At 42.2% G+C, this 130,994-nt stretch overlaps 4 protein-coding genes across 5 annotated transcripts; 3 read left to right on the forward strand and 1 right to left on the reverse strand.

Moving 5' to 3' along the window:
• Positions 1–14,295: 14,295 nt before the first annotated feature.
• LOC130110340 (divergent protein kinase domain 1A-like) lies at positions 14,296–34,714 on the forward strand. Its single transcript, XM_056277416.1, has 5 exons — positions 14,296–14,355; positions 32,970–33,104; positions 33,219–33,326; positions 33,427–33,603; positions 33,820–34,714. Exons 1-5 carry the CDS (start codon positions 14,302–14,304, stop codon positions 34,630–34,632), a joined length of 1,287 nt encoding a protein of 428 aa, XP_056133391.1. The 5' UTR covers positions 14,296–14,301; the 3' UTR covers positions 34,633–34,714.
• A 526-nt stretch (positions 34,715–35,240) lies between these two features.
• Positions 35,241–44,065, reverse strand: LOC130110345 (60S ribosomal protein L5). Its single transcript, XM_056277420.1, has 8 exons — positions 43,977–44,065; positions 43,408–43,477; positions 43,201–43,316; positions 42,935–43,069; positions 42,199–42,401; positions 40,663–40,840; positions 36,535–36,623; positions 35,241–35,401 (listed from the first exon to the last, which is right to left on the reverse strand). The coding sequence occupies exons 1-8, from the start codon at positions 43,977–43,979 to the stop codon at positions 35,302–35,304; spliced, it is 894 nt and encodes a 297-aa protein (XP_056133395.1). The 5' UTR covers positions 43,980–44,065; the 3' UTR covers positions 35,241–35,301.
• Positions 44,066–47,257: 3,192 nt separating this feature from the next.
• evi5b (ecotropic viral integration site 5b) lies at positions 47,258–108,808 on the forward strand. Of its 2 annotated transcripts, XM_056277404.1 has the most exons (20): positions 47,258–47,475; positions 67,642–67,874; positions 74,682–74,871; positions 79,159–79,383; positions 79,871–79,945; positions 80,116–80,241; positions 80,385–80,528; positions 82,546–82,635; positions 82,762–82,859; positions 83,084–83,144; positions 83,262–83,315; positions 84,484–84,516; positions 84,961–85,113; positions 86,117–86,248; positions 89,574–89,714; positions 93,827–93,985; positions 94,424–94,570; positions 95,235–95,330; positions 104,748–104,843; positions 106,756–108,808. In XM_056277404.1, exons 2-20 carry the CDS (start codon positions 67,723–67,725, stop codon positions 107,035–107,037), a joined length of 2,454 nt encoding a protein of 817 aa, XP_056133379.1. In that variant the 5' UTR covers positions 47,258–47,475; positions 67,642–67,722; the 3' UTR covers positions 107,038–108,808. The 2 variants fall into 2 exon arrangements, with proteins under 2 accessions (XP_056133379.1, XP_056133380.1); XM_056277405.1 differs by lacking the exons at positions 84,484–84,516; positions 84,961–85,113.
• A 1,981-nt stretch (positions 108,809–110,789) lies between these two features.
• Positions 110,790–113,043, forward strand: gfi1ab (growth factor independent 1A transcription repressor b). Its single transcript, XM_056277418.1, has 6 exons — positions 110,790–111,000; positions 111,325–111,507; positions 111,685–112,076; positions 112,207–112,344; positions 112,455–112,620; positions 112,826–113,043. The coding sequence occupies exons 1-6, from the start codon at positions 110,889–110,891 to the stop codon at positions 113,002–113,004; spliced, it is 1,170 nt and encodes a 389-aa protein (XP_056133393.1). The 5' UTR covers positions 110,790–110,888; the 3' UTR covers positions 113,005–113,043.
• The last annotated feature ends 17,951 nt before the right edge of the window (positions 113,044–130,994 follow it).

Here is a 130,994-nt window from a genome sequence, read left to right on the forward strand (position 1 = left end):
GAGTTACTCATACAACATAAAGATGGCAAATCACCTCAAAAGATTAATGACATCAAAATAACTAAAAAAATTGACGTACTGAAGCAGTTTTTATTAGGAAATTGTATTCATCAATTTTTGTTTCATTTTGGTACAGCCGTTAATACCTGAATTCATGAAAAATCATGCAAAACCTCACTACCTTGCAAACAGATGAAAGATTTCCAAATATAATCATCACTTGAAAGGTATTTTCTATTTCATTTTATTTTTTTTACTATTTTATGGGGGGGGGTTCATTGTTTTATAAGCAGTTCATTTCACCAGTTTGCTTTTGTCATGCATATTGTAGCAGTGAGTTTGAAAAGTGCAACACAAATCAACCTTACTATTATTACAAATATTTTCTTTTCATCAACGGATGAGCATCGAAAGAGATATTGAAGTCAAGGATGACCAACTCTCAAGAGTCTGTCAGTCATAATTCTTTTTTTTTTTTTAATAATTTATTTCTGATTTTTCCCTTTTTCTCCCAATTTAGTGGCCAATCGATCCCTATTTTAATTCAAACACCCACCCTCGCACTGTATGCGTTCGCCAACTGCATCTCTCCGGCCGGCAGTCTCGAAGGAGACCGCCTCGCCACTTTCGTGACAAGGCGACTCCAAGCCGAACCACTGTTTTTCCGACACACACAGAGACGCATTCAAGTGACGAACACAAGCCGACTCCGCCCCCCTCCCGAAGACAGCGTTGCCAATGATCGCTGCTTCGTCGAGTCCGGCCATAGTCGGATCTGACGAGACCGGGGCGCGAACCCCAGTCCCCAGTGGGCAACTGCATCGACACAGAGCCGATGCTTAGACCGCTACACCACCGCGGACTCTGTCAGTCATAATTCTTCAGGGCTGTGTTTGGCTCTTTTTGCCTCTGAGATAAGAGCAAGTATGAATGTCACCTTTCATAACATTACTTTGAAAAAATGTGTTAGGCACGATTGTGTTAGGGAAGATTACATCACACCCTAACCTTTATTTGTTTATTCTATTCTTTTAACGTATGTGAATTTTTATCCTTCACCTGGTCCTCGTGTGTCTGCATGCATGGCCACACGAGGGTGCCAGTGAGCATCTCTTGCCCATGTACGGATCTATCGATCATCTCTGACATACTGCTGATTGCCGCTTGTCTGTGAGTTTGTGTATGGTCTGGGTAGATTGTAAAACCAAATTGCCCTTCTGGGGTAAATAGAGTTGTCTGAATCACAGAGGTCTGGAGCACACCACTCCAAACAAGTTCCAGAGCCATTTAATCCTACTGATTCAAAGACTATGTACCTTAGGAATGTCACTCTTTTCCATGCAAAACAGGATATTACGACAGGACAAAGTGTGAGGACAGATGTGATTTGATCCTTCGGATTTGATTGGATGGTGCAAACATTTGACGATACTGTTGGTTGGACTGTTGTTCGCCTGCCTGCTCGAGCTCGGCGTCGCAATCACAAAAACTTGGTCATTTTGGAGGAAGTCAAGGTGATTGGATTTCTTTCATATAAATTAAAAACGAAATTTTTGGGATTTTAATGTTGTTTAACAGGTGCATATGACAGGGGAAATGAGCTAATGAGGTAAAGAAGTCCATTTTCATTTCACGCTGTCTTTAAGGAGTTTGTCATTGTGTTTTTTTTTTCCAATCAGGTTTAGCTGAGTATAATTTCTATACAGATGAATTCCATATACAGAATTTAAATCAGTGGCAGGGCTGGGAAGAAAATAAATGGCTCATTGCAAATTTACAATATTTCTCAATGCCAAACTGTCAAATTATGTTGCTGGGTTATTTGGAAATGGAAAAAAAATGAGGAATGTCAAGAATACAGAGCTATTTCCAATCACTGACAGAAGCAGGTTACATAATCAAACAAAACAATCTTCTCACAAGCTTTTTTTTCCATGTTAACTTTTTTAAGGTGTTGTGGTCTCATGTTTGCGCTGGACGAGAATACAGTGAGGATCAGCATAAGAGCTGAAGACTCCTCTTGTCTGCTTTTACGATCTGACCTCTGTCCACAGGTGTGGCTGCTGTGTAATGAAGAAGCCTGAGGAACCTAAGCACAGCTTGCTTGAGAAGATGGAGGATGTTGTGTCATACATTGAAACTGATTGGCTTGTTGGAGCTTGAGCATGTAGAGACCTTGATAGAACTCTGAATTGAAGGGAGAGGCTGTGCAGCTGCTGATTCACCTGAGCCCTGCAGCGAGCTTCTCCATCGCAGCTTTGCGCTCTTCCGCTTTCTGCTGGGAACGGCGCAACACATTGCGTAACTCCTGAAGGTGGTCCAATGTGCCAACTAGTTCACCTTTCACTGTTTTCATCTGGCTTTCCAACATCTGTGTGTGGTGGAGAGAGTTTCTCCTATACCGTCTGCTGGAGCGCACCTTTTCCTCCAAGTCCTCCACTGAAACAAGCCAACAAAAACAATAAGACTAACTGCAACAAAAAAAGACTACAGAGAAAATGTATGATGCACCAGCACTAAAAGGCACAAAAATCCAAAGTTAATTAACACAGTAAGTACTTGGCTACATAGAATACTGATGGGCTCAAATTCTCAAAAAAAAAAAATCAAGAAAGAGGGGTGAATACATGCACATATGCTGTTAACATACAAAAATATCATCACATTACCCATGCATGCATGCAATGCGTTTTATTATTTGGATTTCGATACAGACCCAAGTTTTCCTGGTATCCCGTGCTTTCTGTACCAGACTCGCTTTTCTTTTCCATCATGTTCTTGGTCTGCTGCAACATCTTCTCCATCTTGACCAGCTCAGCAGCCTTAGTGTCACTGTCTCGCCGACTTTTCAGCAACTCCTGCTCCCTCTCATTCAGCTCTCCACTAAGGTTACTCATGTCCTGTGTCAAAAGCCTGCACAGCACACTCTGGATCTTAACACAGCGGCACCGAGTGAGCTAGGACACGACAGCAGAACACGATGTTGATCTTCAACCAGAGCCGATGCAAAGATTCTTCAAAGTAGAGAGAGAGTGATGGTTATGAGGGATTCTGCACTTGCTTCGCGGAGTCACAGCTGTCTCAGTACCCCTTGACGTTCTGCGGTAAAATCCCCTGATCCTGCTTACACTTTGCTACTCTTCCTGCTGTTTGATAACATGGAATGCTGCTCCCTGTACAAGGACTGTGGTGCTAGTGATACTTGACCATTTATATATATAGCCTCAGCACAAAATAGGAAATCATCTGAAAACAGCCAACCCTCAGTACCCAGCACAATACTCACGGCAAGTCATAAGACTGGCCTTACATGGCCCTGCAGCAAGAACACATTTTACACTTAATCCATGAAGCCAATGTGCTTGAGAACAGCAGATTATGCTGTACAACATCACGTAGTTAGATATTATGTAGTCCTTGGAAACAGACACTTATAAAATCAGTGGAAATTGAATTTATCTGGATCCCTGTATTTGAGGATTTGGGTTTAAGGAGGTTCTGCTATGTTGTCAAATCTTAGTAATTGTATGTATTACAACAGGTACAATACACAATTAAAAGTGGCTTAGAGGGCTAAACCAAATTCACACGGACAAGACATAAAATTTCTCCTACAGATGTGATGGCAAATGCATGTTGCGATTCACCCCTCCATTTTATCTGTCACTCTGCTGTGTGGGTAAAAACTGACATTTCTCAAAAGATGTTACAAAGAACAACACTACACACACACAGTCAAGTGACCAGCTTGGAAATCTGACATTCAGACAGAGGTCCTGCTACACATATGCAAAAAGTATCAAATTAAAGCTCTCTCCCACAATTAAATTGAACAACCATATCCGAATATCTGATGTCTCCACCCAACGTCAACTTGTCTGTTAAGACTGACAATAAAAACACAAAGCCCAGAGGAATAGCAAAGTGCAATACTCCTGTTTCTCCATAGTCATTATCTATTAGGTATTCCATTGTCTAAACTGAACATTTTGTGAAGCAAACCTTGACAATAATATTTACAACACTATCTTAGAGTGAATGACTAAGTCTGAGTAATAGCACTTAATGCATGTTATACCCTTTGGGGTCTTCCAATATTAAACTCATCACCACACAAAGCAGGTCTGTGATAAACTCAGTTTAACGCCGATTAAAAACAGTTTGAGGCTAAACATGATTTGAGTGAGGCAGGCACGAATACACTGCACGAATGTGCTCCCCTTCTTAAGGGTCACATGTCAAGAGAAAATAGCAACAGCAATCAGAGCATCCAGAGGTCGACAGCAAACCGGCTAACATACAAAACCTTGTTACATAGCAGTTACATTTTATTTCCAAGAAAGGCTTCATAATCTGTCAGTGAGACCCAAATGGTAAAGCCCATCATTGGTCAAATTAAGATTTACAGCTCTTGCACTCTATATAAATCATTCTCGCAGTAGACACGGTTATTCCCAAGTAAAATCAGAGGGGAACCATGTTTTATAGTGAAAAATGGGAAGGTTGATTGACAATTTTTCACAGATGATTGAACTGCCAGATATTATATATATATATATATATATGTGTGTGTGTGTGTGTGTGTGTGTGTGTATGTGTGTGTGTATGTGTGTGTGTACATACACACAGGGTGTTGTGATGCGTCTAGTGCAGCAGTGTGTAGTTGGAGGGAAGGTGCATGTGTTCTTCCAACCCGCTTGTGTCCCTCCTGCCCTTAGCTTGCTGCCGCTGGCTAGCCTTTGTGGCGAATAGGGAAGCATCCTAGCGTGTAAGCCTTCCCTTGCCAGTACATAGCCTCTCCTTCACCAAGACTCCTGCCAGGCCTCCCCGTGGCCACACATGGTAACTGGGGTCTTGCGGCTCCAGGCTAACTTGGCAGGGGATCTCGGAGCAGCAGTGGGCCCCAGAGATATGGTGTGCAGGCACTGGCACCTATCAACCACTGCCCCGCTGCCTTGTGGGTGAGTCTGGAAGACATAAGGCTAAGGGAGCTTACCCCAACAGAAAAGCAAGCTGTGGCGGCACGCTTGGAGGCGGTTTCCGAAAAACTGGATTTCCGGCAGCCCCCTGCAGTTGTGTGGAGGTGCCGGTCGTCTAGGGATCCCCCTTGCCATCGGAACCATCTCCTCTACAATCAAGTCATGTGGCGTTGGGAGAAGCGCACCCCCCATGCCACTTTAAAAACCATCTCTGCGCAGGTATCTTCTGCTATCTGAGTCCTCAAAGGACCCACAAATAGAAGAAGATGGTCATCATCGGGCACGATGGACAACCAGCAAGTGTGTGTATGTGTGTGTGTGTGTGTGCAATGGCAAAGCCAGAGTGTCACATCTCACATAATTGTGTTGGACAGCTGCAAGATTTCTTTCTCGTGCATCGCCAACAGCAGACTGGTCTCCTGCACTCCCTGCTCCCCCTCTCTCTCCAGTTCCCTGGTGGCTTGTGTCCTCACTTCCTTGTTGACACAGTCTTGTGCTCTTTCTCTCTCAAGCTCATGTGCAGTTAATGCCTCTCTATTTCCTGTTCCCCGGAGGCAAATATTCTATGGCACACCTGCATAGAAACAGGCCTAGGCCTGTTTCTATGCAGGTGTGCTATTTGACACAGTAAGTCATTAGGCTTCATCAGTAACTTCGTAGCAATTTACTGGGGTAACTTGAGGTGAATGGGTTTGCAGATCAATAAGTAGTTCCCGGGGGGGATTACTTGAATTTAAGATAAATACTTTAAACAGAGGAGAATGCAATTTGTACTATGCATACTATCATAAAATATATACAACTGTTACTGATACAAGATTTAGACCCCATCCAAAACTGCAGGGCCTCTGGCCTGCTGGGCTTTCTGCTCTCTCATCTGCTCTTCCTTTGTGACTTGTGGGTTCTCTTTCCCCAACTATTCCTTCAGGCTGACCGCCTATCTTAACACACAAATAGCACATACAGGTCAAGTGGGACAACTGTTAAACATTTCGAACTAAGGAAGAAGTGCCATGGCTGCTAATGAAGCAGCAAAAGAAAAATATTTCTTTAATAATTTCTAATTCATAATTATTATTGGTGGGACTCCCTCAAATGTTCTTTGACCTTGAGCATGGTGGGACTCCCTCAAATGTTCTTTCGCCTTCTGCAGTGACCCAAGTGCTAAAACAACACATATTTTGAACAAGAAAAACTGCGACTACAGGGAATTTAGCGATACAGATGCGGCATCTATTTTAGGAAAGAAAAAAAAAAGTCCATGCCTTGGGGTGAGTGATTCAGTATGAGAAGCAATCTACAAAAGCTAGCAATGTTTTAAAAGGAAAAATGTGAGGGAATATTTGGAAACACTTCACTACAATGGAGATCTTTGTTTTCTCACAACCCCCACACATGCACATGTGACAACAACTAACAGGCGTCTGAACCTGGTGGCTTTACCTGATCCAGCTGCTCTGCTTTGCTGTCCACAAGCCTGGCCATGGTGGCGGTGCACTCCTGCAGCATGGCCTGCCATCTCTGGATGGTGAGTTCACTGGAGGTCAGCCAACGGCTGGAGCTTCTTCTCACCGCGGCCTGCAGCTCCGCCATCCGGTCATGTCAACACCAAAACTCCCAACTAGTCGGAACTATATCTTGCATCTAAACTATTCTTACACTGATTCATTAATTCAGTTATCCACTAGAGACTCACATTGGATGCTGACCACCAACTGTGAGAACAATGGTTATTAGTATAACATGAATGACATCCTGCCGTGAAACAATGTTTTATGTATGTTCAATTTAACAAAGTTGTTTACAAATGATTTGGGTCAGTCAAAACTTTGTTAAACAGTGTGACATATGATGTGCGTTCAAGACAACTCGGAACTAGTTAAAGTCAACATGTGAAAAAAAGAACTGAATGGTCATTGAACTTGGAATTACAGGTCCATCCATCCATCCATTATCCAAACCGCTTATCCTTCTCAGGGTTGCGGAATGCTGGAGCCTATCTCAGCAGTCATTGGGTGGCAGGCGGGGAGACACTATGGACAGGCCACCAGTCCATCACAGGGCCCACACACACACACACACACACACACACACACTTGCTGGTTGTCCATCGTGCCCGATGATGACCATCTTCTTCTATTTGTGGGTCCTTTGAGGACTCAGATAGCAGAAGATACCTGCGCAGAGATGGTTTTTAAAGTGGCATGGGGGGTGCGCGTCTCCCAACGCCACATGACTTGATTGTAGAGGAGATGGTTCCGATGGCAAGGGGGATCCCTAGACGACCGGCACCTCCACACAACTGCAGGGAGCTGCCGGGAATCCAGTTTTTCGGAAACCGCCTCGAAGCGTGCCGCCACAGCTTGCTTTTCTGTTGGGGTAAGCTCCCTTAGCCTTATGTCTTCCAGACTCACCCACAAGGCAGCGGGGCAGTGGTTGATAGGTGCCAGGGCGTGTCCACCAGGGTGGGCCTGCACACCATATCTCTGGGGCCCACTGCTGCTCTGAGTTCCCCTGCCAAGTTAGCCTGGGGCCGCAAGACCCCAGTTACCATGTGTGGCCATGGGGAGGCCTGGCAGGAGTCTTGGTGAAGGAGAGGCTATGTACTGGCAAGGGAAGGCTTACACGCTAGGATGCTTCCCCATTCGCCACAAAGGCTAGCCAGCGGCAGCAAGCTAAGGGCAGGAAGGACACAAGCGGGTTGGAAGAACACATGCACCTTCCCTCCAACTACACACTGCTGCACTAGACGCATCACAACACCCTGTGTGTATGTACACACACACACACACACACACACACACACACACACACACACACACACATACACACACACACACACACACACACACACACACACACACATAGGGACAATTTCAGAATGGCTGATCACCTGACCTACATGTCTTTGGACTGTGGGAGGAAACCGGAGCACCCGGAGGAAACCCACACAGACACGGGGAGAACATGCAAACTCCACACAGAGGACGACCCGGGATGACCCCCAAGGTTGGACAACACCAGGGCTTAAACCCAGGACCTTCTTGCTGTGAGGCGACTGAGCTAACCACTGCACCACCAGGTCAGAGATGTGATTATCACTCCAGAGCTCCTGTTTATCCAACCTGAGCATTGATAATGCAACAGCAAGAAAAAGTGGAACAAAAAACTGCAAAGGTTTGCTAAATAAATGTCTAGATAAATATCCTACTTCTAGAAGTCACTGCGCTATAGAAAATATACCTAATATTTATTAATATATGTCATTCCAAATAATGTTTGAAAACTTTTATTGTACTATATGTTTATCAAAAAATGATCACTAATACATTTATTGAAAACTGACTACTTGATAATATGAAAATAGCATAATTCAAGAAACACTTTTCCATGAATAATGAAGATTTGTGACCAAACTGTTTTTTATTTAGCACTCACCATGGCAGCAGCCTCATCTGTTTGAGCTTTAAGATCCTGGAAATGCCTCTTGGTTTTGTTTGCCTTTCATTTCAGTCTCCTGAACAGAGACAGTTTTGTGACTGTTTTTTTTTTGCTGCCTAACTAAACAAATCATTGACACATTATTAGCAGAGGAAAGAAAGCAGATTCAAAGAACATATTTTAGGCAAGAGAGCAGGAGAAAAACCTCTGTGAGCTGTTAAAAGGGTTTCTGAAGCTTTTCTGCTCCGCCTTGGGCTTGGGCTTGTTCTCTCTCATCTGGTGCAGACAGCAGGTCTCTCTCCAGCTTTGCTAAATAAAAGTGCCTTTCATCCAGATAACACTCCAACTGAAAAACATATACATAGAAATAGAGGTCAGTGTTCAACCCTGAATCTGGGTCGAACTAGCTCCTTGCACTTTTCAGTATGGACTCTTTCACCTTGCTCCAACTCTTCCATTGTTAACTGGAAAGCCATCTCTTTTGTATTCAGTGCAGTTTGGGTGTTTGTGCCTTCCCTAAGTTCAGATGAACAGAAAAAAATAGATTTCCCACAAAAATGTTCTCTGGCAGCACGGTGGCGCAGTGGTTAGCATGGTGGCCTCACAGCAAGAAGGTCCTTGGTTCGAGCCCCGGGGTAGTCCAACCTTTGGGGTCATCCCGGATCGTCCTCTGTGTGGCGTTTGCAAGTTCTCCTTGTATCTGCGTAGGTTTCCTCTGGGTGCTCCGGTTTCCTCCCACAGTCCAAAGACATGTAGGTCAGGTGAATCGGCCATACTAAATTTTTTCTAGGTGTGAATGCATGTGTTGGCCCTGTGATGGATTGGTGGCCTGTACAGGGTGTCTCCCCGCCTGCCGCCCAATGACTGCTGGGATAGGCTCCAGCATCCCCGTGACCCCGGTTGGGATAAGCGGCTTGGATGATGGATGGATGGATGGAAAAATGTTCTCACACATGGCGTAGAGCCTGGCCTTTTGCTCTAGCATCCTCTACCTCAGAGTGAAAAGCATACAAGGCATCCTGATCTTGTTTGGCTAAAAATTATCAGGGTAGAATGATTGATGGAAATGCACTTCCACATGTGGGTCTAATTTTCTTCAAGTTCCACCAAAACAAAAATTTTAGGCCATTCTGTGAGAAAGACATTGCAAATCTAGCTGCTGTGACTATAGCCCTGGTGTAAGTGTTGGGGCGGACCTGTTTGAACTGGTCAAGTAGGATTTTGAGTCCATCTGCTCTGTGCCGGGCCTCCTTTCTTTCATCCTGTGCTGAGGATAGGTCTCTCTGTCTACAGCTTCGCTAACTGAGGATAGCTCTGATCCAGACACTGCTGCAACTGAGTACACAGACATCACAGTGCTTATGTTATTGTAGAACGCTAATGCTGCAAACATGACAAATCAGCCAAGAAAAGAAACTCTTACATGTTTTATGTTGCTGTTAAACCTCTCAGCATAATCTCGTTTGCACTCCTCCAACTCCTTCTGTTTTTCAGAGTAAATCCTCTGGGAATCCTCCATTGCTTGCTTAACTTTCTTCTTAGCATCAACAGAAGTTTTAGCTGGAGCTGGATACTGCTGCTCTTTTTCTAGATATTATGGACAATTCGGGTATTACGGTGATAAGACTTTTATTATTATTGCTCATATATCAAATAGGCAGGCATGCACACACAAGCTCACATGCTTGCCAACCTGCAAACACACACACACAAGCAGTTACAACTACACAAGTTTTGCATGCGTAAGACATTTGTTCTTAATTACCATCACATTATCACATGCTGCTGTAGTTCAGTCTTATTCTCAGCTTCTAAATGTGATTTAGTCTTTTCCTCCAGTTGCCTCTCATAGCCTAACAAATGGTCATTTTCCTCTCTGCAATGCAGGAAAGCCAACAGGAGGAGGCAGACTTGTACCTGTTACTGTTTCTTCTGACAGCACCATTGTCAGGTTTAACAAACAAGGTTGATTATAGTGAGATTGCCCTATGAAGTTCAAGCATTTTCTTCTTTTTCATTCACAACTCTTTCTACATAAATAATCAGCCCCCAACAGTATGACGGATATTTCAGCTTCATTCCACTCCTGTTTTCCTTACTCATAACTGTGAATGAAAATATCTCTTCTAGAAAATTCTGACCATGGACATACCAACAAAGGGTATGGACTGTGCCATAATTTCGATGGGTATTAAAGAAAAAAAAAACATGTTCATGACAAGGCTTTCAAAATGAAAGTGAGAGTGGCTGCTGTGAACACCAGTATCAGTGGTGGACTGCTTAAAAACTTAATGTAATCTAACAAAAAAATTGATTCAAAAAATTACAAAAACTTCACTATAAAAGTGGAATGCCAGATTTGCCTGGCCTTACTTCATTCTCTAGTTTGGCACAATAGGCTGTTTTCTCCTGTAGCTCACTGTGGAGTTGATAATCCCACTTGTCTGTGCTACTCTGTAGGGCAGACAACTCTTCTTGGACCTGACACAGTCTCTCTTTCAGAGAAAGAGTGAGAGCTTCCTGTTTGCTTCGATCATGCTCCATAATTTGCAAAACATGCAGCAATGCATGGTACTGCTCCCCCGTCTCACAAAAAAAATCACACCCACACACACACACACACACACACACACACACACACACACACACACACACACACACACACACGCACACACACACATACAGCCATGCACATACCAACACATCTGCATGCATGCACATGTGGAGCTCCATATGACCTTTTTGTATTTGGGAAAAACACATGATACTGACAAACTTCTGCATGTTGTGTTGTGTGTGTGTGTGTGTATGTATGTATGTATGTATGTGCGTGCGTGCGTGCGTGCGTGCGTGCGTGTGTGTGTGTGTACTGGTATGAAGACTACATACTTGGGATGTGTGCATACTACGAAGATGGCACCAATTATCATCAAGATAATGCATACCCTTTGTCAGTCTCTGCACAACATTGTACAAAATATAGCAGTTCTTGTCCACAAAAGAAGAAACTGAGTCACATGGTTTGAAGTTGGAACAACTTGCAGAGCGTTAACGAGGAAGTAAGTAAGGCCCATGGAGTGATCCACCTTCACTCTAAAATAGAACCAATGCTACTTAAAATACACTCTTCTCTCCAACTCTCGTACAAAAAAAGTGACTGAGGAGCACTGTTTCATCAACTGTGTTAACATAAGAAGGCTGAGGATGTCTTCCAAGCTAGCCAGTTCTACTTTGCTTTGTTGTGCTTCTCTCTGATGTTGTTGTAGTTCCTGCTGCTGCCTGCTGTGCAGAATAGATATGATTTTCTTTTCATTGGTTTGTGCCAAAATTGGCTCTTTATTCTGTTACTGAACATTCCCACAGTTTTACCAAATTGCATTGTCATGTCTACCGTGTCCCTAATAGATAAAAAAAAGAAAAAAAGAATGAATAACAAATTAGCGAGAACAGTTGGGTAAGCATTGTACTTCTGACCTGAGGAGCTGATTATTATTGATGTTTTCCTGCTCGAGCTGAGAGTGCTTCTTTTCCAATGAAGTTCTCTCTTTGTCACATGTAGAGTTTCCCCCAGCTTGCTTTTATCGTCCAGTATCTATAAGCAAATACATTTGAGAAGCGATGACAGTTGGTCACACCAAAGTAATTATATTGATAAAAGTCAATGTTATGTAAGAAAAGTCAACCCCTGCCCTACCTTCTTCATTTGCTCTTACATATGCACTTCCCTGGGAACCAATCCCTTCCTTTCTGCAAAAATAAGAGCTTCATCTTTGTTGTTCATCTCTTGAAAAAACAAAATATTCTATTATGTCAAGTTATAATCGCCCCACTCACAATACCTCAAGGTAATCAGTACAACATAATCACTGCAATTACCTTATCCCATGCACTTTTGGCTTTCAAAACACTAAACTCGTTTTTACGTACTTCTAATAGTGTTGTCTTTGATGCTAGGGTCCCTTGTGTCTTTCCTAACTTTCTCTCTTTACCTCTGGAAAAGAATTTCCCCCCACATCTGTTATATCTCTATAGTGCCATGATTACTTAACTCTTGTACAACTATACATTTCCATCAAAACATATCAAGACAAGAGGATTTCAGTCTTGTGGTTTTATTACAAGGATGATTTTCATGAAAAGTAGTAATTGAAAGTTTTGCACCAAGTCTAGGTTTTCTGTTTTGAGGGGTGACTTATTGCTAATGCACTGTATAACTGAGTGCAGTAAATCACCTTACCTTAATGCTTTCCCCTGAGACTCAGCCTAAGCTTCCAGACTCTGCATCTCCTTCATAAGACACACACTAGTGGTCTTACATCCCACAGTAGAACCAAGGACACAAACCTTTTCAAATACAAGGAGAATAGTGAGATAACTCTCTCACTCTGAGCAACTGCATCATCGCGACAGCAAAGTGTGCCTGAAATCTCAAAATAAAGACAAATGCTTGAAAACCTTGCTTTTAGCTGTTGCATTAGTCATGCAGGAATGCTGAAGACAGTATATAAATCACCCAAGACAATCATTAGTTTTTTCACTCATTTTTCAGTTCATCAGTGACAGAGAGGGAAACACAGCCTACAAGTTGAATGGATACACAAACCTCTAAAATTCAGTTTGACAGAGGTGTGAACTATGAACATACTTGGCTGGCAGCCTCTAGTTGTAGCGCCTCCAGTTTACTTATCGGTTGTCTGTTCGCTTGCACCAAACATCTATTCTTCTCCTCTATTGTCACAAGCCTCCTCCTCAGCTTTGAGTTCTTTGATTCCATTTCTACTTCTGCCAGAGACAGTCCCAAAGGATCTTTACTATCTTTAAGTGAGATCATTGTCATCCTGCGTGCACAGCTTGTTGATGATGGTGTGGTTCTATCCTCTTCCAAGTTCAGTATCCTCTGAGCTGTGAGTTAAGTGATTCCATAAGGCTTTAGTCGCTCTGTAAATAAGTCATCAGAAAGAATGCAGAACCCAACAAGTCATTAACCAGTTTGGAAATGCAGCAGCTGAATAAAATTAGGCTGGAGTTCCCTGAAAAATGGACTCCATGAAAGTACAACATTGACTACATCGCTGTAAATTAAAGATGTCTAATCTTTTCACACCTAGCTTACAATGTTATGGTAAGAAGCATGTTTTAATTAACGCTAGCCACCCTCTTTCTAAGTAAAATTAAAGCTAGCTTCCAAGTAACTACCTAATACACGTTTTTTTTTTTACCAAACTGGATCTCACCTTTAAACTGTAGCTAGGTCTCGACACAACCTGAGGTCGGTCATTCCGGCAACACTGGCTTATTTACTCGTTTCTGATTTTAATCTGCACTAACTGTAACCCGAGGTAAAGTGATGGGTTTGGGTAACTGCAGCCAAGCTAATGTGGCTCGCTGCTACCGTCTGTCTGCTTTAGCAGATCGGACAGAGGCAGTTGCTAAGCAACAACACTAGGGGTGGAGGTGGGGGTGGAGGGGAGTCGTCCAATCAGGAAAAAAAAGATAATAATGGGTTGTTTTTAAAGTACGCTAAAAAGTTTGAGAAAATGGAAAGAAAATTTTTTTAAAACACCGGTCTGCGTCGTCCTGTGACTATTTCATTTAACTTGGCGCGTTTGCTTTGTTGATGTGTTTGAACAACAGGCTCGTCGGTACGGCCAACGTAAAACTAACTTGACTGCAGTCGCCGACGCAGGCTGTGGCTCCCTCCGGCTGCCGCCTTTGCAGCATCAAAGCAGACGTCGGCGGTGCAGCCGCGATAACGCTGAACATGCGGACATTTCGTGTGAACGCCGCATCGGCCTGGTCGCTCTAAAGGCAATCTCTGGTGTCCCGCAGATAGCTTAATTCATCCCTTCGGTAGCCGCCGTGAGATGTTCTTGCATTTGCCATGGCAAGGGGTCTGTTTCCATGTGGGTGCTACAGAAAGCCTGTCTACATCCAGGTAAGCCATCGGGGGGGCTCTTCACTTTTGTTGATGACGATCAAAATATTGCGGAATTTAACTACTCACAGGTGCATCACTGTGTTTCAGCACGGGTCAAGCGGCGTTTAATTTGATTGATCCCAGTGTCGCCACAGCTTGTCCATTAAAACACAAGTTTATCTCCGCAGACGTGACTGTATAACGCTGCATCCATGCACCTGCACATGGATGCACAGGTACAACCAGCACACCTCAAATTACGTTTGCGCAGCGTGGACTTGTTAAACGCGTGTCGCGCGACACTTGCACCCTACATGCCTTCATTTAGTTACCGTTTCTCATCGGGCGGTTTGATTGCCATCTTTGCACCGCGGTAATAAAACGGTGACTGGCTTAGCATGAACGGCATCGTAAGGTAGTACTCGATGCACGGTGCCTCCAGAATGAATCCACCATCTCTCTAATGCCCGTTGCCGTGGCAACCAGCTCGATGAGCCACAGGCCCACTACAGCCGCCAGACCGGACTACTAATGACGAGCTCGGCAGTGATCGTTCACCCACATGCGATCTGAATGCATTTAAAAATGTTCCGACTACTTCGCCTCGCATCGAATTGGATCATTGTTCCTGTACAGACATGCGGGCTTATATGACGCAGCGTGTTCTCCAAGATGTAAAAGTTTGGTGTTAATTTGCCCTCGGTGTACTCCAACCCAGGCCGTGCACAGTTCACAGCTAGTCAATCTGAGTCTGTCCTAAATTGTAGACTGAAGCGCTTACATGCCTCTCTGGAAAGACTGCCACTGGCAAAAATCCAGCAGCCCATGTATGAAAAACGAAGTTGTCAAGTGAAAGGAGAAAAGGTAGAGAGAAGGGGGGGGGTTGTCTCAAGGGAATGGCCACCGCCACGGCTCAGTTTTCTATCTAGGCCACTTCAGCCTTGCAGTGACAACCTAAGATGTATATATCGGTAGTCCTTAGTGAGAAGCCCTCCCCACGGAGAGACAAAAGCACATACACACATACACACACACACACACACACACACACACACACACACACACACACACACGATGTTGTGTGCACAACAAAGGCACTTTCTCCCCTCATCTTTTACAATCAACCAACCGCTGGTGAATAAATATGTGTTGCAGAAAGACATTAACTCGCTTCGGAAGTCAAATGGGCCACCTTAACTGTGCACAGTTAAGTGTGTACTGTGTACCTTAACTGTGTACAGTTAAGGTGGTTGACAATTTATTGAGTCAAATGACCCATTACACTAATGATTTGCCTGTTCCTACTCTGGCAAGGTCCGTTATCAGGTTCAATTAAAAAAAAACCTTCTGATTAAGATGAATATTCTACAAACTGATTAAAACCCAGTCAAAACATACAACTTTTTAAAACTCTCCAATATTGACATTTCTTTTAGCATTTTTTTGTCTTCTTCCAAACTCCCATTGTTTGAAAGTGTCAAAGGTACAGAGATGGCAAGCCAATACCCAGTATGCCTTGCTCTACAAGTCTCTTCATTTCTCCCGACGGTAATCATCATGGGTGGTTTGTTATAGGCTGTGACACCTATTATTGTTTATTGCTTTACATTTTTTTTAACATTTCCCTTGCACCCTGGATATACAGTGCCCTCGCTGAACAGTTGCCAACAAGTTAATGTTCACATGAAGCAATGTCCAACTACTTAGCCAGCATGGAGGTGTGTGTGTGTGTGTGGGGGGGGGGTCTTGTGAGTGCCTGCTGTCAGGACTAGGATGAGTCACATCTTCCAGTGTCTATCCGGAGAATGTGACATCCCCTTCCTTCAGAGTCTGTGTCCTTTGAAAAGCAGAGAGGCATGCTGGGTAGAGCCTCTGGTGCACGAGTCTCCAAAATGGGAGGCTGTATAAGAAGCCCTCGACATCATCGCTTTTTCTTGTAATGCCTCACAATGATCAAGTTTTGCATGCAGACTGTTTCTGTTTCCATTTAGAACAAAAAGAAGAAAAAAAAGCAATTTGTTTATCTTAAGTCAATGTGTGAGACAAATTCTCCGTTATCTCTGGAACTTGCTCTTCCAGGCCTTTCCATTCTTCCTCACTCACTCCCTGTTATTAGTACAGTATCTTAGTTCATTGCAGCAGGCTTTGGAGTCCATAACTGGCAACCTCTGAGGGATAGCCTTATAATCATACATAATTGATGAATGGTGTACACACTGCAAAAAAACAAAAAAAACCTAAGTGCCAGAACAGTAATGTTCCCTATTCTCGATCAGATTTTAATCTTATCTCTCTCAAAGTTTGAAGTTATTAGCAAGCAAGCAAGTTTATTTATATAGCACATTTCATACATAGGGCAATTCAATGTGCTTTACACAAATAAAAACAGAAAAGGAACAATCATATGAAATACAATTAAAAGAGAGTAAATAAAAACAAATAGGAACAATCATATATAAAATATAATTAAAGGAGTACAAAGTACATAAAATGTACTTTGAATTAGTAATTATAAAGAGCAATACAATTAAAAGACAGTTACTATAAAAAGAAAATACAAAAAACAAAAAAAAAATAGAATAAAAACATAGTCACTTCCCCGCCAGGAGTGACTAGCGATCTACTTCCAGAATTAAAGTGCAGTTGGAAGGAGGTGCAAGTTTTAATCCTCAATCATAGGCACAAGAAAAAAGAAATGTTTTTAACCTAGATTTAAAAATTGCTATATTTGCGGCACATCTAAGATCTTCTGGTGGTTTGTTCCATTTGCATGCAGCATAACAGCTAAATGCTGCTTCACCATGTCTGGTTTGGACTCTAGACTGAACTAACTGACCTGAGTCCATGGATCTTAGAGCCCTACCCGGTTTATAGTCTTCGAGCATGTCAGTGATGTATTCTGGGCCTACACCATTCAGTTATTTGTAGACAAGTAGCAGCACTTTAAAATCTATTCTGTAACTAACTGGAAGCAAGTGTAAAGATTTCAGGACTGGAGTAATGTGCTCTGTCCTCTTGGTCCTGGTTAAAACTCTAGCAGCAGCATTCTGAATAAGCTGCAGCTGTTTCATGGTCTTTTTGGGAAGACTATGTAACCTGCACGACAGGGGAATGGGCCTATGCTTGCGCAGGGACAGTTTACAGTCTAATGTCTAAGTTCAGTGGAGATTGGTGTAGGTTTTTTTCTAGACCAGATTCTAGTACTCGCCCCAAAGACAACACACACACTCGTGGGTATAGTTTACAATAAAAAAAACCAATTTATTTCAACAGTTCAAAGTAAAGTTATTTCAATATCAATACTAAATTAGATGTGTTATGTACACTACCGTTCAAAAGTTTGGGATCACATTGAAATGTCCATATTTTTGAAGGAAAAGCACTGTACTTTTCAATGAAGATAACTTTAAACTAGTCTTAACTTTAAAGAAATACACTCTATACATTGCTAATGTGGTAAATGACTATTCTAGCTGCAAATGTCTGGTTTTTGGTGCAATATCTACATAGGTGTATAGAGGCCCATTTCAAGCAACTATCACTCCAGTGTTCTAATGGTACAATGTGTTTGCTCATTGGCTCAGAAGGCTAATTGATGATTAGAAAACCCTTGTGCAATCATGTTCACACATCTGAAAACAGTTTAGCTCGTTACAGAAGCTACAAAACTGACCTTCCTTTGAGCAGATTGAGTTTCTGGAGCATCACATTTGTGGGGTCAATTAAACGCTCAAAATGGCCAGAAAAAGAGCACTTTCATCTGAAACTCGACAGTCTATTCTTGTTCTTAGAAATGAAGGCTATTCCATGCGAGAAATTGCTAAGAAATTGAAGATTTCCTACACCGGTGTGTACTACTCCCTTCAGAGGACAGCACAAACAGGCTCTAACCAGAGTAGAAAAAGAAGTGGGAGGCCGCGTTGCACAACTGAGCAAGAAGATAAGTACACTAGAGTCTCTAGTTTGAGAAACAGACGCCTCACAGGTCCCCAACTGGCATCTTCATTAAATAGTACCCGCAAAACACCAGTGTCAACATCTACAGTGAAGAGGCGGCTGCGGGATTCTGGGCTTCAGGGCAGAGTGGCAAAGAAAAAGCCATATCTGAGACTGACCAATAAAAGAAAAAGATTAAGATGGGCAAAAGAACACAGACATTGGACAGAGGAAGACTGGAAAAAAGTGTTGTGGACGGATGAATCCAAGTTTGAGGTGTTTGGATCACAAAGAAGAACGTTTGTGAGACGCAGAACAAATGAAAAGATGCTGGAAGAATGCCTGACGCCATCTGTTAAGCATGGTGGAGGTAATGTGATGGTCTGGGGTTGCTTTGGTGCTGGTAAGGTGGGAGATTTGTACAGGGTAAAAGGGATTCTGAATAAGGAAGGCTATCACTCCATTTTGCAACGCCATGCCATACCCAGTGGACAGCGCTTGATTGGAGCCAATTTCATCCTACAACAGGACAATGACCCTAAACACACCTCCAAATTGTGCAAGAACTATTTAGAGCAGAAGCAGGCAGCTGGTATTCTATCGGTAATGGAGTGGCCAGCGCAGTCACCAGATCTGAACCCCATTGAGCTGTTGTGGGAGCAGCTTGACCGTATGGTACGCAAGAAGTGCCCATCCAACCAATCCAACTTGTGGGAGCTGCTTCTGGAAGCGTGGGGTGCAATTTCTCCAGATTACCTCAACAAATTAACAGCTAGAATGCCAAAGGTCTGCAATGCTGTAATTGCTGCAAATGGAGGATTCTTTGACGAAAGCAAAGTTTGATGTAAAAAAAATCTTATTTCAAATACAAATCATTATTTCTAACCTTGTCAATGTCTTGACTCTATTTTCTATTCATTTCACAACATATGGTGGTGAATAAGTGTGACTTTTCATGGAAAACACAAAATTGTTTGGGTGATCCCAAACTTTTGAACGGTAGTGTATATATATTTTTTACTCTATTATACTTTTTAAAAGTTCTTCCTAATATTCTATTTATTGTCTATATCTATCTATATTCTATTTTATACCCTTCTAATATATTACTTATGCAGCCATATTCTACACTAACAAATTAAAGAAAATAATCCAAAATAAAGTATGAGTGCACTCAAAGAAAATAATAAAGAAAAGAAAAGGGGGAATGATTCAGTCTTCCAATCTGTGCAAGGTGCAATGTCCAGATCCTACCACAATCCCAGGGGCAAGTTAATGTAGAGGCAATGATGATGAATCCAAATCCAGGGCGATGATGGGGGCAATCCAAAGGGGGTATCCAAGGGTTCCAACCGGTGTAGCAAGGGGGGTTGTTCGGGGTACAGGATTCCAGCAGCGTACAAAACACAAGAGAAAAGAGTCTTCCTTCTTCCTTCAACAGGAGATCATCTGTCAAGGAAGCTTCGTGGGAGGGATCTTTTTTGTCGTAGTTCAAATGTCCTGTAGCTCAAATATCCGTAGTTCAAATATCAATAATTCAGGTATCCATAGTCAAAGTTGTCCGTATTTCTAAATATCCGTATTTCTCTTCTCTATTGTCGACGGTTGTTTGCATGGTTTAAACTCTGTAGCTCGTGTGCCTCCTAGAGGCAACTCGTGGAACTTACATACGTCACAGGGTACATGTAATCATGTGGGTTACATTCTCCCCCTCTAAACCGCATCAGTCTCTGCATGCGTCTAAACACTGTATGGTCTTGCAGAGGGCACTCTAGAAGAATCAGGGACATTTCTGCCCAAACTTTCGAAAAATGAGGCCATGGCTAGGACTAAAGGTCTTCCTAGTTCACCATAACAGAGTCTCTCAGGGGGATGTCTTTCTCTGATAGATCTTCTGATCGGTTCGCTCTCAGACCAGTTTCCGTCAGACAGGTCAGCCTGGCCTGTCACACCAGTGGGCGGTGCACTCTCGGGTTCAAGTGGGTTGTTTTCAGGTGAACGTCCTTCAATAGGTCCAAATTGAGGTACAACAGTAGTAGATGATGCGGGGTCTCCCTCAGGTAAGTGTCTTCGAACAGGTTGAGAGAATTCATCTGTGACTACTTCTGTCTCACGCCCAATTGGTTTCTTTTCAAGTAACTGATTGTGAACAGACTCAGGGGTATGGGGTACTTCACTAAGGAGTGGACTATCAGATTGGGAGAACTCCGACGGACTTGGATTCAACCCGACTGGCTTCAACAGTTCCGTGGCACGTGCTAGAGGGGTGGCCTGTGTGGTTGTCCTAATGCTTTGGGGAAACGTTGTGGAGATCTGTGGATAGCAATCCTCATCCTCGTCACTGCTGGGCATATCTGGGTCAACAATATTGTCGTGCCTGGTCTGCTGCGAGACTGCTTCCCTGCGTCTCAGCCTCCTTGTTGGTAAGTTTGTTTCAGGTTCTGAGACTCTATCTGTAACAGGTAGAAAGCCGCAGGGCAGAAGAAGGTCTCTGTGAAGGGTACGGTGTGGACCTTCACCCTGTTCTTGCTTGACGACATACACCGGGCCATCTCCCATCCTCTTCACCACAGTATGGACTTCCTTTTCCCATCTGTCCGCACGTTTATGTTTTCCTCTTAAATTGACATTCTTCACCAGGACTCTATCTCCGGGAACAAGTTCTGCGGCTCTGATCTTTTTATCAAACCTGGCTTTATTCTTCTCTCCCATCTTCTTAGAGCTTTCAGAAGCAAGTGCATAGCTGTCTTGGAGGCGCTGTCGAAGATGTTTAACATACTCCGAATGCGACTTGAATCCAATTTGGTCTGGTGTAAGGCCTAGAACCAGATCAATGGGTAGTCTTGGCTGCCTACCAAACAACAATTCATATGGAGAGTAGCCTGTGGTGTCATTTTTCGTGCAATTGTATGCATGGACTAGCGGTTTGACAAAGTCCCTCCAATGATATTTATCCTTGTCTTCTAGTGTCCCAAGCATGCTGAGAAGGGTCCTGTTAAATCTCTCGACAGGGTTTCCACGTGGATGGTATGGCGTGGTTCTGATCTTTTCGGTTCCAATCAGACAGCACAACTCCTTGATGGTGTGGGATTCAAAATCTCTCCCCTGGTCACTGAGAAGGCGACTTGGAAAACCATACTGTACAATGAAGTTTTCCCACAGTGTTTTGGCAACCGTATTCGCCTTTTGGTCTTTCGTGGGGATGGCAACGGCAAACTTGGTGAAGTGATCCGTGATGACGAGGATGTTTCTAGTGTCCTTACTATCAGGCTCAATACAGAGGTAATCCATACACACCAGTTCAAGGGGATAACTGGTCTGTATATTCTCCATATGAGCAGCATGCTGGGAATTGGCTTTCCGCCTCATGCATCTTTCACAAGTCCTACACTTCTGTTCAACAGACTGAAACATCTTTGGCCAGAAAAATCTGGAACGAACAAGATGAAGGACACGCTGAGCGCCAAGATGACCGACTTCATCATGAAGGCCTTGCAATGCTCTTTCTCTGTGGCTACTAGGCAGCACCAGCTGATAGATCTGATTCCCATGATCAAGACATTTCCTGAACAGTACTCCATCTATAAGCTCTAGTCTATTCCATTCTCTAAGGAGCAGCTTGACTTCTGACAGTTCAGAGGACATCTCTTGAAAAGTGGGTTTTCGGTTTCCTTGAATGAAACTGATCACACGTCTGATAGATGGATCCTGTCTTTGAGACTGATACCAGTCATTGTGAGTCATTCCAGGGAGGGTGCCTTGTCCAGAGAACACAAAGTCATCAGGGATGGCAGAAGCATCTAAAGCTAAGGATTCAGCAAGAATGGGGAGTTCTGGCTGCAAATAGTCAGCCAAAGTGGTCACAGAGTGGCGTTGACATAAAGCAGACAGCATGTCACCAGAAACAGTTTTGCTTTCTCCATCCAGAACCCTTTGCTTCAGCTCTTCTATCCTCACTTTCTCCTGCTTGAACTCCTCATCTTCTTCTGACGGACTCTGAGGTCTTCTGGACAACCCATCGGCGTCTTGATTGCTGATCCCAGCCCTATACTTTATGGTGAATCTGTAGGTTGATAGAGCAGCTAACCACCGATGTCCTGCTGCATCAAGCTTTGCTGTGGTCAACACATAAGTTAGGGGGTTATTGTCTGTTAAAACCTGAAATTCTGTTCCATAGAGGTAATCATGGAATTTCTCACAGATGGCCCATTTCAAGGCGAGGTACTCTTGTTTGTGGGCAGGATAGTTTTGTTCACTTCTGGATAGTCCTCTGCTGGCATAAGCTACAACCCTCAGCTTCCCATCGTGTTCCTGATAGAGCGCAGCACCGAGACCATCGCGGCTGGCATCAGTATGCAGGACGTAAGGAAGATTGGGATTGGCGAAGGCAAGAACAGGGGCCGAAGTCAGTTTATCTATGAGAGTTCTAAAAGCAACGTCACACTCTTCAGTCCACTCATTTCCAAAAGGTAAGGTGGGATTGATGGAAGTCTTGACCCTGTCCTTCTTGTAAATCTTCCCTCTTTTCCTTGGAGCAACATAGCCAGCAGTTAGAGCATTCAATGGCTTTGCTATTTTAGAGTACCCTTCCACAAAACGTCGGTAATATCCAGCAAATCCTAGGAAGCATTTGAGCTCTTTTCTGTTGGTGGGTTGAGGCCATTCTCTCAAAGCAGAGACTTTGCTTGGATCTGTGTGGACTCCATTGGCATCTACAACATGGCCAAGGTATTTAACAGAAGTCTGGAAAAAATGGCATTTTTCAGGGGACAACTTTAGGCCGTAGTCTTTGAGCCGGTTCAACACTTTCATCAATCTGGCCTCGTGCTATTCTAGTGTGTCAGAGAAGACAATCAGGTCATCCAGAAATACTAGTACTTCATTGAGATGCAGGTCTCCAACACATTTCTCCATCAGTCTCTGAAAGGTGCTTGGTGCATTTGTCACACCTTGGGGCATACGATTAAACTCATAGAAGCCTAGAGGGCAGACAAAAGCGGTCTTGTGCTTATCTTCCTCTGCAACTTCTACTTGATAGTACCCTGACTTCAGATCCATGACAGAAAACCATTTGGCTCCACTAAGAGCAGAGAAGGTGTCTTCGATGTTGGGGAGAGCATAGGCATCTTTGATCGTTCTCATGTTCAGCTTCCTGAAATCTATGCAGAGTCTTATTGCACCATTCTTCTTCTTGACAACGACAATGGGGGAAGCAAATGGAGACTCTGACTCGCGAATAATTCCAGCGTCTAGCAGCTCTCTTAGATGTTGTTTGACAGCTTCTCTGTCAGAGGGATGAATGGGTCTGGGTCGCTCTCTAAAAGGGGCCTCATCCTGGAGTCGGATGCGATGTTTTACTGCAGTCGTATGACCATGAGACAAGTCATCAACAGCAAACACCTCTGGCATGCTGTTCAGCTGGTGTGTGATCCGTTTTTTCCACTCTTCTGGAATGGGGGAATCTTCCAAATCAAAGTTGGTGGTGTTACTCTGAGACTGAGGGATGTCAGGCACAGTCATATTTTGGGATTCAGACGGCATCACATACTGTGCTACCATCATTTCAGCTATCACCTGCCTTGGATGCAGTGTGACACTATGATCAGTCACATTTCTGAGAATGACAGGAATCTTGTTTAAAGATCGAAGTGGAGTTTCTATCAAGGAATTTTCAACGAACACTCCACCAGGTAAGGAAACGGTCTCAGGGGATTCGACCACGAAAAGGGAACGTGGGAAATGTTTCTTCACTCTGACATCTCCAAAGACAGACACTTTTCTTCCTGGTGGAATGGTGACAGGATGGCGGCCATGCAACTTAACATGATTGGCGGAAATCTCTTCCTGATGACTTAGGGCAACATGCTGGAACAGCAAGATACAGTCACTATTGATATTGGGCCTTTGTAAGAATTCTCTTCCATGCTTTTCTATGCCACCTTCATATAATCTGGCAAGGACATTGGTTCCAATCAATAGGGGAATCTGAGTGTTAAAATGGCAATTTGGCACAATGAGAACTAATGAAGAGACCTGTTCAGCTACGCCAGTGATGCTGCTGGGGAAGGAGATGAGGGCTTGGATATAACCCTGGTAAGGAACATGTTGGCCACCTGCACCTTCTATCTGGAAAAGAGTCTGAATGGGCTGGATGGGGAGGAACGATAAGTGGTTCAAGTAGAATGTCTCTGAAATGGTTGTTACTTGGGAACCGGTGTCAAGGATTGATTCACATTCTATTCCTTCAATGGAGACAGATGCAGTGCAGCGTGGCCCTACAAGTTCACAGGGAAGGGATTGGCTATTTTGGTATCTTTGTCTGTATCTATTTTTTCTTGTCCGGGTTCTATTCATAATATCATTAATGGGTTTGGGACTCTTATGCTGGTACTTAGCTCCTGAACGTCCCGAAACAGGAGCTGCTACTAGTTTAAAGGCATGGAGGTGACGGTATGCGTATTCCTGTGAGCTTCACGTTTTTGTCTCAGTTCGGTGTTCTTTTGATGGACCAGAACGGGATTGGGGGCACTCTCACAGTGGGCAGCAATGTGACCATATCCACCACATTTAAAGCCGAACCATGGCTTGGGAAAACGAGGTGTGTAAATTCGAGGTGTGGAGGCATTCGTGACCATGCAGCTGGTTTCAATCTGAGTTCTGTTTGGCTGTGGTTCTTCCTTGATGGACAGGGTTGCAATTTGTTTCTTTAACTCAGCTACCTCATCGCGGAGTTTCTGTGTGTCTTCATTTTTGTTTTCGGCTGGGGCTTCGATTCCATAAACAGTGTGGGCATGCACTGAAGCTTTTGAGCTCCCTAGATGTTTCTTCATCCTATCTAGTTTAGCTGAACGACGGCCTTCTTCTGTCCTAAGCTGATGAAGCAATTCAAGAAATGAGGGTGGGCTATTTTTTTTCTGTTCAAGCTGAAGACCTAAAATCAACGAGTGGTCCCAGCATCCTCTGCAGAACTGTCTTATTAAGTGTTTTTCTGAATCTACAAGTGAAGCTCCCCCTCTAGAGATGACTTTAGTGAGGAGGGTCTGAAGTCTGAATAAATAATCAGATGGCTTCTCTCCAGAATTCTGGTTTGCACTCAAGAATGCAGCAAAAAGCTCTTCTCCATCTTCTACGACTCCAAAGGCTGATTCGATGTGGTTTACGTACGCAACAGGGTTTGCATTGACACCAAGTGGTTTCACCATGTCAGAAGCTGGACCAACCAAACTCTCTAGAACCTTTCTGATTTTTTGTGAATCGGTGACATAGGTGTCACTTAGAAGCAGCTCAACTTGAGTTCTCCAAGCTTCATAATCTACTTCCCCATTTGGCTTTGGAAGCCTACCTGAGAAGGTTCGAATTTTACTTGGGCTACTGTATGGTTGTGTTGACTCATTCTTAATAACATGTTCTACTACTATGTTCTGGATACTCGGGGGACTAATGATGTCTCCTTCAAGGCTCATTGAATTACGCACGGATGAGTGTGTGGTTGGAGCACGGTGAATGTCAGATATAGATGGCCGTCTGTTACATTCTTGGGTCATGCTAGGCATGTGCTCAACATCAATGTTAGGCTGAGTGTCCTGCATAGGGCTGTGATCCGGTAAAGACGTGTTGTCAGTTTTCTGTGATGCTGTAGACCGAATGCGTCTCAGTTCATTTTCTAAGATGGAGGCATAGCCTGACATGGCACTACCACCAATAGCGCTGAGTTCTTCGAGATATTGCTGGGCTAAGTCTTTGCCTATTTCCTCTTGACATATTTGTCTAATTGTTCTGACATTCCATAGAGTAGTTGGATCAACGGGGCTAGGTATAAGGCCAAGGGTATCTGGGGTTATCCTGGTGATTGACTTTTCACACTCAAATTCTATTAATACCCTACCATTAGGTTGGTTGGGCTCATCCGCAACTCTGATGCAGGATGAGATCTTCCCATGTTGTTCGAAGAAGCTTATTATCGTTTCAGCAGAGCTCATTTCATTGACACCTTCAACTAATAAGCAGTTTTGTCCATGGACTTTATACTGTTTGCAAAGATCCATATTAACTGTGTTATTTTCAAAATAAAAAAAATATATAATCAAGTATTTTATAGAGAGGTGTGGTCAGTGGGGTAGTATATGGCCTGAAACGCTAATTAACCAATCTCCTGGCTGGCTCGCCAACTTTCTGTAACCTGCACGACAGGGGAATGGGCCTATGCTTGCGCAGGGACAGTTTACAGTCTAATGTCTAAGTTCAGTGGAGATTGGTGTAGGTTTTTTTCTAGACCAGATTCTAGTACTCACCCCAAAGACAACACACACACTCGTGGGTATAGTTTACAATAAAAAAAACCAATTTATTTCAACAGTTCAAAGTAAAGTTATTTCAATATCAATACTAAATTAGATGTGTTATATATATATATTTTACTCTATTATACTTTTTAAAAGTTCTTCCTAATATTCTATTTATTGTCTATATCTATCTATATTCTATTTTATACCCTTCTAACATATTACTTATGCAGCCATATTCTACACTAACAAATTAAAGAAAATAATCCAAAATAAAGTATGAGTGCACTCAAAGAAAATAATAAAGAAAAGAAAAGGGGGAATGATTCAGTCTTCCAATCTGTGCAAGGTGCAATGTCCAGATCCTACCACAATCACAGGGGCAAGTTAATGTAGAGGCGATGATGATGAATCCAAATCCAGGGCGATGATGGGGGCAATCCAAAGGGGGTATCCAAGGGTTCCAACCGGTGTAGCAAGGGGGGTTGTTCGGGGTACAGGATTCCAGCAGCGTACAAAACACAAGAGAAAAGAGTCTTCCTTCTTCCTTCAACAGGAGATCATCTGTCAAGGAAGCTTCGTGGGAGGGATCTTTTTTGTCGTAGTTCAAATGTCCTGTAGCTCAAATATCCGTAGTTCAAATATCAATAATTCAGGTATCCATAGTCAAAGTTGTCCGTATTTCTAAATATCCGTATTTCTCTTCTCTATTGTCGACGGTTGTTTGCATGGTTTAAACTCTGTAGCTCGTGTGCCCCCTAGAGGCAACTCGTGGAACTTACATACGTCACAGGGTACATGTAATCATGTGGGTTACAACTAGTTAAGAGACCATTACAGTAATCAATTCTACTGGACATAAAAGTATGGATGAGCTTCTCTTGGTCATTTTGGGATACCAGATCCTTGATTCTGGCTATATTTTTAAGATTATAGAAGGCTGTTTTAGTGATTGCTTTGATATGGCTGGTGAATGTGAGATCTGAGTCTATTAAAACACAAAGATTTCAGGCTTGGTATTTGGTTTTTAGAGACTTGAGTTGTTCATTTATAATAGTTCTCTTCTCTTTGTTGCCAAACACAATAATCTCAGTTTTTTCCTTATTTAATTGAAGAAAGCTTTGGCTCAACCAATTATTTATCTGCTCCAAAGAGGGGCACAGTGAGTCTATTGGGCTGAGATCATCATGTGAGAGAGCCAGGTATATCTGATTATCATCTGCATAACTATGGTAATCCCTGCTGTTGTTCTGAAGAATTTGGCCTAAAGGCAGCATGTATAGATTAAACAGGAGAGGTCCGAGAACTGATCCCTGGGTGATTCCACATGTCATAGCCACTCTATCAGATTCATAACTGCCAATGGTGACGAAGTAACTTCGGTCTTCTAAATAAGACCTGAACCAATTAAGGACTGCTCCAGAAAGTCCTACCCAATGTTCCAGCCTGTCCAACAGTATTCTGTCATCTACAGTGTCAAACGCCGCACTGAGATCAAGTAAAACCAGAACAGATATTTTACCTGAGTCAGTATTCAGCCGTATGTCATTTAATACTTTTATAAGAGCTGTTTTAGTACTGTGGTTAGGTCGGAAACCTGATTGATATTTGTCAAAATGACCATTTCGATTTAAAAAATTGCTGAGTTGATTAGAAACAACTTTCTCGATGATCTTAGCTATAAAAGGAAGATTTGAAACTGGTCTATAGTTATTTAACATGGAGGTATCCAGAGTTCTCTTTTTTAGGAGTGGCTTAATGGAAAAGACAAAGCGCCTGATAGCAATGAACTATTAACTATTTGATGTAACTCCGTTTTTACAGAGTTAAAAATAGTTGAAAAAAAATCAGATGGCAGTGTGTTGAGACAACATGTTAATGATTTAAGATGCCAAAGTGTTTCTGCTAGAGTTTCTTGATCAATGGTATTAAATTGTGACATAATGACCAGATTATTTCTAGGTGGTCGTAGAGACTGCATAGTTTTATTGCTTGACTGTGTGGCATTGATGATCTTTCTAATAGTTATATTAAATAATATAATATAATTTAATATTAAATGAATGCATGCACTGTTTGTGTACTTTGGAGTTGTGTGGATACATGATGCAGTTCCACCTAACTCTAAGGGTTTGGGCCAGTGTCAACAGGTGCCAAATATAGGCCCAGCTGTGTGATGGTTTAGGGAAGGGAGCTAAACAAGGAAGGCTTCCCACCCACTTCAACACATGCCCACAGTTAGGAGCTGTCCTCTAATAAACAAGCTGTCACAACAGCCACAATCAATATCACCTCATTAGCCATGTTTGCTCTCTCTCCTCACAAAAGGTCAATACAAACCTAGAGAAAGAAATGCATCACCCAGAGCTGAAATGAAAGCCACAAAAACATTGATTGTACAGGCAACCATAGATTTGTTTTCATGGGGTTTGTCATTTCCATTACCGTTTTGCTGCACATGCATATTCATCCATGGAAAAATCAATGTGCGATACACACAATACTTATTTGTGTGGTCACTCCTGCCAAGTTTGATGTCAGCTTGCGTAGTCAGATGTTGAAGTAAATCAATAAGAAAATAAACTGCAGATTTTTAACTCCCCGTAAAGTAGAATTATCTTTTCAGTGATGAAGCATTGACAAGTTCTGTGAATGTTGATGAGGGGTAAAGAATTTCTGCATTCAGCTTGGAACAAATAATAGGACATCGGTGTTCAACTAATAACACTGTTATCTGAAAACTTTGTATTGTAAAAATATCTGTTGATGGGATTCATTAATAGCACAATTAGTGGGCAAATAGCGCATTAAAATCAGTATTAAGAAGCCACATGCAACATTGACGACAACATAAAACATATTCAAATCCATGTACAGTTGGATGTGGTATTTTTTCCCCTCCAAAGGAATTCTCAGTCATTATAACATTACCCAAAAACCATAAAGGAGAGCGGAGGTATAAACATAGCCCAATCAAATACGGGAATAGTGTTGGCACCAAAACCAACATTATTACTGGGGACTTTTCACAAGAGAGGAGGAGGGTAATGATAGACTAACATTAGTAAGGCCATTGTGCAGAGTGATTAGATTAAAGAAAGACGGATATGGAAGCCATCCGACAGCACTGCTGCAAGTTAAGCTGTGCTCTCACTGGTGAAAGGTGGGTGGGAGATTGATTCAGAGACGTTGTCCAGACCATGCTCTAAAACGTTCACTCAGCAGTCATACCACTCACTAGATATCTGGAAAATTATGTGGGAGACAATTTCTTCCAAATGCTGGAAGTCCACCTAGAGTAGCATTTAAAAGTTACTCTTAGTTATTGTGTAAAGGACAGAATAACTCACACAGGTTATTCACTATCATTACCGTCTATGGGAGTAACTTAACTGGAATGACTTGCATGAAATATTGTCTGTTGATTTTATTTGTGATTTGCTTGTAAAGACATTTAGTTGTTTTTAATGTGCAGATTATCTGTTTTAAGGTCAGATCCAGAATTTTAATGCTCGCATGTACATTTGTTAAAGCAGAAAATAAACACGAGGTGAATGTAAAACGTCTCGTATCTCTTCAGCTTGGAGTCACATTAGAAATAGCAGGTCATGTGGTTAACAGTTAGGATCAACAATACAGACAGAAGGCGATGGTAAGAAGGAATTCAATAAAAGGACACTAACTGGGCGAAATTTATGGAGAACGGTAGCTGGAGTACTTTGTGACAAAATAATGCCGTTGAGGGTAAAGGGCAAGGTATACAAATCAATGGTCAGGCCTGCCATGCTCTATGGTAATGGAAGCAGTGACAAGAACAAAGAGGCTAGAATCTACATAACGGGTAGCACAGATGAACGTGCTGCATTGAAGATGCATTGAACGTGCTGTATTGAAGCCCTGTAAGAGTTAAACTCCTAGAAGTGTTTAACTCTTACAGGCTGAAACTTGGAAATACATGATTTGTATGTGTGTGTGAGAGAGAGAGAGAGAGAGAGAGAGAGAGAGAGAGAGAGAGAGAGAGAGAGAGAGAGAGAGAGAGAGAGAGAGAGAGAGAGAGAGAGAGAGAGAGAGAGAGAGAGAGAGAGAGAGAGAGAGATTAGGTTTGTTGTTTTATTTTCCTGTTGTTTTGCTAAAAGCTTATAAGTTGTGTTTCTCAAGCTGGCTCACTTTTCACATTGACTGTGCTGTGGGAGGACAAGTGATGGAGCACATAGCGTTATAAAAATGATAAGGGAGAGAAGAGAATGAGCAAGCAAGCGAGAGAGAGTGAGCGAGAGAAAGAGAGAGAGGGTGTGGTACTTAGAAAGAAAATTGAAGCTAAAAGGGGCAGAGGGTGGAGGCAGGGGGAGTCCATCATTGTCAAGCACTGAGCACATGAATCGTTAATGGGAAATAGAACTCCTTAAAAGTCTGTTATTTTTCCATTGATGTTTTCCGTCAGGAGGCATGCCATTATGGTTCTAGAGAGGCATATTCATTTATTTGGATTGAATTGAAACGCCACGTAATGAGCCTCGAGTCACTACCACAACCAGCGGCACCATGTAGGCCAAAAGTGAGATTCTCTGTTATTAAAAAACACTATTTTAGTAGGAAATGCAATGTTGAAGTTCTCTGTGGTAAAATTCAGTTTGGGTATTTTCTAAATTCTTATTCCACTTAATATCCGGTTTTCATGTTGGCTAGCTCAAAGGGCTTAGTGGACATATATTAGAAGAATGCCAAATTGGACTTTTGAAGCATTAAAGATTAATTAAGCTACTAAATTGTGGATTGGTGACCCATTTGAATCAAGAGAGAATCCTACCCCCTGGGTAATAGCAAAGTCTTAGATGAACTGAAAAGTCATTGGATAAGAAGTTCAAAGATGTTCAGAGTGACCCCTTCTCATTCATGTTGCTGATCTTATTATTGGCTCTTCTTGCAAATGTTGATAGTATATAAATCCAGTTTCTTCAAATTATGTGGGGTAATTATTGCAACTTAAATGTTGCAATTCTTTGCAATGGTATCCCATTGTGTGACTGCCCCATTTGATGAAAGGTCCCATTGGTAGGTAAAATATTAAGAATAGATTTCAATTTGTGCTTAACATAAAATTTGCTGAATATTTTAGGCCCGTTGCAGTTCAATTAAGGGCACTACACTAGTCGTATATTGTAATGTTGCAAAATGCTATTGGTCAGCGTTTCTCCTAGTGTGGTGAGCAGGCGACTGAAAGCAGTTGCATTAATTTAGCGTGTTAGGACACACTCATGGGCAAATATTTAGAATCTACTTAAGAGGGATAAACGTGTTGTCTGCTTAAACTTACTTGCAGGTGGCATTAAGTCAAGTCGATTTTATTTGTATAGCCCAATATCACAAATTGCACATTGCCTCAGTGGGCTTTACAGTAACACAACATCCTGTCCTTAGACCCTCTCATCGGATAAGGAACAACTCCCTAAAAAAAACCTTTAACAGGGAGAAAAAATAGGAAGAAACCTCAGGGAGAGCGATCTCCTCTGTTGCTCTCCCTCTGTTGTTGTTGTTGTTGTTGCTCTCCTCTGTTCCTCATTATACTCTAAATCTGCACCAGATCTTGATAAATGCAGTAGAAATGTAATTGGCTAAAACACTTGTACATTTCATTTTTAAACACATATTGCTTGGGGATTTGTATTCTTAATCCAACCAGCCACCAAAGCTTTCCTTCTCATGTTTGGAAACATGAAAAGGAACGCTTTTGACGACATTCATCCCTGTTAAGATAGTTTATGTAGGTTTTCAGTCTTTTTCTTCTTTTTTTTGTGCAGCTTTTCGGTGTTTACCATTTGTCTGTGTTGGCAAATTTGAAAGTTAATTGTCTCAATAAATCTTGCTGCATGCATTTACCCTCGTTATTACTATTATTCTCAGACTGTACAGGTTAATGCAAAAAGCCATTGCTTCTACGGAGAGTGAAATCCAGTTTTTGTGGGTAGGACACACTGTGCCCTCTCTTAACAAAAGAGTGGACTGATGAAATTCCCCCCAGCAACTAATGCATGACACTTTCTCTCCCTCTCACTCATTAATCCATATTAAGATGTGGGTCCGCAGAAAGATACAGGATTATATTAGACTGGCCTCAGATCACCCATCCGACTTCTACTAAACCACTGCTCGAAAAACAAGTCACAAGGGTGATCTGATGCGAGACACAGCAAAAAAATCTAACGATTCACTGAACGAGTGCAAATTAATGAACTAAGAATGCAAGATTGCAGATGGGTAGCTATCTGTAGTAGTGTGTCCGTGCATTACATCTCTGTGTCAATAGCACAGTGATCATAATGGAATTGGTAAGCGCTTGAGGTTTTTCATTTGTCGAATTGTGATTTATGAAGCCAACACTCACAAATATTTTCAATTCAATTTCAATTCCCACAGGCCCGATTCTCCTACCTACATATGAAGTACCTTTTCTTTTCCTGGCTGGCAGTGTTTGTGGGTAGCTGGATAGTGTATGTGGAGTATTCATCCTACACAGAGCTCTGCCGTGGGCACGACTGTAAAAATTCTATAGTAAGTATTATCCTTTTGTTTTCATATTATGCAGGTTCTGAAAAGTGTGGCACTTAACACTACTTCAGTGATATAGCTGCATCCTGGTGTATCAGTGTTTTCATTTCATTTAAGTGTGACAAGTACAGAAATGGAGTAATTGATGGCTCGGCCTGCAGCAGCCTGTGTGAGAAAGACACTCTTTACCTGGGCAAGTGCCTCTCCGCCAAGCCCAACAGCCAGGTCAGACGTGTAACTAACTCTTCCCATCTGGTCTTATTATGGATGACTTTGCCAATATCTGTGTGTTGCTGCTCATTCCTGCCATGTTTTTTTATCCCAGGTATACTCTGGGAGCTGGGGGGATCTGAACGGGGTCATCAAGTGTCAGATAGAGGACGTTCCTCATTATGACCTTGGAGCTGAGATGGAGCTTAGGAAGGAAGCAATAGCCTTCAACAAGCCCACTAAGGGTACTTCTGTGGAGAAATTCAAAGAGATGGTCCTTAGCCTCTTGAAGGTCAGCGTACATTCGTCAGTGTAAAACAAAAGATAAATTGCATAACTTTTTTTAAAATCAATCTCACAAGCTAACAATCTCTGTCCTATTTGCAGGCCCTCTCGCCTGTAGAGAAAGTGCAATGCTAGTAATGTTAGTTATACCTAATGTGCTAATTAAAATGGTTCGCTAAACAAAAGGCCAGAAATTATTTTGACAAGTCTTTATTCTCTCCAGGCCAAGGTGGGGGATCAGGCCAATGTCTCAGACTTGGCAAACATAGTACTTTCTATTGCTGACGCCAACAAGGACGGGCACATCTCACTGCCTGAGGCTCGCTCCATGTGGGCCCTGCTTCAGCTCAACGAGTTCCTGTTGGAAATAGTCCTGCAGGACAGAGAGCACACTCCCAGGCTTCTGGGCTTCTGCGGGGACCTGTATGTGACAGAGAAGGTACAACACTGTCCGTTGTATGGGATCAGTTTACCGTGGGTTTTAGAGCTGTGGCTTCCTACTGGTTTGCATCGCAGAATGGACCAGTGGTTCACTCCTTCATGGCCACGCAAGGCTAAGATCTCCATCGGACTGCTAGAACTGGTAGAGGACATTTTCCATGGTACTTTCGGAAGTTTCCTCATGTGTGATGTACGTGCTGCCAATTTCGGCTACAATGACCGGCATGACTTTAAGGTGATGGACACGCGGTACATCATTCCTGAGGCGACCTTCCAAGAAGGGATGAGGGAGCGGCGCTGCAGTGTAGATGAGGACTGTCTCTATGGTGCAGACTGCCACACTTCCTGTGATCTCACCAAGCACCGGTGCACACCAGAGGTGACCAGGCCAAATTTGGCCAAAGCCTGCGGAACTCTCAAGGACTACATCCTGAGGGGTGCACCGTCTGATGTACACGAAGAACTGGAGAAGCAGCTGTATGCCTGCATTGCACTTAAGGGATCTGCGGACCAGATGGAAATTGAGCATTCTCTAATTCTTAACAATCTTAAGACCTTGTTATGGAAGAAGATATCTCATACCAAAGACTCCTAGTGATAGTGAAGAGGCATCACATCCAGACTGAAGAATATTTTCAATGAATCATGGGACAATCCCTTTAACTGTAATGAGCAGAAAGGGGCAACAGTGCAGTTTGTGTACAAACTTAAGTATACCAAGTTATCACAAGTTGTTTTAATGCACCACCTTTTCACAGCAGTCTTTAGCCACATGATGGCATGTGGTCAAATAAGTTGTTTTATGTGTGTTGATCCGAGTTAACCAGTTAAATTTCTTTAAACTGCCAGTAGTAATAAATGCACATGCTGTTAAATGAGTTGAATTCATCAGCTGTTGTCAGTTGGCGTATCCATCCATCTATCCATTATCCAAACCGCGTATCCTGCTCTCAGGGTCGTGGGGATGCTGGAGCCTGCTGGGGTATCCAACTTATCCAAATTTATCCCCACTCCCCATTAAAAAAATAAATAAAATAAAAAACTCCACATACGATATATGGGAAAATTCTCTTAATTATGAATAAAGTCTCTCCAGGTGCCATAGGGAACCTGGTTTACCGTTTCAATACTAGGCTAACAGTCCATAATTAACCAATAGCGCCATCAAGTGGTAAGCTTATGAAGTACAACACAAAAAGGCCGTTATTTCTTTGATAACATTTATTTGAACTTTTTTGAACATTTGAAACAGATGGCCAACATTTTAATCGTCGGCCTCCTGTTCCTGAGCCCTGAGGAAGCTTGCCTTCTTCTGGGCAACACGGTCTTTCCTCTGGGCCAGAGAGAGCTTTGCACGGTTCCACCTAGGGTAGTGAACAAAAAGGGAAATTAACACTTTTATTGTTACATTTTTTTTAAATGACTAACCTAATTTCGTCTAAAATTTGATTTTAAAACCAACAAAGGGTACATTGACTGCATGAGTGAGAACTTTGCTTGTACAACTATCAGACATAATTCATAAAAAAGTAGTCTTTTCTTTTCTTTTTTTAGCTTAAAACATGTTGGCATTTCTATAGGGTGGTAGAACTGGACAGCCCTTGTGATAAAGTCATAAAAAGACAGCCTATTCACACAGCTGCTTTGTGGGAGACAATCAGAGCAGTCCCCTTTCTTTCAGGGTTCACACACTACAATAACCCTCCCCAATCTGCCTGTGTCGGGGGCATCAGAAATCTCAACACCTCTTACCCACTGCAAACCCGTCAGTTGTCCAACGTGTTCAATAAAGCTATGAGATAGGTGGGTTTGAGAAGCTGAGGTGTGGTGTGATGTTCTACTACAATATTGTCACCTTCAGCCCCTCCACACCACCAGCACTGTCCCCTTCATCTACATCCCCTTTTTTCAAAATTGGAGTAGGTGGAGACAGGTGTAAAATCTAATGTTTACTTTTAAAGTCTTGTAATGTTTCTCTATTTCAATCAACTGTTTTAGCAACAAGAACATTGAAACGCTTTCAAAAAACAAAAAAAAACCCAAAACAATATTCTCCAAACATAGTGTTGTGGTAATGCTGTGGAAGCTGGATATATAAAAGGCAAACCACCTCCTTGGGAAAAGAGCAGCAAAAAAAGTTGAATCTTAATGTTATCGCTTTCCCCTTCATCCTTTTGACAACCAAAACAGTGACTAACCAGACTGGTCAACAGTAGTAGTGTGGAAGGACAAACTCCCACCGCCAACTGAACTTTTAAAAAAATAAAATAAAAATGTTCTCCCATTCTACATAGACTTAAAGATTTCAAAATTATTTCCAGCCTTTTTAAAAGAAAAATTTCCCTACTAACAATCTACATGTCCAGTAAGTGTCTTTTATAACTACAATTACCTTGGTGCTATTCATTTTAACAGAAATCCCCAAATACCAATATGCATTGTGTGGGAGTTTGTCAAAGGCGATAAGTATGGTCCCAAAAAGACCGCTGTATCTCACCTCTTCTTCTTGACTTCTTTGGGGGGCTTCTTTTCATGGACTGGGTTCTCACGAATGGTAGCATGAGCCTTTTTGTACATTTCCTCAATCTGAGAAAGAGACGTCAGTCAAGTTCATGCCAAGCAATTAATTAAAATGCACTCCAGTATTCATTCCACCGAAACATCAAATTGTAAGATGTTAAGTCTGGACTGCCCCTCATATGAAGCAAGGCTCCCCAACACCCCCAAAATAACTGCACGATTGCCGTTTAAAAGACGAGCAAGGGGGCTATGTAGTTAAGATGCAAGGTAACAATTGCAAAGAACAGCAGCTATGAATATTAGAGCTGGTAATGTCAAGGAAATCAAGCGGAAAAGTCACATGATGCATACACCGTGCACGTGGGCATGTGTTGGAAGTTGTCATGCAATGTAAGATCTGTGATAGTCTGCAGCAAAAACTACTTAGCCCTTTTTAAAATCGGTTTCCAAAGCCGTTATTTAATAGTCCACTTTTGCAATTGCTCTTAAACGAGGGAGAGGCCAGACCCCATCTCCCAAGCCAGATCAATGAGATCCCCTTGCGAGATCATCTGGCTTGCAAGGCTACTAAATTACAGCAGTTTTTGAAAACAGCCCTCTATAACCAATCAGGGCCCTTTTTTTTATCCCCCCCGTCTTTTTTTATCCTCAATTGTACTTGGCCAACTACCCCACTTCTCTGAGCAGTCCCTGTCGCTGCTCCACCCCCTCTGCTGATCCAGGGAGGGGAGATCTGGGGAGGAGAGGACCTGGGAGATCTGGTGTAAACTACCATATGCCTCCTCCGATACATGTGGAGTCACCAGCCGCTTCTTTTCACCTGACAGTGAGGAGTTCCACCAGGGGTACGTAGTGCGTGGGAGGATCATGTTATTCCCCCCAGTTCCCGCCCCCCCCAAACAGGCACCCCAACTGACCAGAGGAGGCACTAGTGCAGCAACCAGGACGCATACCCACATCCGGCTTCCCACCTGCAGACACTGCAAACTGTGTCTGTAGGGACGCCCAACCAAGCCATCAGGACCTTTTCTGCGTTTGTTAGGGTTGGCTACCGTTCACATTTGAACCGATACGGGTACCGGGAATTCTGTACCTTTTTTTCAGTACTTTACCCTTTCTGTAATAACCAAAGTGTAATTTCAGTTGTAAAAAAAAAAATAAGTCCAAATGTCTCAATTTCAATGCTGTTATCCATCTATCCATCCATCATTAACTTTGTTATTTATTGAGAACATTTATTGCAACAAACCACAGAAAATAAAACCCCTCCCTACCTCCCTCTCCCCTCCCAAACCCATCCCTACAACCTCCAGCCTGTCACAGTCACCAAGGCATAGTGTGAGAACGCCGTTGTGTGTGTCTCGGAGGAAGCATATGTGATATCCTGATCTAGGAGTCGTAGCAGTGAGGTTTGTTACTGTAAGTGGGGCTGGGGAAAAAGGGGAAAAAATTTGATAAAAAAAAACACAAACTGGAGTCAGTCGAGTGCAACTCCCCGCCAGGTGTATCTCAACTTCTCTAGTGCTCGGCCTTGGCGGGGAAAAAAAAAAAAAAAACACCCTTTTTCTCCTACCGGGAGAAGGGAAATTATGGAGGCACAGCCTGCATATCTCCCTTTCTCCAGTGCTCGGACGTAGGCAAAGAGCCAGCTGAGGAGTTAGCCACTCAATTGTGGTATAAAACAGGTTTTTCAATGGTTTTGAATCACCGAAACCACAAGAGGTCCTTGATCATACAGTCATAATTATGCACACAAATGATTAGGCTGAAAAGTCCAGAAAAGGTTTGCTATGACACCATTTTGGTCTAACCCTAACCGTTTTTATTTTCATAATATAATAAAGCTGAGGAAAACGTTTACAGCCGCACATGCTCACCTCACACACTCTACGGTTGACTCAGATCTGGCAGCAGCAGGAATATTCAACCCTTCCTGTTTTGACTATAACCTAGAGGAAGTTGTTCCTTTATAATGTTTGTATTTTTTGGATTATCAACCATTTTTTAATAACTTTTGACCACGTCGATGCCTGATCTGAGTCAACCGTAGCTGTGAGTCACGCATGCATACACGACGTTGTCTTAGATCGGGCAGCGACAAGAGTGGCGTTGGTCGAGCAAGCTAGGGTGAATGAAGAGAGGGAGCGGCGATAGCGAGAACAAACGTTTTTTGAAGGTTTTTAATCATTGTACTGTGGTTATGGTGATTAAATATTTGGATACTAAATCAACTACGAGAGGTTTTGTTTGGGTTTTTTTGGGCTCCCCCCCTTTCCCCTATTGTTATCCGGCCAGGGCGGCGCAGTGGTTAGCGCAGTCACCTCAGAGCAAAAAGGACCTGGGTTCGAGCCCCAGGGTAGTACAACCTTGGGTGTGTCATCCCGGGTCGTCGTCTGTGTGGAGTTTACATGTTCTCCCCAAGTCTGCGTGGGTTTCCTCCAGGGGCTCCGGTTTCCTCCCACAGTCCAAAGACATGTAAGTCAGGTGAACTGGCCATACTAAATTGTCCCTAGGTATGAATGTTTGTGTGTGTGTCGGCCCTGTGATGGCCTGGCGGCCTGTCCAGGGTGTCTCCCCACCTGCTGTCTAATGACTGCTGGAATAGGCTCATGCATCCCCACGACCCTGAGAGCAGGAGAAGCGGTTCAGATAATGGATGGATGGATGGATGTATCCAGCCAATTACTCCACTTGACCAAGCCGTCCCGGTCACTGCTCCACCCCCTCTGCCGATCCAGGGAGGGCTGCAAACTACCATATGCCTCCCCTGATACATGTGGAGTCACCAGCCACTTCCTTTCACCTGACAGTGAGGAGTTTTGCCAGAGGGACGTAGCGTGTGGGAGGATCACACTACTCCCCCCAGTTCCCCCACCCCCGAACAGGTGCCCCAACTGACCAGAGGAGGCGCTAGTGCAGCGACCAGGACACATACCCACATCTGGCTACCCATCTGCAGACACGGCCAATTGTGTCTGTAGGTACGCCTGACCAAGCCAGAGGTAACACAGGGATTCAAACCAGCGATCCCCGTGTTGATAGGCAACGGATTAGACCGCCACGCTACCCGGACAACCACGAGAGGTTCTTCATGATATTGTTCTAACTATGCACAAAAAATGTTTAGGCAGAGGCCCAGTAGTTTGTGAGATTAGCCAAACAAACAAACAAACACACACACACACAACTCCAGGCTATCTGCCTGGTGGAGCGTATGAACAACTTTTGGCTCACCATTGCCCTGACTGTGTTGGACTTAAAACAAGTTGTAGGTTTAGGGGAGGAGTAACATAGTCTTGCTCTCTTGCTTTCTCTCCAACGTATACTCTCTAACCCAGATGCACACTTGCAAAGAGCGGTAAAAACTCATAAGGAAGCATATCGATATTTATTTTAATTCACAACACCCTCTCAAAGTACTGAAATTCGGTACCAATTGATTTAACGTGAATAAGTGCTCAGTAGCACCGACGTAATTCAGTCAGTACCCTTTCTAGTAGAGTTCGGTACCAAACCCTAGTGTTTGTGATACCTATAGTTCCTCCAAGTGCATTACCGCTATATCGTACAGTCACTGAAATATTTTTGATTCCTGGAATTGAGCCCTATGACACGGAGTCTTTTGATGCAAAAAAGAAAAGAAAAAAAACACCTTATCGGGCCATTAAGTGACCAGGCATCTTGCTTTACACTGCACTGCATTTTTGACCCTTAGGCCTATGTCTCACATACTGAGACAAAGTCCCACATTTTGAAGCAAAATAAAAGACGTTTCTTCATTTAAAGATAAAATGATTGGTTGTACATAAACACACCAACAAGTCATGTAGTTATTAAGAGTTATTAATCACCATAGGTCATGCCTATAGCATTTTTTTGTTATTCAAGCATATTATTTTATATATATGCGCACACACTAAAGAAATGTAACTGCAGGCAGGACAGAAATATGTAGTTACACCCAATATGTATCATAAAGTATCCTATAAAAAGTAGAAATTCTAAATATGTCCTGCACCATCCTGCAAACTCTTACCGTTTCACCTGCATTTGGACTGTTTGCACTCAGTCATCTTAAATTAAACAGAACATAAAGAAGACTTGCCGAATCAGGAGTGACTCCATTCTTGATGAAGCGGGAGAACTGCTTCTTGTAAGCATCTTCATCCTCCTCCATCAGGTAGCTCATGTATTCTGACACATTAACACCCATTATGTGCTTACGGTGGACCTCAGCGTTAAACTCCTTGCTCTCAGCATCATACCCAGGGAAGCGTTTCGTGCTTAGGAAGAAAAAAGAAAAAAAAATTCCAAGGTGTTTACATACATTAAGTCAGCTAACCTCCCACATCAAAACAAGGCATATAAATACAGCAGCAAGTAATATTTCATGCAACTGACATCTGCCAACCATGCATCAAGACGGGATTTATTTGATAAATTTAAGTCTACTATATATGTAAATGTGTTAAAATTTACTTGGAATTAGAATTAACCTGCTTGATAGGTCTTTTATGGGGGGGACATTTTAGATTTACAACACTACTGTTCAATGGAATTATGTGTTCTTTGTGCACAGGAAAAACATTGGCCAATGTTTGCCAGTACAAAGCACGGTTTAAGTCTGTTGAACCCAGAAAAAAGAATACCGTTTTTTATTCTTTAACCATTTAATCTTTAATCGAGATGAGACTTCAAAATTGTTTTTAATACCGAAGACAAACAAGATGCCCTGATCTATACACAGTGGTGTTCTTACATTTGAGAACATGAAAATGTCTTCTACATCGGTCATAAAGCTGTTCATAACTAAAGGAACTTCAAAAGCAACTTTGACCAACCCAGTAAACGGATGATCCAACAAATGGAAAATCAATCGCTCAAGCTTTGGTACAGCATTGGCATGCATCGTCAAAACTGATCAGCCTTAAGCTCATGATTGTTAAGTTTACTGCCTTACCCCTCATCCAGGAAGATACCAACATGCCCAATTTATTAGAGCATGCAAGATGGCCAAAATTTATGTTCCATTTTGTAGTCTATACACACAAAGGTACTTATTCAACATTTCCTGCCAAACCTTTAATGGCTAAAGTCTAAAGCCGAACACGTACAGTATAAAAGTAGAGCATCATGTCAAATAATGCTAATCTCAACAGTCTGCCAGCCAAAGCACGTCAAATATGAAAAATGCCAATATTAGCACTGCTCTGCAGTCAGTAGTAGCATCGCCATTAGAATTAAGACAGTTTTCTGAGCTGTTGCAAAGTGTCAAGTACATGCGAAGCTAGACACTGCTGCTTTAGGGACTTTATGTTCAACTAAATACGAGCATCCTTCTTGATGCACGTTGACTGGTGTTGTATTCTGGCCTCAAGAGGTAACAAAAGTGCCATTAGATAAGCTGTACGACTTTTGATCCAAAGCTATTTTGGAGAGAAGATTCTTACCGCGACCTACTGTGTACAGGAAAAGCTACATTATAAAATAACTACCCCTATATAGAATGTTTTACAATTATGCTTGAGAGTAGGCCCCACATTTTGGGAAGACAGATGCCACGTATAATTTCTCTAGTGAATCACCAAGCTGATCAATTTACTCAAACACAGGCCATATATCATTGAAGGTCATTAGTTACCTGTGGGGAATAGACAGGCCTCCATCCACAGCCCCTTTCAGGGCTCCAAACACCTTGTTGCCTGTGGTGGTTCTGGCAAGCCCAGCATCCAGGTAGCAGGTAAAAGCACCTGGCTGACCATCAATGCTCTCCACATTGAACTCGTCACCTGTGACTTCGACCTGGCCTTCATAGACCTTATCCAGGCCAAACTTGTTCAGCAACTGAAGAGAGACAACATTGCGTGTCAGTGGGTTCAGAACGACGGCACATTTGTGAAAATCTGTCATTACAAACTACCTGGTTGGGAATTACTTTTAAGAAAACATGTTTTAAAATAATGCTTAATATGGAATTTGGATGCTTTCAAACAAATCCAGTCATAACAAGATAGACCAACTGAAACTAATTGCACGCTTAGGGCTGGTGTGCAAAAATTTCAAGCAAATCCATGCCACTATATAGAGGCTGAAGCCAATGCTGCACTTCTTTTGCCCTTACAAACCAACTAAATCACTTCTGCACCAAGTACGTTGACACTTTAACCACCCAGTATTGCTGATAAATTAGCAAAATGAAAGTCCATACCACGGAGGGTATGGCGTGAAAACTAGATTCACCACTGACTCAACAGATTCACTGTTAAATCTTGAAAACGTAACATTCAAATTAGTGTCTACCATCTGTAACATGTTGAAAAAGCTTGATAGGTTGTGTACATTTATATTTTGCACAACCACATTAAGTCAAAACTTACCCTGCGAGCCAGCAGCAGACCAGTGCAGTAGGCTGCTGCATAGTTTGTCAAACCAACAGAGATCCCATACTTGGGCAGCTCATGGGAGTAGGCCGCACACACAATCATGTCACCCTCGATCTTAGCATAGGCAATCTGAAACCATAAGCGTCCAAAAAGTTAACTTTACTCCCATAATATTGGCCTCTCAATAATGAAGTGTGGAATGGTTTAAGGTCCCAAACCTTCTGAAAAACACCAGAGCTTTTCTCGATCAATATACTTAACTGGCAGATAATGTCCCGGTTTGAGAATCGGACAATCATCCGGTACTTTGGTGTGTTGTACTTGTTTTTATCTTGGATAACCAGGCGCTTACGAGCGAAGTAATCCGTCTTTCCCTCTGCAAAGCATAAACATCACAGATTAGGACTTTATTTCAATGACAAAGATGTCTAGAAAATGGCACGATTAACTGTCAAAGTATGCATTACCCCTCCTCCTCCTGAATTTAACCTGGTACCTCTTGAAGTAGGCCTTGTTCTTCACCACTTTCACAAACCCCTGTGGGAAGACATTCATCGATTTAGCATTTAACTTCAATGCCACATTGTAAAGTAAACAAGCCCATTCTGTCAAACTGGGTCACTGAAATACATGGCAAGACTGACACAGTGAACAAGGGTGGCATTAGCGATGCTTCACACTGCATCGATAAAAGGCAATGAGACGAGTTAGCATACAGGCTAAGTAAGTTTGACGTTCACCGAAACGGGTGTCATAGCAGTTTGTGAAGTGTTCAAGCTTGGGAAATGTTAACAGTCTCTTCCGCCACACAAATGTGAAAAGTACAGGACAGTTGATTGTGGACAACAGGAAGCAATGGGTTGGTTAAGGCAGCCATTAGTTAGGCCACGTTTAAGAAGACCCCGGTGAGCATTATCTGAATGGAATCTATTTTCATCCACGCGTATGTAACGAACTTTTGAACATCCGACTCCACAAAACACAAAATGCATGTCTTAGCTATGCAAAGAGGAACATATTGGGGCAGATTACAAACCATTTTGCAGTCTTTTAGTCTCCTTATACAGGAGCCCGGAGCCAAAGACTAGGGTTTTGACTCCGCTGCACTGGAAAAAGGAAGAGGGGCATGCGCATGCTCAATAAGTACCGAGGCACAGGATGAACACTAGCAAGGCCATACTGCAATATATTTGTTACTCTGCCCCCTATTGAGCTGGGGTGATTCAAGAGAATCGCTGTCAAGCCACATTGTGTATTGAAATATTGCTCTGATGCAAATCATCTTGACCACGGCTTTGCAAAGTTTGGATGAACCTGCATTAGTCTGACGATTTACCTTTGGGGAGATCACTTTAATGTGCCATATCGTCAGTTCAAGTCAATTCATTCAATGTACTGTGGACTACTACTACTACCACTACCACTACTACTACTACTACTACTTTCGGCTGCTCCTGTTAGGAGTCGTTACATTTTACAAAAAAAAAGTCATCACCAAAAATAATTTCATTTCCACCTGGTGATGCAGAACTTAATCAACATTGTATTCTTAAAACGAATTGTATTCTTACAATGAATTTGTTCTCTGCATTTAACCCATAGGAGCAGTGGGTAGCTGCAGCGCCTGGGGACCAACTCCAGTTCTTCTTTCCATTACCTTGGTCAGGGGCACAGACAGGAGTATTAACCCTAACATGCATGACTTTTTGTATTTCTTTTTTTCACTCTGAATTTAAAAGCACGAACAAGTCAAATCCAACAAATGCAAGTCGAGTCAAGTTTATATGAGTGTGCAAAAGATGCTGATTGGGCAGACAATTTTGTTAAAGATTTGCAAATAACTCACTTACTACTTCTGCTACCACTACTGCTACTATTACTTCTAGCTGCTCCCATTAGGGATGCCACAAGTGCTCATCCGTTTCCGTCTCTCCCTGTTCGCCACGTCTTCCTCTGTCACACCAGCCACCTGCATGTCCTCCCTCACCACATCCATAAACCTTCTCTTTGGCCTTCCTCTTTTCCTCTTGCTTGGCAGCTCCATATTCAGCATCCTTCTCCTACTTGTGGGGTATATGCGTTGATAATATTCATCATCACACCTTCAATTTCCAGCTTCATAATCATCACTCTGTCTGACACTCTCTTTGCCTCCAATACATTCTTGACATACTCTTCCTTCAGAATTACCCCTACCCCATTTCTCTCCCCATCTGCACAATGGTAGAAGAATTTGAACTCACCTCCGATGCTCCTGGCCTTACTCCCCTTCCCCTGGTCTCTTGCACAGTGTAATTCCCATCCTTCGCTCCATCATATCAGTCAGCTCTCTCCATTAACCAGGCATAGTGCCACAATATTCAAAGTTCTGACTTTCACCTCCAAACTCTTACTTTCCCCCTATAAATCACTTAATGAAAGCATTTTTATTGTCTACCCTGCTTTGTTTTGATTTTATGCTGTCTGATACAGTGTTGCTTATTTTTTACTGTTCTGTAAGGTGTCCTTGAGTGCTCTGAAAGGCACCCACAAATAAAATGTATTATTATTATTATTATTATTATTATTGTTATTCTTTAATGCGTAGTGATAATGAAAAAATGCACACTGACAATTTCCACGGGGGATAGGCCCAATATCAAAGCTCTACTTCATACCCATTAACTGCAATGATGTCAGATTTACTTCAGTTTAAAACCTTTCACTGAAATTCACAGAGGCAACAGTTAAGTCTTCAATTCCCCACAAAAGGCAATGCTTATGTTCTGCGACTTGATGGCGCCACAGAACCTTGGAAATTTGATTGCTAACTTTTGACGAGAGCTGTTAAAATATGTGATGAGATGCTGTTATATGTTGTTGTGTATCAAATTCAGAGGTCTACAGCCAGTGTTGCCAAATCAAGGCTACTAAATGACAGGAGTGGTGCATCTCAACATAATAAAGGAAGACTTGCGTCACTTCTTTCATGCAAAACCAGAAAGGTGGGTTTGATAACCCTCTGGTATTTCAATCAAGATAGACAGCTTAGTCACATTTTCATTGTCAAGGTACTTAGGGTTGGATGTGATTATATTATGGCGAGTATCTTTCTTATATTTTCACATCAAGCCTCAAATTTGTGACCTGAGAGAAGCCACAACGGATAGTGCAGCCACTCTTTGTCATTTCATGATTACAATGATACATTTTTCATATTCTTGTTTTTGGAGTTTTTTAGTCATTGATATCATTATGATTTTTGAAAAGGGATCCCTTTTCCACATCACCACATAAGGCAAAATGCCTTGCTAGGAAATGATGTAGCAGAGGTTTTCATGCCTGATCCACCCTACACTAATGGAAATACTTTTTCCAGTTAACTGTGAATCTCAGGTAAGAAATGTTGTTGGTTCTATCTGGGTAAATGTCGTCCAGACAGGGCTCAAGTGGTAACGTGTGACTCGTGACAGAGAATTGTCGTAAACTACATGGGCTTTAAATGTAAACCCCGCTGAAGTATCCTTTTTCCTGCTTTTTTCTTTTGATCCCATGTTGTTTCACTGCTATAACCCGAAACTCACAGTGCAGCACCAGATGTTGGAGTAGACATATTAGAGGTTACATAGAATAATTTGAATTTGTGAATTGAAGTCAGATTGACTTTATGGATCTGGAATTCTATTCATTTGATTTAATAATCTTGAAAATCGTTTTAAACTCCCCTCAGCGTGCCAACTACATTTCACACGTCTGTACAGATTTCGATCATCGGATGAATGAATGGTAGTTAAATGTTTAAGAAAATTTGAAGATTTTAGACCATTAGTATTATATTTTTGACTGATTCGAAAACCTCGTGATTCGTTATTGTTGGTCAAGAAATTGCAGTGTACATTTTCCATGGTCATTCCGAAATATCGGGAAAGTGTAGGCTTTTAAAAAGACCAAACATGACTGAATGTGCAATTTTCAGGATTTTTCCTTGTTCCTTTTTATTTTTATTTTATTTTTAGATCTCATCTGATCCATTTAACCTGGGCTGTGATTGTCCCTGAAATCCACCACCATATATGCTTTATTCGGTTGCCAGCACTCCTCTGTGTTTTCCCACGGACGTCATATGGTACACAGTGTCTTGTTGTCCAACAGGCGGAACATGATTCGCCCTTATAACTTTCATTGCAACTTCCATTGCATTTAGTGTTTAGTCGTTGAAGCGCAGCTGCGCAACAAAAGCAGCAGATGCCAGTACTGTTCCGCGTTGCAGCCGTATTGCGCATGCGTGATAGGATGTAAACATTTACTAGGCCACCGTCTGTCTGGGCATCAGCACATTTGTGTACACGTATTCGGCTTCATGGGCTGGACCGCGAGTGGGAAACTAGCTAATCTTAGCTAGCTTGGAAGTAGTAATTTCTCTAGGCGAAGCTTGGAACGGAACACCTTCAACGCGAGGTGTTTTAAAAGCGTTTTTTTTATAGTAAAATTGAAAACTTACTTTCGTGCATGGGAAGTAGACGACATTTGTTGTTTTCGGCTGAAAACGCTTCAAGGTAACGGAGGTTATGTCTTTTGGGGGGCGCAATCTAATTTCTGAGACGGATCACAAACTCAAAGGAACGACTGCTATAGTTGTTTTCACACAGACGCTATTCCTGAGCTAAATCACTTGAAATTACTGTCTTAAAAGGGCTACATTAAATAACCAACATGTTTGATTCGTGTTTCCTGTTCTTGCCGCAGCTTTTCATTGCTGTCAGTCACTCGCTTTGACTGTGCCATTGAGCTTGTTCACTATCTCGCAAGGAAAGACTCCGGCTATCGCCTGGAACGAAAAAAAAATACATAGCGGAACGTGAGATTTTCTTCTGCCTTATATCTAGGGTTTATCGAGTGTTTGTTGAGTTGTTTATACAAAAAGTCATTAGAGAAAAAAATTAAGCATACTGTTGCAATTAACATTTGATAATGGAGCAATTATCCAGATTAAGACAAAATACCAGTTACACTTAAATCGAGACATCCCAAGCCTCGTATATCAAATCCTCTTCTACAGGTTTCATGATAGCACCAATTGATAATGTTAGAGCACTGACGTTTAAACCAAGGATTCAGACAGCTTAACACTCCGGGGTGTTCAAATAACGCATAAAACTGTTCAGAGGTGGCGTACTCAGTATGGCACTGGTATAATCAAATATCTCGGGTCTATATTTGGCTTGTGTATTAACTGGATTTTTGCATCCATTACAATAATTAGATTAATTTGAAACTGAGATGTGCTCTGCTAATGGACTGTTTCGATTACAGTTGGACAACATGTTTTCTCTGGATTCAATTACAAACACTTGCTTCAGCTAGTCGATGTCTTTGATGGTCATGACCAGATGCTTCTGTAATATTAAAATAGGTAGCTATAATAGGGAGTGTATGAGAGGAGAGGAGAGGAGAGATAGCCAAGTCAGAGGATTACTTGTCAGTACTCGTCTCAGTTAGACACTGGTCATGTTTTGACAGAAAGCTTCCCCTGTAACCCTGCCTCCAGCCTTAGTCTAGACCAGGGAACTTTGATGGTGGTGGGGTCTGAGAAGAATTGCGTAGTCACCAAAATGAGTGCAGTTAAGTGTGTTACTGTGTGCAAGGACACATTTATGTGTACATGGTCCTTTTAATGCTTAATACATGTGTGGTCTGGTGAAAAGAGAGAATTGTTTGGGTGATAATGGGTCTAAACAGAGTGAAGGTAAATTCAAAATGCTGCTGTGAAGTGTTTTCTTTTGATAGTTTTATTGCCAGTTAAGCTTGAATGAAAGAAATACAGTTTTCTAGTGACACGGAGGTTCACGGGGTTCAGGTCATAGTTAAAATTTCCTTTGGTGACTGTGCCAATTGCTACATATAAAACCAAGAAACTGAAGGGAGGCAGGGGGAGAAGGAGCAGAAAGCGGCCAGCAGAGCAGTTGCCCATCATTAGTTATTTCATAGAACTGAGGAGTATAAACTACTTTGTAAAATGTTTGTCTCTAGAAGGTGCAGGTCATTCTTGGTTTTAGGATAATGTAGCCAAGATCAAGGACTCAGTTTTGCTAGTTAAAGATATAGCCAGCACACTTAACTTTTTAGGCCATGCTACATTTTTGAATTCACTTATTGCACAATGTAAAATGTTAGATTGAGGAGGTTGCACCCCTCCCTTATAAGGCTGCACATGGAAGACAATCCTTTAGGGGGACAATTGAAATGCTCAGTGTACAATGCACAATTCTAAGCCTCCCTCTGTGTGTGAAGTGAAAGCCTTTCTGCTTGAGCATGAGTGTGCTGTCTCAGTTAACCCTATTCCTGTACCTTCAGAGCCAATGTATATTCTGTTGAAGATACCCATTGCTTCTGTTTTCTTGCTGTGCCAAATGATTCTGCACTGATTTACTGCTTAGGACTACCATGTGAAGAAGGTGCCTCTCGGCAAGACGAGTGAAAACAAAATGGCCGATCTTGACTGTTTATGTGTCAAATTAAACTGTTTTTCCCATTTTGGTTCAACTCAGATGATGACCTTAAAAACTTTCAGGCTAAAAGTTACAGCAAAACATGGCCATAATAGCTTTAGGTTAAGATTTAGTTACAGTTATCCCCAGAGCTGATGTGTCAGGTAGCTATTTCATACTGTGCCTCAAGCATTAGAAAGGAGGAAAGGACTTTCTCTCAGGCTTTTGGTGTTTTTGTCTTTCTCAATCTTCATGATGTTGTTTTACTGAGGTTTTATTCAGACCTGATCTAGCCTTACTGTGGGTTTCATTAGCCATGCATAATGTGTCTCGGGGGCCCATTCTCCTTTGAGGTCTTTGGCAAAAAAAGTAGAAACTATCTCTTGTTGTCAGGATTTATGGGGAAGCCTCTCTCCAGCTGGCTGCACTTGCTAAGAAGTGTAAGGCCACCTTGACATTGGCATCTTCCAAAAACCTGACTTGCTCCTTTCCTGACCCAATGAATCTTTTTGAATTTTTCATATAGTGCTACTTAGATTGGAAAGTGGGCATGTATCATCATTTTAGACTATTTTATGGCTGCTTGAAAACAAGTAATTTTCTGGGCCTAACATTTCAAACATGCTTAACCTTTTTTTCCCCTCTTGGTGTTTATTCGAGATAGTCATCTTTTCCCTCCCAAGTTAGTTCTGCATGGCGTCCCACACTGGGGATTGGCCTTTGAAGGAATTTCATGCCCTCATCTCCTCTTCTCCGTTGACAAAGGGAAAGGGTACAGACACAATGCTTGTCTGGCTCAGTGGTGCAAAGACAGTTGGATAGCATTTGGATACCAGAAACATCCATGATGAAATGCAAATTAGGGAATACCATTTTCAAATCTGAATACACAGTCTCAGGTCTTTTCCCTCACAAAATTAGAAATCTCATAAAACGTTCACCATCCTTACATAATTGTCTACTGTATGACATAATAGCCCTTGTCTATAATGTGTCTCAAAGAAGGATCGGAAATTCTATTTTCAGTGTGCTTTCTACTCACTGTGCCAATATGATTTGTCTTGTTAATTTGACAACTTTTATATTTGAGCATGTCTTCACCGTTTACCTTTTAACATTTAGGTTGAATGTTGAAATGATTTCAGCTTGTGTCAGTACAACATTCAAATAAACAATTATACATTAAGGCATGGGGGAGGACACTGACTAGTTCATTTGTGAATATTATGCTCAACAAAACGTCTTGTTCTTCATGGCATATAAACCTACTGTGGAGCCAAGATGCTGACAGATTGTGTTCGTGATGGTCTAGGTGGTTCAGTGCAATTGTGCATTCCCAGTTTTATTAATTGGCGTTGAATTGAGTGCTCCTCTTCCAAGAGCCCTGACTATTTGATGTGGCTATAGTAGTTAGACTACAGTGGTTTAAATCTACTATTGCTGTTACTACCATGTCCTGCTACATCGACTCAAAAAATAAATTTTCAACATCTTTCAGATTTGGTTAACTTGTGAGAATTTTTTTTTTCATTTCAGTTACATATGAACATAATTACCTTGTTGAGATGTCATGTTGAAGCAGCAAAACGTTTTAATAATTTGCTCAGAAAGCTACACTATAGTGTTTTTTGGGTCAGATATGGTGGCATCCTCCATTCTAGCTGAAGTATGATTTGTAAATTGAATTCTAATGCCATGCAGTTCTGCCATGATGAGAATATATGCCTCTACGTCTTTGACAACTCAGGAATGTGGTGTAGTTGTGAAAACAATCACAGTTGATGGGCCTACTTCCCGTTTCTGTCTACAGTTGAATAGATTTGGCACAGTGACTTGCCCTGTAACAGCTAGGGATCCTTCAATAAGAATGTTTAACTCAACATCACGTTTGAAATAACCGACTTTATTATGAGTTAGTTTTCTCCACAGTATGATATTCTTGAAATGCCAAGCTTCTTATTCAGGGTACTAGAACTGGGCAAAATGACTTCAAATCAATATTGCGATAATTTCTCATATTTACCTGTAACAATACATTAACAATATTTTTTTTTAAACCACTGTTTCAAAAATACCACTTTTTTTTTGCTGCTAGCATCACAGCTCCTTGATGACTGTCTGTATTATATGATCTGCTGAAAGATCATATAAGTCAACAGCTATCTTTTCACAGATTTTTTTTGCAAATGTAATACACTGCAGTTTGGGATAAAAAATATTTTCTCAAGGTCAATGCATATTCCTTGTCCAGGGTTTGAATGAGTCTTTTGAAATGGCTATGTTCCACTGCACCTATGGGGGGGGGGGGGACTGTGTCCTTCAATAAGTAATGGTGTCAGTTATCCTGTTCAATCTGCATGAATCTTTTGCGTATTGAGAGGCATCAGTTAATGCTTGTGTTAGAAACTGCTGCTTTGGGGAATCACTTTGGCCATGAGTGTGCTTGTCGGTCTCGGTTTTGTGACGAGAGTACATGTTTCACTTCTCTTTTTATCATGTTTGCTGAAACCAAAATACAACCAAACAATCGTCACTGCATCTTTTTTTGGAAACCAGCTCATCTTCCTCTGTTCAGTTATAGGTTCTGTATTAGTGCTCATGTTGTATCATGCCCGGCACGCCGCCTATGTTTTGAATGAGGAACGAAGGCTGCACTAGGCGGAAGCTTATGACTAGATATGATGACTGGGTGTTGTAGTTTTTTTTAAGCGGACAGCTCACATTACACAATGGAGAAAGCTTTTACCGAACACACCAACAATGATCAAAATCTTGAGCCAGATCCCTTTTCCCCCTTGTAGGCCCTGCTACTTGAAACATTTTTATCAACTATGTCCTCTACCTCATTCATCGTTTCACTCTGCTCTTTTAAAGCCTTACTCAATTAACTTCTATTCAACTCAACTCAAAACTTTATTGCAGACTCAGGGTCCATAACAGACAAAGACATGGTTAAAAAAAATGAAGCCATAAAAGACAAGAACCATTGGTAAAAGATAAACCCAAGACAATACGTAGAGTAAACATAATACAATAACATAAAAGGAACAAATCAGTGTCTTACAAGGAGGCAGCTATACCAATGGTATTGACTTCAGTGCTAAAAAAATGACCAAACAACCAACAATCGTTTTGCTTTGCCATTATTATTATTGGGCATTATGGCACCTTGTAGTGCATCCTCTCTATTTTTCTATTTATCTGCCAAGAGTTGGTAATTGGAAAAGACAAAGGGAAAATTACTCCACATGTATACAAGTATAAGTACAATGACTTAACCATTGTGCTTATACTTGTACGTACCTAAGAAGTAATTGTTTACTTGCAACATAATACGTTTACTCCTGATTAATTTGTGCAAAATGAAATGTACTATTTTTCATTTTATAGATAATTGTACATTGTGCTAAACACAAGTTGAAATGAGAACCCCCCGCCCCCCCCTTTAAAATCATTTTAGGGGTCATTTTAGTGTGTCGTTAAAATGACTAAAGCCCTGTACAGCTAAAGCAAGTGAATGGTGATGGCCTGTTTCCCCAGAGAAAATAATAGCATAATTAATGAAATGAAGTGCATTAATTGGATGGTAGTGTGTGGGATGACAAGAGGAACAAATGTCCAAGAGTTATGGAGTTTTGGCTTTTTTTTTTTTTTTGTCAAATGTTCCTCAGTTTCCTCAACATACAGGGTTGGTAATATCAGCAATATAGTAACATGTTGCCTTGTGTAATACTAAACTTATTCAAAGTGTCTGTATGCAAGGGGGTTAATTGAAATGGACTTATTTCTGTTGAACGACAATTTACAGTTGTACATTCCAATTAGCACAGTCTTTGTTCTCATCTCTTGACTCACTTTGTCTCTGACTTTTTCTTTCTCCTTTGTCTTTAGCGCTCTACAGACTGCTTGATTGAGACATAGTACCCACAGAGAATGACTCATCATTTTTTGACAAAGAGACCTGAAAATTATTGTTTCCTGCCTGTTGGCAGTATCCAGACTTCCTGTTGAGGTGAAAGTTAAGGCTTTTAGCACATACACTTGAAGCCAGATGATAAGACTAATGTGTTTTGTTTTGTTTTTTTCTCGTGAGATCTGCTGGGAGGTAAATTCCAGATTGAGTGTCTTGCTGAGTACAGAGCTGCAGTTCCGCCTGTATGCTGATCTGAGCTGATCTGAGCTTTCTGAAGAATAGGCTTGGGTAGAGCACTTTGACCCTTGCTGACAATATGATCACCGTATGACTACAAGGGAGTGGGACTTCAATCATGGCAAGAGCTTAGAGGAATGAATTCTCTTCAGAAAAGATTTAATTATTGACTTCGATTTTTGGATGTTTTTTGTTTCTCTTGTACATCTCTCTCAGTGAATACATATTGGATTTCCATATGGAAGAGACCCATGAGTCTTTGGATTTTTTTTTTTGGAACAGTGGTACTCTGCAGGGAGGATTAATTACACATAGGTAAAGTTGTTCAGTTTATCACAATGTTCTTTTAATAATAATTTCGTCTTTACCTTTTTATTAAATAATAGCTTGGTTGAGTGAATTTGAATGGTTTTGGCTAAATCAGGCTGGTAAGTTTGAATACAAAGGAGTTTTCTTTTGTTTAGTGGCCATTCTTTCAATAGTATGAATACTTTTATCATTATATCACTTTGTCACGTCTCACTTCTTCTTAAATTGTATTGTTAAAGATATACTAAACATTTTAACGTTTTTTGAGCTGTAAATTAAATGACTGTATGGTCATGGGTTGAGAATGGCTCAACATGCCGTCTACTGTTTTAAATCAGCCCTGAACCATGCAAGGCCAATGCTGACTTAGTGTCGACCGGTTGGGACTTATCTACGTAATGAAAAGAAAGAAAAAAAAAAAAGAAAAGAATATTAACGCCCTCTAATCAGAGGTGAGTAACCCACTTCCCCCTTCTGTCTGCGACACATCCGCTTTGGGGCACCTTTGCAGATCTCCCCAGCTATTCCTGCCTCACACATCCACTTTTTAGCATTTTTCATAATTATGCAGGGGGTGGGTTAGGCTGAGACCTGGGGGATAAGTTACACTTCAAAGAAAAGAAGAAAAAAAAACATGTCAGTGACGACACACTCCCTGTATGTGTGTGTTGTTATTGTGTAGTACCTTTTGAGGCAGTGGTGAGTGGTGACACGGTGTTAACTGGGGTTGCGTTTATGAATGTTACATAAAGCTTTTGAACAGTGACCACCAAGGGTTTCTATTTGATATGTCATGGCATTTGAGGTTTACCACTGCCACTGAATGGATATTTACTCCAATAAAGGTTCACTGCATGTTTGCTATGGACTGTAAAGCCATTTCTAAAGCCATCTGGATCTAAATTGTGATTAAGGCTATACAAATAAATTTGGCTTGATTGACAAGGATTCAGCAAGTGCAATTATATTTCAGTTGTATCTTATCCACAAAAATTTGTCACTAAAGATGCAGAAATTCAATTCAGTTTTTGATTAATTTGATATTCTGTGATGTCATGCTTCTTTTATTTTCTCAAAACCTGTTGACATGTTCTTTGAATAGTGGTAACGAACTGTTGGTTATCAGCTAGGCAGCTAACGAGAAAACCGATCAGTGTATCAGTCTTAATTCTTAACTGAGTAGCTGTCTTGAATCCCATCGCTTAAAAACTTGCTTAAAAACAATCATTCTAATGTAATATTATACTTGTTTGTTTGGCAATTGCAGCTAGCAAACCTACATGTTAAATAATCTCGAGTGACCATTAAGTGCTTTTTGAAACGCACAAATTATAGCTGTAAAAATGTTGGAGTAAATATATTTGCTTGGCTTCAAGATAAGAGTGGTAGAAAAAGTTTTCTGCAGTTTTGGCAAAGATAAGGGCTTGAGCAAAGGTTTCGGGATAAAACTTAGTTCATGTCTGATCCTGCAACAGTCTAAAAGTCCTTGGGGGACTTAGGGATCTAGGGTGTTTGCAAGTCAAATTTATTCATTCCTCTCATTTAAGAAACTGATTTTTCATTTGTTACAAAAAACAAAAACAAAAAACAAAACTCAGATCAGTTAACCTTCAAGCTGCAATCCTCGGGTCGGTTACAAAAACTAGACTTAGTAAAGACTTATGTACACACAACGGATGTATTTACGAAGTTGAATCAGAATTTACATGACACTAAATAAAAATGGGTTGCACCTTGCCTATTAATCAATATTAAGAACTTACCTGTCACAAAATTTTTACACATACCAACTAGGAGGTGTAGTTGTTGGACTTAACAGAGAACTGTAAGGTTTTATCAAAACAACAGCAATGACACAATTTGATCTAGCTTAACTTAAACAACAACAAACTTAACAATGACCCACTTAGACCGTTTGGAACTGTTATTTGAAAATGGGGAAAATATTTGTCTTTAGCCCTTTTAAAAAAAAAAATTGTTCTCCTTTTTTCTCCCCAATTGTACTTGGCCAATTACCCTATTTTCCGAGCTGTCCCGGTCGCTGCCCCACCCCCTCTGCCGATCTGGGGAGGGCTGCAAACTACCACGTGCCTCCTCCGATACATGTGGAGTCACCAGCCACTTCTTTTCACCTGACAGTAAGGAGTTTCACCAGGGGGAAGTGGCATGTGGGAGGATCACGCTATTCCCCCCAGTTCCTCCTCCTCCCCAAACAGGTGCCCCAACCGACCAGAGGAGGCGCTAGTGCAGTGACGAGGACACATACCCACATCCGGCTTACCACCGGCAGACACAGCCAATTGTGTCTGTAGAGACGCTCAGCCAAGCCGGCGGTAACATGGGGATTTGAACTGGCAGTCACCGTGTTGATAGGCAACGGAATAGACCGCTACACTATTACCCGGACACCCCCATCTTCAGCCATTTTACACGACAGGCTGCATCCCTTTGATTTATATGATGTGCACATATTTGTCTGACGGCAGCTCGTGAGGCAGGTGTGCAGTTCCATATTTACGCGTGAGCAGTTTTTAATTGGCTGGCTGCTGTGATGTTAGCTTAGTAATAGATTTACACATTACTGAGGCTTTACTAGGTACAACATGCCTTGCATTCGAACAGTGCAACCCAAATTATTAAATCTCTAGTTTACAACTTACTAATTTGTAGCTTTCTTCATGACAACACAGACACAGGTTGGTTCTTTGAAACAGGCGTTTATTGCTTGGACACGTCTTGTTTCTCTGATACATCCATGCCTTAGTCACGCTGTGAGAACTATATTTGTGAATGAACATAATATAAAATACATCAACAAATTATACAGTACATATCATGAAAACAAATGAAAATACAAAATGGCGCTGAGCGCAAACATGAAACAAAGGTATTCTACAAGTAGAATAAAATACCTCGTTGGCTGCTTGTCACGAAAAGAGTTTCTTACGTCCTTGGGAGTCTTTCAAAAGTTTCTTTTGACTGTCTGCTTTGGCTTCAGACGTCAGTAATTGACCTTTAATGTAATATATGCAGCACCTGAAAACCTTTTATTCTACAAAATAGTCTCTGCATGGTTCGCCAGCAATGGCAGGAAATGCATTTCTCTCATCGCAGATGTTAGGACCCAAGCATTGTGTCAGGCTGCCCTTTATATGCCTGAGCGTGTGCTTTATTGTATTTCAACTGTAACAAATTAATTTAATGTCCATCAAATCACATCAGATTTAACTTTTAACCTTACATCAAATAAATTATGTATTTATTGTATGAAATTATGGAATCAATTATGAATCATGAAAATAGAGCATTTATGCAACAACACTTACACTCCCACCAAAATCACTCATTAATTTGGAATGTGGGATTTACTTTTAAACAAAGATTATGAAAGGAATCGATAAAATGGTTCAAGCCTGAATGAATGTGACCTTATGTATGTGACTTAGTAGGCCTCAAGTAAGGTAACCTTGTGAATAGGCCTTTTGAGGTGAACTGATCTAGTAAGTGGTTTTCTATCAAGTGTAATGTCACTGACTAGTAGCTTCAGCTTTTGCACCATGCTGGCAGCACTAGGGTGAGCTTCTATAATGCTGGCGAGCTTCCATTCATTTCTTGGTGAGCTGTCAACTTGTAGAATCACAATGTCATCGATTATTGAATTTCATGTTGTTCTTTGCCATTTCTGTCATTGTTGGAGGATTAACAGATATTCCCGCTTCCATCTTTGCTAGAATTCATTGGCTAAGAACTGCACTCTTCTCTACCTTTTGCACAGATAAAGGTCTTCTTTGCAAAACTTTCCGGGAGAGGGCAGAATAAGTGATGATTCTGGAGTGGTAGGATCATGAAGATGTTCAACACTTAGTGGCCTGCTGTTGATTATGGCCATTGTTTCATAAAGAAACGTCCTCAGAGTTGTGGTGTCAAGTCTGCTTGTGGACTTGTCGAGCATGGCAGTCAGGATGCTTCAGATCATTCGAATTTGGCGCTCCCAGACTCCACCCATATGGCTTGCTGATGGGACGTTCATTACGAATTCCTAACCGATTGTTCGTTGATGTTCTTGAGCCATTCCCTTGAGCAATATATAAAACTCTCCTAGCACCCGTGAAATTTGTTCCCTGATCGCATCTTAATTGGTGTACAGGTCCTCTGATAGCTACAAATGTTCGAAGCGTATTCATGAAAGCATCTGTTGTCAAGTCGTCTTGTGTTTCTATGTGCACTGCTCTAGAGCATAAGCAGGTAAACAACAATCCATAACGTTTTAATTACTTTCTTCCTTTATAATGAAGGGGCCAAAACAATCGAGACCACACTAAGTCTCGGCTCTCTGTTCTAGCAGAGCTGTCATTTGTTGAACCTCTGTATTTCTTCTGCATCACCTACATTTTACGCACTTGTAAATGTCTGAGGAGACCACATTCCCACATCCTAAGATCCATATTCTGTTTGCACGCAACTCATTCATAGCAGTGCCTCTTCCTTGGTGGTGTGCACGCTCATGATGATGTTCGACGAGCAGGGCTGACACATGAGATTTCTTCGGAAGTATTGTGGGATGTTCTACGTCATGGTGCAAAGCTGATTGGGATAGCCAATCAGCTTTGTTCCCACCCCGAGGACATTATTCTTGTCCAAGAATGCGTTCAGCTGGTGTAACTTGTGCTTGTTTAGGGCGTCTTCTTTCTGAAGCTTGATTTTCTGGATGTCGTCAGCGAAGACTTGTTCTTGCACCAGCTTGATGGTGAAGATTTTTGCTTCTCTTCTTTCTTCAAGGCTAGTTGCTTCATTCATTCTTGGCTGAAGTCCCTTGAGTTCTCTGGCAAATCTCTTGAGGCTGGCAATAGCTGTCACTGCTCTGGACCAGTCAGGAAATTTAGTGAAGCGGTTTACCATTGAATTCACTTCTTTCGTCTTGACTGCGTGAACATGGACTTTGCAAAACTCAGGGTCAGTCATTTTACTTCTCCCATCATTTTCTCGTCATGTGGAAGATTCTGCTGCCAAAGAAAGTCGGGTCCTTTCAACCAATTAGTCTCTTTCAGCTGAACTGCACTTCGTTTATTGTCTGGGAGATTAGGTTTGTCCAAGTGGGAGTTCGTAGTGGCTATCTTCCTTCTGCCTTATATTTTCTTTCACTTTGGACAAGAAGAGATGGTCTTCCTGAGAATCAGGAATCAGGAACAATTTATTTTTCATTTCATATTATGTACTATGTACACAAAATAACATTCCCCCAGCCCATAGCAGTGCAACACAAAAATACATATCCAAAAAACCTCCAAAAACACCACCACCAAAAACAGAGAGAACAAAGCAAAAAAAAAAAAAAAAAGAGCAGCCAACAACACAGTCCACCCAGTGCAACATAATCCAAAAACTCGACTGCCCAGGAGAACGAACCCCTGCCAGGATGACTGTTGGGACTGCTGGTGCGCATGGGCTAGCAGTTAGCCTAGCTTGCCCCGCCTCTGCATCCCGTCAGATCGCCCTCGGTGTTTCCCCTTCAAGTGCAGCTCCAGGCAGCGCTGTGGTCCCTGGCCTATTGGATGCAGCAGACGAGGCTCCCCCAGCTGATCCAACACCAGCTCTCCAGCCAGACACCCTCGATACACCTCCTCTGCACTCCACACGACGACAAAAAGACAGACGCAGACAAAAACACAGCACAGTCGATGCTAGGCGAGGCCGCCGCCAGACCGCCTCGGTGTTTTCTCTTGGGCAGGGCCGTGGGCTAGCAGGTAGCTTAGCTTGCCCCACAGCAGACCAGCTCTCAGCTGATCCAGCGCTAGCTGTCCCAGCCAAATGAAATCGACAGTCAAAATAAAAACTTAACACGATGACAAAAATATAGATGTAGACGTGGACAAAGACACTGCATAATCGGCACTGGGTGAGGCCATCACAAATGCGAGTCTGTGCCACCATCTTCCCACACCGGATGAAAGAGAAACTGGGTTATCGCCTGCAGTGATATCTGTGAAATCAGATTTGAGAGGCTTGATTATGTCTGTTGGATTGATCTCTTTGACTTGAGTTTTGCACACGAAGTGTACTTCTCTCTTTAGCTCAACTGATGGCTGCACAGCAGGTGTTACTTGTCACACTATGATTCTGTGACTGGTTCCTATTGCATCACCATAGTCACTTGCTGGATTCGCGCAGCCAACAATGCTCCAGCCAAGATCAGTTCGCTGTGCATACAGATGATTTCCTTCATGGGACAGGATCTCCCTTGGAAGAAGGGCTTGTTGGCAGTTATAACCGATTAGAAGGCCTACTTCACAATCCAATGGTGGTGGAATCTTGTCTGCCAGTTGTTCCAGATGAGGCCATTTTTGAGCCGTTTCAGTTGGAATGTGCAACCTGTCTGCTGGAATGAACTCTCGTGTGAAAACTCTTGGCAATGGAATCCTTTTCTCTAAGTTGTATCCTCTCACTTGTAGATTTGACAGTTTCTGACAAGGTATGACTGTTGACCTTGCATACATTGTGGATCGCCGCAAACTGGCATTCTCTTTGTTTGTGTTGAGGTCTTGGCCCACTTCATCTAGAATGAAAGTCATATCGCTCTGCATGTCTAAGAGTGCGTAGACAAGATCTTCTTGATCTGGCTGTTTCGTGGATGAGACCCAGACTGGTATGATTGAGGACGTTTGTGTGCTTAGGCCTTCTTGTATGACTCTGATGGTAGTTGCTGTTGCAGCCATTTCTTGGGTGTCTGCTTTATTCTTTGAGTTGTTGTCTCCTTTCATAGGTGTCAACCTTTGATGTTCTTTGAATTTGTCATCATGCAAACATGGCGGGTGTCTATTCTGACAATTTTCACATGTGCTCTTGTTATTACACCTTCTTGAGTAATGACCAGTCTTCAAACATCCAAAGCAAAGCTTCACTGCGTGCACAAACTTTACACGATCTTGAACTGTCTTTTCACTTAACCTTTTGCACTTGGCAAGGACATATCCTGTTCTTCTGCAAAACTTGCATGATGGGATTTTACTCTGTGTTGTGTTTGTGGACAGTGTCTTTACTTGAATGGGTTGGCTTCGTAGATGCTTTGGTTTATCGCTTTCCACACTCTTGAGCACTTGTATTTAGGATATGGGATCGCAAGCGAGATCTGCTTCCTTCGATAGGAAGTCTACAAACTCTTTGAATGGTGGGTATGCAGCGTTTGCTTGTCTAACTTCCATTGATTTGCGGTTCCATCTGGATACCAACCAATCTGGCAATTTCAGTAGAATTTTTTGACCCTCACTGCAGTCATTGAGAACTTCCAATGTCTTAATGTGGGGCATTGCAGCCTCACTGCTCTTGAGGAAGACTGCAAATTCTCTTAGTTCACAACTATCTTTAGAGCTTACTTTTGGCCATCCATACAGCTTGTCTCTGAAGGACTTCCCAATAATGAATGGGTCTCTGAAACGTTTTTCCAACAGCTGACAGGCTGAGTTGTATGCTGCTTCGGTGCCTAGTAGGAAAAATCTTTCAACGGCTTTCTTTGCAGCGCCACCTAAGTACTTTCTTAGGAAATACAGTTTTTCATTCTTTGGAATGTTTTTCCTGTCTATCAGTGTTTCAAAGGATAGTCGCCAATCTTTGAATTTCAAAGGATCTCCAGTGAATAATGCAGGCTCTGGTGTTGGAAGACGATTGGCACTTATAGCTTCTGCTTGTATGTTGACCAAGTCAGAGGTGTTCTGCACTTGAGGCATGGGCATCAAAGTTGGTGGAGCTTGAGGTACCAGTTGCAGACTTTGGGGACTAGGAGCTTGACTTGTAACTGGTAGAGATTGAGGAATGAATTGGGGGACTTGATGCATGAAGGGCTTGGGTTGTGACTGGCAGATTGAGGAATAACTGGAGGAATTGTGAGGTTGAGCACTTGAAGTTCTCCTGCTGGTTCAACATCATGCAGCAAATCGATTGGTTAAAATTTTTCTTTGGCTTGATCGTAGACCTTTACTCGAGCTCTTACATTGTTCAACTTCTTCACTTCTTCTAGGTGTTTAAGCTTTCTACGCTTGTCTTGCATTGCTTGTTGTCTAGCTAGGTTCTCAGATTCAAACTGTGCTAGCCGTTGTTTATCTTAAGCCTGTAGCCTTTGAACTTCTGTCGCTTCCCTTTCTTGTTCATCCAACACTGCCAAAACTTTCTGGGATGCGGCAACTTCAGCTGCAGCCTCCTTTCTATTAACTGAGTGGACACTAGAGTGGGTAGAACCACATTTTGATTGATGAGACAGTGGCCATGATAAAGAACTTGAGTCTAGGATTGATCCAACTACAGGCCCAGGTTCTTCCTCTTCATCTGTTGTATGCCCTTCAAGTTGCCTTTCTGCCTTTCAAATAATGAATGCTGAAAGTGATATGCATGTGTCAACTCTGCACCGCTGGTCTGTTTCAGTTTGCATTCGACGTAACTCTTCATAAATGACCGTTACATCAGAACAGGTGCTTTCCATATTCTCAATCAGCTCATTCAATTCGTCCTCGGAGGCCTCATCAGTCAATATTTATTTACCTATTCTTGCATGATACCTCCATTTCTCATTGATGATTCTGTACCGACGTTGTGCACTCTTCAGCCTTTCTTCTCAAAGCTCTTTTCCCTTTTTTGTTAGGGCTCGGGTTCTTTCACTTCAGGTTGAGCAGGTGGTTAGGCATTTTTATGGCATGTCTGTGCTTGTATCAGACATCTTAAGGTAACTTGAATAGCTATGGAACGTGTGTAACTATTGAGCTTGAACTTGATTTCTATTAGGCTATGTATAAATGTAAGGTACAGTTGGCCTAAATGTGAGTAGCCAGGAAGGTTAATAATTATTATGAATTGCTTGACAACTGTGTGAGGACTCGGTGGGAAGCCCAATTTTCTAAATCTAGACTTCAATATTGCATCAAGATAACTACCATTATTTAACTTATCGAGACATCAAGTGGACTTCAATTTCAAAACAAAAATAAGAAGATTGGGAATAACTTTGGCACAAATATGCAAGTATAAACCTTAATTGCAGAGGGAATATGCTTAGAAATGCATTAAATCACTTATTCTTTACGTATGAAAGGTTTTCACATCAATGGCAAACTTCACTTAAGTTGCCTTTCAAGCTTGGTTACTTTTCATAAAACATTTCTACAAATCATACATTTCAATTTATAATAATGTGCTTTTCTTTAACCCTTACTAAAAACTTGTTCACTTGCTTGTGGGTTTAAGTTGCTATTATACCTTGCTTAAGGGGTGGAGTTCCCCTTTAAACCTTATGACATTAACAACCATGAACACCGGCACATTAGATTTATCCCCAAACATGTAGGCTAAGCACAAGGTTAATAGACCTGAGTCCTTAGTTGCAATTTCTAGTCGAACCACTTCTCACACCACCTTAACAGTTGTGGTAGAGCACTTCTTGGCTTTGGCATGAAAAGTTGTGCTTTCAACACAGTTTAATCACCGTTGCTTGCAGTCGCTATGCCGATAGTGCGTTATGGGCTTTGCTTATCTGATATGCTGTATCTTCATCACATCGTTATCCGCTGCAGTCTTGTCGTCTCTCCTACCTAGGGTTGAGCATCGTTTGAAAATGTTCGATACCGATACCAAAACCAATACCTCTAATCGATACGATACCTAAACAATACTTTTTTCGATACTATATATTATGAAAACCTTATAGGATCATCAGCAAACTACTTATCTATACAGCGAGCACCATAATTAATTGACACATTGTGTTATTTTGGTTTTGTTTTCTAGCACTTTGAGATTGAAAGTGAGGTCAACAATGACAAGGAGGTCAACATGCAGGCTGACATCTTTAATGTATGTGAGCCTATTTATATACATCATTACCGTCCTTACCTGTTTCATCATTGCTAGCAGTGGCACCAGAAGAAGACCCAGCAGCAGACGTCCCAGAGCTAACGTTAATTCAATTCAATTCAATTTTATTGTCATTAAAAACAATGTGCAGGCACATGTTAAAAATAAAATGAGGGCTGTGGATTCACCAATCAGTGCAAGACAGACACAGACAAACACAGCAAACACAATATAAGATATACACACATGAAGACCAAAGCTAAAAATAAGTTAAAAGAGAGCTGGAGTACAAAATATTTAAAAATATCTACAGACATTCAGTGGGTAGCCAGATTCAGGTGGGCAACAGCTTGTGGAAAGAAGCTGTTTTTGAGCCTGGTAGTACGGGCTCTGAGGCTCCTGTAGCGCCTCCAAGAGCGCAGGGGGGAGAACAGTCCATGGTTGGGGTGGGTGGGATCTCTGCTGATACTCAGACCCCTTCGAAGGCAGCGTTTGTGATAAATGCCTTTTATGGCTGGGAGCTGGGTACCGGTGATATGCTGGGTCGCCTTGACGATCCGCTGCAGAGCTTTCCGGTCTACTGAGGTGCAGTTGCCGTACCACACTGAGATGCAGATGGTCAGGATGCTCTCTATGGTGCAGTGGTAGAAGTTGGTGAGAATTTTGGGGGGTAGACGGGCGCTCCTCAGCCTCCTCAGGAAATGCAGGCGTTGTTGGGCCTTTTTCACAAGGGCCTGGGTGTTTAATGTCCACGAAAGGTCCTCGCTGATGTGGACTCCAAGGAATTTAAAGCTGGAAACACGCTCCACTTCCACCCCATTGATGTGTATGGGGGAGTGGCTGCAGCTTCTAGACCTCCTGAAGTCCACAATCAGCTCCTTTGTCTTCTGCACATTAAGGACAAGATTGTTGGTAGTACACCATGATGTGAGGTGCTCAATCTCGTCTTTGTAGGCCATCTCGTCATTAACGTTGGCAGCAGCACGGACATTAACGTTATCAAACACAGAGCAGTTGTCCACTCGTAAATGTATCCCATGCGTGATCAGATGTTTCATCATATTCTTTGTATTCCCAGACTTGCATTTGATGATCGCTTTGCAGCAGTTGCATTTTACTGTGTCAGGTTTGCTGTCTGTTTTTACAAAGTGTAGCCACGCTTTGGAATGCATAGTAGCTCACTGAATCTTGCCCGCCAGTTTTCAACTCCAACGCAGTCATGAGACGCACACGCGCACCAAATAGCTTCATGCTGATTTGTCAGTTAGCCGCCTGTGTACAACAACGCTGGTAGTGATTGGCTAGCTGCGATAGCGTTCACATCGTCTACCGTCAAGTATTGAAATTTGGCCCCGTTTTTTTCCAAGTTGAGCTGGGATGGGCAATCTTGTTCTTGCGTATGGAGGATAAGCAAAGCTTGACTCGATTTCTCATTTAGGCAACTACAGCAGGTCTCTTGGCTCTCTATTACCGAGTACCAGCTCTTACAACAAGCTTACAAACACACTGTCGCACACAGAGAACGTGGCGACGTCACATCTGCATGTACCGTAAAGCCTTATGCTACGTTCAGACCAAAGGCGGCGAGAGAGTTGGCGCCGCTTTGTTCGCCAGAGTTTGGCCGACAGCTTCGCCAGGTGTGTTCGAACAGAACGCGAATTCGCTGTGTTGACGTCACAACAAGCAGTCTAGTTACACCAACGCTGCTAGCAAGTTTGCTAGACCGCACACAACAAATACCACACACGAGCAGTTTGTGTTTACTTATGATCATCATGGATGAGCGACAGAGATCAGTTGCGGTGGCTCTGCTTTATATCAACTTGCGCCGCCGAAACCGGCGTCAGCGTTCGGTTTGGGTTCATAGCATAAACCGGAGACGTGCCCAGCTTGGCGAATTTCACCGGAATTCTGGGTAGGGGGCGTGTATTCTTTCCCAACATGAAGGCGGGTTCTAACCCTACTTGAAGGTGATTGGCTATCGCCTGGCGAAATCTTCGCCCGAGTTGGACATTTTTGAACTCCCGCGAAGGTGCGTTCGTCGCTCGATTCGCCCAATTCGCGCCGTCCGTAACTTCGCCGCGAATTATTCCGCCCATTCGCCTCCTCCCATTGCCTTTGCATGCATTCGCGCCGCCCAAAAAATTCTCGCCGCCTTTGGTCTGAACGTAGCAGAACAATAATACGGTTGGTACCGTAATAAAATGAGTAAGGGCGCCATCAAATAACAATAGTTAACACCCGGGCTTGCGTTTGATGATCGCTTTGCAGCAGTTGCATTTTACTGTGTCAGGTTTGCTGTCTATTTTTACAAAGTGTAGCCACGCTTTGGAATGCATAGTAGCTCACTGACTCTTGCCCGCCATTTTTTCAACTCCAACGCAGTCGCGAGACGCACACGCGAAATTTGACACCGTTTTTTTCCAGAGTTTGATACTCGGTAGGACCGAGATATTTCGGTCGGTGCCCATACCCAACCCTACTCCTACCCGTGTTGCGCAGGCGAGTTCTCACTGTAGCTCTCTTCACAACACAGACAGGTCGGTTCTTTGAAACTGGTGTTTATTGCTTGGACACGTCTTGTTTCTCTGATACATCCACGCCTTAGTCACGCTGTGAGAACTATATTTGTGAATGAACATATTATAAAATACGTCAACAAATTATACAGTACATATCATGAAAACAAATGAAAATGCAAAATGGCGCTGAGCGTGAACATGAAACAAAGGCATTCTACAAGTAGAACAAAGTACCTCATTGGCCGCTTGTCGCGAAAAGAGGTTCTTACGTCCTTGGGAGTCTTTTGAAAGTTTCTTTTGACTGTCTGCTTTGGCTTCAGACGTCAATAATTGACCTTTAATGTAATATATGCAGCACCTGAAAACCTTTTGTTCTACGAAATAGTCTCCGCATGGTTCACCAGCAATAGCAGGAAATGAATATCTCTCATCGCAGATGTTAGGACCCAAGCGTTGTGTCAGGCTGCCCTTTATATGCCTGAGCGTGTGCCTTATTGAATTTCAACTGTAAAAAATTAATTTACTGTCCATCAAATCACATCAGATTTAAGTTTTAACCTTGCATCAAATAAATTATTTATTTACTGTATGAAATTATGGAATCAATTATGAATCATGAACATACAGCATTTACGCAACAGCACTTTTACATGACTAATACTAAGAACTCGGTAAAGACTGTGCTCACAAACTTAGTAATAGATTTAGTAAAGAATGGTGCAACCCTGCCCTGAAGATTGACGTTTTTGTTTAAATCACTAACACCTATGATGATGCTGGTAACTGCATTGGTGCTTGTCCACTCCAGATCCCAGATATCCATTCAAAATGAAACTGAATTCCTACTTATGTTGTGTCAGCACTTTCACCACTACCACCTAAAAAGAAAAACACAGCTAAATAGGAGTTTTAGCTGTTGATGTTGTACTGATCAAAGGTCTTCTGTGAGTTGTGTCTACCATATCTGCTTGCTTGTGACAATAAATTACTTTTCAAACACTCAGGTAGCTGCCTTTAATTGCATTTGTCAGCTATGGCAAAGATATAAAACACTATGCTGCATATCGTTTTTCAGGAAAAGACCTATCTGACAGTAACCCTTAAAATTAGGGTTTAAACTACCAAAGCATTGATGGTTTGAATATTCATGGCTTAGCTGGTATCTTCAATATGCCACCAATAGAAATGCCACCAATGTGTGACTGACATGGCATGAAGCTCAAATCTTTCAATTTGGGATAAGTTAAGCAGTAGGCCTAAAATTCACAGAACATCATACAATCAAGAAGATATTGATGTAAATTTCTTTTACTAAACATCAGGGCTGTGCTTTTGACATTACAGGCTTGATGTTGTCATGAAACAAGGAAACATTGAATTCAGATGCTCAGATGTGGTTCTTTTCCATCCTCTTTGCAGGTGGCGACAGACAAGGTTGCTGGTAAGCTGAGTTCTACTCTCTCATGGGTAAAGAACTCTGTGTCGCACACGGTCAGTCAGATGGCTAGCCAGGTGGCCACGCCCTCTTCCCTGCAGACCACTGCTACATCCTCCTCCACATCGCTCTCCTCACCTGCCCTCTCGCCATCATCACCTGCCCAGCTAAGCCCTGATGATGTGGAGTTACTCGCCAAGCTTGAAGAGCAGAACAGGTGAGTATAGATGCTGTCTTACATATTCTTCGGACAATGGTCTGAAGTTTGATTCACATGGTAAATTCACTATATGTAAAGACAAAGGTGTGTGTCATGTGTATCACTCGTGAACTACTAAGTTTTAAGTAAAGAGGGCCAGATAGGTCACCAATCAGAAGAGTTGTAACTTCTAAATCATGATTCAATATTCTATTGATTTGGGGGGGGGGCTGCATCTTTTGTGCAAGCCTTTTGGCTACTAAATTCAAGTTTATTTTTGGTGACATTCTACATGATGGCTAATGTAAGTTTTTTTTGTAGTTGGAAGAGGTCTGAGGATGCACACCAATGGGGATTTGCATAAAATACTACAATGTGAAGGGTGTCCGGGTGGTGTAGTGGTCTATTCCGTTGTCTACTAACATGGAGAATGCTGGTTCGAATCCTCGTGTTACCTCCAGCTTGGTTAGGCGTCCCTACAGACACAATTGGTCATGTTTGTGGGTGGGAAGCCATATGTGGGTATGTGTCTTGGTTGCTGCACTAGTGACTCCTCTGGTCGGTCGGGGCGCCTATTCAGGGGGAGGGGGAACTGGGGGGAATAGCATGATCCTCCCACGCGCTTTGTCCCCCTGGCGAAACTCCTCACTGTCGGGTAAAAAGAAGCGGCTGGGAACTTCACATGTATCAGAGGAGGCATGTGGTAGTCTGCAGCCCTCCCTGGATCGGCAGGGGTTTGGGGGTGTGGGGGGGTGGAGCAGCAACTGGGACGGCTCAGAGAGTGGGGTGATTGGCCAGGTACAATTAGGGAGAAAAAAGGGGGGGTAATACTACAATGTGAATTCATCATCTGTCAGAAAGACGTACTTTTCTTCATGTACAATTGTATGGTGTCAAAGGATAGTAGGTTACGGTGCAAGCATTCCAAACCACAGTATTTGGCTGTTTCCATAACAAATGTTCCTTTGGCTTGTGCAGCTCAGGTTTAAGAGAACATTTTGATAGTAGCCTTGGCCAAAGTAAGAATGTGGGAGAGACTGCAATGCTTGTTGTTTGGTACAGGGTGAAGCCTATTTCATAGTCCTACAACTTTGATAGTAATGTCTTTTGAACCAAATGGAGCATAGCACAAATTATGCATCTAATTTATATAGTGTGTGCTATCGTTTTTCATTATAGATATTCACAATATCTACACAGACAACCCACCTATTGTCAGTCTTAGATTGCCTAACTTCGTGACATTGAAGCTTGCCTAAAAGTTTTGATTAATATAAAATACAGTTTAGAGTTTCAATGCACATACAACATGGATTTATTTTCCAAAATTTTGAGGACTTCTGTTAGCTGATTCTTCTCATGTGAAAATTGCAATCATATTGACCACAAAAATGTAGATCGCAGCATTGCTAACTGTTAAGCTATAAATCTTCTTTCTCAGGCAACTGTATAGCCTAATACAGTTGCCTGATTCTATCTGTCGTTTCTACTACAGATAGAATGGCAGTACTGTTTAACTGAATATGGTCATGCCAATAAAACCCTGTTGAACTGAATTGAATTGAATGGAAAATCATTATATTGATCAAGTAATCTGATAGCCACAGTGCATGCAGCTAGTTTGTTGCATATACACAGTCTCCTCGCTGCTAACTGTTTTATATTAGCTAAAGTCTTAGTAGAGGATGATGGTATACTCCATCTCTATTCTCAACTCTTGTGAATTCTGCCTCTGGTGTGGCTCTCACCCATGGCCAGTGCACTCTGTGTTGCTGTGGAAACCGGGTGAAGGTTCAGAGACAAGGGATTGTGATCAGTTACCTGCAGAGCTGTGAGATAATGGTGTTCATCATCATGAAAGCCAGTGACTCATCAGTAAGCCCGCAACAACCATGACACGTATTTGTGTCATGGTTGTTGCGGGCTTTTTATAAATTGCAATTTTATATGAGTATACATTTTTTTTATAAATTTAAAATTTATAAAAACTTTTATAAAGGGCAACACTGCTGTGGGCTGGGTGAAACGAAATTTTGTTTCTTTTGTGTACGCAAGTACATGATAGAAATGACAAATTGTTCCTGATCCCTGATTCCTGACATATGCTAATGCATCCTCTTGAGAAGAAAGGAGCAGACATTATTGGGGAAATGTCACAATTTCTTCCTCGTGTTCTTTTACGTGTTTTGAGGAGACTGCAACCCCCCCTCTCTCTTTCAAGGGTGAACAGAAGGCCTAGGCTGGAGGCATACATAGTTCATCTGACCCTTGACCCCTGCCTCCACCCCAACAACTAGGGTCACAGCTGGAGTCTTTCAGCAGGCACATGCTTGCGCTGCCTCACTATCTCTGTGACTGACAATGGGGTCTCATTTCAGCAAATCCTATTGGCAGCACAGTGACAAGCCAACCCTAATGCCTAGCTAAAACACAAGTCCCAGTTTTGTTACCAACATGTTGTCAGGACAGGTGTAACAACATGTAGACTGCACAAACTGAGGTGGGAGGACTTTGATATTCATATTATGTGTTGCAGATGCTGCGATGCACCTCACCCTCCCTTCCTTGCTCAGTGGTTGTGTGTGTTTAATGAGAGCCTTTGTACCCTACAGACCAGATAAGAGACATACGCAAGCATGTGAGTAGGATGAGAAATTCGAGGCAGCCCTGCGTTCACTATCTTTATTTGTAGGCCATGTATGCCACTGTTCTGTAATTCCTATCCAATCAAGACATGAGCAACACGCCATGAGTTTCTCCTGGTAAGAAGGCATCACATATCCCTTATGGTATTTCTGGCTTTCTCTGCTACGATAATGGAAAGCAGACTGGAGATAGGACATCGTAGCAGTCATGCTTTTGTAGCTCAAAGAGAATGGAGACCAACCACTTGTTCATCTGTTACAACTTATGAATCCGAAGTGCAAATATTTGTCTTGAACAATTTAAATCCTGCTATTCTTCACCTTTATTTCTTTTTAAGTTTTCTCTTTTTGCCTTTATTAATTTAACTGTTGACTAGCACTTAGATTGTTTGACTACTGGTGAATTATTAGCAGAGCGGAACTTGGCTTTGAGTTCAGGTTCATGTCTAGTGCAGCTCTACCTGGATGTCCATCTGATGTAGCTTAAACAAAATGGAAACAAGAGCTGGCACTTGAGATAGCAATGTGAATATATTTTTATCATTAAAAAGGAGATCCAGAGAATATTAGCAATGATGAATGTTACTGTTTTTAAACAGAATAGTTGAGCGACGTGTTAAGTTTTGTTGTGTTAGTTTTGTGTGCATGCTTATGTAGGAGAACTGTATGCTAGAGGAATTTCTTTCCATTTCCTGAGCAGTGTTAAGTCTTATTTATACTATATACATTATTTGTGTATTGTATTGCACAGCACAGCGCCTTCATATGAAACTACTCACTTGGGTCAGTACTCACTCAGTGTATCTATTCGTGTTAATATGATTTCCCACTAGTCTAAAATGAATCTAAATCGTAAATACTTGTGAATATTGAATAGCAGGGAAGAGGAAGTTACTGTGTACAGGTGTTCTATTATGCTGATTTTTCTAATGTTCTTTTATTTTTATTATTTTTATTTTTATTACTTTTCAACTGTTACTTTTATTTTTCCCTCTGTACAAAGATACTAATTTCATAGATCCCTTTACCCCCTTGCTCACTTCATGTGCATAAACTAAAGAGTTTATGCAAATATTAATTGCTTTTTTTATGGATAGTCTTTGACACTTTCAGAATGTCACTTTTTTTTTTTATGAGAGGATCCTGCCAAGTCCAATTTCTTGTATATGCAAAGTTACTTGGCAAACAAATAAAAATTGACCAGACTTGAGGTGAATAACTTGGGGCACTGCTGTTATTTGAGTTTGATTCCTCACCACCCCACACCAGCCTACATGGTATGCACATAGTTTGCTGAACGTAAATGAAAAAGCTTCACAGGCTGTGCTTGCTGGCTATGTGTATGTCATTCCCTCCCACACAACCCAAATTTGGCTGTAACCCTAGCCGATCAGGACCACTCTCTGTGACGTCACCTGCTGCAGCAGAGAGGCCCCGGCCTTTTTCCGAGATCAGGTATCTGACCCTTTGTGTGCCTGTCATGGGCTCCTCTGTTTCATACAGGCTGAGCGTCACAGCTTTCTCTCTCTGGGTTGATCCTTGAACAGGTCTCCTTGTCAGCAGCTCCTGTGACAAGGGTGGCATGAGAACTGGCACATGCTGTTTGAGCTTTTATCTTTTTATGAGCCACATTATGGCAGGTGTAAATGTAATGGATAAAAAATGCTTAAAGAGAACAGCTGTTTTGGAGTCAGAAATGCTTTCACTGATGTTGGTTTTAGAACAAGTGTGCAGCCTAAAAATGCTGTGTGATTGTTGAGACAAAGTTGTTTTTGGCAAGTTTTGCACTTTCTGAGTCACTGGCAGAATGTATACCCATATTATATGGATAAGTACAGTCAACATCATTAAGAAAGATAAAATAAAGTTGTCACTCTGTCGTTGGTTTTAAGCATTTGGATGACAGGCAGACACCCTGAGAGCTGCTTAGTACCCCAGTGCTAATTTTGTGTTGGGATTTGTTTGGTTGAAAAAGGTGGCTTCAGGTCTGCAGCAATTGTGTGTAGAAGTTTGACCTACACCTACATTATGTCCTTTGAACCATTGCATTGCTTCACTGTAACAAAGATATGACACCTCTGGAAAGTCTGGCATTTTAAACAAGCTTTTTCATTTTAGCGAAACTTGGCGGTTTTGTTGCCAACACTGCTACAGATTAGTACTCGGTTGCAGTCATTGGGCTCTGTGCCTGAAGCATTTACTCTGTAAACTTACACAGCCATTGCAGGACCTACATAAACATTTTACGTAGATGTTGATACTCTCAGCACAGATGGTAAAATTTGGTTGCCACATTGTGATGTAGAGTTAAAGTCGTCACTTCATGTAGTCTCCTGTTTTCTGTCCACATTCTCAGTGTTCAAAGCAGGAAAGATATTTTGATAACTTTGACTTGGTTACATTAATTAGAGAAAACAGTCCTGACGATTTACATGAAAATAAACGTCTTAAATATACCAGAAATGGAAAGTATGAAAAAAGGACAACACATTTGTAGTTGCTCATTTGAATGGTTGCTCTCCCTATGATTTCTGCAAAGCAGAAGCATGGAATTGGAGATTTGGGGGAGAATATTACACAATTTGGGAATAAATTAGGAAGTAAAAGTAATTTGTCCTTACATCATCCGTGGCTCTCCTTCGCAGAACCCTGCCATGTTTCTGTGCCTTATGTACGTGTGAGTGTACGTATTGCAGCATGCACACTTCAGTAAATGCATGAAGGTTTGTTGTATGGGATGAAGAAAAAACTGTAGAAGCGACCATCACTGAAGTCAGTAATGTCAAAAAACAATGAAAGGTGGCCATTTTGCTTTTGTTTTCATTGCTGTAAATGATTATGCAATAGGTAAAAAGACTAAATCTTTAAAAAAAATTAAATAAAAAAACCCCAGAAAACTGAATAGTGGAATAAAAATGAAACTGAGTTGGGGAAAAAGTAAAACAGATTTTATAGGGTGCTAGAAATGAGATTTTAACAGCGCTCCTCAAAATAGGGGTGCATGATATATCAATCAGCTTATCAGTATTGGTCCATAATTGCTTAAAAATGTGTTTATGGTATCAGGACTTCGTCTCTATTTCTGTATAGCGAGCCATTGTCGACACTTGTCAGCTGAGGTTTCATCACCGTTCCAAATTAGTGTGCTTCATGAAGCCTCTGTTGGCTGTTAACAAGCTAAATATACAGAAAGAAGTCCAGTCAAAATAATTTTAACTCCGAGGGGATGTTCTATCGAAATGTAATAACCGCCACAGAGGCGAAGAACCTCCTGACACAGCAGAGGTCATTATTTTTCAATAGAAGACCACCTCATCATGGATTGTCCTTACTTGCTTTCACTTAATGGCAACAGTGTGATAGTCAGCGTTTTACAGGGAAGCTTTCAAGAACCAACTTGTAGAACAAATGCAAAAGCAAAGATGTTTGAAAATATTATGCCAAAATTAATGTTACACGTTTTCTCCATTTAAGTTGAAGTAATTTGTGCTCATCTTGTTCAATGAATGCAGACATTTGGAAACAGTGTAGTGTTTAGAAATAAATCAAGACAGGTACTAATAAAGCAGCATGTTTTAGACATCTGCATCTGCACCAAGCATCACAGGTACAATATGATAAAGGTTACCGCCACTGGTGGAAACTGGTAGTATTGCAGTGAAGCAAAAAATATCAGTATCAGCCGAAATGACCATGAAAGTTATTTATCACATAGCATAAACTTCAATATCTTGCATCCCTTTATTTTTTTGTGAGGCATTTCCTAATTGAGTATTCTGATTAGATACTCTAAAGGCATGCATTAATTGGCCCTTATTGAGGACATGAATCACATTTTTAGAAAGTCTGTGATTTATCCGAGTGGAAGTGATTTCACTCGCAGTACATGTGAAGTTCAGTGGAACTTAATACTGGATTTCTGAAAAAGTAAATTAACAGTCTTTCTTTATGATCTGTAGCTATTCTGTGTCTTTCTTATGGACACTAGAGTAAGGAACATGTTTGCTGGCTTGAACCCAGAAACCTCTGATTAAAGAACTGTCTTCCTACTCATTACATCACCATGCCGCCCAGATATTAATTTTAAAAAGGAAACAGAATTAAGGGAATGTGAAAGTAACCCTGTGGTGTCTTTACTTAAATCCTATCTGTACGCCCCACTTTTCCTTTGCCTCTGCAGGCTGCTGGAGACGGACAGTAAGTCCCTGCGCTCAGTGAATGGTTCCAGGCGAAACAGTGGCTCCTCCCTGGTCTCTAGCTCCTCTGCTTCCTCCAATCTCTCCCACTTGGAGGAGGACACCTGGATCCTCTGGGGACGCATTGTCAATGAGTGGGAGGAGGTGCGCAAGAAGAAGGAGAAGCAGCTTAAGGTGAGCCTGGAACACATGACTTGGAAACAGCCACCTGAAATGACCGGAAAGTCTCGTGCAGGCCGACTTAAGGTGCATTAGGAGCTTACTTGAACACGATTGATCTCACTGTCAAAGGTCAGGTTGAGCTGGGCATTGTGCTTGGGAACTGTACCGTATCGTCATTCATACAGTAATTGGATGAATTCTGTAATAGTGTTGATACATATTAGTGCAGCCATTCTCAACCGGTGGGCCACGGCCCACCCGCAGAGCACCACCCAGTGGGCCGCGGAGGTACTGCCCAAATAGTCAGAATGAAAACGTTTGTCTGTCAAGCAGTGATTTCACGTCTAATTACACAATACCTAAATGGCCCAGGGATTTGTGTTAATATATATTTTAAATTAAAATACACAACCTTTTTTAAATTAATAAATAATGAAAATAACTGCACATGACTCGAACGTCATCAGTTAGAGACAAAAGTTTTGTCGCTGTTAGTTCCGGTGTCTGAAGGAGAGCGCAGGCAAGCATTTATTTTTTATTTCGACTACAGTAAAACAATGGATCGGTTTTTAAAGAGAAAAGGTGATGGAGGCGAGATTTCTGCAACAGCTAAGATACCGAAGCGTGTGGTCAGAAAATACGACCCTGAATACATTAAGTTTGGATTCACAATGTCAGGTAGTGATGCAGAGCCGAAAGCACAATGTGTTGAATGTGATGAAGTCCTTTCAAATGAATCGTTAAAACCATCAAAGCTGCAGAGACACTTAAACACAAAACACTCAGGATGTGTTAGAAAACCAAAAGAATATTTCCAAAGGAAGCGAGATGTGCTTCAAGCACAACAGAAAGCTGTAAGTACACTAACAACACAATCAAAAGCTGTTCTGAAAGCGAGTTACCTGGTGGGTGCTCGTGTAGCTCGTAGCAAGAAAGCATTTACAATTACAGAGGATCTCATCTTGTCTAGTGCCATGGATATGTGCCAAGAGTTACTGGGGGAGGCAGCAGCAATGAAAATCCAGACCGTGCCACTATCGAATGACAGTGAATAGGAGAATTGTTGATATGAGCGATGACATCGAAAGCCAACTTCTGGAGAGAATAAAGGCAAGCCCACATTTTGCCATACAGTTCGACGAGTCCACTGACGTTAGCAACGCAGCTTTTTTGCTGGTTTTTGTGAGATACAGCTGGGACGGTAATTTTCACGAAGATCTACTTTTTTGCAAAGAGCTTCCCACCAGAACCACAGCAGACGAATGCTTCCGCTGCCTTGATAATTACTTCAATGAAAAAGGACTAGATTGGAAACATTGTATCGGTGTCTGCATGGATGGCGCTGCATCGATGACAGGAATACATCATGGTGTTTTCAAGCAAATCCAGGAGAGGACACCGGAGGCGAAGTGGACGCATTGATTCTTACATAGGGAAAATCTGGCTACGAAGATGTCACCAGAGCTGCATGACATCATAAATGTGGCTGTGAAAACTGTCAACTATATTTAAAAAAAACGCAGTCAACTCGAGATGTTTTGCTGCTCTGTGTGAGAGAATGGATGCAGATCATGTGCAACTCTTGTATCACAGTGAAGTAAGGTGGCTTTCAAGAGGACATGTGCTTAATCGCCTATTTGAACTGAGAAAAGAAGTACATGCATTTCTTGATGAGAAGCAGTCCCTTCTGACAGAACATTACATCGATGATGACTTTTGTGCAAAACTAGCCTATTTATCAGACATATTTGATCAGTTGAATCAGCTGAATATGTCAATGTAAGGAAGAAACAGTACCGTGTTTTTGGTTTCAGACAAAATTGAGGGCTTCAAGAAAAAACTCATCCTTTGGAACAGAAGAGTCAAAGAGGGACGAATGGATATGTTCCCACTCCTGAGTGAAACTTTGGAAGGTTCTCCTCCTGTTAACATTTCCAATGTTGTCACCCAGCATTTAACTCAGTTGTCAAATAAATTTTCAGATTACTTCCCGGAAGACCCCTGGAATTGAAATCTCTGGGTTTTAGACCCGTTCTCAGCGGTTCCTGCATCTTAAGACATGGCCCTGTCCACTGTGTTGGAAAACCAGCTGATGGAACTATCAGCTGACAGCAGCCTGAAGTTTCAACTCACACAAGTTGACCTTGCTTCATTCTGGATATTAGTTGCCAAAGAATATCCCTCTGTCACAACGGGCAATCAAATTTCTGTTGCCTTTCACCACCACATACCTGTGTGAGTCAGGGTTTTCCATTGTGACTGTCACAAAATCAAAGGCTAGGAACAGACTGCAAATAAGTTTGAATGCTACTCTGCGAATCAGCCTCTCACCCATCCCACCCCCGGCTTGATCTGATCATTTTTCAGAAGCAACCCCAAGTATCTCACTGAGGGCAAGTAGAATATTTAATTCAATCATTGCAGCTGACAGTGACATAGCAGTTGTTTACAGGTCAGAATACCCCTTATTTATTTATTTTTTTAATAAGGTTTTACATTTATTTCGGTATGTGGGCCCTGACTGTCTTGACACATACCCAAGTGGGCCTTGAGTTACAAAAGGTTGAGAACCCCTGTATTATTGCATATCTGATGATGTCTCTTGTAATGTCACTAATGATGACCGATATCTAGAAATGCAATACTCTAATACATTATTTTTGATCCTAGACACAAGTGGAATTTGTGTGTTCTTTGACAATACTAAGTGGGGAAAAAAATGCATCAACTAATTTTGCACTGGGCTGAAAAGATAGTTTTCAATTGTCCATGGTCTCTTGAATTATACAGTTGTGCCACAAGCAATTGTATTAAGCGCTGGTGTGTGTTATACAGTAGCCCTATCTGTTTACTTCATTCATACGTAATTTCTGTGGCTATCTTTGCTCCTAGCCAACCCTGTAGTGTTGCCCTTGAACATGTTATTTTAGCTCCTGACATTTGAAACTAAATTTAGGCTGCTTGTTCTACATGTTATATTTGCAGTTTCTCTGAAGTTGTTTGATTACAATTAATTTCCTGTCTTAACATCTCTAGCAGTTAAAAGTGCACACAGTCGGAGGTGAAAGGGAAGTGCTCCGCAGTGCATACTTGTGTATGTGTAGTTAATTTAGTAAAGGACTAACTAGTGTCCAGTTGTTTTTCATCTGAATGTGGTGCTATGTGATTTCAGAGAAGTGGTAACAACCAGATGGCGGCAGCCAACCTTAGATATTACTCATTACTGCTGACGCCAAATGGTTGGTTTATTGACACTTTCTTCCCCTTCACTAGCATAAAGACCTATTTTCCATTTGTAGGGAGAGGAGGAAACTTGACTTTTCTCTCCTTGTCAGCAGAAATTTTGTTTTCCTTTTTAATTCTCTAGTAATGTATTGGTTTTATTTTAGTGTTTCTTATTCCCTGAGGAACACTTTCCATGAGAGTGCTCTGGGAGGGGAATGTCCGTCAGATGTAACTACTGATTATATAGTAATGGTGGAAAAGTTTGTGCTTCAGCAGCAACTAAAAATATTGCCTTACATCTGCATATGAGACGATCACCCCCAATTAGTGAGATAGGAGGACAAGTGTGATGAATAAATGGTTTGGCACAGAATACAGCTTTTGTCCAAACGCAGACTATGTGAGATGGTATATTGTTCCAGCACAAGGTTTGGCCTGTCCTGGCTGACCTCAGTGAGAGGGATGGATCCCCTGCTGGAAACCTGTGTGGGCGAACCTCTGGTCCAGATGCACCCTGGAACGACCAGATGCATATTATGTTTGCATACACACACACACACACACACACACACACACACACACACACACACACACACACACACACACACACACACACATACACACACACACACACACACAGAATCACACAGTACAATTGCAAAGGCCAGTGTTCCCTCTTTGCAGAGGAAGTGGTTTAGTCGAGTCACATCAGCAGTAATATGCAAGAAAAACATTTCAAACTCCAGTTCACAGTGCAAAATGCCTGGCTGACAGGTTTATATTTAGCTGTGGAAAATTGTAATATTATGTGTGTGCTGTGCTTTAATGGGAAAATATTGAAGCATGACAGCATGTGCAAGCACACGACTATATCCTGATCTAAACAATCCCAGTGTAATTTCTTTTTCCTATGGGAGACCAGTCCGTTTCTTTGTTTAAAAAACAATAAAAAACAACCTTTAGACAAACATGAAAAAAAAATCACGATGTTGATTTCTATCTTTTTTGTAACTGTCTCTTGTAATACATGCCACTAAGTGAAGACTTGAGTGTGTAATTCTTTGTATGTCACAGGACCTTGTCAGAAAAGGGATTCCTCATCACTTTCGGGCAATAGTGTGGCAGCTGTTGTGCAATGCTCAGAATATGCCCATCAAAGATCAATACTCGGACCTCCTAAAAATGACTTCACCCTGCGAGAAGCTGATTCGCAGGGACATAGCACGCACTTACCCTGAACACGAGTTCTTCAAGGAGAAAGACAGCTTAGGCCAAGAAGTGCTCTTCAATGTCATGAAGGTGAGTCCTCATTGACTTCCAGAGTCTGCTTGTATCCTAAACAGATAGATGCAACTCTCAGTTCTCATAAATTGAGTGATCTTCATAGCCACCACACTAGGTTTCCTGGCATAAGAATCTTTTTATTCATAATTCTTATTGTATCATTCCCAACAATATTTTTTTTCCCCAGAATATCTTGAAATCAAAACCCCTTGAGACTTACTGCTTTTATTTTGGTTTAAACAGTTCCTGGCTGTTCTTGCTCCCCCTAAAGTACAAATAACAAGAATCTTACAATGAGTGTTTTCAGAAAGCTCAGGGTACAAAGTTGTATTTATGAAAACAGACATCAGGTGGAGGGCTACTTTGTTTTAATTCAAGGTGAGCACTGACTGAGCAGTCACACAGTTACCTCAGAAACACTTAGATGTCTAACATGTCATCTAAGTTTAGCTTTGCTCTTGTGGCCATCACTGAGACTTAACCAAAGCCACTGTTGCCTCAGGCCTATTCTCTAGTGGACCGGGAGGTTGGCTATTGTCAAGGAAGTGCATTCATTGTTGGACTGCTGCTAATGCAGGTAATAATCCCAAATACACTTTATACACAGACACAAACATCCAATATTTCCTTCCTCCCTTTCAGATTTGTATCAGCTAGCAAATCATGTGGCATATTTTACTCATTGTACAGCTGAAGGAGGCAAAGACTAGTGGTTTGATGTGACCATGTTTTTTTTTTTCCTCCAAGATGCCAGAAGAGGAGGCATTCTGTGTGTTTGTGAAACTGATGCAGGACTACAGATTACGAGAGCTCTTCAAACCCAGCATGGCTGAGCTGGGACTCTGCATGTATCAGTTTGAGTGTATGATCCAAGTAAGAATCTTATTGAGAAGCACTATAGGGGCAGCAGGTTTGGCAGTCTAGGAAAAAATGTAGAATACTGATGAAATATAGTACATTGTTTATTGTATAATATCTTTTATTTTACTTTATTTTTTTATTTTTTTGTCTGCCAGGAGCATCTACCAGAGCTCCATGTGCATTTCCAAGCCCAGAGCTTTCACACCTCTATGTACGCCTCCTCCTGGTTCCTCACCATCTTCCTTACCTCCTTCCCTCTGCCTGTTGCCACAAGGATCTTCGACATCTTCATGTGTGAGGTCAGTTAACTGGAATGGCTACCATTAATCAATCAATCAATCAATCAGTCAAGTTGCATTGTATATAGCACTTTTCTAGCTGCAACAGCCACTTAAAGTGCTTTACAATTAATTAACTAACGGTTAACAGTTAAAGTTACCCATCACACGCAGATGAGCACAATAATTTCTCGGTACAATTAAAACATCAAATGTGAGGGTCAAATATCAACAAACCAGCCTATAACAACACACATTGTAAATATCAATAGAAATAGGCCAGGCTGCCTACAAGGGATCCAGTCCTCATCAACACCCATCACATACAATACAGTGCTAACAGTGAATAATAGTTATTTAGGATTAGCCCTTACCTTAAAACAGAAGCAACCACAGAGGCCTGGGATCAGCTACTTTTACTGTTCATCCAGAAGACCATGACGTGGACTGGCAATCACCTGATTTAATCCAAGATCTGTTTAAGGGCGTTGGGTCGAATCTCCAAAGGAGGTCCATTAAGATCCACAAAAAGGAGCGATGGGAGGCGGTTTTCACACAACCTATTGCGGGTCTTGCTATCAGTATTAACTGCAGAAAACTCTGCAGTTAATAATACTGGTCCTTCTTGCTGTACAAAGCTTTTCCAGCGTTTTGCCTGGTGCTTTATCTTGTAACTTCCAGTTGCGGAACTCCTCAACCGCCTGTGGCTGGTTCGCCAAGTGTTTTAGCAAGTGCCCGTATGTACCTCTTTTTCTCCATACAGGATCAATACATTGCGGTCCTGTAGCCAAAAGTGCTTATCCAGAGGTTTCAGCATCTGGACAAAGTCTAATTCTGGCATTCGCTTTGTGAGACTGTCAATCACAGATTGATAAAACTGACTCTGGTTAATCTTGCCCCTGCCCTCAAGTAGTTCAACATCTTTAAACAGGCCCAGGGACGAGCGCACAAAAGTATTGCATCAAAGCCAAATACAACTGAATAGTGTATAAAATAAAAATAAGTATATAAAAATAAATAAAAAACAATATATATCCTAAAATGTAAACATTACTGAGATTACTAAACATTACTCCAAAAACATGAAAAAGTATTTAAACTATTCAAGTATAATGGTTTTAGTATGCCACTAAATATTGACATTATATCAAACCATGAAAACTTATTCAAACTATTCAAGTATAATGGTTTTAATATGCCACTAAATATTGACATTACTAAACATTACATCAAACCAGGAAAACTTAGTCAAACTATCCAAGCATAATGGTTCCAGCATGCCACCAACTATTGACATTACTAAATATTACATCAAACCATGTCATGAGGAGCTTGACAGCTTGGAGGAATGGTGGTGTTGACAGCGGATCACAGGGACAGCAGTGGTTACTAGCTTATTTGTAGATACACTTAGATGGAGGTAAGACTGCTTAAACTTGACAAGTTATATTAAAGTGAAACATCCCTTTAACTTTGTGGCAAAAATGCTAGCTAGTGTGGATATGGACAGGACAAACTAAGATGAATAGAATGCCCCATAAAAGTCAGGCATGCTTGAAGAATGCCATTTTGTGGCATACTAAAACCATTACACTTGAACAGTTCCAATAAGTTTTCATGGTTTGGATGTGGTAGGAAGGGAGAACTTACAAAAACTGTATTGCATGAATCCTTTTTCTTTACTGAGTTCTATTAGGAAACATTTACAAAATATAAGATTGAGAGATAAAACTTTAACTTAAACTGTCTACAAATTTCTGAAATGAGAATAATGGCCCGTTTTCTGTCAAACTTTATACTTTAGCGCCACCAAGTGGCAAAAAGGGTTATTTCTTATTTTAGTCCGTTTTCTCACTGCTCTCTTCAGACCTATCTAATCCAGTATTGTCATCTTGATGTGAGTGAATACATTCTTCTCCATCTTTGCATTGTAAAGCAAATTACACCAGACCTTGAATATCATAGAAGTGTTGCCCCAGCGTTGCCCTGTCATTGCTTCCATTTCAAGTTGTTGTAATTAATAATGATCTTTGGTTAGGGTCTGGAGATTGTGTTCCGAGTGGGACTGGCCATCCTGCAGATGAACCACGCAGAACTAATACAGCTTGACATGGAGGGAATGTTACAGGTACAGATGCATGACACCCATATAACCTTTTTATTAGCTTTATTTATTTATGTACAAATGTACTTTAAAGGTAATTGTAATTATCTTTCAAGTATCCAGTCTTATTTTTTACTTATTGTGTTCCAGCACTTTCAGAGGGTCATTCCACACCAGCTTGACAGTGGACCAGACAAGGTCATCCAGGCTGCTTATCAAGTCAAGTACAATGCAAAGAAGATGAAGAAGTGAGTAGAGCTGCTTTTCCAGTTACTGTGTAGGCTTTTTACAGTGCCACAATTCTAAATCATTTGCAGTATTTTCAGCTCTTTTTCATTTTTGATTAATTCATTAATATTGTCTTTCTGACCTCCATGAAGGGTGAAAAATGTTTGCATTTTTTTTAGAATTACGAAATGTAACAATGGCATGAGTGCATGTTTTTATTCTTTTTATGTTTGACATTTTTCAGATTAGAAAAGGAATACACTACTATCAAAACGAAAGAGATGGAGGAGCAGGTGGAGATTAAGGTACATCTAGACAAATGTGTGTTATGCGAGGACCACAATGGCGAAACGCCAGGAATATCGCATCACCATGTGTACATATTCTGTTTTGTGTGATTGCATGAATCCTTGTCATTGCAGAGGCTGCGAACAGAGAACAGACTCCTGAAGCAGAGGATAGACACTCTGGAGAAAGTGAGTGGAAGAAGAAGTTGAGTGTGCCGTGTCATTACCAAGCAACCCTGATCACAAACTAGAGACACACACATACACACTCACACACACATACACACACACCATGTCAGCCACTTCAACAGGCATGTGCACAAGATCATAAATCCTCCATTAACCCATCCAGTGTGTACACTCATACGTCTGCATTTCCTCTTGACCATGAAGGAACATGGAGTCTTGTCTGTCACTAACTGGGCTGTGCTAAGAGTAAAACTGTCCAAGGCACTTTGTTATCTTCTGGTATGACAAGCCTTCTCAATGTAGATGAAGATAGTTATAAAGCAGAGGAGGGCTTTGCAAGTTATCTTTGTGCCATGGTGAAGCAGGGAACTTTTAATTCCTCTGAATACCACTAACTGAAGCATAGATGGTTAACCAGCTATTTTGGAATGTGAATGTTTGATACTGCTTGAGATAAAGTGAGCACTGCATGCCAAGTTGCACTGTTGGTATCATGCTGCTCCCATATGTGTTGGAATGAATGGGCACTATTGGTGCCCAGTAAATGCACCACGCATGCTGTCTCTGAAGAAAAGTAAGGTTGTATGTCACATAGATGACTTTGCCTAGGGAAGCGGGTGAACACTCTGGTGTCAGTAGGCCTGTTATGCTAATCCACTTCAAGGCTGCTGCTGTCTGGATTCTGAAGTGTCTTTTTGTCACTTATTTCCAGTGCCATTATATTTTCTTGTACTAACTTAAATCGTTCATGAACTATGGGTGAACGACCCCCCACGCCCCCGAGTTAAAAAAAAAAAAAAAAGGCTCCTGAGCACTTTTATTCTGCTGTTGTCATACACTTTCCTTCTTTGCTTTAGCTTTACTGTAGCTGTTGTGTGCTTTGTCTGTCTGAAACTTATCTGCATGTTGTCAACACCGCCTAATTTTCACTTTGTCATCATCTCATTTGCACCTTTTTCACCACATATGATGGCAATATTCCTTCTCCACCTCCTGAATCTATAATTATCGAATCAGTCTTCAAGTTTTGAAAATGTAGCAGTGTTTTGTCAAAAGTAGGAGGGAAAAGGAACATTGTGCCTCTTTTCTAAAACAATCAGTTGTTCTTCTTTGTGTTATGTCCTCTGGATTGTCTCTGCTGTCACTTGCTGATATCTCTGTTTTGTAGGAAAGTGCTTCCTTGGCAGATAGATTGATACAGGTATATTCTTTATTTTTTTTTCCTTTGTCCCTATCCTCTATGTTGCACTTTTCCCCTTCTGAAAATTATCTCGATCACGCCCTATTATTGCATGCTTATGATTATTTCAACAAATGGCACGCTATTGCAAAGTGCAGAAATGGATTTATGATTTTCTGAATAAGGGAAACTAATAGCGCAAAACCAAATCACACTGGGAGATTCCAATATTAAGTGCATGTGATCCCACATTAGGGCATTTCACACGAATATCACAGCTCATGCTAAAGGAAGTTAATGAACTCTGCCATAAATCACATCGTGCTACTGCAAAAAAGTATGTGCTTGGAAAAACCCCAGTCCCTCTTTTTGTTTTTGTTTATTTTTTTTGCCCGCCCATTCCGGCCTTGCATTTCACCTCTTACCGTGCTCACCCCACCCCTCCTCGGTTGGTTATGTCCCAAGGGACAAGTGACTCGAGCCCAGGAGGCAGAAGAGAACTACCTGGTAAAGCGGGAGCTGGCCACAGTCAAACAGCAGAGCGAGGAGGCCAGTGCTCAACTGGAGCAGGCCCAGAAAACCATCAGGCAGCTCCAGCAGCAGCAGCAGCCACAAGCGGTAAGGAGGACCTCAGTGTCCCCAACGAGGCAGGCGCAAACCACCACAGTCAGGGCTGAACCTCCGATCAGGCGATATGGCCAGTGCTGGAACGGAAGCCATGTCATCGCAGCTGGGATGTATTTTGTGATAGTGCAGTGCTGAAGCTTCAGGCTGCATATTTACAGATAGATTTTTTTGGTGTGAAAAACTGAGACCTGCCCCCCCCCTAAAAAAAAAGTAAAAAATTTTTTTCACTGGAGTGTGGTTATGTTTCTCTCCCTCTTTCTGTCTTCTTTCTCTGTCTTTCTTTTTCTTTTTGCTCACTCTTCTATGAAAATCACTGTAGACTTGTTGCCCAGCAATGAAATCCCTGCAATGGGGGCAGAGGTGGATCCTCCACACTCTGCACACTTGATGTGCATAATGACGTCTTTTGGCATGCATGACTTCAAATCGGGACATGCTGTTACACATATTTCTGCAACCATTTACAGTCTTGCACACACTAAGTAATATGTTCATGAATTTGTAAGCAGCATCTGTTAGGCTGGTAGTTTTGACACATGGTGACCTATTCTCAGCCAACTGGATCCTCCGGGTGCATATCTATTGACCAGACACTGATTATCCTCAATTATTTATGGTTCGATTTAACATGACAATGTGTGCAGTGAATCAGGTGTTAACATATTTTTTTTGTCTTTGCTTCACAATGAACGGTCATGAAATATTCATTCGAAAGCAGAAGTTAATTGTTGGTGTCAGATGAAATCAAGGTTGAAAGGTGTTATGTGTAGAGAAGCTTTATCTGTGTGCATTTTTCCAACAGATTATATGTAGCACATGCTTAAAGCATTTGATATGCATCTCAAGGACATTACTTTGGAGTTAATTGTGCTGCACTTTATATTTCCCGAGATTGAATGTTTTGTCCATGATGAAAGACCAGGACGTAAAGTTGGTTTTATTATTTCCAGCACTTCTGTACTGTCCACACTTAATCCCGTCCTGTCTATTGTAGAAAGGAAACCTGCGATACACTGAGGAGTTCATCCTGCAATTGGAAAGAGAGCTTGTGCAGGCCAGGCTCAAAGAGGCAGAATCCCAGTGTGCACTCAAGGAGATGCAAGACAAGGTCCTCGACATTGAGAAGGTTTGTTTCTCACACGGACCCCCTTTGTATTGTAGCCAGTGATGAACAGTCCAGTGTTGACAAATCTAGCCATATCAACTTATGTTCTGTACTTTGAACAATGAGATCCTGTTCATGCTTTGTAAGCTCTTTGTGGACTATAGCTTTTACAGTTGTATGCAACCAAGAAGATGTCAGGAAAATACTGAAGGAACAGCTGAACTTTATTTGGGGTTAATCACAGTCACTTCAGTTGATGGCAGGTGTATACTAATTGCTATTTAATGGGAGTTTGAATGTGATTGGTTAATTCAGAACACCACCAATTATAAAAGGGTGTGCACATTTATGCAACCAGGTTATTGTAATGTCTTTATGCATGTCACAGAAAGTTGAATCAGTTCATCTGGACACAACGTTTATTGAGAGAAAAATGTTTCATCGCTCATCTAAGTGATCTCTTTAGTCTCAATTGACTGCAAGTATCTTCTCTCTTATAGACAGTACAGTGGCATAATGACCAAAACAAACGATCGGTTTCGTATAATAATAATAAATAATCTTACATAGCGCTTTTCTAACACTCAAAGTCGCATAGCACAAACATACAGGGGTGGATGGGAAGGGGGTGCTACAAGAGGGAGAAGCAGCAGACACACATGACGCCAGCAGTACTCTCTGACTTAAACAGATACAAAAGGGCAAGAAAAACAAAAAACAACAGCACTGTGGGTGTTGATTTTCTGTAGGGGTTTACTCCCGCAGCCTATTCCTCCCCCGAGGTATCCAGTCGGCAGTGGCACTATTTAACCCATAGCTGGGGGGGCTGGTTCGTGGGCATCAGGTAATATCCACACACTGGTGGGCCTGCGTACCACACCTCTAGGGGCCAGACCTCCTCCGAGTCCCTTGTAGTTCAGCCAGGGTCCAAGGTGTACCCAGTTACCGCGTGTCGCCACGAGGAGGCACTACCTAGGGCTTGCTGTTGGAGAGACTTACGTGTTTGGCTCCCCTGTTTGCATTTCTGTTAGCCAGCGGTGAAGGTTCTAAGTGAGACGTGACAGGCACAGAACACTACATCAACACACTAGACGCTTCACAACAACCCGACTCCTTACAGAAGAATGTCAGACACATTCATATGCAAATTGCCATGACTTTTCAATGGCAATGTATACTATTCACAGAGGATTGGGGAATAGTTGCAATCACAGCATTGTAAGATGGTGACAGTGTACTCTTAGCCCCCCTGGTTCAGGGATGGTCGTTCCCTTTTCACATCAACCTGGTATCACGGCTTTTCGTGTCATAGTCACAAATAATTAATCTATGGATTCGTGCTGGTCAGCACAAATTTTTAGAAAAATATGTGCTGACCAGCACGAAATACAACTGTATTTCAGTTGGAAGGCTGTTTCGTGTCTGCACCATGTTTTTTTTTCCCTTTTTCTGTCAATTGGGACTTGGGAGCGCAGAAGCCGTATAGGTTAGGGTTAGGGCCGGAGAGGATCCGTTGCGTATCGACCTATGGATTTTAAAGACATCTTCTCAACACAAAAACACGAAAGGGTCCTTGATACCTCAACAATATGACAGGCTAATGTTACGCCCATCCGTTTTCATTATTTCTCCTTCGATTCCGAGAAATCAAGCTTGTTTCAGTCGGTTTCAATAGCGGAAGGCTACGTTAGCCTACCCATGATCCTCAGCGAGTTTGAAAGTCGTGCTGAGTGTCACGAAAAAAAATAGTAAATTCATGTCTGTGTACATGAATCAATAGATTTAATGTTGTGACTATTTCACGAACTGCCGTGATACCGGGCTGCATAGATGGCCATTTGACTCCCTGTTCAAACCAGCGTTCCTCCCTATCAAGGATGTGTACATCCTCATCCTTGAAATAGTGGCCACTGGCGTGTAGATGGGTGTAGACTGTGGAGTCCTGGCCTGACGCGTTAGTTCTTTTGTGTTGTGCCATCCTCTTTGCCAGTGTCTGTTTGTTTTCCCCAATGTACAAGTCACAGCAATCCTCCCGGCACTTAACAGCATACACTATATTGCTCTGTTTGTGCCGGGGGATCTGATCCTTGGGGTGGACCAATATCTTGTGCAGTGTGTTTTGGGGTTTGAAAGCAACTGAGACACAGTGTTTTGAAAATACGCGTCTCAACTGTTCCGAAAACCTCCACCACATAGGGAATCACCTCGCCACTGGTTTACGCTTAGTCAGCCGTTGTCCTTCTCTCTTCGATCGGCTGGTGCACTGTTTGGGTATCTTCCTGGCTTTGACAAACACCCAGTTAGGATAAACCACACTTAACCAGGGCCTGTTTAATGTGGAATTTCTCCCCTTCCTTGGCCGCTGTGTTGGCGGAGATGTTATCAGCTGGAGCATGTGTAAAGAGCATGCATAAAGACGTCTTTATGCATGCTAAACAATCCTGGTAAGGAAATCACAGAAAGGTGAATCCTTGGGATGAATCACAAAAAGGTGACTCTTTGGGATCGGGTCCCCTGGCATAAACGGAACAATATAGTGTATGCTGTTAAGTGCCGGGAGGATTGCTGTGACTTGTACATCGGGGAAACCAAACAGATGCTGGCCAAGAGGATGGCACAACACAGAAGAGCTAACGTGTCAGGCCAGGACTCAGCAGCCTGCACCATCTACAGGCCAGGGGCCACTCTTTCGAAGATGTGCACATCCTTGATAGGGAGGAACGCTGGTTTGAATGGGGAGTCAAAGAGGCCATCTATGTGAAGAGGGAATGACCATCCCTGAACCGAGAATATGCCTAAGAGTCCATCTGTTGCCATTTCACAACGCTGTGACTGCAACCATTCCCAAATCCTTTGTGAAGAGTACACACGGCTCTAGTTAATGGTTACGGTAATTTGCATATGACACTGATCGTTGTTTTCGGTCGTTATGCCCCCACTGTATTGTTAAGGGTGGGGATACCTGCAGCCAGTTGAAACTGAAGATGTCACTTCGATGAGTGATGAAACGTTTCTCTCAATAAACGTTGTGACCAGATGAACTGATTCACCTTTCTGTGATCAGGTTATTGTAAGTTGTCTGTGAATGTTCTCATTCATTGTATTGTAAGTTCTGTATTTCTCTTCTTTTTTTCCCCCCTAAAATGTTTCTGATTGTTTTTCATTTTTATGGGTTATAATTTCAAAAGACAAAAGTAGAAAAAGTTCTGACATTATTTATCTTGGGTTCATTTTTTTACCTCACAAAAACCTGCCATTTTAACAGGGATGTGTAGACTTTTGTAACCTTTGTACCTCCTTGTAAAATGTAGACCCATGTGAATTTATTTGTGTCCCTCCCTCACAGAGGAACACATCACTACCAGATGACACAAATGTTGTGCGCCTTCAAGAGGAGCTGATTGGGGTCAAGTTGAGAGAAGCAGAGGCTCTGACTGGCCTTAAAGAGCTGAGACAGCAGGTCAGAAACCTGGAGGACCACTGGCAGGTGAGTAGCAGCACCTCATTTTGTACACAAAGGAAAATTTGGTAAGGACATCAGATTGATTACCTATAGATTACATCAGGTGTAAAACTGATGTAATCAAAGACGTAATCAAGCCTGTTAATCAAAGAAGGTTGAATTAGTTCATCTTCAGACTGAAGGTGTCACTTAGAAGAATGTTTTGATGCATGCTCAATAATCCAGGTAAGAAAAATCAAAGAAGGTTGAATCAGTTCATCTGGATACAATGTTTATTGACAGATACGTTTCATCACTCAGCTGTTAATGCGGCAATAAAGACTCATAGTGGTAATCAGTGTTAATGATCCAAAAGGAGAAAAGGCCCTGTTATACTTAACTTCCAACACGCAAATTGGTTTGTAAGAGTGGAGGTCATTTTTTGTTTTGACTGTGCATATCTTGTTTTAAAATTAGCTTTCATTTATTCCCTTTGAAGATTTAGATCACTCCAATAAATAATCTTTAAATTACAAAATGTAACTTTGGAGAAATGGGCAAGAGTAAGTTAGATTTTGAAAGTACACAACCAAAAAAAAAATCCACTCCATCCCTCTCTTTGCTTCTTCCTTTCCTCCTGTAAACCTCTCCCTCCAAACCAGGTTCATGGCGTGTGTGAGTCTGCCCGTAATAACTAGCAGAACTTGGATCATTGTTGATAATCTACATGTCTAAAAAAAATGTCTATCAGCGAATCTCTTGGTTGAACTAACGTTGTTGTGAAGCGCTTTTGTACTTTATAGGTGAAGTATTTATTAAGATAACAATAGCTGTTTTCAAAGCAATGGCTATTAGCCTGTCAACTATGACTATAGCGCCATCAGAGTTGATAATCTGCATGTAAAAATTATTCTTTTAGTTACACCAACATTCGGCCTCGTTGATGTATTGGTGTCTGGATTCAGGGCTAACCCAGGCTCGAGATCTTTTCAATGAGACAAGCTTGAGGGCTAACCCAAACCCCTCACTAGTGTTTAAGGTTAAATTTGTGCGCTAGATCATTTCATGAATGAGGCCCATTGTTCCTGTGAAGTAGTTTTCCGTCTTATAGCCTATACGTTATAGTTAAAGTAGATTGCTATTTTCATTTGGCCAAGGGAGACAAGGCTGCTTCAAACAGGGCCTCAAACTGTCAAATTGTGTGTGCAAAGTTGATTGACAGCAGGGAACTAATGCTCCTTCCTTCTGAGGGGCAAGGCTTGCTGTGAAACTTTAGAATGAAATAACTGCTCTGCTGCTGCACTGGTCTATGAAACTTGCTCACAGCACACTGTGAGTCAGTGTGTCCACCCCTTCCCTTTCTCCCCAATTGTATCTGACCAATTACCCCACTGTTCCAAGCCATCCCAGTCACTGCACCACCCCCTCTGCTGATCCGGGGAGGGCTACAGACTACCACATGCCTCCTCTGATACACGTGGAGTTGCCAGCCGCTTCTTTTCACCTCACAGTGAGGAGTTTCGCCAGGGGGACATGGTGTGTGGGAGGATCACGCTATTCCCCCGAGTTCCCCCTACCCCCTGAACAGGCGCCCTGACCGACCAGAGGAGGCGCTAGTGCAGCGACCAGGACACATACCCACATCCGGCTTCCCACCTGCAGACACAGCCAATTGTGTCTGTAGGGACGCCCGACCAAGCCAGATGTAACACGGGGATTCGAACTGGTGATCCCTGAGTTGGTAGGCAACGGAATAGACCGCTATGCGACCCGGATGCCAGTGTGTCCATCTTAAGAAATATTTTGGAGCGAAATGGGAGGGGGGGTACTTACTGATGCTTTACACACACATGTTTGTGCTTCAGCAGCCCTGAAACAAGAATCAGACTTAAGTGGCTTGTTTTTCCCCTCTTTTTCATGACCTTGGTTCCAGAATGCAAGCAGAGGTCTCCAGTGACTAGCTTGTTGAAGATGTACAGTGACCTTAGCCTGGCCAATGTGAATTTTTTTTATACTTCATTTTTTTATGAATATACGAAGGTTTGTTAAACCAGGCCACAAAATGCTCAAGACAGAGTTGATGAAACTTCCGAAAGACAGACAAGTTCATTTTCATGTTCATCACCACGTTTTTACCACTGTTACCACCCTGCCTCAGATACTTTCCACGTTCAGTTTTTTTTTAATATTTGGATTCCCACCTTTTTCTCCCCAATTATACCTGGCCAATTACCCCACTCTTCCGAGCTGTCCCAGTCGCTGCTCCACCCCCTTTGCCGAGCCGGGGAGGGCTGCAGACTACCACATGCCTCCTCCAATACATGTGCCAATTGTGTTTGTAGGGACACCCGACCAAGCCAGATGTAACACGGGGATTCGAACCAGTGATCCCCGTGGTTTTTTTTTAAAATTGGTTTTCAGTTTGCAAATCAGAACATATATACAGTTATACAGTAAATAACAATTGTATAAAAACACAGCAAACATTTTCCACTGTTTTCCCTCCGCCTCGCCCAATCCCTATCTACTGATTACAGACGTAAAAAAAAAACACAAACAAAATGATAATAAAATAAAATGAAAAGGGTGTTTCTAAAATCAATCAATGCACATCATTACCACCCTACTCCCTCAGAGCTTGTTCCTGCTGAAGTAGGTTACCAACATTAACATCATGTCTTAAGAAATACATAAAAGATCTCCAGATATCATCAAACATTTTGCTTACGTCTAACAATATATGTAATTGTTTCCATTGACATGTTTGATGCCATTTCTTTAATCCACATTCCAATTCTTGGCCCATCCAACATTTTTCCAATTAAGAGCAATTATACGTTTAGCTTGTAATATACACGTCTACAAAACTTAACTCTTTGCCTTGTAAGTGTAGGTTGGTCTGATATATACCCAGAATAAAAAGCTTATAATCCAGTGATAATTTCTTTGATAAAATTTGATTAATCATATTAACAATATCCTGCCAAAAGGATTTCACTTTCACACATTCCCATATACAGTGGTACGGTGTCCCTCTTGCCTCATTACACTTGATATATAAGTATCAGGAATGTTATCATTAAACTTATGCAGTTGAACAGGAGTTATGCATGTACGCATCAGCCATTTATACTGTGTAAGTTTCAGGCTACTGTTGATTGTCTACCTCTGAGCCTTCTTACATGCCTCACTCCAGTCTTCTAAGGATATTTTCTCATCTATATCTTCCTTCCATAGTCTCCGTTTGGATTCTGAGGTTTCATCAGACCCAGATACAAACAAGTTATACAAAGATGACAGAAATAAAACTTTTATTGTAACAGTGTCCTATGATTGCTACCTCTATTGAGGAAATAGCAGGTATCTCTAATGAATGGTTTTGAGATGCAGATGTAAAGCTCCTAAGTTGAATATATCTGGAAAAAAATGATTCTTTGGGATGTCATATTACATACTTCATCTTCTCTGTACATATCTTGTACTTTTCTTAACCCTTTTTCAGCCCATATTTGAAATCCTGGATCACTTTTTCCTCATTTAAAGTTGGCATTACCGCAAATAGGACTGAAGCATGACCAGAAAGGGCTAATATTTAAATATTTACAAATGTCAAACCAAATGTTAATCATGTTCTATACAGTAGGGTTGTCTGTGTGATCCCCATATTGGTAGGCAACGGAATAGACTGGTATGCTACCCAGATGCCCCTCGTTCAGACTTTTTGTACTTGTATTGTGTATAGCAACTGCACATTGTATATATATATCTATATATATATATATTTATCGGGATATACTTTCTGTATACTCCCCAGATATTTTTAACCTTTTTTTTTAATTGTACTGTATTTTTATTGTATTATTATTATTATTTTATTATTATTGTGTTCATTTCTTCTGTTTCATAGTTTGAGTTGCCAAAAACCAATTTCACTGCATATTGTAACAATTCAAGATTAAAGTATATTGAATCTTGAATCAGAGTTGTATTTGGCTCAAATCTCTAAATCTGTAAATCAACCTAAATACATTTCTTCTTCAGCCATCTTAATCTTTTGGCATTCCATGCTTTGCTCCTTGAAGTTATCCTGGCAAGTTGGCATATCTTTTGATGAAGTCATAAATCAGTTGATTGATGGAGTGCCCCCCCCCCTTCAGCGTCACTTGGCACGTACTGCTGGTCGCTGGAAGGACAGCCCCAGGAAGAACACCCTGAGTGAGCTGCAGGACGAGCTGATGAGTGTGAGGTTGCGTGAGGCTGAGGCCCAGGCAGAGCTTCGGGAGACACGCCAGAGGATGCTGGAGCTCGAAACCCAGGTCAGATGATGTCTACAATGTCCAATGGCACAAACCTCATTGATTTTTATATTTTTTAACTTTCATTTAAATGTTCATCTGGTGTTTTCAAATTCTAAGCTCAAATTGGCTTATAAAATGGCATTTTTTTTGTCAAAAGAAAGAAGTGTGTTGGTTTATTGATACAAAGTAGTGAGAACAATCTGGGTTTGAACTGGATTTCTTAGTCGCACTGTCACACAGCAGCCTTCAGGGGGCAGCAGTCCACTTCAGTCTCCCAAGGTGTCTGCAACAGCAGAAAATTATCAAATTATTTAGTGTAATAATAGAGGTTGAGTCAGTGGGAACATTGCGCGCCACCTTCTACTGGCATTCTGAGAGATTGCTTTCATTAAACAACATGAAAATACTAATTCAAATTCAACTTCTTCCAAAATTTCCACCCCTATGCCCACATAGAATGAGATTCATAACAACCAGTTGCGCCGGGCAGAGCAGGAGGCGCGCAGACTACAGGAACATGTACAGATGCTGACAGTGCAAAATAAAGATGCACATGCGCAACTGAAAGACATCAAGCGGAGACAAGCTGAGATTGAATGCAAGGTATGGTCTGCACCACTGATATTTCAGCTAACAGCCATGACTCGGTTTTGATAGTTGTCAAAATATAGTATGAAATGTTTTTATTGTATATTGTGAGATACAGCACATCTAAAAAAATCATGACTTGCCTTTTAAGAACTAAAATTGTATGAAATACCATCTTTATTGTGATTCATGCAGCAAGCTCCAGTTTATATTTATAAATGCTCAGAAGGGCTAGCTCACCCTAAATCCACTTTAGGTCAAATTTGTCATTAAACCCTATGTGATGTTTTGGGGGGGGGGGATCAGTTCTGCCTGGTCTGTTGCCTCTTGATAACATCATCATCCAGATCCAGAAAAGGGAAGCAGTTTGTTCTGCTTTTGGTTCCTACTATTAGTGATAGCATCTCAGTACCGACGGCTCTGCTGATGCTGTTAAACTGCTATCTGCAGCTCAGAGACACCCCTGTCTCTTAGGGATTCACCCATCACTAGTCTCACACATTAACAGCTTAGTTCCCTTGTTGTTTGGATCTGAATTCCTCAAATAGTATATGTGTTGTTGTTTTTATACAGAGACATCAGCACCACAAAACCCTGGAGCTTTGGCAAAATATCTCTCAAAATTGTGTCTGTTTTTCTGTTGTTGTCTGACAACTGCTGGCTGCTCTCTTTTCCCCAGAGCAAGGAGGAGGTAATGGCAGTGAGGCTACGAGAAGCTGATAACATTGCTGCTATGGCTGAGCTCCAGCAACAAATCTCTGAGCTTGAGATCCAGGTAGAGAACCCCAACCCCCACCCTCGATTCACCCCACAGGCATCTTACACACATTGTCCTGTCTTTTTGGAATGACACACTGCACCTCTGATAGAGAGCATTCTCAACAACTGAAACTGCAACATAACCTATATTCACCTTTTTCTAAGAGTTGGCTGTGCACTCACCATTAGTATTTTTATTGTCTATTGATACAGTAGGAAGCCTGAAAGAGACACGGGAGAAAACACCAGTGACTTAACCTCTAAATCATTTCTAGGCACAGTCCAACTCAACAAATGTCTCTTGCACGAAAGTAGAAGTATTGCTCGCTTTGAATCTTTGCAAAGGCACTTCATACAGGAAGGTACAAAGTGAGGAGACATATCTATTTTGGTGTTTTCATTGATGTGAAGAGGAAGAAGGTGGGGTTTGTTGTAAAGAAAACGAGATTGCAGTAGAAGTGGAAGGTGGACAACAAAATATTGGCCTTTATGCTTGTGCTGCTAAGAGCCTGAAAAGAATGTTTGTCACCATTTGATGTTCTCTCCGGTAACAGTATACATGCATCAGAGTAGTTTATTAAAAGGGAAGTTCGTTCACTCAACAATTGAGTCGAGTCTTGTAAATAGAATTTACACACAGTAGCATTTTGATTCTTGACATTTCAATATTACTGAATATCAATAATTCACCCCAAAAGCTAGAAATGAGAGAACAAATGATCTAATCTGTGAGACCATGGAGAAACACTTTCTGGAGCTCATCTGTTATAGTTCAATGACAGTCTAACTTATTAGACTTAGTCTTTCTTGCTTTTTTGTATTAGTGACTCAGTGGATACTGATTCTAATTGTCTGATAGTAGACAATTCCTGCAAAACGGCGTTATCATCATTAATGTATTAATGAATAATGATAGCTCCCTTTTGGCTATAGGCTATAAGTGAGTTCATTTCTCTGATTAATAATCACTTATTATACAGGATGTGGAAGAGGAGACTGAGAATGCATTGACTAGGGAATACCTACATGAAAGTAGACTGATGTTATCAGTCAATGGTATGGACACTAATTAGCCTGAGTAATGACACTTTAAGGTACTGATTTTCTAACAAGAACAACTGGTGTTTGGAAATGCTTTATAGATGGATGAAAAAAAATATCTGGCAGGATTTCACCCTACAGTGGACATAAAAAGTCTGCACACCCCTGTTAAGATGGCAGGTTTTTGTGATGTAAAAAAAATGAAACCAAGATAAATTGTGTCAGAGCTTTTTCCACCTTTAATTTGAAATTACAACCTATAAAAAAAATGGAAAAACAAAGGGAAACCGTATAGGGGAAAAAAATAAACTTAGAATTACCTGGTTGCATTAGTGCACCTTTTGAATTTATTACAGCACGCCAAGTCTTTTTGGGTAAGTCTATCAGCTTGGCACATCTTGACTTAGCAATATTTTCCCAGTCTTCCTGACAAAAATGTTCTAGATCTGTCAATTGCGAGGGTATCTCCTGTGCACGGTCCTCTTCAGGTCACCCCACAGATTGTCAATTAGATTCAGGTCCGGGCTCTGGTTGGGCCATCCCAAAATGTTGATCTTCTTGTAGTGAAGCCATTCTTTTGTTGAATTGGATGTATGCTTTGGGTAGTTGTGCTGAAAGGCGAAATTCCTCTTCAGCTTTCTAGCAGATGCCTGAAGGTTTTGCGCCAAAACGGACTGTTATTTGGCACTATTCTTGAGTCCCTCCACCTTGACTAAAGCCCCGGTTCCGGCTGAAGAATTGCAGCCCCAAGCATGATGCTGCCACTTACATGCTTCATCGTGGGTATGGTGTTACTTTGCTGATGTGTTGTGTTGTTTTTGCGTCAAACATACATTTTGGAATTATGGCCAAAAAATTCAATCTTGGTCTCATCAGATCACAGCACATTTTTCCATATGGTTTTGGGAGACTGGATGTATCTTTTTGCAAAATTTAGCCGGGCTTGGGTGTTTTCTTTTTTGGTGTGAGAAGGCTTCCGTCTTGCCACTGTATCCCATAGCCCAGACATATAAAGAATACGGGAGATTGCTGTCACATGTAGGGCGCATCCTAACCTAGGAACGAGACGAATCTGCGAGCTCATGTTTCACATTTGCTCTGGCGTATACATCCAGCCACCATCCCGTTCAGACAGATTTCCAGCCGACCTGGCCCGGGTCGGGCCAATCACAACCGTTTATCTAATATGGGGTGGGGTTGATCCAATGATGTACAGCCTTATTTTTTTCCCAGCTGCATTCCGGGAACTCTACCTCTCTCGTTGCCCCCATTGGTTAAATTGGTTGGGGTGGGGTTAGGGATAGGGTTAGCCAATCAGAGGCAGAGTAGGAGCGGGTCTTCCCGGAATGTGGGTGGGGGAAAAAAAGCTGACCTACAGAGGACCGCCGTTGGCTGCAGCTGATGTGGAACAGTCTGCTCTGTTATTGCGATCACTCCACTATCACGACAATATTAAATCAACTGGATGTTATATTTTCTCTGGAAAGTATAACAACTGTACTTAAAGCTTTTGTTGATAAGAAAGATTTGTTTACCGTACTTCTGACAGGATTTGGTAAATGCATCAAGTGCTTCTTCACTACATTGTTGCTCTGATTGGTTGTAGGTCTATCCAATTGTGTCCAGAGGTGTTTTGGTCTGTGCCCGTTGATAACACCCCTTGGAAATTGAAAATGGACTGAGAGGAGCCAGATCAATTAGAATGTGTGAATTCATCTGGTTCCCAGGCTAGAAGCAACCGGTACTTGCCAGAAATTCCTGCAGTTCCTTTAATGTTGCCGTAGGCCTCTTAGCAGCCTCCCTGACCAGTTTTCTCCTTGTATTCTTGTCAATTTTGGAGGGACATCCCGTTCTTGGTAATGTCACCGTTGTGACATATTTTCTCCACGTGTTGATGATTGTCATCACTATGTTCCATTGTATATCTAGTGCCTTAGAAATTATTTAGTACCCCTCTCCTGATCGACACCTTTCAGTAATGAAATCCTGTTCATTATCCTGTTCACTTCAATTGATACACTAACTACTATTCAGAGGTGTAAAAACCAGTTCCAGAAAGTGAAAGTCCAAACCATGTATTTGCACCACCTATGTTATTAAACCAGTTGATTTCATTAACTATTTTCCCCTACCTAGTTGAGGGGTGGTGTTTACTTGAATATGCTGGTGTAGTACATGGGTGGAGCAATACACATTTTTGGGCTTTTACTTTCTGGACCTTGTTTTTACACCTTTGCTACTATTTAACACGAGTTTGAATGTGCCTGGCGGCCTGTCCAGGGTGTCTTCCCGCCTGCTGCCCAATGACTGCTGGGATAGGCTCCAGCATCCCTGCGACCCTGAGAGCAGGATAAGCGGTTTTGATAATGGACGGACGGTTAATTCTGAACACAGCCACATCCCGAATTATAAAAGGGTATGCACACTTATGCAGCCAGGTTATTTTATGTGTTTGTTTTTTTTTCCCCAGAAAACTTTTGATTGTTTTTCCACTTTGTTTTTATAGGTTGCAGTTTCACATTACAGGTGGAAAAAATTCTGACATGATTTATCTTGGTTTCTTTTTTTTATGTCACAGAAATCTGCCATTTTACCACAGGTGTGTAGACTTTTTATGTCCACGGTATGTCGCCCATTTCGGGGCACATGTGGCTCTGGAGATGGCACATTTAACTGTTCGACACTTCCTGGTCTTGTACTTATGTTGAAAGGACTCTCAGTCTGTGACATTTTGAAATGAGTGCTAAATTTACTTCAAAGCTCTATATGGTGTGGGGCACCCCGGTGACTTGTACCACATAAGGCTGAGTGCTTACCGCAGCGGCCTGGGTTCGAATCCGGCCCAGGCCCTTTGCTGCATGTCATCCCCTCTCTCTACCCTGCCTTTCCTGTCTGTCTCTCTATTATCGCTATCAAATAAAGGTGAAAAATGGCAACAAAAAAAAAAATCTTTAAAAAAAAAAGAAAGCTGTATATTGTTTGCTTATATTTATAATGTATAAATGTTCCAGTATTGGCCCTCTTTGTGGATTGTACTGGATTCAAAGGGGGTTATGAGTGTGTCTATCAGAACATTCAACACTTGAGAAATGTGGTCAATGGAAACAGCTGGGTTGGGACAGACTGAGATGGACACACAGACGTAGTCTGACATAAAGACATAGCCACTGAGTTAATGAGTCTCATCAAGAAGGCTATGAATGTATCACCACACAAAATAATGACCAAAACAAATAGAGCCGAGGCTAGCACTATCAACCCTACATAACAACTGAGTGTATACGTAAACAGTTGCACACTATGCAGTTCAGGTGTGGGAGGCTGCTGTTCCTCTGTTAATATGATAAAAGCTGCATTGAAGGAAATCATCATCATTTTGTGTTTAGGCTATAGGGGAGACAGAGACACATTAACTTGCAAAACACAATGATACAAAATATTCACTTGGCAAAAAATTGTGATCCATCTTTACTAATTATTTTATTTGCAGTGGATTTTTTTTTCTTAATTTCATAGTCGTACATGAAGTTTCAGTTGCAAAGATAAATCGCCTAAGCGTATTAGCTACCAAATCTGTTCTGAAGAATCTGTAAAGCTTTCGATTCACTTGTTAAGAAAGGGTGTTGCCTTCACACAGCATGCTATACTGGAAGAGATAAAGTCATCGTACTTGAGATGGGGTTCCAGGCATTTGATTTGCAAAAGAGATAAAATAAGTTCACATTAAGAGTAAGTGAGGGAAAATTACACAGAACTTACTTCTTTATTATCTAATGCCATCTTAAATATTTTCCTGTTATATAGATAGTCCATCAAGCCAGAATTATGGTTTGGTTTGAACAACCTTAGCTTTGTTTTGCACAGTTATCTCAGACAGTTGAGTTGAGTTAGCTCAGGGACATTTTGCTCTTTGGGCAGTGGAGGGGCTCTGTATATAAACACATCTGATATTAACAAATCTAAATGAGGTTGGAAAGCAAGTCTGTCTCCTCTTTACCAAAGAGACATGACAGCCCTTTTTTCTTATTGTCTCTTAGCATTTCCTCAGTACTATTGGGGAAAATAGTAAATATAGCCATGCAAGGAGGCTATTCGAAATTTCTTCTGTCTTGTACCTGAGAAAACAATATTTTTTCTGTCACACTTTTTTACCATAGGCCTTGACTGTTTTCAATTGGTGTCAATACACCTTCAAAAAAGCCCCTCTCCTCCTTCCCCTTCACAGACAGATGTACATAATTACCCAACGTGGGTTCTGAGGTTTTGTTACTAGGTGATGGAGCAAAAACACTCAACACCAAACATTTATCACTAAGCCCTTACTGTTTCATATCTGTGTAATGAACCCTTATTTGGATGTGCCGATAACATCAGCAGATTATTTACATTTAGTTTTCCATAATTTACTGTATTTAGAAGAGAAGTCCCAATAACCGTATCGGCTGCATGTGTTTGCTACCTGCAAAAGCAGTTTTTCTGTCTGAGCCTTTGTTAAATCAGTGTTTAGTTCTTTGGTCTGTGGTTTGGTTGCTAGCTGTACAGGTTGTGGGTAAAACAAACCCTGCTTTTATATCAGAAAATACCTTTACTGAAAAAAAGAGGTGCACTTTACCCTCCAGGGCAGCAATGGAGTGAGGTTTTGGTAACAAAAGGTCACAGCTTTCTTTACTGTGGTAAAGGTCACTCTGCTGTTTGCAGGGCTGTTGTGCTGAGCTTTAGTGGTGAATATGAAATACCATATCTGTGATTTAAGGAAGAGCAAGCCAGAACAGGAAGGATAGATATTTCAGAATCAAAATCCTTTTAATTGGCCATGTAGGTTTGCACATTTGACTCTGGTTTTGTGGCTCTCTCAGTGTACTTAACATAGAATAACAACACAACAATCTTCAAATATATACATAAGAATTGACTTATACAGGCAAAATAAGAGGTGATAAGGTGCAACGGTGCAGAGAATATATCAGAGATGCTGAAATAGATGTTAGCAGTTTACTTACATACATGCCTGAGGTAGATGGACATGACAGAGTGTACCACTATACATACGTACAGTATACAGTATAGTATATACAAAATGGTTGGATTATTTGGCAGTGTTAAGCATACATTTGAATGACAGCCTGCAGAAATAAACTTTTTATATCTGCGATCTGTATCAAGATGAAAAATCACTTCTTATCACAGAGACACGCTGGCTAATAAAAGTTACATGCATGGTTTAGGTTGGAGATTTCCTGACATGGTAGATTTATACTACCTTTTTAGTACCGATTATACATTGTTTTGCAGTAGTAGTAGTAGTAGATATATTGTTTTGCACCTAATTTATGTTAACTTTGAATCGGTAAGGGATACTTTCAGGGTTTTTTTTTTACTTCTCACCTCTTAGTTTTCTTTGCCAGATTTGAAATGCATAATGGGGAAAAGTGCCAGTACTAAACTGTCAACATTGTTATTATTACTTAATGCAGAATACCGCTGGCTTCAAGCTAGCATCCTACCTTGGGCCTAGCAACGTTCTTTGCCCATACTGAGAAATGGTAACGGTGATTATATAATATATCTGCTAATGGATGTATGATAAACAGAGCTGAGTCTATTGAAAAGCGTTTCTCAGAAGAGAAGGTATTATTGTTAACAGCGTAAATGTCTTAAGAGCTAAACTGGCATAATGTGGTGGTTATTTAGATTTAATGCATGAATGCAATATCCTCTTATTGGTTGTGGTTTTCTTCACATGTGAGATGAACGCTCATGATGTTTTCCTTGATCAAAGAATGTTTTTCACCAGATTTGTAAGAGCTGGTTTGTTTGTCATAGCAATGGTAGTACATTTTAAAACACTCAACTTTTTCAGTTATCAGCAGTAATTGGCCCCTTTGCACAGCCAAGACAGTTCACTTATTTTAAACACAGCTGTCTTTTTTAGTTTTTGTTTTATCCTTCTTCCCAAAATGTATGATTTTAAATGGAGGACAGCAGCCTTGGGGGTAGTTGAGGGTGCAGAAAGGCGAGGAAGCCATCGCTCTGAGACGTTTGACATTCTTGGCCACAGCCTGACACCTGGTGATTCACGCAGCTGAGCACAAGGAAGTCTCATTAACTGCCTGTCCCTTATCGTTACAGTGTTTTGGGGGGAGGAAACCTCAAAAACAACAGATTCTTGGGACAGCATTGCTTGTTTACATCACTCATTGTCAAAAAACCCTATCAGGACACAACACATTTGACCCCACCTTACCACAGGAATCGAAAAACCCATTTATATTTTGGGGTGTTGGCCAGGCAAAGAAAACAATATCACTTCTTTGCCTCAACATTTAACCCTAACCCTGAGTAAATGTATCTTCCCGTTTTCCTCACCGGTCCCACGCTTACTGCCTGTGGTTTGCCTGAACTTAACCGTGTGCTCCTCTCTGGGCTTTCTAGCAGGCATCTTCAAGGGTGTGATTTGAGAGTTGAAATACAGTATGTTTGTTGCCAATCCCTGCAGATGTCTTCGCTTTGAGGGTGGTAAACATCACATGGGTTATTTTTGTTTAACTGTTGAATGTAGTTACCAGCTTCATTCCCAGGGTGCTAGGAGGGAATCACCTGTCAATATCACATAAGTTGAATCAGTTCATCTGGACACGTTTCTTAAGAGAGCTGTTTCATTACTCATCTAAGTGACCTCTTCAGTCTAAACTGACTGCAGGTATCCCCACTCTTATAAACAACACAGTGGCGTAACGACCGAAAACAACAATCCGTTTCATATGCAAATTACCGTGAGCATTAACTAGAGTTACAATGATCATGTGTACTATTCACAGAGGATTGGGGAATAGTTGCAGTCACAGCATTGTAAGATGGTGACAGAAGTACTCTCAGACTCCCTCCCCTCAGTTCAGGGATGGTCATTCCCTCTTCACATAGATGTGCTCTTTGACTCCCCGTTGAAACTAGCATTTCTCCCCTCCTTGAACAGGGAGTAAAAGAGGCCATCTATGTGAAGAGGGAATGCCCATCCCTGAACCGGGGGGGGGGGGGGGCTAAGAGTAGACCTGTTCCCCATCTTATAATGCTGTGATTGCAACTATTCCCCAATCCTCTGTGAATAGTACACATTGCGATTGTAACTCTAGCTAATAGTCACGCCTATTTGCATATGAAACTGATCGTTGTTTTCGGTCGTTATGCCACTGTGTTGTTTATAAGGTTCGGGGGATAACTGCAGTCAGTTGAGACTGAAGAGGTCACTTCGATGAGTGATGAAACATCTCTCTCAATAAACGTTGTGTCCAGATGAACTGATTCACCTTTCTGTGATTTCCTTACCTGGATTGTTGAGCATGCATAAAGACACCAGTCAATAGCTGCCCCAGTTCTTGGACACTTTGTGATGCTGGTTTCCCAGAGTGCTATTACTATTGTCGCCCTTATGTGGTAGTTTCCATCCATCTGTCCATTATCCAAACCGCTGAAGCCTATCCCAGCAGTCATTGGGCAGCAGGCAGGGAGACACCCTGGAAAGGCTACCAGGCCATCACAGGGCTGACGCACGCACACACACACACACACATTCACAACTAGGGACAATTTCGTATGGCTGATTCACCTGACCTACATGCCTTTGGACTGTGGTAGTTTATCAAGTAGAAATCATAGCAGTGTCTAGTCACAGTTTGTTAAGAGATTGATTGGGTTTTCACCACTTTTATTTTAATTGCACCAGCTATATGTTCATAATACTGGGTGTGATGGATACTGTACTCTTGTCTAAATACATACTACTTCTCTGTAGCTAGGTAGTCCTTAAGATGTAGTCAAGTTAGTTTTATTTGTGTAGCCCAACATCACAAATTACAAATTTGCCTCAGTGGGCTTTACAGCAATACAACATCCTGTCCTTAGACCCTCGCATCAGATAAGTAACAAATTCCTAAAAAATTAAACGTTTAATGGAGAAAACCCCAGGGAGAGCAACAGAGGAGGGATCTCTCTCCCAAGATGGACAACGTGCAATGGATGTTGTGTGTGCAGAATAAAAAACAATTTAGAGAATACAACATTGAAAGAAGACAACAGAATTATAATGGAATTATAAGCTATATGAAGAATATGATAAGGAGGATGCCAAGTAGTGTCCAGGTGTACAAATTGGTATAGGATATTTAGTATTTGAACAGGCCACCTTGTGTCAGTGCCCCCTTCTTTTCTATTCCTCAAGGGATTTATTATTATTTTTAACTTTTCTCTTTACTATTTACTGTTAATTTTTCCCTCTTGCGCCAACATACCAAAACAAATTCCTTGTATGTTCTTATATTTGGCAATAGATATGATTCTGATTTCAAGGAATGTAAAAGTATGACCCATTTTTGTATGATGGTTTATGTATACACAGAAAGAAGAAGGGAAGGTCAAAGGCCAACTAAACCACACAGACTCGAGGCAGTACATTCGCGAACTGAAAGACCATATAGCAGAACTAAACCATGAGGTAAGTCTCACAAAATGAAGGTCAGTGACTAATCACAGTATTGCTCTAGCAGTGCCTGGATCTTTAATCCCTCAAGCACTTGCACTAATTTACAGTTGTGCCTTTTAAACTTGGGGGGGGGGGGGGCGGTTTACTTCAGATTTTTTTAATCCATTTCAGCCAGGATGTCGCTTGCTTAGAACATTTCACAACTTTTGCTCAGATTTGGGTTTACTTTGAGGCCAATTTATAGATTAGAAGTGTTAACTACACCCTCAAACTTCCTGCAATGAGTCACTTGTACATATCCCTCACAAGCCCTCTCATAAACATAACCGCACTAATTCAAGTTGAACGCCACTATGCAAACAGAAGTACAGATTAAAAAAAAGACCTACAATAAAATGTTGACATTCCATTCTTTAATTTGAAATAAAAACTGAGGAATTGTTAATTACCAGTCACAAGATGAAATGATTGGTATGGATGTGATCACTTTTGTTGAATAAGTAAGAGTATAAGCAACTTGCAATCACATCATTGCCCTTAAGATATAGTGGCACTGAAAGACGTGTTGACATTGTGAATCATTTTAGACCCATCTGGAATAATGGTTGCCGTACAAGTTAAAAAAAATTTAAAAAACCATAACTTCCCACCTCTGCACAGACCACATACCCTTAGTAGGTTTCAACTCTGTATAAACTTGTAGACCAAATTAGACCAAAGCGTTGCAAGTTATGCAGGCATTGTTAGGTTTGCATGAGGAATTAATAGTTTTGAAGGAGACTTGTTGACTTCAAGCAAATTAATTATTTACTAAGAAGTATATCCTCAGATTTGTTACCCCCCACACACCCACCCACCCACCCACACACACACACACACACACACACACACACCACCACCACCACCACCACCACTACCCTCCATCCTCCACCCCACAGGAAGAAACAAACCTCAACAACAGAAAGGTTGGGGCTGGTGGTTAAAGTGTTGCTACACTGAATCATGCATTGTGTTCTTCCAGGCCTCATATCAAGGCAGTGCAGTCAGGCAACATGATGAAGTCAACAGAGTTCTTCATTCTCCTCTGAGCTAGTTTAAGTCCAATGGTCAGCTATTTTGCAGAACGGCCTGCCTGCGATGCATCACTGTAGGTGTTTGTAGATGACCAAAGAGGTGAAAGAGTAACAAGGATGTGAATCTGTAATCCCCCACCTCCTCCATTTACGCCCAACATCTGAGCTAAAGTGGGACCTGCATCATTTTGCTGGAAATATTGACTGCTGTCATGTAGGGTGAAGGGCTGTGAAATTTAATTTTCAGCCATAACAGGAAGACAAAAGGCCATGTGTAGACAGGTGTGGGCAAAGTCACCCAGGCTTATTCTATCCATTCCACATAGACATATGCTTAACTGTGTTTTTTCTCTAAACTGGCCATCTGAATGCCTCTCTTCCCACATGTCTGTCTGTTGCATGGTAGGCTGACCCAGGTGAGTTGTGACCTGGCACTGATGCCATGTTACCTTATTTAGTTTAAATCCAACCTTATCTCCAGCTCCTTGATCCAAACTTCATTGGCTCTGCAGCCCTCACCCAGTTCTTGGTTAATGAACAAATGGGCAGACCTACTAGGTCTGCTCATATCGACCCCATTCCATTTGGACCAAAATGCTGCCTGTGTATGACTCCCTGTATCACTCCATGTGTGACTCACCCTCTTCCGTTTGTGACAGTGATACCCATCTAATTTCACTGTTTGCCCGGCAGGATTTGACCCTATTGCTTTTGTTAAGAGTTTGCGCATGTAAAATATTGAACAAGGTTTTGTTTTCCCTCATGAAACTCTTATTTGGTTTTGCATGTTTCCATATGCTGAATAAAACGATTTGCCTTGCTCCTCATGCTCATCACCCCTAACTTTACAGATTTGCTGCTTAAAAGGGCGGAGGGGCTTGACCCACCAGCCCACTTTTGATGGCATCCACATTGTCAACCACTATGTCGGGGAAGATGAGTCTTATCACTCTTCAGATGAAGATGAACTAAAGGTGCCCACCCCCCCAGAAGCCCAACAGAGGGGCAGAACCAGCAGCCGCATCCGACTGCATCCCAACCTCGGGGACACTGACAGTGAAGGAGAGGAGGACGGGGACAACCTGCACATCTCTGTAACCTCCAGTGGCAGCCATAAGTCCACCATGGTGTGACCTGTATTAGCTGCCTGCCCGAGTCAGTTGAGGCTATCGCTCACAGAGAGGTAGTGGGGCGTTCACGGTAGCCATTCCAGAGGAGAAGTCTAGGTGTTGAACTCAATTTCAGAATGGACTGCATCACCATATCATCATGAGAATCACAACTAAAGGATTTATTTCTGTTGATGTTAGCATTAATAACCCCACCCTGTTTTTTGTTTTTTTTTGGAATGCAAACACTGACCTAGGTAACACAGACAGCATCTTTCTGGACCCCAGCAGAGAAAGAAAACATTGAAATTGTACACATAACCCAACTACAGAGCTGAATGACAACAGGGGTAAGACGCCATCTTGGCTGGGTGCTGTCACACAACTGACTTGTCCCTCGCCCCCTAAGCAAGGTACAACACAGAGAAAGAGACTGTGCAATAAAATATTATATGCTTTATGGCTCACTTCGTTAAATTTGTTTTTAGTATTTTTTTATTGCATTTTAAATGAACATTTACATTTATGGATTCCTTTACTACAAATGTCCAACTCAAAGAGGGAAACTAATGAGTGGTTTGTCACTAAGTAGTTTTGATGAGACTGGTGAAGAGCACAGTATCAAAGAAAAAACGTATACCAGCCAACGTGGACTTCAGCTAATGACTTTTTGGCCTTAGGTGTGATGTCACATGCCCTCCATTAGGGCTGGTGTATCAAAAAGATTAGGTGAATTTTACATATGTGTAAATATGTAAATGTATTTGTTCGTTTTTTTGCAACTTCATGTGGACTTGAAAATATGTAACTAATGGAACTTTTGCCTATCTAATGTTTAGAATGTATTGTACAATTCAAATGAAAGGGACGTATTACTAGAGTCTAATAAGGCATCAAGACCCCCACATTTTCCACAAACATGTACAGGTTATTTACAAATCCCACTTTACTTGAAAGGGTTTTGGGTATTCCAATCACAATTGTCAACATTTATATTTGCCCTATATCTGACAGTTGCAGCTTTATTTTCCAGTTTGTTACTTTGTCAAAATGGTGTTGACGTTCATTAAGGGACGAAATACAACTGCTGTTGCTTCGCTTTTATGAGTAACGACACATCATATGACTATTATCCTACCTGACGCAGCATTCAGCGAGTACACAGTTCCTGCTGCTGTCAAGATGCACAAATGAGCAATGTTGATCGGAAGTGTGCTGTTATATCAGCAAGGAAACGTGTGACAGTCCAAGGGAACCCTTTATGAGAATGCAGTTTTAATAACATAACATAGGATACTTAAAAAAAGAAAACGTGAAGAAGAAATGGATTTTATCGTTTATGAATGGCGTATTAGGTGTTACCAAAGTAGGCACTATGTTGTGCTCATCCACAGGCCAGCTTCACTCCGTTTGCAAAACTAATGTTTTTATGTTTGTTTGTCTCCCAAGTGGCCAGAACACTAAAGCCAACCGCTCCATTTTCAGTGATAACAAGGTGGAAGTGTGCATGTGTTAGATTTGAACCACAGTCTTGATTAGTCTTGGCTGTCAAATTGCAGAAAGCAGAGAGGGTCACCGCTTGGGATTGGTGATAATAATGTGACCGTTTTGTTTGTTTGTTTGGGAGAGCAGTACATTTATGGCACTATGGCACTGGAGTATGCAGTATGTACCCATCAACCATTAATGTTAATCTATGGGACAGCACACTCTGAAAACAATGAGGATGTGTGTGTGTGTGTGTTTGTGTGCGTGCGTGTGTGTGTGTGTGTGTGATGACTTTATAATAAACTGATTGATAATTTTTCTTTGGACTCGTGCGTTTGTATTCACAAACTCCCGTGAAGACGAGAGCAGTGTGCAGACTTGACATAAGCGTGTCTAGTATATCGATTTGCAAAGGAACTTGTTCTCAACACCCCCTTCCTCCAGAGATGACTGCCGCGCTCAGGAAGTTATTTCTGCAGAGCTGTGCTGTCAGTCATCTCATGGAGCGACCACGTTTTCAAACTGCGTCTGACTCGGGGCCATCTGATCGATTCAACCAGGTTTGTAACGGCATACCTCCACCCGCAATTATGATAAGTTTGTTTTTTTCCATCACGTGTTGGAATAGAGCGTTCAGCTTTTTTCTTTTTTTGTTTTTTTTAGCCGAGTCGAGATGTGATTGAGGCTTCTGAGAACAGCGCTGATCATATCCCCCCCCCACACACACACACACGCACACACACACACAAAGCCGCGGATCTGATACTTCGCGTCAATGTTCGGTTTTACTTCAGTACAAGAACCCCATCTGATAAACACACACGTTTATGGACCGAGGACCCGGCTAAATATCCAATTGCGTTATTGGTCCATTAACGTTTAGAAAACATTTCCTCGGGAATTGCGTGTCTTTGCTTTTGTAAATTACCATTTAACGGACAAAGACGTCAGAAAATTGAAACGCAGTTTTCATTCAGCTTGCTGAAGTTATGCCGCGATGAGCTTTTCAATCAGCCGTGGCTTTCCAACCACCAAGTCACGCTTCATACCGTGTTAATGAAAAGGCATCAGTTAGACCTAGGCCTATAATAATAACAACCATATTACAATTAAGCCTGTCGTTTTCTTTCGCACTAGGCACACGGCAGGCCACAGACCTTTGCAACCAAATGGCAGCATGATTGAGCGCAAAGTGTGATGAAAGACCAACTTGGAAACCAATGTCGACAACGCCGGCTAATTCCGGACATGTCGCTCTGCCTCACCGCGTTATCTCCGCGTGTCCCTATCTCCACCAACCCGCTGCCCGGATGCGTTGACAGGGACGCCTCCAATCGACGCGACGCACGCGCTTTGATTTCCTGTCGTTCAATCGGAGATAGGCAACTTCTCTAAAAGAAAAGAAAAGAAAGAAGTCCCGCAGGACTGTTTACTACGCGTAGTCTAGTCTACCCTAAACCACAAACTCCGAAGTTTCCAAACGTTGAAATACGCGTGTTAAAACTTTAAATTAAAGCTTTTATCCAAATACGTGTATCTACGTGTAGTTTCTCGTCGGAACCAAATAGTTCTTTATTTATCTTTATTTATTGTGACAAAAACATTAGATTAGGCGAGCGAAACACATGGGTGTCAACTAGAATTCGTGTTTGACCTCGCCCCCCCCCCCCCGTGATAATAAATAGCTAATGCCGAATCGCTACTGTGTATATGATTGCATATAGGCCTAGGGCATTTGGGATGGATGAAGGGGCACATGAGGCAGCAGTCCCTGAGGTGGAAGTTAATATTACTGTCCTATTGTTCGATAATGAGTCAAAACAGGTACCGAGCGTCCAGACCGAGTGATCATAAAAGCAAAACTTTAGGCTTCCTCTTGCAGTGACGCCGCGTAAAAGAAGGCAGTAAGTGTCTGTCGTGGATGCTGGGTTCAAACAAGGCTGGTACCCTACAGCGTTGTCTCTGAGTCGTCGTCGCCCACCCCCCAACCCCCCAACCTCGGATTGAGTAACGCTTCGATAAAGAGGCGTATCACTTATCCCGGTTTGCCGTGGCCTTCAGATGAAGATAGCCACGCCGTCAGAGAAAACCAGTTGACAGGCCAAAGGCGGCGCAGACCCGATGAGCAGCGACTCCAGAGACACCTGTGGGACCCCGAACACCTGGCAGACGAGAGAGCGACACAAGCTTTGCGCATGCTCTGTTTTCATTCGCACTCCCGGCGCTCTTCACCACATGTCCCGACCAGAGGAGTTTCAAATCATTTCAGGATCGAGGTGAGGGAACGCCATCCGAGGATCGCTCTCTTGACTGTCGGATTATCACAGATTTTTTCTTATTTTTTTTTTTTTTGTATAGCACTGCGAAGGCCGAACAGGGGACGGAAAATGCCACGGTCATTCTTGGTGAAAAGTAAAAAGGCGCACAGTTACCATCAGCCACGAACTTCAGAGGATGACTACAACAGACTGGATACAATACTGGAGCACATATGTTCAGGTATGTGGATGAGCTGATGTGTGGATTCGTATGTTCATCAACCTTCGAGCGAAGTGAAGCCTTCAAATTGATCAGAATCAAATATTTGAGCCACTGTATCAACATGTTCCGTTATTTTGCTGATATAGTTATTACGTTTTTTATTTCATTGATCAAGCTTCGCCGCTTCAAACTATTTTGAAGACTACAGCAGAACAGATTGGTATGACTAAAGAAACGTTCGTTTGGGAATATATATCTCAAACGGGATTTTTTTTAAAACGCCAGGAATAGTCTATAACGAAACTTGGCCCCCCACAACCCTGACCTGTACTTTTTCTTTAGAGACAGATAAAAATCCAGAGGACAGTCATACCACAACGGTGGACGGATACGGACTCTCTCCCGGTTGTCAACTAATCGCGTTTTATCCCTCCAAGTCCCCGCTGAACTGCGGCGACAGCATCTACGGGCGTTCACCTGACTACGAGGACTTCTGGAGGCCGCCATCTCCCTCGGCATCCCCCGGTATACAGCCACAGCACGACCCACACTACACACACATATAAGCAGATGCGTAGCTGTTGAGAATTCACGCAGGCCTTCCCCTGTCAGTTTTCAAATCGTTACAGGCATCGTAACTGCGTTCGATTCCCGTGGCTCGACCCGCTTTGACGTGTTTTTAACCTCTTTCTCATGTGACAGCTGACTCCGAGAAGTCGTTGTCGCCCTCGGTGGATGAGACGCAGCCGTTCACGGTGCCCTTCAGGCCTTACGCGTGGAGCAGCTACTCGGGCTCGGACGTCACGCACCTAGCGCAGCGCACCTTCCCGTGCAACGTGCACGCGGACGGGAGCCCGCCGCTGGCCTTCTGCGGCGACCGGACGGGCGAGCCGCCCCTCTTCCCCGACAGGCCGCTCAGAGAGGAGGAAGACTACACCGCTTACAGGCACGGCGCCTGTCTGTACGACGTCGCCCCCGGGCTGTTTCCGGACGGAGGCCTCCACCGTAAACCGCACGACGTCAAATCACAGTCCGAGCTGCTCTGCTCGCGCCTGCTCCTCGGCGGCGCCTACAAATGCATCAAATGTAGTAAGGTGGGTGAAAATGACGTCACGGACGAAATACGGAATGTTTTATTTTCGTTCCCTCATGCGGGCAAGAATTTATGAGTATATATATATATATATATATATATAAAATGGATGGCTGGGTGTATTTTTTTAGGTGTTCTCAACTCCGCATGGTCTGGAGGTCCACGTCCGCAGATCGCACAGCGGAACGAGGCCTTTCGCGTGTGAACTGTGCGGTAAGACGTTCGGACACGCGGTGAGTCTGGAGCAGCACAAGGCGGTGCACTCGCAGGTAAGGCGCTTCATTCACATCGCTGGCACAACTGCCGAAAACACGCAGACTGCCGTAAAACCTGCGGGGCAGGGGACGTGTGCGCACTCTTACTGTTGCCTCTGTTACAGGAGAGAAGTTTCGACTGCAAAATCTGTGGCAAAAGTTTTAAAAGATCGTCTACTCTGTCAACCCATCTCCTCATCCACTCCGACACCCGGCCCTACCCTTGTCAGTACTGCGGGAAGAGGTTTCACCAGAAGTCAGATATGAAAAAACACACCTTCATCCACACAGGCAAGTAAAAAAAATAAAATAAAATAAAACAGAGATTCTGTTTCAACTGTAATGATAAACACCATCTCCTCGCATGCGTGCGTAACTGCCTATGTGCGCATGGGTGGATTGTGCCAAACTATTCCAGATCTGTGGAAGAAGAAAATCAGATTTGTTCTTTTGAGTTTACGGTGATGTTAACGTTGGACGTATTCCCCTCGTCCAGGTGAGAAGCCGCACAAGTGCCAGGTGTGTGGGAAAGCCTTCAGCCAGAGCTCCAACCTCATTACGCACAGCCGGAAACACACCGGCTTCAAACCTTTCGGATGCGACGTCTGCGCCAAGGGTTTCCAACGAAAGGTGGATCTTAGGAGGCACAAAGAAACGCAACATGGGTTGAAATGAAGTGGACCGTGTGATACTAACTACCCCCCCCCCACCTTCCAAAAAAACAACCCACGAACACGATAAAGAAAGTCAGCAACACTACGCCACAAGTCCGATTTTAAAGCCAGAAAACCAGAGATAAGCTAAGAGTAAGCCTCGAGAATAAATTAAAAACAGATTTCGTTGATAGTAACGAGGATTTTCGTTGTTGATGCTGAGGACCAGTTTGTCACTAAACTCAAAAAAAAATAGTTCTGCTCACACACAAAGCGGAGATCAAATCTGGGTCTCTGCAATGAGTGGCATGTTGTTTTGAGTCTGGAGCGATGCTGGCAAAACACGCCGTGTGATTTAATAAACACGAGGGCCGTCCTCGCGACGACGGGCTGCAGCCCATTTATATTCGCCACCGGTTATTTTCCATGGTTTCCTTCCTTTCTTTTTGCACATTTCCTTGTCAGTACGAACCTTCTGTTGTTAATTAACGATATACAAATGTTTAAGATTGTTTACAATAGTATATTTGTTTTGAGGAAGAAAAAAAAACTTGCAATATATTAGAATAAAATGTTAGCGCCTCTCCCCCCCGGACCATTCAAATATTAGTCCGCAAATATTTTGTATTATTAATAATATTATTAATTTTTTGGTAATTTAATTAATAAATAAGCTTATATATTGACACGTTTCAGTGAACTTTGTAGCGAGTCCCGGTCTTTTCAGACTGGAGAGGCCACTTAGAGGAGTGGATGAAACGTATCTGTCAATAAACGTTGTATCCAGATGAACTGATTCAACTTTCTTTCATCTTTTCAGTACAAACCCAACACAAAATGAGCCCACAGCCACACACACAGACAGACGAAAATGGATGGTAAAAAATATATATATACAAATTTCTGGCCAGATGATCAATTTTTTGAAACGTTAACTCAATATCCACATGATCAGAAAGTATTTTTTGTTTAAATAACAGATTATATATGAACTGATTTAAGGTGCGTCTAAAAACAAAAAAAAAAACAGGTAAAACAGATTTGAAGAAATCTTCCCCACTTTCTTCCCTTTGTGTGTTTTACCGCTATGAAACCAAATAGAAAGGAGCGGTGGTTGGACGTTGTTCCTCTTTTATCACTTTTTTTCCATCGATAATCTCCCCCGCAAAAACGAAAGAAAGAGATTTACGCCTCAACATGTTTGGTGTGTTTTCATTTTGGTCGTCTTCCTTTTTATTGCCCGGAGGGTTTAAGTGTTTGTTTGTTTTGACCGCATTGTCGTCATTTGTTTGAACCTCAAACATTGCCTGAGTGCATTTAACCGTTAACCAAATGTTGTTTTTTACCACCACTGTTGTTGGTTTTTTTTAAGCTCACTTACACTTGTGTAGTGGGGGGGGGAATCCTGTCAATCTACGGTACAATCGCTTATTAGCCAAAATGCCATTGAACTATACTGTATATAGCCTTCACCGCTAGTAGTAAAAAAAAACACTTCAAAACTTAACGGAGCGTCGTTTTGTTCCCGGATCACAGGTCGTCTCTCTCTCCATAGACCCGACTCACTCACTAACCCTAGACCCAGCAAGCGTACCCCCCCCCCTCCCCAAGGAACTGCCTGCTGAACCTGAACACGCTACACTAACGAGTGTATTAGCCTACCCACTCTCTCCTTAGTGGATCGACCCATCTAGGTCGCGGTATGCCTGCCTCCTCAACGACCACTGGTCACTTCTGAAAACCCTGTACACTCCTGCATACAGAGGGAATCAGCTCGTTTATTGGGACAAACGTTTCATCACTCATCTAAGTGACCTCTTCAGTCTCCGCTGACTGCAGGTATCCCCAAGCCCCCAACCTTATATTCAAGGGATGGGCGACAAGATCCAGAAACAGCCGGTGTGGGTGCAGGTCTTTGTTCCAACCAAGCAGTTACACACCTGAGTCTACAAATCAACGTCCTTGGCGAAGACTATTGATTGACTAATAGAATCAGGTGTGTAACTGCTTGGTTGGAACAAACACTTGCACCAACACCGGCCCGTTCTGGACCGTGTTGCTCATCCCTGTTTTAAATAATACACTGGCATAACGACCGAAACCAACGATCGGTTTCATATGCAGATAGGCGTGACCAAAGCCCTAGAAAGAGAGAGTTACGTCAATGAGGGGTCAGAACGCGAGAGGGTCACGTGGTTCCTGTAGCCGCCGAATAGTTCCAAACGAAGTTTGGCGGGTCATTTAAATGAACTGCTTAGCCGCGATTTCTGGTAACTACTAACCAATACTTTCAGATTTTTACATTTACATATATTCCAATGTGACACATATTCTATGCGCACTGTTTGGAACTATCCGGGGCTCACATGATCCGCCATTGCTGTTAAATAATTGGCCCATTGACGTCTACGAGTTGACGTAACTCGCTCTTTCTATGGCTCTGGGCGTGACCATTAGAGTCTTAACAAAGATGGCCTCTTTGGCTCCCAGTTCAAACCATCGTCCCTCCCCATCAAGGATATGATGCGTGTAGACTGTGGAGTCCTGGCCTGGCGTGTTAGCTCTCCTGTGTTGTGCCCCCGCGTCTGTTTAGTTTCTCCGATGTTTTGTGATTTCCTTGCCTGGATTATCGAGCTTGCATGAAGACATTCACATAGGTTTGCTCCATATAGGCTAACTTTACACAGACTAACTCCACATAGGCTAGCTGCAGGGCTTCCGGCTCCGTGTCTGTTCGGTATGATGTGGATGTGATGGCGCTCGGATAAAAACTCAGGTAAAGAGACGCGGATTCAGTACCGACATCTTGAAAGTGTGTGTGTGTGTGTGTGTGTGTGTGTGTGTGTGTGTGTGTGTGTGTCCAAATTAGCTTGGCGCGATCCAAATCTAGCTACGTTTTCCGAGTTACGCGGAAAGAGCGAAGTTTGAAACAATCAGTCCTCCTTCCTCGACATTGATTGAAATCACTGACTCACAAGGATTATCTTTGCCTCAGTTCCCCCAAATTCTTACAACATCCAAGCCTGCGAAAATACTGAATATTTAAAACCCCAAGATGAACAAGGCTATACGGCTGAACAGGAAGCGGCATGCTCATTTAACAGAGGATGTGTGCGCGCGCGAGGGGGCTACTGAAACCGCGAGCCATGCAGAGTATTCCCCCTCTTCTAAGAGGAAAAGAGAAAAGACGCGAACAAAGTAAAAATCCTTCTAATCAGCATCGGCTGATAACGTTTTTGACGCCTTATGAGCGACAGCCAGGGAGGTGTGATAGCCTGGCTATTCAGGAAGACCCACCTGACCAAAAGGTAGCAATCAATACAAGAAAGACGGGCAGACGAGTCAGACAGATTGACCCTAAAGCCAGCAGATCACCCCCAAGCCATTTCCCTTACTCCTGTAAGAAAGGAATGAGGCTCACCCAACTCTGTGGTTCAGACTCGAGGCAATGTCATTATAAATATCTAAATCAACATATTTTCAGTTTTTCCCCCTGATTTAACATGCAAACGCACCATTTTCATCATATATTTGAATCCGCTGGGTTATCACTAAAACAGAACAAGTGAGTTTTTAATGGCGTACGGTTCAGCAAGGTATTGCACAGCGCCACGTGAAGAAGCTGCTTCAAGCAAAATCTCAGATGGAAGATTTTCAAGGAAAATGGTGAAACGAGCCATTAGGCTGACCAGATTTCCTCCAAGGCCATGGGGTGGATTTTTAAAGCATCCCTCCACTGCCCCAAGGCATATCAAATATGAATAGAATAGGGCTCGATCGATTTGGGTGGGTGAGTAATCAGAGTATTGCAGTCTAATGCTCAAATCTAGGCCTGCTCCCTAGTCCTGATGCGCGCGCACACACACACACACACACACACACACACACACACACACTCAGCGCCCACAAAGAGCTATGATTGAATTAATTTTTCTTGACATAGCGGACATAGTTCTGCAATTACAAAGTTCAGTATTGTCGGCCTTGCGGTTTTGGATAATTCATTATTTATCTTGAATTACACATGAATTATAGAAGACAGATTTTAAAGGCACACTTTGGTTTTTGATGATATTCGTCACCTCTACAAACGGTTTAAAGTAACTCGCATATAAGGGTCAGTCCGGATTTAAAAAGAATGAAAGGAAATGTAACTGAATTTTTTTTAAAAAGTGTATTCACTGAAGGACATATAGTCGCTACAGACCAAAAGAGTCGTCGTTTCCTCAAACCATTTGAAGCCAAAGGACGTGTTTTAGCTCTATGCACTGTCGACCTGTCAAAATAAGACTTGATAATTGTTGGTGAGATTTCATCACAGGTCGGCAAGCACAGTAAACACTTTGTGTCACCAGAAAGCGTCTCTTCAGCTCTGGATTTACAACTGCCACATGCTCAATGCTCCGTTAAACTGGAACGCATCTGTTGAAGAAATGCTCATGCAGCAAAGCAACATCCTTTTTTTTGGTATACATTTAATATGAAAAAAATATATATATACATATATAGGAAGACCACACCCAAGCCCAAAAATAACAAACAAGAAGTCCGAAGAGCAAAGGATCAGAAAAAGAAACAAAACACAGGGGGGAGAGGACAATTACCATTACTCCTCGAGGCCAAGCTGAGTTGTTGTGTACGCTAATAATACAAAGTGTTATTCGCTCCCATGCACTCACTGATCAGCACATTTCACACAAGTTTGACAGGTCATACGGAGACATAACTCAGACCACTGGACGGAGGATGACTGGAATCTGCATCAATCGGGGCGCTAATCTAGCAGCAGAAACCAGGTCCCCCGGAAAGGAATTTGAGAAACTCCAAGAACATTGCTGAGATTCTGGATTTGCATTTTTTTTTCCTTCTGAAAACTCGGTTTGATTTCCCAACTAAGAAACAGTTGCTGGAAGTGTCCTCAGAGGGAGACAAACAACGAGAGGAATATATAGAGATGGGAAAATAGAGCGAGGTGTGTGTGTGTGGACAAACTTTTTTTTTCCACACCTGGTTGACACGCTAGGTAACTTGGACAGACTGAGAGAGGCAGGGCTCATATAGGACACGGCTCTTTTGTTGCGAGGGCTTATTCATTATTCACCTGATCTGAAAAATAGACTGCAAGCCAACTGCACAGCTGTCATCAAGCAGCAAGGCGCAGACACAAATTATTCATGATTCTGGAAAGAAAAGGCAGGAGAATGAGAGAAAAATAATAACAAGAGACATCAGCAAAGCAGCTGACAGGCTGAACACGCTGTGTGGGAGAGCCGGGCTCTTCAGGCTAACAAGGCTTCTCCTGGAGCGACTGGAGGGTGCAGGCCAACTCCTGCTATACTGGCTTCTTCCTAGACAGGCAGTCCAGACTTACCCCATATATTCTCAGGGAGCAATGCATGTGTGTGTGTGTGTGTGTGTGTGTGTGTGTGTGTGTGTGTGTGTGTGTGTGTGTGTGTGTGTGTGTGTGTGTGTGTGTGTGTGTGTGTGTGTGTGTGTGTGAATGGCTTACACAAGTAACACGCACATATATCAATAAAACCCCCTTTGAGCTGAGTTTCAATTCTTTAATTCACTCAGCAGAGGTGCCATGATTTCTACTTCGACGAGTGGATTTACTAAGTTTGGCTGATTTGACACAGACTCAGTCATGTGTACGTTAATTTACGACGAAGCGTCTTGCAGCATCACAGCCACCATGGTTAAGTCCATGTGATATCACGTGTTTACAGCCGGCTCATGAGGTGTGGGTATGACATCCAGTCATTCAAGAGATGAAACCCTTTGTTTTGAAGCTGCTGCCCTTTTTTTTTTACGTCTCTGAGAAACTGTGTTTGTGTTTATGTGTGTGTGTGTGTGTGTGTGTGTACCAGGTTTTTGTATCCTAATGGGGACATTTGTTCCCCATTAGGATAGAAAAACCCAAAACCACCTACCTTGTGGGGACATTTTATGGGTCCCCACGAGGAAAAGGGTCTATTTTAGGGGTAGGACTTGGGTTCAGGGTTAAGGTTAGAATTCATTAGGATTAGGTTAGGGTAAGGGTTAAGGTTTTAGGGTAAGGGTTAAGGTTAGGCATGTAGCTATGACGGTTAAGGTTAAGGGCCAGGGAATGAATGTAGACAGTGAGGGGGTCCCCACAAGTATAGGGTGACATGGTGTGTGTGTGTGTGTGTGTGTGTGTGTGTGTGTGTGTGTGTGTGTGTGTGTGTGTGTGTGTGTGTGTGTGTGTGTGTATGAGAGAGAGATCACAGCTACTAGCTCAGCCTGTCTTGAAAAAATCCTCATGGGTGTTTAAAAACACACACACACACACACACACACACACACACACACACACACACACACACACACACACGCACACACACACACACGCACACACACACACACGCACACACAAGAGTGACATGAGAGGACTGCAGAGGCCAAATGAGAGCCTACATTTTCCTCCAGCCACGCTGAAAGCTTTCCATTAGCAGCGCTCTCCTCTAAGGGTCTGGGGCCCTGAACAGCATGAGCCCATGGGGGGTGGGGGGGGCCCACTAGATTGGAGGGGTGGGAGGGGTTGCAAGACAGTCTTCTCATTTAAAGAAATGTTTATCCAGTTCATTTAGCATTACATATCACTACCCAATATGGATGTGCGCTGTCACTCAGGAACAAAGAGGGTGTTCTCCGTCTCAGATTCCTCCGCTGCCCATGCCGCGTTTCCGGTTGGTTCTCGTACATGAAATACAACTGGAGTTACATTCTGTACCTGTAAATCTTAAACCTTTTACCGCGTCTACAGCTACATCCCCCCCCCCCCCCGCCTGCCCCGCTGGCCTTGTTCCGGCTTTATCTCAAGTCATGTTTAATAACAGATGAAGCCGGTGTGTGACATTAAAAGGATCCACTTCGATTAAAAGGGGTTGACAACAAAGGATTCTCATCAGGGGAGGAAAGACAACGCATGAAGAGGGAATCCTGGGAACACAAGCGAGCAACAAGAGGGAGCGCTTCAAGGCCTTTCAAGGAGATGACACGTTTCGTTCAAAGCTGCTTGGAAATATGAGCTTTCTCTTGTCACACCGTGACGTCGTGTCCAGAGGGTAAAGCAGGCAGGTTCCACCACGAATCCTTGCACACGATAAAGTCACCCATCCCTCCGTCCATCCATCCATCCATCCATCCATCCATCCATCCATCCATCCATCCATCCATCCATCCATTATCCAAACCGCTTATCCTTACCCGGGGTCGCAGGGATGCTGGAGCCTATCCCAGCAGTCATTGGGCGGCAGGCGGGGGGGACTAGGAAGACACTACAGATGAAATCATTTGAGTTAGGTAACGTTACTCGAGGGCTGCGCCAACCCCCTATTTTTGCGGCGTTAACTTGGAATATGCGATAAACATCCTCAAATCTGTGTTTTTGCTCGCACGGTTTTGTATTGTTTATTTCTTCTGTCTTGAGCTCAGTTTCTGTGTTAACACTCCGGTCGTGACGCGGTCATGAATAAAGAAACAAGCTGCATTCAGGGCGATGCGATGCAGTCGCATGTTACCGACACGTCGGTGCAGTAGTAAACAGCGTTTTCGCACAACCAAGTCTGAGTGTTTCTCCGTGTGCAAACCAAATACTTGAATGTTTATTGTGCCTATCAAAAACACCCCCCCAAAAAATCCCTCCCTCTGCTTGTCTAATCTATGCAAACCGTATGATTTGGGAGCGGGCACAGCAGCACGCCGTGTCGCTTTGCGATTGGGCCGTACGTGTAACCGGGCCCGATTGCTGCTATGAATCTTTCTAAAAAATTCATAAGATCCATTTCACAAATGACCAAGGCAAGCATGTGCCCGTATCCAAGTAGAAAACAGAGAGAGTGAGGCGAGGAGGGGCCTATAAGAAGGGCCTGGATGGAGCCAGCGGGAGGAGTACAAAACGACAAAGATTTATTCTCAGCCATGATCAAATATTTATGCAGAGGCATTCAAGTAAAGTTACTTTTTGTGTTCTGATTTAATGAATGATTGGAGAGGTGGCAGTGCTGGGAGGCCCAGATGTTGGGTGTGCTGAAGCCTGCGCTAATGCCCATTCAGGGGGCCGTGTGGTCATGTGTCAGACTGCAGCAGGATCAAAGCAGAATAATGCCATCGTGGGGATCGCAGCATAGGGGAGTGGGACGGTAAGTACTTCCCCAGCCCCAAAGGTCTTCGCTGGGCCCTGAATGGGGAGGAGAGAGGGAGAGAGACAGAAAAGAGAGAGAGAGAAAGAAACACAGACAGAGAGCTACATTTACAACTGCCCCTTTAGATAGAAATAAAGAAAACGCTTTTTTCGGGAGGGATAACACAAACAAAACGTTTAATGTTAACCAAAAAACAAAATATATATGTTGCAGGGGTGTAGCTGCAATGTAGGTGTAGCTGGTGGTGTGATGTTTTGATATTTCTCCCGTTTCTTCCTTCATCAGCAATCAAAGATTTTTTCCCTTCCCACTGAGACACGGGACTGAGTAATTAGCCCGCCCATCGTCTCTGAAAAGTTTCTCCAACAGTGCCACAATACCTGCGTTATCTTCCTCCATACCTCAGTTTGTTGTGGGGCAGATGAGCCATGTTACCGTAGCCCCGTGTACAACTGATCCAAAATGACAAAGCCACAGAGAAGGGAAATGGATCCAGGCGGTGCTGTGACTCTCCCGTTCCCCCTCTGGCACCCTCTGAAACATTAATGATCACAAGGAGAATCTGATCCGGCTACCTTCAGCCAGAGTCTTACCTGTATTTGGAGCGTCCTACCTGGCAATAATGTTCACACAAGGTGAGCCCTGGACTGGTGCATGGGGGGACGCATTCAGCATTTAGCTGCATCGAGCAATCGTGCTCAGTGAGGCTTTAATTAATAAACCAACTCCCAATAACGACTGTTCAATATACGCTCATCAACAACCAGCTTTCCAACCGGTCGTCGGAGAAAAGATTTCCAAAATAAAGGGGTTTAAGTGCAAATATGGTGAAGGGTGGTGGAGTCAGATGACCTGCGAGGAGGCTGCGAGTGGGCGGACAAGCGCTGGGAGACATCCGTGGCAGGTGAAATAAAAATTTCCAACGCTTGAGTGAACACCTAAACGGATAAAGGGAGTTTAAAAAAAAAAAGAAGGCTAAAAGCCTCCATCACTTCCAACAAGACATCGGTACCCCAAACACAGTGTGTCAGCATCTCTAAACACCACAGAGAGAGGGGGGATGACAAAATTGCTTTGACAGCCAGTTCACATGTAACATCTCCGATTCCTCCACCTTGGGGAGTTGCCGGCCAGCTTCGCCCCGTTGCCAGGGGAGATCAAGCCTCGCCTCGTGTGCGGTAGCAGAGTGGGCTTGACAATGTCTGTGTGCCACGCCACACGCCACCTTATTGATCAGAGTCAGACAGGGTGTCGGTCTCCGACGTCTACAGCTACAGGAGGCAGGCAGCAGTTATCTGTGTCTATTAAGGTGTCCGGTCTGTGTGTATTGATTGGCAACAACTCGACACAGGTAATCGTCATCAAAATGCTGATTTACAGAAGGGGGGGGGGGAGGCTCTGGCAAATGCTCCAGCATTCAGGCAGTATGGATGTGCTGATACGTCTCTCTCCAAGCGGCACTCACTTCCAGACAGATGACTGTTGTTCAGGAGCGACTGAAGCGTCTGGCTCGAGCCTTTGTCTCACCTTGGGAGCTTTCACCTCATGCTACGCTGGGAGATAAAGCAGCATTACGGCATGTTGAAAGATGTGAAAAAAAAAGACTGGAGGACATTGGCACAGCAGCCTCTACTAGAGTACACACAAATGTTCAGTAAACACACTCACTCACACAGTCAGACTGTACCCTCCACGGCCCCTCCCTTCAATTGTTTGCTTGGGGGGGCAAAGCTTTTACAAAAAGGGGCCAAGGTCAAGATTTTCCCCGGTGAGACGGGCAACTCCATTAGCTCTCAGTTCACTGGGGTGTCCCTTTTTCACTCGAAACTATTTGACTTCTACCCTCTAGTTTCAAAACACTCAACTGTAAGAGAGTAGTAGTAGTAGTAATAATAATAATAACAGAAAATAATAATAATAACAGAAAAAGACAACATCACAATCTTCTGGGACATGCCAATACAGACAGATGGTGAGATAAAGGCCAACAGACCAGGCATCATCATCAAGAACAAAAAAAGAAAAAAAGCTGCCTACTCATTGACATGTCCATCCCGACTGAAAGGAACACCTAATTAAAAGTAACTGAAAAACTGTCGAAATATAAAGACCTTGAAATCAAGATTGAACAAATGTGGGGAATGAAAACCACAGCAATACCAGTAGTGATAGGAGCCCTGGGACTTGTAAAAGAAGGGATGGAGAAATACACCCAATGGATCCCGGGTAACATCAGAATACAAGAACTACAGAAGATCGCACTTCTTGGAACATCTCATATCCTCAGAAAGGCACTATCCATCACATAGACTTCTGCCTCATTCTAACCCTCAGCCCAAGGAATGGGCCCGGTTATTATGTTGTATTATGGCATGAATTTAAAGGGAATTTGTATAATAATAATAATAATAATAATAATAAGAAGAAGAAGAAGAAGAAGAAGAAGAAGAAGAAGATGAAGAAGAAGAAGAAGAAGAAGATAGGAAAAAGAAAGCCCCCCGCACCTGCCCACGACACTTTAACTGCTGGCTGTGACTGTGCAAAGCTTGCATTCTGTGTTCAAACGCACTTGCAAAAGAGTGAAAAAGCAGCCACCAGAGCAAATCTGTATCAAAGACGTCCTTGCTTGAAATCAAACGCATTCGCCCGTTTCTGAAAACAGTAGCTGTCTAAGTGAGGGGACTGCGGGAGAGGAACTCAACATGGCAGTTTTTCTTGACAAGCATGTGGGGCCTGGAGAGAGGTTTATTGCAGACGGCAGAGGTTGGAGCGGAGGCTCGTGGGCAGGGTGGGGTAGGGGGGGTCTATAGAGGGTGGCGTGGGGGCAGTGGATTAAACGTTCACTAAGAACTTTATGCCCTCTAAAAGGTCACTCAGGAAAAGCAGCAGAGGAAGGGGAAGGCTTAATATAGTTCTCACAGGAGCGCTGACAGTTTGTCCTCCAGTCTGCTACATGTAAATACTGCACTAAACCCCACGATCCAGCACATCAAACCAGATATGCTATCTTCCCCTTCCTTTTAGTTTCCTACACTCCAGGATTAATACAACGAAATGTCGGGGCAGATTAATATGCTGCATTACATGAGCTGTATCTCTAACTCAGACATAGTATCTCCCAAGACAGCCGTTAAAAAAATTATGAGCCAGAAACTGAAACTTTTATTCCTCACATTGTTCCCAAAAACAGAATAAACTTGTGTCTTGCCGTTCAATTTCACCATAGCACAACCTCCAAACAACACCCCCCCCTCAAATAACTCCCAAAACATCCATGCACCTTGCGGTACAAACTAAAGAATGATGAACCCATACGGGATTAGGGTAACACAATTGTTTTCTTGTAGCTCAGCAAATTAAATATGAATGGATATGTGATAGCAGTGACCTGAGATGTGCATCTAAACACTGCCGAGTGCTCCCCATGTGCCTTATGCTAAGCAGCAGTAGCACGACAAAGTAAAGGCTAGCCATTATACGATAACACTACCTGCCAAACACAAATCAATACACTAATCAAATACTGTTAAATACTTTAGCTGAAGTGACTATATATATATGTATAAAACTTCTTAAATAAAAACTTCAACAGTGGGGAAAGTGCTCAACAAACAAGGAGCAAAATAATCCAGCGATTGAAGTAATGTCTTTAATCTGACAGTACAAGCCTGTTTCATGCTACATGCAACCATCAGCTGTCACTCGAGCTAAACAGCAAAGAACAGAGCATTTAATATAAAACTGTCTCGCCGTGCACATCACATGCACAACATGCAGTGGGGAAGGGGGAAGTGCCTACATTCGAATACATGTGATCGCTAACCGTACAGTAGGAGGGGGAGGGGGAGGGGTAGGTTGCATACAAAGTTAATGGCATTTGTCTATTGGCATTTATCCTTTTATAATTACAAAGTAGATACTTATATCTGTGTCTGCAACTGCTGGCCAATTCATTCCTGTTATTCAATGTTGACATTTTTGGTTTGCAAATAATAAAATGTGGAAGGGAACGGCTTGGGGACTGTTACGTTCGGCCGGGGCAAGGCCGTACGATGCATCGATTTCCACAGGATGCACAAAGGAGGGCAGTTTGGACCGTGAAGATTGGCAGGCTGGGCTGGTCCCCCTCAGCTTATTCCTGCTTGTGCTCGGTGAGTTCATTTCAGTGTTTACAGTTTTTCGATAAACTAACTTCCCTAGAGCAAGCTGAGAGTCTGTAAGGTATTGATGTGTGGAAATCAGTTGTGTAGCACATCCAAGCCATGTGTAACCGCTGACAGAAATCAGGCAAATGTAAACAGTGTCAGATTGTCATATGGGATGGACTGAGTGACAGGCCTGAGCCTGAGCCGAGGCAGTGTGTGGGTAGTGTTGAGACAAACTAGACAAGAGCCCCGATACAGAACTGACGCTGCACTGGTTAAACCCCAAAACAGGTAGGCCTAATAGTTCTCAAGTGTCCCTTATATTACTGCTCATTATCATTCACAAGTAGCCTACAGAACGTTGCAAAATATGTAATACTAGTACTGATCACCAATTTACCCACCATGCCAGTAGTGTAGTGGATAAAAACTAAAGTCTCTGGAGTAAATTCTTTGGGTTGAAATCTACATGTATACAGCAGAGGCCCCTGCTCAGTACCTGCGACTGTGTTGTGACTGCTGGTGGGTTTCCTCCTGACCTCATCACCTTCATCATGGACTGATAGGTTGAAACATGTTATTACCATAGCCTCTGCTCCTGATCTGGTGTTAAACTACCTACTCTGACTACTGGTACGCAATGATAAAAACATGGAAAATCCATCATTTCTGGAACCCTAAGTACTGGTACTGAATGATGTAAAATACATAAAGTTCCTCTCAAAATTATTTACACAGTGGTGTGGCCTTAAAAGGCCAAACCCCTTTCTCAATAGCTTCAATATGTTTTCTAATTTTTTAATCTAATAAATTCTTGTTTCCTCTTAGTTGGGGTCAGAGTCTAGTAATAGAAATTAACAGAGTGATCCATTCATGGTACTTTACACCCACAAAACAGGGTAAGCTGTGAACCTCATTTTGCCATGTGACCAAGTAATAAGGTGACAAATACAATAGTCATGTTAAATTCTTATTTAACAGTAGTCAGAAGTGAGGCAACTTTCGGTCAGTTATCTCATTAAGCTGGTCACATGACATAACAAGGCTCATTGCTCACCCTATTATATGGAGTGCTTCAATCGTCCTCCTGATTTCTATTACTGCACTTGATCTGTGCATCACACCGATTGTTTCCATCCATCCATTATCCAAACTGCTTATCCTGCTGTCAGGGTCACGGGGATACTGCGGCCTATCCCAGCAGTCATTGGGTGGCAGGCAGGGAGACAACCTGGGCAGGCCGCCAGGCCATCACAGGGCACACCTATTGTTTCCTCTTCTATATCTGTGCATCACACCTATTATTCACTCAAATGTACATTTACTGCTGGCTAACTGATAATTGTGGATGACTCACGCCCTACCCATAAGACATTTCAAAAATCATGAACTTTGCCTTACATGACCTTAGGAAGACCACAAAACAAGCCCAAACCCAAACATTCGGAGTTTCGATCGCTATAGAGTATCAACAGTAGTTGGGCGAAAGCAAAGTGTAAACAAATACACATCGGCAAATGTAACGTATTGCCATCATTGCCCTCCTGCTGATGACGTACACCGACCTACATCCTGGTCAGAACCAATCAGAAGCCTCTAGGCCAATGTGTTCTCCATTGTTACGCCATTTGGGGAAAAAAAATCACGGCCCACATGGGCCCCCCTGGATCTGCACATGTTATAGGTATATCTAGTATATCACCAGTACCGTCCAGTTCACTCACAGCACTTGAAATGTACCCACTTGACGCGTCCTTTCCACTGGCCCACTGTGCCTGTGAACCTTACCCAGCACCCCATCTCTGTGTTCCCTTATTTCTTTGAAAGTGCAGCTTGAGAGATCATGAATAGCACGCGCATGGGGCTGCCTACCAGTTGGTAGGCAATATGGCGCCCGTGTAGCCAGTTGGTCAGACTCTCTCTATACACGGCGCTGGACCAGGACAGCACACTGGACCAGGACATATACCCACATCCGGCTTCCCACCCATGTCTGTAGGGACGCCTGACCAAGCCAGAGGTAACATGGGGATTCGAACCGCTGATCCCTGTGTTGGTAAGCAACGGAATAGACCGCTACACTATTTGAATGTCATTTTACTGTTAGCCTAAAGTATGTTTAGCCAGGGCATTTAGACACCAGTTTGTCTACTCATACTCCAGATATTTATGTCAATTTTTGTAAATCGTCTGATTTTTTTTGACATTTTTGTTCATATTTATTCATATGGTTCAGTGGATTTATGGATATGGATAGGGATATAGAGATTGGGGTGACCAGATATCAGTGCCCTCGAGTTGGATATCGATCACAGCTTGTGATAATCAGTGGTGGCTGCTGACCAAATTTTTGGTGAAGCAACCACCGAACCACATCTCTCACTGATTTCAAATGAGCAACCAGAACATCATCATAGCGGGAAAACATTTCTACCATAACTTTGTAGTTTCCTTTATTATCAGACTTTTCACTCTCATCATGCCCCCTAAATGCCTGCTCCTGGTGACCCACTAAGGACACCAAATCAATCAACCTTTTCAGAATGCCACGGTTTTTCCGGATCGTGTCGTTATGCTTTGCCAACTGGAGTATCAATCCTCACATTTCCCAACAGGCTTAATTGTACGGCTGCACTGACATGCTCCTTTAATTTTTCATGAAGCTTAACAGATCTGTCAAAATTTTGTAGATCCTCAAATCCATCTCTTGCAAACTTTGAAGAACACCCATCTCCTGTAGTAGCACACTTAAACATCACACGCAATAAAAGCGGTTTGTTAGCACACTCTCCGTTAGCCACTCCACCTTGTCATACTTAGAAAACATAAAACTCAGACTTACCAAGCCCACTCTCTGCACCAGCTTGATGGGGGGCTTTGGTTTACCCTGTGCCTTCCTTCACTCCTAGTTTTTCCTCATAGGAAAAAGTGTGAAAAGATTCCAGTAGGATCCGGTCCACGATGTTTGCATCCATCATAATGCTTTGCAAAAATTGCGAAAGACAGGACAGGAGCTAGCTAAGTTAGTTAGAACAACTAACGTTAGCCTACAGTACAGGGCTACTACACGAGGTCAAGATAAAAAATGCAAATATAAAGATGAACAATAAAGATCTGAACAGATTAATCAATATTTACAATATATATACAAGATGCTGGGTATATTGGGAGAAGGATGCTGAATATGGAGCTGCCAGGGAAGAGGAAAAGAGGAAGGCCAAAGAGGAGGTTATGGATGTGGTGAGGGAAGACATGCAGGTAGGTGGCTGGTGTGACAGAGGAAGATGCAGAAGGCAGGAAGATCCGCTGTGGCGACCCCTAACGGGAGCAGCCAAAAGTAGTAGTAGTAGTAGTAGACAAAGAACCACCAAAAACTACTATAGTAATCACTAATTTATCTTAGGCTAATCTCTTTTTCTTATCTTTCTTATCTTATCTTTCACTGCGCTTCGAATACCAAAAGGTATGGTGAGGTTGGAGAACAAGTCACTATAGGAAAGGCTGACCTGGTGTTCTCTGATTGGTTAGACGGGTGTCATTTTCAGGTCGAGGAAAGACTACGTGAAGCACTGCTTCACTGGGTGGGCATTGAAACGCGTCATAAACCATAACTGTCCAATCAACAACGTGTAAGGTACTATTTCAATTTAAATTCACTTACATTGGTTTAGTGAAGTAGAACACTCCCCTGTGTCACCTGAAGAGGGAGCTGTGTCGCACAATACTCACGACACATTTTTTTTAAACAGTGACACTTTTTTTTTATTTACAGAGGTAATAGGTATTCTAATGAAATGTTGGCATCTAAAAGATGTTTCATGTGATATGTGTGTTATGTTTTTTGGTGAAGCACTGCTTCACCTGTTGTCTTACAGAAACCTCCTCTGGTGCCAATGTGGTTAGCATAAACGAACTACATTCGCACAAATGACTCATTCAGCAGTTCAGAAACGAAACTGTCAGCAAATAATTATTTATGATTACCCAAATACTGAAGAACCTGATTTTCCTCTTCCAAAAAAAAAAGAGAAAGGAAAAACAAGAAAAAGGAAACCAAAGTTAAGCATCAGTCTGTTTTATTATTGTGCATATTACGAAGATAAAAAAAGAGTAGCTATTCAATACTGGGTAACACTTTAGTATGGGGAACATAAAAAAACTTAATTACTAGTGAATTAGTAATGATCAAGATGTCACTTTAGTATGGGGAACATATTCTAAGTAACAAAAACTTAATTTACAGTAATTTAACACTATTAACACTTGTAGGTTTGTGTTTTGTTATGTAAGAACAGACCACATTCATTAAGTGTTAGTAAGGGAGAATAACTCTTCTTGTGGTACTACCACCTTATAAAGTCCATACTAAGCAAAGCATATTGAGATGGTACTACTAATAAGCAATAATTCTGAGGTTATAGAGGGAAAACTCATAGTTAATGGCTTACTGGTTGTATAATAAGGCCATGCAGAATAAGGCATTAATGAATATGTAATAATGACCAATTAAGAGCCAATAGGTTGCTAATTTGCATGCTAATAAGCAACTAATTAATGGTGACTACGTTCCCCATACTAAAGTGTTACCCAATACTGGTCAACAAAAATACTTCACAGTAGGATTACTGGGTTACTTAAATGTTTATGTAGCTTTATTCTAACATGGCCGTGACGCAGTCTACAAAACAAAAGCATGCTCCTGCTCTTCTTTTGACCTTTCTGTGCATCTGATTCTGTCTGTCTGGTGTTCTGCTGCATTTCCAAGCACAGTGCATATGAATAAGACATTAAAAAAAATCACAGCAAACAATGATTGTAAGCTCACGTTTTATTTACTTTAATATTCTCCATACTCTGGGACCGCTATCAAAACAATAGCTCATCAGCTGGCAATTAGGAATGACAAAACCAGAGACAAGCATGGAGCGGGTGCCAGCCCATGTACTGTATTTGCTTTGGGCCTTTTGTTGAAGGCTTTCATCACTCGGCAATACAGAGGGCAAACCTGACTGGCAGATGTTGGCTAAATCCCACCGTTCAAACACGCGCCTCTCCTCATTCATCTCAAATCAGGGCTTGAGCTGTTCCTTTACTGGAGCTGTCTAGTCGGGGCAGGAAGTCAGTGATTGCACTTCTATTATACTACACACGCACAGGGACACGGAGGAGAAAGGATCAGCCGTCCTTTTGAAGCCTTTGTGATTACAGAGGAGCACCATGCTGTCATTGGGCAATCATGATGGAAAGGCATTCTTAATCCTAATATCTCCCTGTACAAAATGCTCCTCCATTTAATTACATTGAGACAAGTCTGGAGCACTCAGGAAGCAATCTGGGTGGTTTATATACACTGACAAGCCAAAACATTAAAACCACCTGCCTAATATTGTGTAGGTCGCGCTCGTGCCGCCAAAACAGCTCTGACCTGCGGAGGGCATGGACTCCACAAGACCTCTGAAGGTGTCCTCTGGTATCTGGCACCAAGACGTTAGAACAGGACAGTGCTATTGACAGAATTTTATACCACAGATTATACCCAGGGGAAGCTACGCCTAGTCTTTATGGTTTACCTAAGATACATAAACAGGATGTGCCATTCCAGCCTATTGTTTGTATGATTAACTCAGTGATCTATAACATCTCTAAGTTTCTTGCATCTGTTCTTAACCCACTGGTAGGCAGTAATGAACATCACATGC

The sequence above is a fragment of the Lampris incognitus genome, chromosome 3, assembly GCF_029633865.1.
Source record: "Lampris incognitus isolate fLamInc1 chromosome 3, fLamInc1.hap2, whole genome shotgun sequence".
Lineage (NCBI taxonomy): Eukaryota > Metazoa > Chordata > Actinopteri > Lampriformes > Lampridae > Lampris > Lampris incognitus.

Excerpts from the sequence above, each read along its gene's own strand:
- LOC130110340 (XM_056277416.1), top strand. The coding sequence starts at position 14,302 with ATGGCAAGGGGTCTGTTTCCATGTGGGTGCTACAGAAAGCCTGTCTAC. Across the intron at positions 33,105-33,218 it reads ACGACTGTAAAAATTCTATA|TGTGACAAGTACAGAAATGG; the intron begins GTAAGTATTATC and ends ATTTCATTTAAG. Across the intron at positions 33,327-33,426 it reads CCGCCAAGCCCAACAGCCAG|GTATACTCTGGGAGCTGGGG; the intron begins GTCAGACGTGTA and ends TTTTTATCCCAG.
- LOC130110345 (XM_056277420.1), bottom strand. Across the intron at positions 43,317-43,407 it reads TAAATTCAGGAGGAGGAGGG|AGGGAAAGACGGATTACTTC; the intron begins GTAATGCATACT and ends TATGCTTTGCAG. Across the intron at positions 35,402-36,534 it reads AAAGAAGTCAAGAAGAAGAG|GTGGAACCGTGCAAAGCTCT; the intron begins GTGAGATACAGC and ends TCACTACCCTAG.
- evi5b (XM_056277404.1), top strand. The coding sequence starts at position 67,723 with ATGGCTAGCCAGGTGGCCACGCCCTCTTCCCTGCAGACCACTGCTACA. Across the intron at positions 80,529-82,545 it reads TCGACATCTTCATGTGTGAG|GGTCTGGAGATTGTGTTCCG; the intron begins GTCAGTTAACTG and ends ATCTTTGGTTAG. Across the intron at positions 94,571-95,234 it reads AAGCTGAGATTGAATGCAAG|AGCAAGGAGGAGGTAATGGC; the intron begins GTATGGTCTGCA and ends TCTTTTCCCCAG.
- gfi1ab (XM_056277418.1), top strand. The coding sequence starts at position 110,889 with ATGCCACGGTCATTCTTGGTGAAAAGTAAAAAGGCGCACAGTTACCAT. Across the intron at positions 112,077-112,206 it reads AATGCATCAAATGTAGTAAG|GTGTTCTCAACTCCGCATGG; the intron begins GTGGGTGAAAAT and ends GTATTTTTTTAG. Across the intron at positions 112,621-112,825 it reads ACACACCTTCATCCACACAG|GTGAGAAGCCGCACAAGTGC; the intron begins GCAAGTAAAAAA and ends CCCCTCGTCCAG.